This window comes from Wyeomyia smithii, chromosome 2, assembly GCF_029784165.1.
Source record: "Wyeomyia smithii strain HCP4-BCI-WySm-NY-G18 chromosome 2, ASM2978416v1, whole genome shotgun sequence".
Taxonomy (NCBI): domain Eukaryota; kingdom Metazoa; phylum Arthropoda; class Insecta; order Diptera; family Culicidae; genus Wyeomyia; species Wyeomyia smithii.
This window is the reverse complement of record NC_073695.1, coordinates 78,329,057-78,430,776: the sequence shown is the minus strand read 5'-3', so window position 1 is coordinate 78,430,776 and position 101,720 is coordinate 78,329,057. Positions and strand designations below refer to the sequence as shown.

Sequence of the window (101,720 nt, the reverse complement as noted above, 5' to 3'; positions counted from 1 at the left end):
CGTTAAAATTGGCGGTTAAGCAAAATGGTTTAAAGATTTTTCGGTTTAGTTTGTCTTCAAAGTGACAGAAGTCAGTCAGTTCAGTAGTTGGAAAGTATTAACAACACAATGGGTTTTTATAGCTTCCGAACACTTCACTTATTGACAATTTCATCACTGTTCAGAGCCACGCCATGTAACGGTATTTATTTCCAGCTTGGCATGAAACATGAGATGGTTGCTAGCAGCGGCGGTCATTGTCGGCGACGGCTTTTAATTCATTGATATGTATACACACTCAATAATTTTGTTCTTCTCTGTTCTTGTTTTGTATCAAGTTGATCGAGTAAATATAAGACCGGTAATTTGCACAGCCCAGTTCTGTTGGTTTGGTAGATATTTTGGGTTCTTCATGTCTGACCCGGCTGCTACTTATGCTGTGACGGCTGCTGAAGTTATGTCTTGTGGCGAGATAACATACTGTATATGGGTTAAAAACAAGTTTTGCGCTGCTGAAATATGGCTTCTTTTTCAATCTTCATTCCTTCTGTCAGGTAACCACCTTTGAACCATGAAAGCCTGATGACGAAGGATTGCTTTCATATTGAATATAACAACACATTTTTATCACTGTCAGCTTGGGCGAAAATTCTTCATTTTTATGAACATTGTTTGCATTTTTTTTTTTCTATTCATGTATTGGGAAACAAACAGTTATTTATTGTTAGTGTTTCCTAAAGGGGTTGTATACCTTTTTACTCGAGTAGAATTTGGAAGTTGTTGGGTTTTGTTCAAGAAATGTAAGATTTTTTTATTACGTTAAAGTAATAATTTTCTAATACAGTGCTGTTTCGATTTTATCACGGCTAAAAAACATCCTCCCGTGAATGCAACATACTTGAGGGACTTGATGAGATGGTAAAAATCAAAATTGTTTTGTTCGATTTCAACGTTATTCTATATAAAATCGCCAGATTCACCGGAAAATATATGTTGTAGTGATTAAATGTAATAAATCTACGTGCGATTTTAGACTAATCGTGAATATTTGCCTTCTAATTCGTTCAAATTTATACACTTCACAAACATGTTTAAAACACCACAATATGATAGTGACCAAAATATTCTACTCATGATTGACGACGGTTAAATTAAAAACATATATTTTGCGAAATTTTCAAATTAAGGAAAATTAAGGATAGGTGAACCGTAAAGCATGGAACCTTGCCATAGATATATATGTTTTTAATAGATTTATTTTTGCAACGTGCTTCCAGCCCAGAAAAATAGTACAGTCATACCTCGATATAAGGCAACCTCGATATAAGGCAACCTCGATATAACGTAACTATATATAACGTAACTTTTACCTCGATATAACGTAACTTTGAATATGTATTGAAATTGAAAATAAATGATACAGCAACTGTTTTCGGGGTATAAATTGCTTCAAAAAAGTGTTTGTAGTAAGTTTTAAAATTAATGAAACTTATGCGAAAATTGTCCTAAATGGGCATAAAAAAGGTTTGAAAATACTAATGGGTGATGGAAAATAGGTTTTCACGCATCCTTCAGTAACAATTCACAGTCTTGCATCAATTAGAAAAAAAAATTATTTTGCTTGTTGAAATTAAATGGGCATAAGAAAGGTTAAAAAATACTGATAGGTGATGGGAAATAAGTTTTCGCGCATCTTTGAGTCAACAGTCTTGCATCAATTAAAATTTTTTTTGCTTGTTGAAAATTGTCCTAAATGGGCATAAGAATGGTTTAAAATTACTGATAGGTAATGGGAAATAGGTTTTCACGCATCTTTGAGTAACCTGTGTATCAATTGGAAAAAAAATTTTTTTTTTGCTTCTGAGAATATTTTTAAATGGGCATAAGAAAGGTTTAAAAATACTGATAGGTGATGAAAAATGGGTTTTCGCGCGTATTTGAGCAACCATTAACATTCTTGCATAAATTAAAAAAAAGTTTTTTTTTTGCTTCGATATAACGTAACTCGATATAACGTAAGGAAAATAAAAATAAAGTTGCCTTATATCGAGATATGACTGTATTATAATTTTGAATAGTTATAACAATATTTTTATCTGCACTGTACTCGGTTAAAAAGAAATAGTTCTCACCATATTTACAACTGATTAAAACTGAACTGCAACCAACAATGACTTGTACACAAAATCTTTTGGCCAAGGTGCCATGGATAGAATGAATCATTAGAATATTTAAAGCTGTTACTAGAATTTTTCATTGCGTGCTTAGAGATATTAACGCATAAAATACTTATAACAATAATTTTAATCTAAATACTACTTCAAGTTATCATATTGATTTAAAAAATGAATGCTAGGTGATTAAAATTTATTGTTTCCCTTGCAACTTGCTTATGACTAATTTGTATCTTTTTTCTTCATTTTTTGACGTAGAACTACGTTTTACTTGAGCATACCACACAGGGATGCAAACTGAAAAACTGGGACGAAATTCGTCCCTTTTCAAATGCTTATAGGTCGGTTGGTTTTCAACTGATTTTCTTCATTCTTGCAGCAATCGATTGGAAAATTATACACCCATCTGCCCAAATGCAGAAAAATGTTGTTTGAATCTACGAACTATTGCACTATTGAAAATTGCCAAGCCTTGTTGAAATAAAAATAACGTCCTCTGATTGGTCGCTTGCTTGCTGTGTATGTATGATATGGTATCATGTGTGTATGTGTGTATGATATGGTATGAATGTGTGTATGGTATAATGATATGGTATGATGTGTGTGTGTCTATGATATGGTATGATTTGTGTGTGTGTGCTGTGTATGGCTTTTAACTCGGCACGATCTGCTCACTGCTGAATCCGGTTCACGAAATTCACAACCCTTCATTAGTAGACATTATAACTCATTACCCAAGTAAAAATATTGGTTTTATCAAAGTTTTATAGCGCTCAATACAGCCAAAAAAGCGCTATAAAACTTTGGAAAAAAACAGTTGTGTTACTAGGGTAATGAAACACTCAATGCATTTGTTAATAGTGTACGTAGTTCTACATCATTTATGCGGTCGTGTCTTGGATACAACCTCCTACTTTTTTAATGCTCTGGCTATGCACAACGAATGTGTCAAAAGGAAAACGCAACAGTTGCGTAATGAATACATTGACAGAGATCGAAATCAGCATATGTATAAGGCGACATCCATAAATTACGTGACGCAAAAAAAATCCAATTTTCGGACCCCCACCCCCCATATGTAACGAAACGTAACGTCAACGCCTACCTCCCTATAAAAATTACGTAGCGCTGTAGAAGAATTTGCCTGAAAAATGCTAGTTTTTGGAGAGTCTCCTTAGATATTTTTCGTTACGTAACGCTGATCTTACCTCCCCCCTCCCGTATGTAACAAATCATAACGCTCAAGAACACCCCCCCTCCCCCCTATGAGCGTTACGTAATTTATGGATGCCGCCTAATATACACAAAATCGTGGTGTTTCAGTAGACTTCGGTTTCGGGCGAACGATCAGTTTCGAGGCACTGAAAAACCGCTCAACAGCTCGTGCATCCCTAAAAATCTTTAGCAACCGAAACAGCCAATAACAAGCCTTGTTGTCGCAGAAGTTATTGACGCTGTTGCCAGTAAAGCGAAACCGAATGCATGTGAATAAAACAAGAGTCATAGTTAAATGCAAAATGTTTTGAACAACTCTAATGTTTTTCTTGTTAATGATTGAATGATGTTTTCAAATGACCAGATTCATGAAAGTGAATCGATCAGTCAATAATTTCTTTATTTTGTCAGTACCCAACTTATCAGCACTGGTTGTTGGTTGCACCGTTTTAACTGGTTTGTACCGGTTTTGTACTGGTTCCAAATTTAATCAGTGAATGCGCTATTTTGTTCATAAATGGTCTGGTTACGCACACTCCAACTTTTGCGTGTAGTTTTTTTAACCATTCATGCCAATTTTGGTGCCCCTGGCAAAGATCATTTTTTCAGAGACCCTAATAAGTTTTCCCGTAAGCAAACGTGAAGGCGACGAACCCGACGAGCATTTACTATGCGGCCTTTTGACGCAGGCGGATAGGGTAACTAAAGTCACAGCTCAAATCTCTTTATGTTTATGTTTGACCAACTTTTTCCGCGTTTTAGACCAGTGTGATTTTTGAAAAAAATGCAATGTTTTCATTTTATATTTTTTTGTCTGACTGTATATATTTTGAAACGCAGATCAATATCTTTTTCGTTTATATAAAGAAAATTTGAACAGGAAAAAAACATTTTTCTCGGTACAAAAAAAACAAAATGGCATATTGGAAAAGACGGAATCCGAATTACCACTAATTAATCACCGCTGGGCTTGCCCAAATACACGCAAATAAAGGGTGGAAAAGGGCAAAATATGTCCCTTTCCGTGCCCTGTACAGGATGAAACCATCAATTGTTTTTTTTTTTGACAAATTTTATATAAGAAATGCTATATTTTGGGTTGCTAGCCCAGCGTCGATTATTTACCTTACTAAACAGTCCCAAGCCGTGGTGTGGCCTTTGTCGGCGTGGAGTCTGTACCTTGTTTTCCACCTGCTCGATCCACCTTAGCCAACTGCAACTCTCCATCTCGTCCTTGATGGATTGGTTTCAAGAACCATCTCTACCGTACTGTCGTCCGAAATCCTTACGACATGCCCATCGCAACCTGCCAATCTTTGCGGTGTGGGCGATAGATGGCTCCCCAAGCAGCTCATGAAGATCGTGGTTCGCTCGCCTTTTTGACGTTCCGTTCTTCTTCTGCAGTCCACCGACGATGGTACGCAACATCTTCCACTCGAAGACCGCAAGGGCGCGTTGGTCCTCCACAAGCATAATCCATGTCTCATGTCCGTTGAGGACTACACTGCCGGTAACCGCAAGTCAGTCCCATCTGTAATTTTGTCGATTTTGAGTTAGCATCGGATTTTGGCCTATCTTTGAGCGTATTTTCAGATGTACTGATAAAAAATAGTGGTTTGTTCAACAAAAGTGGAAATCAATACCAAGTCGAATTGTCCCATTATGAAAAGTAACGTAACGTTATCTAGTAACAATTATCAATTATTGGGATTATTTTTCAGTTTGAATGGGTGATGAATTTCTATGCAGCAATTTCCTGCTAATACGAGTTCAAGTTCATTTTTTCATGGTTCGCTTCTTTGTGGATCTATCCGGAAACACTTCAGTACCGAAAAAACTTCCATCAGAATCCAGGGAATCGTTTCAAGATATCTCCATAGGTGATGCTCGAACCTCAAACGGATTTTGATTATCTTGACATTTGTTGTCGGATGAACTAACTGCAGTCCCGGCTTAAGTTTCTTGATCCGAATCTTCCCCGGATGAGCTTTCATTGGTTCCGTACATCTCGAGATTTTCCAACGCCGACATTTTTAAACTGTTCTCATGGACACACACTTCCGAACTGCGAAGGATTGACGGCTTTTCATGGCAACGAATAACAACACGCAATATAGTATCAACATGGCAATGTGACTGACTTGCGGTTACTTTTCTCTTCGGTGTAGAATGTAACGGCAAGTCAGTCACACTCAATGTTTTTATCATGAAATCAATGATTTCAGTGGTATTTACAACGTAATTCGTGCAGGATAGTATGCAAACTATATTTTAGCATGAATATTGTTAAAATAATTCATCTTAAATAAGTGATTACTGAGCGTGAATAAAATACCTTTCGAAGCTGTTTTCTAGATTTCATATTTTTACAGATGGGACTGAGTTGCGGTTACCGGCAGTACAGGTCTTATCTGCATCTTATGCGGCGGCGAATTTTACTCAATCGAGGCATCCTCTGGAGACCAAAGTATGCCAATTTCCTGCTAGTATCGTTGTCGGCAATTACCAGTGAGCCCAGGTACACGATCTTGTCGACCATCTCGATTTCCTCACCACCAACTTAAACTCGAGGTGGGAGGTTAACAATGATTTCTCGTGAACCCCTTTCTTTCATGTACTTCATCTTCGATCCATTGATGACCAGTCCAATCCGTCTGGCTTCGGCCTTTAGTCTGATGCACGTATCCGTCATCTTTACAAAGGTCAGAGTCATAATGTCGATAACGTCCGCGAAGCCAAACAGTTGGACCGACATTAGAATCTATTCCCGCTCTTCCCATACCATATTCCAGGGCAATTCTAAACAGTAGACACGAGAAACCATCATCACCTTGCCTTAAACTTCTTCGAGTTTCAAAGGGGCTCGAAAGTGCCCCAATACTCGAACTTCCACATCCCTCGATCCATCGTCGCTTTAACAAACCGCGTTAGTTTGTCCAGAAATCCGCAGTCGTGTATAATTTTCCATAGCTGGTCTCGATCGTTTGTTTCGTATTCCGATTTGAAATCGATGGAGAGATGATGTTCTGCATAACCTGCCGAACCGCGAATATCTGATACATGATGGAATTCCGCCTGGTAGTGCCCCACAAACTGCTTCGCAATTGGTGATATTCGACGACAAAGTATTTGGGAGAGTACCTTGTAGGCGACTTTCAGCACAATGATTGCCTGGAAGCTGTAGCACTCCAGCTTGTCGTCCTTTTTGTGAATGGGACACACAATACCTTCCATCCCCTCCACTCCTAAATCTTGGCAATGACCCAGTGGACGGCTCTAGCCAGTGGTTTTTCATCGTATTTCAACAGCTCGCTGGAAAGCTGGTGCATTCCAGCAGCATTATTGCTTTTTCAGCCGGCCAATCTTCTCCTCCACCTCCAGGAGATCGGGGGCTAGAATACTGTTGTCTTCTGCTCGTGCACCAAGATCAATTGCCATACCGTCCTCGCGCTCTACTGCATTGCCGTTCAGATGCTCTTAGAAGTTCCACCTTTCGATCACCTGACACTCGTCCATAAGGAGGTTGCCGTCCAAGCTCCTGCACATATCGACTTGCGACATGTAGCCTTTGCGGGATCTGTTCAGATTCTCGTAAAACTTCCGAGTGTCGTTAGCTTGGTACAGTTCTCCCGTCGCCACACGATCTCGGTCTCCATGTTGACGCTTCTTCCTTCGAAAGACTGAGTTTTGCTGTTCCGTACCCGTCGGTATCGTTCCACATTCACTCTCGTACAATTTTGCAGCATTCTCGCCCGTGCTGCGTTCTTCTCCTTGACTTACTGTTTGAATTGTCGTCGAACCAGTCATTTCTATGATGAACCTAGTAGCGCCACATCAGTGCTACTTATGGTGGATCAAATGCTCCTCCAGCCATCTTCAAGGGGACTTTTCCGTAGGTAGCGCTGCCTCTAGCTTCTGTGCGCATTACTGCGCAACCCCGCCGTACCGCAGCTGCTCAATATTTGGTCGTGGCGTCCGATTTCGACTGGCATTTTACACCGTCTAGAGTTTTGAACGCATGCATACAGCCACTAGGTAGTGGTCTGAATCTATATTCGCACTGCGGTAGGTGCAAACAATGATATCGGAGAAAAACCTGAGGTCGATTAGAACGAGGTTGGTTTGATTCTCTGTCCGTTGGTCGGGTGATCTCCAGGTGGTTTTGTGGATAAACGGTAATGTGCAAAATGCTCGCACCGATGGCCGTTATCAGATGAGACGTAACTCATCGTAGATTATCCAGTTTTTCTGGAAAGCAGAGCGATTTGCAGTTCCATGTCTCAAGTTTCCAATCGTAGTCCTTATTTCGTTGCATAAATCCATGCCAATTGTTCCGATTCGTATTATCTCTTACGTTGTTTGTAACCTATTATTTTCCGGGACCGCTTGTTGGCCCTTCTGCAACCTCGCCGGGGGCTATTGTGTCAGCTCTGGTTAGAGTCAACTCACCATTTGAAGCCGCCAGCGGCGATCAATTAGTGCAACGGCTCGGCCTGGATTGGTGTGTATGATTGAAAAAAACTACAGCTATTTATAAAACAATCACACTCGTTTTGAATATAATTTATACACTACCCGTCATAAGTTTGGAATCGCTTTACTGAGTATTGCAACACCCAGTTTGAATTTTGCAACACCCCGAAAGTTTAGCATCCCTTGATATGGGCAGATTAATGTAACTCTATCTCTTGATTCTGGAAACCTAGAGAGTTGTGGTCTTCAACAGAGTTGCTCAGGAGGTCAAGGGCTTGTGATCAGAGAAGATTATAGTTCGGAATTCAGCCACAGCGCAGCGCTAGTGTGCATGTAGTTTTGAGTGCTTTGAACGCTATTTAGCTCAATAATCCAACCCTTTAAAGAGTTGCGATTTTCAGCTAAGTTACTCAAGAGGTCAAGCGCTTGTAATTGGCGGACAGTATAGTGCGGAATTCAGCCGCAACGCAGCGCTAGTGTGCATGTAATTTTGTTAGTTTAGCTCGATAATCACATCATTCACACTGATTACACTGATGACAAAGTAAAACCAATTTGAATGTTGACAATTTGATCACCGCACACAATACGTAAGCTTGTGTGTGTTTATTGTAAAGAAATGCTTTCATTCGAGGATGTTATAATATATAGCATGCGACTGTGTTGGTATGTTGACAGTTTAATCAACAACTTACACAACTTGTTATACAGTGGGGAAAATAGACGATATCGCGACTAATTTGATTACCTCGGCTGCAAACAGTTGCAGTAGACTTGCTTCTAATCCGATATTGGAGGATTTGAACCCCACAGGGGACATTTCTTATTACTTTCCGCTGCAAGCTGAAGACCGGACACGCAACACCGTCGGTTTACATGCAAGCCGAGTGGTTCTGACTTCAGTACATGGTGCGTTCGAGAAAGCGCGTGTAAGCCCCATCCAACGAGCAAACTCCCGAAATGTATACACGAAGTCAAAAACACTCGCTCTGGTGGCTGCCGAAGTTGTCGAAGTCGTATTTCAATTAGGACACTGGATGGTTTTGATTTGTGTTGACACTGAATTGTAATAAAACTAGCCTCAATGGAATAGTTCGGAACACATATGCTGCGTTATACTGTGTTTCGACGTGCTTGACCACAACTGGTGGCACTAGCCGAAGACCGCAACTTTCTGGGTAGTAATATTCGCACGATAAGTTGAAGTTTGAATACGAAGAACCACATGTACCCCAGCAGGGGGAGGGGGGGGGAATTCAGTACTAAATTGTCTATCATGTAGAAGCCCTTAGCATCTTGAACAAGTTTGCTGAACACCGCAACTTTCTAGCGGGTCGGGAATCGTGAGATAAGTTAAGTCCAAAATATGACAAATTGTGTGCCCACTAGCGCCACATAGCGGTAAAATTTCACACTGAATTGGCCACCATACAGTAGCCTTTGACCTTCTCAACAAGTTTGCTGAAAACCGCAACTTTTTGGGTTGTCAAAAACACGAGATATCCGCCTATTCCAGGTGATGCTAAACTTTTCGGGAGGTGTTGCAATATTCAAACTGGGTGTTGCAATACTCAGTAAAGCGATTCCAAACTTATGACGGGTAGTGTATATGCAACTATTCCACAATATTTACTATTTTTTAAAATACTTTTTAACGCGTTCGTTGCGAGAAAGTAGCGACCATTATTGAATGAATATTTTATCTTAGTTTTCTAACAGTTTTTGATAAAAATGCACTTATTTTGGAGCCTCCTTAAATACTTGAAAGTTGTTTGACATTAGATATATTTTTCTTAATCAATATGATACAATATGATCATATGAATATGATCAACTCTCCGATTTACAATTGAGTCCGTGAAACATTAATTTGTATTGTGTCGTGTCAAATAAATGTTGTGTGGAAAAAAAAACACTCTGATGATAAATTACAAAAATCTAGATTTTCTGCTGTTCATCACCACTAATAGATTTTCCTAAGATTACTGCCGAAGAGCTTTTTGCATTCATAGTTTGATAGATAAATAACTGAATATATAAGTAGGTAAGACCTATTAGGATTGCCTGCTAGTAGATGAGTGCTTGAGATCATCGAACTTGAAGCGACGTTCAAAGAAAGGGAGTAAAAGTTGTGCAATAGTATGATTTTCAAATTCTAGCGTGAATAATTACAGCTGCAATAATTGCCAGTAGCCTTTCTGTCCGGTTATTTATTATCATGATAGAATTGCATTATTTATGACCAATCAGGATATCAGCTACAAGCTACCTACCCAATATAGCGTACTGTGATGCTTGCGGTGCTGCGAATTTCCCTTTGGATGTCATATCAGTAGGAAAAGTGCAGCTTGTGGAAAATGTTCACTCCCATCCTTCGGTTGAGAAATCCAACATCAACAGTCAGTCCTCTGGTTACTTTAAAGCGTTTCTACGACTCTTTTAAAAAGATTTGCAAAGAATTTTGTGAGCACACATCCCTCCATGGGCTCAAGTATGTGGTTGGTTCCGAATTTCATGGAAGTACTCAGTATCATTCTCTAGTTCGGATAGTGTGGGGAGTTATTTCAGTGCTAGGTGTTGTGATAACGCTCGCCATGATGCAACTGGCCTGGATACGATTTAAAAACACTCCAACGATCACCACAATCGAAACCACGTCGTACCCGATTTGGAACATTCCTTTTCCGGCTGTAACAATTTGCAATATAAACAAAATAGACAAAAGTCGAGTGAAAAATTTGACCGACCAGTTGTGAGTATCGAGATTTGTGCAAGTGAAAATTCTGATTGCTTATGGAATATTTTTTTTAGAATGACAAAGGGCCTCACACTTGACGAAGCTAATCAACTGCTGGTTTCCATGTCCAGTTTGGTGAACTTCGAATCATCCTTTCCGTCCGCTTTGGAGCACGAAAAGTTGCTAGGGCAGCTCGGTGAAAATCCCGCCTCCATGCTGCTGAAACTTAATCAACCGTGCGATCAACTGATCAAGTATTGCTACTGGCTAGGAGCGGAAGTTCCTTGTTCCAAATATTTTCAGGTTACGAAAACCCACGTCGGATTTTGCTGCTCTTTCAATGCCGACAAATCGATGTATGTTGGCCAGAAGGCAAACTCGCGCAATACTGGCCCGGTGAACATTAGACTTTCGGGCGCTGGGAAGCACGTGGGGCTCTCCGTAACGGTGGATATTCAACCAGGAAACTACATGGCACCGATAAAGTCATTTTACGGGGCAGAAGTTTTCGTACACAATCCTCAGGATTTTCCAGCGGATTCGGATTTCGAGGATACCTTACAACCAGGATGGGATGTAGATTTGTGTGTTACTCCCTTGCCAATTAGCAGCAGTAGTTCGCTGAGGCGAGTCCCCTTGGAACAGAGGCAGTGCTTCATGGAAAACGAGGGCAAACTACAATCGAACAGTCAGTTCAGTTTGAACCTCTGCATGTCTGAGTGTCGGTTGAGAACAATCATCAGGCTATGCAAGTGTGTTCCATTTTTTTATGCTGATTTCAGTGAGTTTTGAGAAAATAATTTTTTGGAGGTCGTTTACTAATTATAGCGGCGCTCTCATTGCACTAGATATTACCGAAGCGGAGAATGTACCACTTTGCACTCTACAAAGTGTCGACTGTTTGAGGCATTTCAGAAGTAATCAATTTCAATCCAAGACTAATCTGTCATAATTTTACGTTTTGGACAGATCCAGAATTTAAACATTTGCGATATATTAAATATTTAACACTAATTGATAAAACAGATTTCATCTAATTAATTTGAAGGTGATCGAAAGTAATAACAGTAAGTTAAGCCTAATTTCCGTGAAAGTGATCGATATATCGTAACGTTTGAACTTTGGACTGTCCGGTATTGTACAATCTGTCTTTTTTTTTAATATATTGCGTGTTTTTATAGAGTATTTTTATAGTCTTCGACCGCCACCAGGAGTTTCTGGTCAACAAGAAGCGAACATGAATCTTGGTATGGATTGTGATTGTATGCCTTCTTGTAAATTTCTGGTAAGCTTTTACGCAGAGGAAGTTTTAATTGATATGAAGCAACTAAATGCTATTTTTGTGCCTCCGCAGAATTACAACGTTCAGAGTATTGCCAGTAAACGGAAGCCGGGTTCACTCAATTCATCTTATTTGTAAGTGTTTGTTGGTTTTCTTTTGATATTAAATTATTATAAATTATTTCTTTGATATTAAAAATTCATTTGCGGAATGGTTCGATCCAAATGTATTGTACTAAATTTATTTAATTTTTTCATGGGCTGATGAAAAACTCGTATATGATGGTTTTGTAATCAATTTGATAGTTGTGTCATATACCCATGCATACTTGCAGGCGCAACATTCAAGCTTCATGCTACCAAACAGCATTTTACGAATAGCAGTTCGATTGGAAACAACACGCATTTGAGAATTAATAAAATGATGAAAATGCTTGTGGGAAATTAAGAAGATTGTTTTTTCTCTGGTGAGATTATGATTTTGCCTCGACTTTTCTAATGCAACTCTTGATAAATTATGAAACTAATTTTTGCAACATCCAAAAAGCAAATTTATCAGTCAAACTGTAACAGCAAATTAAATATAGATTAAAAATGTAAATTTTCGATATTCTCATTTTAGTTCATAGAAGATTGTAATAAATTCAGCTATTTTTTTCTTATACATATAAACTGTTTTTCATAAGTCCAGTTTTTTTTTCATGTTTTTCGCAAACATTGACAAATTGGAGTTTTATTAATTCATAATTCACAATGTTATTAAATAACATAACATTGTAAATAACATAATGTTATTAAATAACATAACATAATCGCCTGTATTTATACTCATCGATCAATATGAAAGCTGTTCGATCATTTACTTTACGCACTCTACGCTGGAATTAGCTATAGTAGGGATAAATTTTATGCAATATTGAATCACTTCTACTACAGTTTGAATTTTTCAAACATTTTACAATATCTAAATTATGTATTCGGTAGAAAATTCCTTTAAGAATTGTTCAATAGTTTAAACTACCGCAGCAGTTTAATCTACCTTATTTTCATTGTAAATGCACTAAGCATTTAAAAAAAATACATCTACATCTACCCGTTTTTCTTTATAGTGGTGGTCGCAATGTTACAAACTACGCAACTTTACATGTACACTTCAAGGACCTGTACTGCGTGAAATATCGGCGGGAAGCATTTATGACCTGGGACTCATTGTTGGCTGCTTTTGGAGGTATTCTCGGGCTCTGTATGGGAGGATCGGTACTAAGCATTGTAGAGCTGCTTTACTACTTTACTGTGAAACCATTTACCCTCTACCAGCTGGGGGTTCAAGAGAAGCAGCTAGCGGAAACAACAAAGCCACCGTTTTACAGGCGGAAACATACTGCGTGTCGCATGTTCAACCCACCACGCTATCCGATCGGATACTTCGAAAGGAAGAATGTTATCTTTCGGGAGAAAATGTACGAAAAGGTTCGAAAAAGGATCACCGCTTTCAAACAGCAACAGCAAACTCTGCAACCTGCGTTGGTAATTCCTGTATTCGAGGGGAACCGTCATCGAAATGAGCTAGGATTGGAGTTCGTATATTAATTGGTACATCGTTTAATAATCACTCACGGGGAATGCGTAGATTGGTGGCAGGTATTTATTTACACTTAAATTTCTTGTGTTAAGAGAAACCAGAGACATCACATTTGTGTAACGGTAGAATTCACAATTTGGTGGTTTATGCATTAACGATATTTTGTAATTTGCATTCATCATCCCACGCTGTGCGAGATATATAAGTGCATTAGATGAGATAGAAGCAGGTTGAACAAAAAGTTTTTCGCTCTATGACGAACCTTCATTATTGTATAGCTCCTGAAAAATCTTTGCATGTTTCTTAGAAGAATTAAACAATAAGCAGCGTTTCGAATTGATTTATGTACATCTAACTAACCTAAAATCACCTTCTCCTTAGCGATGCTAAAATTAATTCGAACAATTCCTGCCTCAAAACAAACTAACACAAACTATGAAGCGCAGCGTTCAAAATTTCGAAGCAGGAATTGCAGCGTTGTAGAGTGAATTCTGCTCGTAAAATGCTATTTCTATTTCTAATGTATATTCTAGTATAATCACTGAATGTTTCCAAATTCAGACCATTTTTTACAAATGCTTACAAAGGACATTTGAATATCTTGGACGTTTGTTATTTTACCATAGAGTTTAACAAGCAGGTAATGTTAAACATGAGTAATTATATTTGGTAGAGAAATGAAATACTGCATCTTGGAGACAAATGAATTGCCTACAATTCGATTTGTATGAGATATTATAAGAAAATTGATGATCGTCGTTAAATTAGTTGAAATACTATTATAATATTACAGTGCCAACCTGATAACGAAAGATATTGATTTGCAATCAATGTTTTTCTTTTATGTTATTAGAATGTACTTTTTTTCTTCAGTTTTAAATACCAAACTTTTCAATTTGGTTTTTCCAAATGGTTGGTATCAAAAAGCGACAGTTATTTACTTTTTCACCGGCTCAGAAATCTACTAGCACCTTTCAGTTCCTTTTTTCTAATGTTAATGTCATGGTTGTTATTCTAACTATAACATAATTCGAATGATTTACGTTGATCGATTTGAAGGTTTCTTTGTTTGCCGTGGAAAATCGATGTAAATTGGGATATGAAGCCCATATATAAAAATTTCAGATTCACGGGAATTTTCGAGAACGTACAAAATATTTGAATAATATTGCTATACAATAGCAACAATACGGTAATAGTTTTGCGTTGCTGGCCTGTGGCATATTTCAAATCGATCAACATAATGGTACGTTTTCGATTACTTCCTATACGAGTCTTATGTGCTACTGAAGTTCTTGATGCTGACGCCAACGTGGAAGCGCACCCACGTCGCTCTAATCGAGTTGAGCTTTGTGTCCCACGTAGGCATTAAAAAAAGCTTCATCCTTTTTTCGATACCTAAGCTTGGCACACGCTGCTAACAGGGAACCGGAGAGGATGCACAGCACAACGCAACATGTTGCCAACATGGCGGAGAGCACGGAAGTCTTCAAACACGTTTCAGACATATCTTGCGGTTCTAGGAGGTTGAGATTAGATTGAGTTCAGATGTAGGTAAGATTGCACCGATAATGAAGCTACTTACTAGCAGCAGTAGCAGTTTGCTCTTTCTCCTTCTGATCGTCATCTTCTTCTTGGAGAACCCGTAGCGACTGGAATAAGCTTATATTATCTGACAGCGTAGAGTTGGTTTCCTGCTGCGCCTCTCGTTTGGTGATACCTTTCAGATTTCTCCAATGACAGGGTTGGCTCTGCAAATAGATTGAAAAAGAAGGCTAATTTTAATCCTACTGAAATTTTTGATGTTGTAAACATTTACTGGACATCGCCCGTGACACATTCGAACGTCACATTCGATATAAAGAGCAGGTGAGCCTGTGAAACGGAATGTCTTCATATAGGCGTAAATCTGCGTCTCAAAAAGACTTCCATCGGTCCAGCTGCCACGAAAGCGAGATATAAGTTTGTCGTCCACGGGGCATCTGAAAGGTTTAAGTAAGGTATTGCATTTCATATTATTTAACACTCAACAGATATTTACCCATATTCATCAATCAGTTGTATTCGCTTGTTCGCTCCATTGTGGGCAAAGCAATCATTTACTACTAAATCGAAACCGTCATACTTGCTTCTCATGTAAATTATCAGGGTTAGAGGATCGCCTACCCGAACGGGGCCGGTTACTCGGGCTCCACTTGTGCCGTATCCATTTCGGATTTCCATGTAGCATTCCGGTGGGCTTAGGGTGAATACTACGGGGTTTCCGGTGGCGACTCTAGAATGAATTTAAGCATAATTTAAATACGATATTCGAAGTATGATATTTGTCGGTATTTGAAATGCAGCAAGATAAAAACAGGTGATATGAATATAGCATTTAAAAGCAACACTCACTCAACGTCAAGAAACGGAAATGTTACGGTTTTCCAAAAGTCGTACCCGTACTCGCAAGTCACCTTGAAGTGCTCGTCGAATTCTTCCTCGATGAGTGGATTGTACTGCACTGTCACGGTATTCCACATGAAATTTTTCTACAATTACACCGTTAGTTAAAATGTTGAAGTAAACGCTCATGCAGTTCGTCTTACCGTTGGATTTTTGCGGCTGTCATCGCCATTGGCGTTCTTCCCTAGCGTTCCACAGCGGTTCAGTTGAATTAAAAACTCGTAGTAATCACGTCCTGATCCGTTGATGTACATGCAATCCGGATCGTACGCGTAACCTAGCATAGATAAAAAATCGAGTAGGTTATTGAATTGAGAACTTTATTTAATAGTTCGAACGTATTAAGAGTAGAGCTGAATATAATCGTTCCTCTTAAACTTAGTTTGACTAAGATTATTGTTCCCTATGTGATCTGATCCCTGTTTCTATGTACGACCGTATCCGATTGGCGTAAGGATAAAATCGATTAAGCCGTAAAATGGTTTCCAGAATTTCGATGAAGATAAATTACAGAGCGTCTGAATGAAAATAAGAATTTTCGATAGTTTTGTACAAAACTGAATTTGAACTTCTTGATAATTTCACACGGAAAATCGATGTTCATAAACTGGCAGAACTAATCGTTAGAAGAAACGCCTAGACGTGCAAGACATCTGTACGCACCTGATGAATAGAGAAGTCCATTGAAAGAACCATTAAAACCGATGCGAATTTTCATGTAGTCATCTTGACACTCTGCTTCGATATCTACAAGACTCAATTTATTAGTATTTTTTGTAATAAAATGACTTCAATCCAACTCACGTTGCACACGGGTATTATTGAATCGATAGCGCCGATTATAATCTCGATCCCAAGGATCAGGGCGCCAAGAGGAGTCCAGATCGCTCCCGTACGCCGATGGTACCCGGGGGTGGCCAGCCTGTATTGACGTCAACGGAATGTAGCCGGCCGTATCGGAGACATAAACAACCTGCTTGGAAACAGACGCAAATTATAATTTATTTTATCACTATTAGCGGATTAGCGGAAACTATGAATATGAACTGAGCAGGTTCAAAGTTGATAGATATCACTTAACGAGTGGGTGTTAAGCGGCTACTGTGTACGAGGTACCATTTAATAGCCAATTAGTTACGTTGTTGTAGCACAAGTACCTTTGCAGCAATTATTTAACACTAACGATTAGTAATGCCGCTTGGCCGCTGCCAAGCCAAGGCGTGGATAAAAATAAATAAAAAATAAACTCACACAGGAAGGATATTGCGTCAGTGTAAACCGGGCAGTGCAACTAAATGGCTCGCTTTCGTCTGTACTTGCACAGTTCGGTGGACGCAGAAAACAAAGTAGAAATTAAGTGCTTTTCCAAGCATCGAGCCACCCAGTTGGGAGGTTATGTGCAGGCGTGAGTAGCGACCTTGAGCCAAATTGCACCTGTTTAGTGAATGTCTCATGGTAGGAGTCAGCAAGGCATATGGGCGATTAATCATTTGATGAACCATGAATGAATGATGAACCGTTTATTACCGTAAAAATTTAATCTTTACCCTTCGCCAAAAGTTATTTGCTCGATTTTCTTAGGATAGGTATAAGATAATAAATCAATGAAACCATCCTTTTAAACGGTGTCGCCTCGCTGTGTCCTCCGGCCTGTCATTTTCAGTGTTAAGGAAAGTTTGACTGCAGTAAACTTTACGCCTGACAACACAAAACAATGACATTGAAAGACATCTGAAAGCAATTAAATCATAGAGGTACACCAGCACATCACACGGCGACGGAGTGTGGAACCATCACTGGTCACTCTCAATTAGCCGGAGGAGAAGCAGGAGGTTTTCTGCACGCATGAAGGGTTCTGAAACCGAAAGTTCCAACCAACGCACTGCTGCTGCTGCTTGCTCCTAGCGTTTTTTTTTTGCTGATGAGGAGATCTCTTCGCTATACAATGTTTATTGCTTGCACGACGCATACATTGATGGCTTATCTTTCCAATCAGAATAACACCAAAACCTTCATTTGTATGCATAGAAATGCGAGGTCGTTATGGAGCTTCTGCTTGGATTATGTTTTACCAAAGCTGAAATCTTTTAAACCCTTACTATACCTCAGCTAGATTTACTTTAGAAAGAAGTTTATGTAACAAGGTGAATTCAAAGTGTGTCAAGCTTAAATTGTATGTTCAGAGCACACTGATATGTTGAAGTAACCGATTTGAACTATGTTGAAATAAAACGACTTGTTGCAATTGCAATCAACAAACCAGTCCACAGTACAAATAAATTTCTTATCGAGCGTCGTGGTAGAATGGAATTGAAATTCTGCTGGCTCGAATTTTTGAATTAGTCGTAACTTACGCTAATAGACACTACATTTCATCTGACCAATATGGTTTTATGACTTGGTGACTACGAATCTTCTGGACTTCACCTCTTGTTGTATTAATGAACTGGAATGTAAAGCATAGGTGGACATGATATATACTGATCTGGCTGCTTTCGACCTTTTAATATTCGGAAACTGTTGGACAAATCTTGCGAATGGGTGTTTCGCGACAGTTCGTAAAATGGCTATGCTTATATTTGTGCGATAAAGTTATGCGAGAAAAATTGGGATCAGATTGGTGTACCTCAAGGTGGCAAATAAACAAACTGTTGTTTATTTAATTTTTCAATGACGTTGCTGCTGCCCTTGGAGTTGACTGTAGGCCGTTTTATGCTGACGACCTTGAACTATTTTTGACGATTCGTTGCATCGAGGATTATCGACAGATATGTTAAATTCGTTCGTGCATTGGTGTAAATTAAATTGTTTGACATCAGCATTGCTAAATGCGACATAATGACTCTTCATCGCACCAAATCGCCATAATATTTAGCTACCAAATAGATGGTCAAACACTGAATAGAGTTGAACAAGTGAAAGATCTTGGTGTGACTCTCGATCCTGAACTTACTTTTTATCGTCACCACGCAATAGCTATTCCGAAAGCTACCCGTCAGCTAGGATTCATATCAAAAATCGGCCACTTTAAAGACCCGTTCTGCCTAAAATCATGTCAGATGAATTTTATACACAAATAACAACAAATAAACAAAAAAAAATAGTCCACTGTAGTTTAATAAATAAATATAATACTTTTCTAGAAAAATTTGCACGAAAATCTTAAAAACGTTACAAATAGTGATGTTACCCACTTTAAATATTCCAATAAGAGCCATTAGCCTCGGTAGAATACCGGAAAATGTCGACACACTTGTGATAGAAACCGTTCCGGACATAATCTCTCGATTACAAGGCGTTACCCAGGTTCTGGATATGAGCAATTCCCGCTGAGACCGGCCCACTATTCACATGATGGTATTGAAAACGATCAAGTTATGTTTTTTGGGAGCCCATGTTGAACAAGTAAAGTTGATCAAATTGATGGATCCCCCGTTAACTAAAAATCAAAATTTTTTTTAAATTTTTCGTTTTTCTTCAAAGCTTGGGTCACCAAATCTGATCTAACTCTTGAATTTATATGAAATAACCTAAACCAACATATCATTGGAAAGGGAAAAGATAGGGCCTAATTTTGCAAATATCAAAGTGGGCAGTCGCCATATTGGATTTAGCCGCCATATTGTTTCCTTTCAGAAAAATTGATTTTTAAATTGGTGCCCATCTACCTACATCAAATTTTATTATTCCATTCGAAAGATTTTGCTTTCTAACATAAAATATGTGAAAATTAGAGATGTATGTTGTCTAAATCAAAAATAATATTAAAATCACCAAAACATGTTCGACTCGACCGTTTGGTTTTTCGTTAAATCTTACCTCACTGAAAATGCTGTAACATGATATTCTTCATAGAATATTTCCATCATTAGAAAGAAGATTAAAAGAACTTTCTTTTGCATATATACACAGAGACATACATACTTATGTTAGTGTGTAAAGTTTTGTTGGCATATTTTATTTTATTTCTCTTCAATATTCTAATAGATATTCGGTCTTTTCATTGGGACTTAGAGAATATTCTCTTACTTCTAGGTAATATTTCCCTTGCGGTATGAAAGAATAAAGAGAGTGTGTCCCCTCGATCGTCTTGACGTGCTCCATTCTTGGTTTTAGCTGGCCTGCAGCTTGTTCAAAATTCAGATCACTCACGAACTCGAATTGCATAACATTTGACTGATATAACAGGACCCAAATAAAAAACGATTTAGCATCGGTAATTAGTTTGTCCCGAACGGGCGACAAACTGTACGTATGTGATATAGATAAATGTGTATTTGATACAGAACAGTCAATGAGTTCGATTTCGTAAAATTAACATGATTTAATAAATTAATAAAAACTGTACCTATGTGCTACACGTTCGGTTGTTCCTCTCACCTAGGGTGGTCGGTATTACAACTTTTTGAAAAACCGGTATTTCGGTATTCATAAAAATAAAACTCGTAGACTTTTAACCTACTTTTCCAACTGAGCAATTCTCAATTGATTTTTGAGCAATTCTTCACCTTTTTATTGATTTATTTCTTTTTTTTTTGTCATTGAACACCCTGCAACCAACACATCGTTTTCAAGAGAAATGATAGAGCTTTCATTTGAAGTAGAAAAAAATTGGCCGCCATCTTGGATCTCGCCGCCATCTTGAATTTCATCAGAAAAATGTATTTTTGAGCAAGTTCGCAACCACCGATTTTAAATTTGAAATCACCATTGGAAAGCTGAGAAAAAATGCTTTAAGATACATTTAAAATATTAGGTGAGCATTGAGGTTATCTTGTTATTCTGATCACTTTTCAAAGTCGAGCTTCAAACAGTTCAACGCATGACGCGCGTCCAATATCAAATCAACGCAATATACTGAGCCTGTGGTGTGCGTATGATGTGGACAGTCAGTATTCCTAGTTCACAGGTAGTAAGTGCACCCACGCACCGTAATTTTTGAATAGCCTTTAATCAATTGACTGAATTTCGTTAGGTAGCAAACGTACCCTTTTCGTCGATAAGAATTTGCTAGGGATCAAAAAAGTGATGATTCTACTCTTACTTTATTTACGCTGGCATACGCAAATCTTCTGCAGATTACTCGGGATATACTTGACTCATACTATACCTTGGTATACCATACCTAAGTTTGTTGATAGTAGTTTAATGCATGAAAACAACAGTATATACCAATAGCAAAAACAAAATCTAACATCAATTTGTTTAATTACTAAACACGCAAAAACTGTCCTTCGTACGGGAACCAAACTTTGTTCTAGCAAAAAAAGTAGACAAACTTAATCACAAATTACGTTACACTCAAGGAGGAGCGAGGGAGTGAAGAAACAAACAATGTGAATGCAGTGAAAAGTGATTTTTTGCTTTACGTAATTTGTGAACAAACCCAAAGTCACACAGGCATTGGGCCATCCACACTCCACGTGGACAACTTTGGGGAAGGGGGTCTGTGTGATGACCACGGTCCATACAAAATTTTGAGAATTTCTATGAGAAGTTGTGGGGTAAGGGAAGGTAAAAATCTGGAACATGGATGGCCCCTAATATACACTACACACATACACACACCACAGGCTCAGCATGATTTGATATTGGCCGCACGTCATCCGTTGTACTGTTTGAATGTCGATTTTGAAAAGTGACCAGAATGACAAGGTAAACTCAATGCTCACCTAATATTTTGAATGTTTCTTAAAGCATTTTTTCTCAGCTTTCCAATGGTGATGTCGATTTTAAAATCGGTGGTTGCGAACTTGCTCGAAAACACATTTTTCTGATGAAATTCAAGATGGCGGCAAGATCCAAGATGGCGACAAATTTTTTTTCTACTTAAAATGAAAGCTCTATTATTTTTCTTGAAAACGATATGTTGCAGGGGGTTCAATGACAAATTCAAGAGAAATAAATCAATAAAAAGGCCAAGAATTGCTCAAAAATCAATTTTTGTAAAACCCGTTAAACCGATTTGCGCCCGAGGGGTCCATCAATATGAACTAACCAAAGTGGTTTTCTCATTTTTTCGCTACTTTCGATCATTTAGACATAAAAATATCCTTTTTTAAAGACCGCATGTCACCAGTGGGACGGTTTTAGCGAGAATTGCTCACTACAAAATTCTTAAAATCACAGTTTGGAGTATAATGTATAATGATAATGAGTATAATGATTACCCGCGAAAAAACGCAAGTCATTCTCTCTGTACTATTTAAAAATAAAACTGTAAAATAATTCAAGGTATAGGGTGTCGAACGTTTCCGGCAGTAGTTTTCTTCGGTCGGTTTTCTTTGTTATTATATTTATTCACTTCTGTTCGAGCGTCTTGGTAGAATATTTTTACTACACTTCACACTTTTTATCCACTTTCACTATTTAATTCTATCACTTTTCACTTTTCACTTACATATACGTATTTCAACACTTACATAGTGCTTTCTAGCCGAATAATAGCCGAACATATATTTCATGAAGATCACGCTATGACTACCGACAACATCAGTCTAGTTCGATCAGTAACATCTTCTTGGAAATTAGATGTCGCAGAAAGTTTAGAAATTTTCAAACAAAATCCAGCTACCCTCCTTAACAGAGATCAGGGTAATCATTTCTCTTGGCTTTTTAAATTTCTACCGAAAACTCCCCGACAAATCACGTGTAACATGTTACAGGACAAATGACAAGTTCCATATCACATGTAGCATGTTACATGTCACATATTACATGACGGTATTACCTTGATTTATGTACATAGACAACTCTGTTCCGAAACAGAATGACCATTCTGTTTCGGACGAAATTTCAACATGGTATAAATCAGCTTTAAAGTTCGATATTTTGAAATTTTTCTAGTCTCCTAACTTCAGCTTCTTGAGTAGATGCGGTTTATGTAAAAAACTTATTTTTGAAAAAAATGGCCTTTAGGCCACTCTGTTCCGCAACGGCTCATATGTCAAAAGATTGAACTTGTGATTTGTTTATAGTCTAAAAATGCGCGACGAATCGGATGAAGTAGGCCGTGATCAAGATTGGCCAGCTGGTTCCTGCTTTGAAATCATCATATTATTTGGTGATTTTCGGTTATTTTACACTTAAAGAATTGTTTAACATACATACAGGTGTTCTATTGCAATGTGCTGAGTGCGAAAAGTGTGAAGTTCCACAAAAAAAAGTGAATTTAATTGTGAAAATTGAATATCATTGCGTTGCTTTTTAGATTCACCGAAGTGTTTATTTTTTCTTGTTTTTTTTTTTCTATCGCTGTCTTGGCGACGGTTTGAAAGTGTGGAGTGTGTGGTGTTATTGCATACAATAAGAATAGTGTTTTTCGAGCAGCTGCTCCACATAGTTTTATAGTGACTGAATGCTCATTAGGAATATATCCGTTGGCATAGTGCAAATTATATTTGGCCTGTATCTAATTAAACTTGAATTGAAAATTTGCCAATAAGATCAAAACCACGCATCGCCGTTTACAGTGTTTATGTGCTATCTCTTTTCAACGAATGAAATGTTCTATGGATTAAACGAGTGTGTGAAGGCATACATGCATGTTGCCACTGTACTGCCATTTAAAGAAAAGTCCAAAAACGATGAAAACAACTGGAAAATGAAGATATTAAAGCTAAGTATACGTTTTGTCTTGTCTGTATTGTAAAGTGATATTTTGGTGCTTGTTTCTAGTTTAACTTTTTGTGAGAAAACAAATACAGAGAGATTTTGATTTCATCATTAAAATTTAGTGCGCGGTATATTTCTCGCAGGGTTTCAGTAACAAGTTTTGTTTTTGTCCACAAAGTGTTAGTGTGGTTTGTGGAGTTTGGAGTATGTGTTTCTCCGGAATCATATGCTTTGATTTTTTTGATTGTTCTAGCTTTTGACCAGTTGTTTTACATAATATGTTATATTTATGACTAGTTCGGCACTTTGTCAACAAATTTAAAAATATATTCTGGCTAATATATATATTTGCATTTTTTAAATTGTTGAGGCTTTGGATGCATGGAACTTTGCCAATTTTCATATTTATTAGGCAACTCGTTCATCGTTAAGAGATAATCGACGTAAACGCCGAGTTCCTGCGCGTCCGTGTCGGCCGGCGGGATTAAAACGGTTGTTCGTAACGCTTCGATGTAAACGCGTATTCGCGCGTATAAAGAGGATCACCTTAGGAGGAGATATACGGTAATTTTAAGTGGTCTCGGTTTAGTCAAAGGTCCTGTATCCTCGCGTACGTTTTATTGTTCCGGTGTTACATTATCAAACTAAATAAGTTCGAATCACATTATGAATATCGTGGCGGATGTAATAAACTTGTAGGTGCGGCACTTGTTCTGAAGAACCCGACATTCGAATATAGCGCATCGTTTACCAAAACGAACCCTGCTGTATACCTTTCCCTTTCTCCAACATACCAGTGTTTTTTCGTGGAAGTGCAGAGGTGTTCTCGGCTTCCAATAAAGCGTGTATCACGTCAACATATTCCTATACAAACTCCTTCTTTGACCTGCATTCGGATGCGGCCGGCGCTGGTATTGCCTAATATAAAGATTTAGGTCACCTGTTTTTACACATTGAGGATGCATGTTGGTCCCAAACATCATCTGTTGGTTCTTTGTGTAATTACAGCTGATCTGGCAATAACGGAGTAGCAACCGCGGGCGGTCAATCATGCTCATGCTCATGCTCAAATGCGCGACGAATCGGATATTGGATTCGTTCAAACTTATAACGACAAATAGTTCAAAATGATTGGTTTTATCGGAATGAGAACATCCTCGCCTTTTGACTTCTGTGCAACATTCCGATTCTGACAATACTAATATTGGGTGGTATTCGGTCATTCAGCTGTTTTCCAGAAACAGGAAGTCGCCATCTTGGATTTTAAAATGGCATATACAGTCAATTTCTGGCTTTTCTGGCCTCTGCGGTCCAGGGTCGATTCTAGGCTTCTATGCATTATACCGATTACAGGAATTCCCATATTGGGTAGTATTTGGTCATGTTCGGTTGTTTCCCAGACACCACAAGTAGCCATCTTAGACTTCTAAATGGTATGTGAAATCAATTTCTGGCCTCTGAGTGTCATTCTGGTTCCGGAAACACCTAATTTGGGTTGTCATTTTCGGCTGTTTTCAGAAATTGGAAGTCATGTGGAGTCGATTTCTGGTCTCTGGGCATTATTATGAAAAACCCATATTAGGTGTTTTTCGACCATTATGATCTGTTTTCCAGAAACCTACAGTTTCATCTTGGATTTAAAAATGGCGTCTCGAGTCGCCCTTCCAGAGTGTAGAGGGTTCGACCATCATAGAAACATTTCTTGCTCCCAACAATATTCACACACCAAATTTGCCTGATTTCGATCAAATTTCTGCATAACTAGGGAGCTGTTATGCAGAAATTTGATTTGAATGGAAGCCTTCCCTTCCAGAATAGAGGAAGGAGAAGAAGGGTGTCGAACCACCATAAAACAATTTCTTGCTCCCCCCTTCCATTTGCCTGATTAGTTCTTGAGTTGTGCAGAAGTTTGTCTTCCACTCGTGTGGAGAGAGGGAGGGGTCTCGAAATAGTCTAATCACTCACCTTCCGCGGCATAACCCTATTGCCCCGGAGAGAAATCGGTTTTTACATCAAAAAATGACATTCAAGCTCTTATTACTCATATTACCCATATGGCATCACCCGCGGGAAATGGGTTAAAAACCTCTACATACAAATTTTCACGCAGATCAGTTCAACAGTTTTGAAGTCTATGGATCAGACAGAGCATTTTTCTATGTTTAGATTTTCCTCAATTTTGCCCAGCTTTCCGGAAAACGAGAGTTACCATCAAAATGGTTTCTGTCCTGTTTCTAAGCGTCATACCGGTACATAAATACCAATGTTGCACGTTTTATACAGCTTTCCAAAAATTGGAAGTAGTCATCTTGAATTTAAAAATGATGTTGAACACCATGCTTTGGTCTATACACATGAAGTTTGATTTCATTGAGAAAATTCCCATGATGCGCGAAAAATCTGAATAACTTTATTAATTGGGACGCCCTTCTCAGGGGAGCTTCGTAGCCGCAAAATGCGGGTTGATAAGCGGCTGGTCGTGGGTTCAAATCTCAGTAGAATCAAGCCATTTGGTTGTCAAGGAACAAGGGAAGGGGTCCACTATGGATTAATTTACCCTGAATCGGAATTTATAACTGACTTAATCTATAGTGCACCCCTTTCCTATAGTGAACCACCCGCCAGATTAACTCAATTTATGAAACTCGAGGGATTTCCAGAAAACTTTCATCGGGAAACATCTTATCCAGCAAATCTGCATCAGAATCATGACAAACATTTATAAATTTCGATTTATGTTAGGTGAAATTGAGTTAACCTGACAAGTGGTTCACTATTAGAAAGCGGTCCTCTATGGGTTGCTTCTTTCAGTGGACCACCAGGATGGAAAAGTGTTTATTTTGTTGATATAAATTGGATTTTTACAATTTTTCTTGTGATTCTGTGATGCAGATTAGCTGGGTAAGATATTTCCCGATGGAAGTTTTCTGAAAATCACTCAGTTTTCACATAAATTGAGTTAATTTCATTTATGTCTCTGGAAGAACGGTAATGGCTAGGGACACCAAAATTCACAGGAATGGTTATAATCTTTCATTTTTTTCTGGTTTGAGCTTCTGGAGTGCACTTGTGTTGACCAGTGTAATGCACGATAGCGCAGCCCATTTCAAAGTATAACTTTGAACGTGATTGTATAATCTCCTCACGAAGCAAAAATCGAGACCTAAACAGCAATAGAACTTTCGCTTTCTGTTAAACTGTGTTCACGTGTACCGTTTATCGTGGTGCCGTTGGATCAGAATGAGGTAAAAATTGACAAAACCAGCTACGCTAGACGCAGCAGTTTGAAACGCGTGTTCGCCTTTAGTAAAACACACAAAATCATCGAGCTAGAACTAAAATATGCGCCTCCGGTTGTACCTTCGCTCTCGGCTGAACGTGTGAAGAACGTGTGTATACCTACTTGCAAACCGTGTCCGTCGACTTTTAGGTATACCTTCCACACTATGACGCATCTTTTAATAACTGCTTTTCAGCTTCTAGATAAACAAAGAACTAGGGTGGTTGTTGACGCGTGTGCAATGTTTGTTTGTAGGTGGAATCTACACAGTATGCTCTGACGCAGGAAATTCCCAATCACTACCTACTAGATAAATTATCAAATGAGGGTTTTAGTCACGGCTCAGTTATATTTTGAAAAATGTTAGGGCGCACAATAAAAAAGGCGATTAGGGTAAGGTGCTGCATTTTAATCATCGATTATCAGAAGATTTCCTTCCAAGTGGATATTAACTTGCTGTCTGACCCGGCCATGTTACTTCACAAACACATGTATAATATATATATATATGTATATGTATATATGTATATAGTTCCTATATTCACACAAAAACGAGAAAATTATGGCGCGTAACATTAACTCAAGTATGCCTCTGATGGTTATTTTTTCAAACTAGAAAGGAACGGTCGTTCGTTGGTTGCACAATTTTTCTTGAAACTTGAATGCGTCGATAATAAAAGCTAAAATAGAACCAGTGGCGTAGCTAGACGGGGTGACACCCGAGGCGGAAAAATTGAGTGCCCCCCTGCTTTCCCTGGGTGTCACCCCCACCAGGTTGCATCATAATCATCTTGTTATCAAAAATTGTTGAGTCAGCACGCTCGTTTTCAATTGCACCAGATCTACCCATTTTTGAAAAATTGGTTGAAATCATACTCTCAGGAGCGAATTTATATAATTATCGATGGTTTTACCTCAACTTCCACCTAATTGATAATCCCACGGATGTCACATTTTTGAAGGTGACACGTATGAAAATTTTCCTCATGGGTGTCACCCCTAGAGGGTGAATAGAACAGAATATGATACATTACGGCAGTGGACCAAGTTTTAAACTGAAGAAAAAATTTCTGAGCTTCACCGCTAATATTCACTTATCATTACATCTTTAACAAAAATATTCTACCAATTTTTGACTGGCAATAAACGAGATTTAATAGTTTTGTTAATTGAATTTTACTAACCTTTCACTGCAAATATTTTAGACAAAAAGGTAGTCCTTTTTTTCTTGAGCCTTCCCGATAAGAACAAAATTATTACAAAACTTCTGTTTTGTTGTAAACATGATCTCGTTAGTGGTTAAAATATGTAAAATACAATATAGAACCCTCTTGAGACATTTTATACCATATTTTAATTATTATTATTATTTTTTTTTTGAAACTCAAGTTACCATATCATATCGAAATTTATCGCAGGATTCACTAAGCACACACAGCTGGAGTATTATCAAGCACATTAGTGTGTTAATTTGATATGTTTTGCCACTCGAGGGTGCACAAATCGTATCAGTGAACTTACAGCGTGCGATGGCCTAGTAACCGAAATTTTCGTGCCATAGTACAGCACACATGTGCCTACCATACTGTGGCAAATGGTTTTGATTACATCTTATGGCATTGCACCGTGAAATTGACTGTGAAAAATATGCAAATCACCTTAGTTGCAGATAATTTGATAATAGATCCATTGTGTGACAGTCAGTGGCGGAGAAGCTCTCAGTAAAAAAATTTTAAAAGAAAATTTTTAGAAAGATTTTTTTAAACATTCTGAAAAATGTTTTAAATATGTTTTTTGGACATTTTTTTCCAAGTTTTGACGTAGGACTACGTCTTTGTTTTCTATACTAGATTACACTTTGTGAAAATGAAAATGAAACTGGCAAATGTTGCGTCAGATTTCAAACGGTTATAGCAAGCGAACGACTTAATGCATCTTAGTCATTTATATGTCGGTGGAAAGATAAAATGTGTAACAATTTTTTGATATTATGTTCAACATTGTTGCTTTGCTGCTTGATGGTGGAAAAAGGTGAAAAGTTCCATGGTCAAGCTTTCCCATACATTGCCCTTGTTCTTGGCTTGCTTCCCAAGCACAGATAACAATAACATGGACGAAATAAATTCCACTGCCTACATATTTTGATTCTACAAAGTGTTTTGGTTTGTTTGTCTTTGTCTCAGCTGCGTGGCCACGCCTTAATGGTAAAAATCTACGCTGAACTCGATAAAAAGACTGCGTGTGGAAAATTCAGCTTCAGTTTAGTTTGTTCCACAATAGCGAGTGCGGTGCAGCTGTTAAGCTTTGCGACATTGAGAAACGAGAGCTGCATACGATTCAACTTCCAGGCACCGCGGAGCATGTTACCTGTATTCTGCACACGGCAGCAACAATAACCATCGTACGCTGCAGGATATTTTGCTGGCACAGTTGCTGGAGGGCACAGCGGAGAGCAAATTTTATACGCGGCCAACTAAATAATCGATGCTACCGGTGGTGGTGTGATCATCAACATTCTGTAGCTACATTTCGAGCTGAAGATTATGAAATCGGTTCTTTTCAGAACTATTAGATAATGAAGATAAGAGTTATAAGAATTTTCACAACTACTACTAGTGTGAAATGTCCATCTATTTCTAAATAATCATTTTTACAATAACGACCAGGACGCACCAAAGATAAACGGTAGTGTTACCTATGAATAGTTTGTCACAAGATATAACCCTCATTTCAAGAATTTTCACTGCTAAATTGAGTGATTTTCCGGTTTAATTGTTTGATTGTGTTCACTCGAACACCGTTATCAGTCAAATATCAGCAACGAAAATTAGTTAATCTAAGAACCAAAGTGATTTTCGCATCGGGAAAGCAAAAACTTTCTTTTGATGCTTATGAAAATCACTCAGTAGTATTGAAGATGTGTTGGTTTGTTTCTCTTTCTTTCTATAAGCTACGTGGCCACGCCTTAATGGTAAAAATCTACGCTGAACTCGATACAAAAGACTGCGTGTAGAAAATTCAGCTTCAGTTTAGTTTGTTACACATAAGCGAGAGCAGTGCAGCTGTTAAAGGTACGCGACATTGAGAAACGAGAGCTGCATACGAGTCAACTTCCAGGCACTGCGGAACTATGTTACACCTTTATTTTGCATACGGCAGCAACACTTACCATCGTTCGATGCAGGATATTTTGCTAGCACAGCTACTGGAGGGCACAGCGGAGAGCAAATTTTATGCGCGGCCAACAAAATATTCATGGTGCGATTATCAGCGTTCTGTAGCACGAATTTCTAACTGAATATTATGGAATCGGTTCTTTTCAGAACTATAGATGCTTGAAGATAAGAGTTATGAGAATTTTCGCAACTACTACTAGTGTAAAATTTTCATGTATTCATGCATCGTTAGTTTTAAAATAACGACTATCAAAAATAAACGGTAGTGTTACCTATGAACAGTTTAGCGCAGCATATAATAATATTTAGTTTGGCATATTTTATATATTTAGTCCTACGTCACCATTTCATACAACCCCTAGGGCTGTATACCTTGTAGTATTACCAGTACGGTAAAAAGGCTTAAGCTCTTATATATGTTGAGTTACATTTGTCAACTTACCGGTTCGCTGCCCTCGTGGGAAAGTGATTCGCGGGAATTATTTACGTTGTCGGTCGGTTGGCTGACGATGACACTTTTCTGTGGAAGTGAATATATTTTATATGTACATTCTAAGCATAACTGGATAGTCATATAGTAATTCACCTTTCCGGCGCTACCCCGTTTTCGTTGAACCTTCGGAACCGCCGTAGAAGAAATCGCGCCTCGGCTGGCAGTGGTTAGCGCTGCGGCAGTCGCAGCAGCCGTCAATTCATGTGTGCTGTACAAATTTTGTTGAGGATTATTGTCCAGCGTTTGGTATCCAGCCGAATTTTCTGTTGTTGCACTGGAACTTTCAGTTGCGTGAGCTAAAATAGTTGCCTGTGCGAAAAAAAATAGAATCGTTCGCTTAGGTAATGATGGCCTAAAAATGATAAGATCAAATGAGATCTTATTGTTGAATTGGTCGACCGATTTTATTAACTAATTCTTCCAATTAGGCATCTTGAAAAACAATTCAAAATTTGCAACAATGGATTGCGTGGCGTCCCGGCTAGATAACATTTAAATTTACACTCAGTTTTTGCATTTATGTGCACCCGAAGTTCGTACTAAGAAAATACAGTAACGTGGAGTTGTTCAGCACTGCACAGCCTTCGCTTCGAATAAGTGCAAAAATAAAATATATCAAAATAACTATTTTACAGTACACTGTGGGTTCAGTTCATACTTGTAACGATTAAACATAATTCAGTACCGTGATAAAATTATGTTAAATTTAAAACGTACGTCAAGAGACGGTTTCTCATCAAAATTGACCTTACAATAGTGCCAAAATGCAACACAAAGAGGTTTGACTGCCCGCCTCAGTCGCTGAACAAGTGGGTTACTACTCACGAAGCCCAAATGTTACAAATAGGGTAAGGCCGCTGCGTCGTCGTAACGCAAAAACATTAGCGGTAGACATACTGCCATTGGGGTGGGGCTGGGGGAGATACTACAGAAGCCCGTCTGCGTGGAAAATTATGACCGGCGGTCTGTGGTCATTGTGGTGGAAATTGTTGTTGTTTTCTTTCTCTGCTTCTCGATGCAGTTCGCTGTGTGCAAAACCAAATCTGAATGAAGCAGAAGGGTCTCTTTTCACCTTCTTTCTTTTGCGCTTCGCGATGTTTTAGAGGCAAACGTCATAAACATGGATTGTGTTGCGTACGGTCAGGAACGGCAAGGTGTATATGAACATCGACATGAATACCGCAAACATCTGCTAAGGCCGGGAAATGACGGTTGCATAATATTAGTAACGTGGATTTACCAATAGTTTGATGGGTTCCCGGAAAAAAAAAACAGATTTTTATGCTGTTATTCTTACTGGGCGAAAATCATGATCGGACCAATTTAGGCGATTTTAAAGGTACATGGAGTTTTAGTTACATTTTCACCATTATTATCTCTAATCATATATCAAAATACGTTCATCGGAACAATCTATTTGTCTAGTTTACAGAAACAACATGTTGCAGCAAATCCGAATTGAATTTGTTCAAATATATCGTTATTTTCTGATCATAGAATTTGTATCATGATCGGACCAAAAAATGTATCATAAGCATCAGTCATTTTATTTCTGATTTATTTAAATTCAAGTTTTTTTTAAGATAGACAATTTAATTGCCTTAAATTGTTCTTAACATTTCGAAATGGGCACTCTTAAGTATAAATGTCGAAGATAAAAAATAAAAATTAAAATGAAATAATTTATAAACGTTGCCAAAAATGTTCAATTCTTGTTGAGTAATTTATGGCTTTTATGGTAATCATATTCACGAGACAAACTTTCAATCACCATCAGTAGCAGCATTGCAGTTTTGATTGCATGCGAATGAAAGTCATGCCCGCTGCAATGATAGACGACGAGAAACTACCGGTGCTCTGCTCCACATATACTCTACGGTACTGTTGCTTTTGCCAGCATGTTTTCTGTCAAGACATCAGTTTCTCTTACGCTCTAACAGCAGGCTTAGAAATTGTTCAAGAAAAGGGGTTGTTTCAAACTTTTCGGAAAACCTTTACCTTCAAGACATCAAATTATTCTTGGTTCATAGAAGCACAGAACAGATATGCAACTTCGAACAAAGCTCTGCAGCAAATTGGTGCCCAAGCTTTCGCATTCATTTTTAGCTGTTCCATCCTACATTGATTTTACAGTGCATCGTTCGAACAGTTCGCTCCAATAGTTTGAACATGCACCAAAAAACTATTTTTTTTTTGCTTTAATAACCAGGCAAAAAGGTGATCTTGAATAGTTGAATCTATCAAAATCAAGTTCACAGGACCGACCGCACTTCACACAGGACCGCATTCAAGAGATCTTTGAAGTGGAAATTCAGTAACAATTCACAATCAACGTCAATAGAACAAATTAAACTAAAAATCTTTCAATCATTCAAACATTGTCTAACAAATTTTCTTGGATCGTACACCTCACGACTGTTGAAACTTTTTTAACCTGTTAGTTGATTTACTTGAATATTTTCGTTGGACTTGGAAACCGAATTTCTCGATCAACGACAATATTTTTTTCTCGTACCGTTTTTTTTTACCTAACATTGCTAGAAATGCATATCAGACGCGCTGTACCAGCACTGCTTACGACATTAGGTACAACTAAAAAAATAATTGTCGTTAGTCAAGATATTCAGTTTTCAACTTGGGCAACAATGAAATTCATTAAAAATATATCTACTTAAAAACCGTTGCACGTATGCGGGTGGCACTGTACGTTTATCATGAAAAGGCACCCTCGCTATACCAGCACCGGGGAGAACAAAGGATTCTCTCGACGAAAAAGCGGCGAGAGCTCATACGGTCCTTTTGTTGAATGAATGGAATATAAGCGTGATGAAATTTCGAGTGTAAAATGCATTCTCTCCACTGCTAGATAGTTAGCCTATAGGATAGAGAGAAGACGTAGAACTCACCGTTATGGTAACTGTCACACCAAAACGGCGGGTTCCCCCGCCAAAATAAGCTCTGCGATGTTATTTTGCGTGACTTTTTCAATATTATATGTTTAGGGACCCAAACACATCTCACGTAACACGAATTAAACCGTATGGCAGTAAAGCGTATATCAAACATGTTTAAATTTAATATGTGTTAGAGTCACATTCCGATTCGGAACTTGACCTTCTGTTTACTATACACAGACTTCGCAGCTAACCGTTGAGTGTACAGGACAATTGTGGGGCTAGCGCTGCGATCCTACTAACACTAACAGTCTCTCCCGAGTCAAGACTCGAACCTACGATGAATGGCTTGTTAGGCCAGCATCGTACCTCGAGAGCTGGGGTTCGAAAAACATTAACAATTCTTTTTTTTTTAAATTGTACTTGCACACAAGTTGTTACGTAAACTAGCAAGTCCCTTTTTTCATCGCAACTTGATTGCAATACTTTGTGTCAAAACTTTCGAAACTTTAAAGGCCTTCCAGCCGTTTTGGTGTGAGCTTAATGGAAGTGAGTGTCATGGCGTCTCTCTTTTCTATAGGCTTTCTACTGCTAGATGTCGATACTTAAAATAAAGAGATTCTGTCTCATTTTTGGTTCTTCAGTTGAACAGATGTGATAGAAGCAAAGATAAGTTGACCTATTGGGACGGGGAGACTCTGTTAATTTTTTTTGGATATTGATACAGAGAATATCACAGGGAATGGTTGGTGTCTATTCATGTCGTCTGTGCTAAGAATACTCGCATGTGATTAGTTCATTTTTCGCGTAAATTTGTCTTTGACACTTTTTATCGATTTTTACCGCTTTGCAATGAAAAAATAATGATTACTTGCGTATTACAAAATTGTTCAACATTTTATCTATCCACCAACATATTGGTTATTGTTATCCATCATGCGGTTACACTGTTACTATCATTTGAAATCTGACGCAACATTTGCCAGTTTCATTTCCAATTTTACAGAATGCATGCCAGTATAGAAAACAAAGACGTAGTCCCACGACAAAACTTTTTTAACAGAAACTTCTCCATAATTTGTGGTGAAATCCATCATTATATCAAACACACGTAAAGTGAAGCGGTGAAGTATAAGAAGTGAGCTGGTCCGATCATGATACTAAACAGGCCTTCACATTTCACCAATAATTGCAACTTCGAAGCAAATATTGCGCTCAAGAAGTGTTCCTCTACATCAGTGGTTCTCAACCCTTTTTTGTTCGCGTATTCCTTGGCGATATTTTCCAGATCAATCGTACCCCCTGGCTTGGAATGTTCCCGCAGATTGGGAGAGAGCAGTGGTAGATCATGTTGTAGTAGTCTAGTTTAGGTTTCAAATTAAATTATGATTTGTTTGAATGCTACAGTCATGTTTTAAGAGCAAGTTTGAACAACAAATGAAGTATTATATACAAAATGCTTTTTTCGTCATTACTGATTTTCCTTTCGCATACCCCCTGAAGGCTTTTGATTCCTTTATCGCTGCTTGAAACAAGGCATTTAAGCAATGCTCAAAAATGGATAATTTTCTACAACTTTTTGCCTTTCTCCTAGAAAGGTATAGCAATCACTTGCAAAGGGCCGAATGGCATATATCACTCGACTCAGCTCGACGAGCTGAGCATTTTCTGTATGTATGTGTGTGTATGTGCAGATTTTTATTCTCACTCACTTTTCTCAGAGATGGCTGGACCGATTTTCATGAAATTAATTGCAAATGAAAGGTCTAGTTGCCCCATAAGACCCTATTAAATTTCATTATAATCGGATTTTTAGTTTAGAGGTTATGTATCGAAATGTAAAAATCATGAAACATCATTATCTCGAAAACTACACAACCGATTTGAACAAAATTGGTTTCAAATAAACGGGCTACCTGAAAACCCTTAACTTTTGAATTTCATAAAGATTGGACATATTTTTCAAAAGTTATGAAAAGAAACGTGTTCTAAGGCTGTTCAATCTCACTCATGTTTCTCAGAGATGGCTGGACCGATCTTCATAAAATCAATGTCAAATGGAAGGTCCAGTTGCCCCATGAGACCCTATTGATTTGTTTTGTAATCGGACTGTTACTTTACCTGTTATGTTCAAAAATGTGAAATTCAGTTATGAAAAGGAACATATTCCGAAGACTACTTAAACTCGGCCATTTTTGGCTGTTTTTTCTGCCAAAAATGGCCGATTTCCGTCTAACATGAGTATCTCTGGATCTAGAATGATACACAGCAGCTGAAATCGACCACAGACTCAATTTTGGATTCTAGGTTGGCGACCTCCGGTTCTTGGGAAACAGCCGAAAATGATCGAATAACACCCAATATGGGTGTTTCTCCAACCAGAAACCAGAAGTTGCCATCCTGCAACTCATGATGGTGTCTGAGGTCAATTTTTAGCTTCTTGCAACATTCTGGCTCCGGAGATACTCATGTTGGGTGGTATTTGGTCACTTTGGGCTGTTTTTCAGAAACCGAAAGTCGTGATTTTGGACTTTAAAATTGCCTTTGAAATCAATTTCTATCATCTGGGAGTTATTCTGGTTCCGAAAACATTCATATTGCATGCTATTTGGTCATTTCCGGATGTTTGCCAGACATCGGAAGCCACCATCTTAAAATTCACGATTGTGTCTGTGATCAATTTTTAGCTTCTGTGCATCTTTCTGGTACCGCAGATACTCATATTTAATGGGAATCGTCCATTTCAGGCTGTTTTTCAGAAACTGGAAGTTGCAATCTTACAATTCAAAATGTTGTCTGAGGTCGATTTGTAGTTCCAGTGCTTCATTCCGATTTCGGAAATACCCATATTGGGTGGTATTTGGTCGTTTTCCGCTGTTTTTCCGAAACCGGAAGTTGCCATTTCGGATTACATAATGGCATTTGGAGACAATTTCTGGATTGAACGTCATACTGGTTAAAGCAACACTCGTATTGGGAGGTATTTAGTCATTTTCAGCTGTTTTTTAGAAAAAAATGTTGCCTGAGGTCGATTATGGAACAAATTTGTTACCACTAAAACATTCACCTGCCAAATATGGTTCCATTTAGTTGATTAGCTCGCGAGATGTGCAGAAATTTGTGCACCACTATGGACAGATTTGTATTTTCTTGATTGGTTATTGAGCTGTGCGAAATTTGCGTTTCATTCGTATAGGACCCCTCACTTATAGAAGAGGGAGGGGTGTCAAACCATTATGCACATATTTGTAACTTCTTAAAACATTTACCTGCCAAATTTGGTTTCATTTCGTTGGTTAACTCTCGAGATGTACAGCAATTTGTGTCAACCCCTCCCTTCCAGGAAATGGAGGGGTATTAAACCATTATGCACATATTTGTTACCTCCAAAAACATTCACATGCTAAATTTGGTTCCATTTTCTCGGTTAGTTTTCGAGATACGCAGAAATTTGTGTTTTACTTGTATGGCACCCGCCCTTCAAAAGGAAGGAGGGGTGTCAAATTATTATGGACACATTTTTAACCACTTAAAAAATTTACCTGCCAAATTTGGTTCCCTTTAGTTGATTAGTTCTCGAGATGTGCAGAAATTTGTGTTTCATTTGTAAGGAACCCCTCCCTTCCAGAAAAGGGAGGGGCGTCCAACTATTATGGACATATTTTTTACCCCTTAAAACATCCACATGCCAAAATCGGTTTCATTTGCTTGGTTTGTTCTTGAGTTGTGAAGAAATTTATGTTTCATTTGTATGGGACCCCTCCCTTCCAGAAGAGGGAGGGGTCTCAAACTATCATAGGAACCTTTATCGGCATCTAAAATCCCTACATACAAATTTTCACGTCGATCGGTTCGGTAGTTTTCAAGCCTATATGGATCAAACAGACAGGCAGGTGTTTTGTGAAATTCAAACAGAAGTATCTGTTCTCTAGGTTTTTCTCTCTCACAACTTGTTTTCAGATTGCAAAACTATGTTAGCAAACTTTAAAAATAATCAAATAAAGTTACCAAGCGAGGTACGCTAGTCCATTAGCCCCGAACCTATTTTAAGCAGTTTCCATCCGTTTTGCAGGCGTTTTTTTTTTCAGCACCCGAAGTGGCTCCTGAATAGCTGCAATATAGGTCGATTTGTTTCAAATGGTGATTTCTGTGTGATTTCTTTTTGATTTACGGTATTTCTTATATTCGTAAGACAGCAAAGTTTTCGTTTCCATCATTGAAATTGTCGATATTGATCAAAATTCAGGAGTTTAAGGCCTGTTTTCTTCGACTGATTAAAATAGACGCCGCTGCATGCAGATTCTGTAACGTTACTTCGGCCCAAAAATCTGTAAAATAAAGATTAATCTGTATATGTGGCATCCCTGCCTGGAATCGTTCATTAGTTGCTGCAAATTTGTTCTTCGACTCAACATGTTACTTTCAATATTCTTACTCGCATGCAAGTTCTCCATGAAACTCTGCCGATCGTTTCAACCCCTGATTCACCAACAGAAGAAGACTGAATCATTCTGAATCATTAGAACACAATGAAATCAGTTATTTTAAAGTTCACTTAGATGCAACAAAACTATGGGAATGTCTTTTACATGAACTGAATGAATTCCACACATACATCGCTTCTTCGATGAAGAATGTTAGAAAATATTGCGGCATTATTTTTCAGTGTCCAACGACTTAGCTCACAAGCAAGTCAATTATTTTGAAATCAAGTTAGACATGAAATCTGTTAAAAATAAAAGTTTAAATTATCTGTTTAAAAAAGCTTAGGTTTACCTAAAGCTGTCACAATCATAAGAAATTCAATTGGTGTGTGGTTAAAACTGTTTTCGATAAAGAAGAGTTGGAGCAATACAAAATGTTATCCTGAAAGTTCATGACAATTTGATGTATAGATACGAGATTATTGTGACGATGGATGAGATAAAAAAAAATATCAAAATAACACTAACAAACATAACCTCTTCTAATGAAAACAAAAAATGCAATTACGCTTGTATGCCTTCAAATTCAACATACCTAGTTTAAAAATAAATCATACCGCATAGTTGATTCGAACAATGGAAGAAAAATTACGTTCAGGTTGAAATAAAAACAACCTCGAGCAAGTATTAATCAATCATAGACGTATGTTAAACCTGCGTATGCGTCATTCTTTGAATGGCAATTCAAGATGCTCTAATTTTCATGCTCGGTTTGCACCCGCACTATACTCTATCTCATTGAACATCCGTAGGTAAGCAGCAGAATGTGATCTCGGACTGTATGCCGGCAGATATACGGACAGACCTGGCAGATAGCCGGTCTGGACTAATAACTCACCTGTGCCGCCACTATGATGAAAGCACACCACCCAACGTGACGTAACCTGAAACAATGAGAAATATTTGTTGTTATTAGATTTTTCATTCTCTGTGCTGAAGTTTCGTAGTTTTTCACCGCGAGTCGAAGGAAGTTTTTATTTCTTTTTCTTCTCTCTCTTGCCGACTTTTCTTGTTTGTCTCAGGCCTATAATGCGAACCCATTTGACATGAGGAATGACCTGCACTGCAACGGATAGCCATGCATGGATCGGCCTCAGATGGATAAGCGCACGTTGCAACAGCTTTATTTCGCACCAGACAGCCAAAAACCTCGAGCATTGGCGCTATCGTGTGGTCATTCATAGTTCAGAGCTAGTGGCCGGATATTATTCAAGATTTCAAAGTTATGGGTCTGATTTCGGTGCGCTATGGATAAGAAAATGCAAAATCTGAATCGGATGTGCATGTGGAATAATAGAGCAGTTCAACATTGCCAACTAGTGCTGATTTCATTATCCGAAAAGATTTGCTAACTTGTGATTTGCTGTACAACAAGATGTTTGTTTAGCGAAAGACGGATATAGGATTTTTGTGTAATTAGCGACAAAAAATCACTCAAAAGTTCTCAAAACGACGGTTTGATTACTAAAACTATATAGATTATTATCTTAAGTAAAACATGTGAATGAAGTTGAAATTACTGGAAAAAAATAACGTGACATGAAAAATGATCTCGTAACCTCGAGATCAATGAAACACACTTCACACCCAGTTACAATAATTAGTGCCTACAACTGCATTCCGTATTTTACGAGCGGATACGAAACGCAATCATTGCGATAATTAAAGGCAAAATTGGCTTAGCTACCGGATTGTTAGAATAATTTCAAACGATCGTAATCATTGAAAAACATCATAAACGAGCGAACCGGAACACCGATATAATAACCCAAACAGCAAACCCCGCTTCCGGTTCAGCGGTCGCGCGTGGCCAGAACGAGGACCGTAGTACGCTTGATCGAGTTGTCATCCACCAGAATGATCCTCCACGGTTCAACAGCGCAGTCGTTAGTTCATTCGCAGACGGAATCAACGTCCCAGTAATCATCGAAAGTGCCCGGTGTACCTTCCGGCTTGACGCGACCGACCGAAGCCAGTGATTTACACCTTCGCTAGCATAATTTTCTCGACCCAAGTGATCTAGTTTTTTTTGTATGGCGCGGGAGGAACTACGGTGTGCTACTTTACTTACCATGCAGTTGATCCGATTAGTTTTATGCTTGCATAAGCTGGACGCATTGCAATGGCTTTCTGTGAAGCAAAGAGTTTATTTTTTGACAATGGTGTTTCTATATAAAATTTTAAATAACATGCTGCCTCGCTATTTGTGTGATCGGATTGATAGAGGAAGTGATTTTCATAGGTACAACACTAGAAACGCGGTTGATGCTAGAACACCACATTTTTTAATCGGAAGATCACAGAACTCTCTGTTGTACAAAGGAATTAACTTTTTCAATTCGATGCCAAGACAGGTTAAACGTTCAGCAACAATGGCGGAGTTTAGGAGGCTTTGTATTTCACACATAAAGTCTGTTTTGTAGACAGATTATATAGATTTTTTTGTAAATTAATGACGAAGATTGTAAAATTTAAATATTTTTTTTTCTATTTATTGGGTACATAAGGTTATTATGTTTACTGATGATGATGGATTTTTGTTTGAATATAGTTATATAGTATTAAATAGTAGAGTTAAAAAAGAGAGTCGGCTACACATGTTTGAGCCACGCGCGCGAAGACTGACATAGACAATCTGGATATTGAATACATCAGGTTTCAATCCCTGAAATTGAAACAAAAAGCATGTCGGGTTGATAAGTTGCTTTTTGGTTTGTAATAGTATATATGCTGTTATTTTCATTTTCTACATTTATCTGTTTTTACGATTTAGTACAAAGGGTTGGGAGAAAAAACTGAAAAGGCTTGGGTTTGCCTGTGGACTGTAGAGCTCGTTATCGAGAATTATAGAAACATAGGATCTCTCTCGTAGTTCTGGATCGTTATCCAGAACCAATTCTGATTAGTTAACGCTCCTAAATGTTAGGTTCAATTCCTAACCAAGTCCAGATAATTTTCGGGTTGGAAACGTTCTGGATGAGCCTTGGATCAATGTTATTGGAAATTCGTTTTTTTTTTAATTTATTTTCAAATTATTGGTATTCTATTGAAGGGTTACTATGTCTGTATTAATAACCAGTCCGTTATTAATTTGTCAACTGGTTACATTGTATGACTCTATATAATATATTACTTAGATAAATCGACCAGCTCAAACCGATGTAGGGGTATGAGGTGGGACCATCATCATCATCATCAACAATGCGGATTAACCTTGATGCGGTTATCGATCTTAAAATCAAGAACAATCGTTACTTAACTCGTTACTACAGGCAAAAGTTGCATGATATAAATTACATTGTTATTTTGCAAAATCACCACATTTTTTGTTTACGATTATATGATGGAGATGAATTTCTAAAATGTATTGATAGAAACTAGTTATGATGTATGTTCGAAACGCACAGATCATTTATTTTGAAGAACTATGGATCTCCCAGATGGTCTCGAGGTACGATGCTTGCCTAAAAAGCCACGTTCGAGTCTTAGCTCGGGAGAGACTGTTAGTGTCAGTAGGATCGTAGCGCCAGCTCCGCAATTGTCCTGTACACTAAACAGTTGGCTGCGAAGTCTGTGTATAACAAACAGAAGGTCAAATTCCGAATCGGAACGTAGCACCAAGGCTTTGCTTTGCCCGCTATGGAACATAGACTAACAACTAAAACGTTCCAAAACATATTTTTACAACAATTCGAGGGGTACCAATGTTTAAGTTGAGTTATAGCACAGTCATTTTTAGGCGGTGAATTTACCATAGCAGTAGAACACAACAATTCCGATGCAAAATTGCTGCTTTATTTTTTGGTTCCCTGATTTCTCACTAAGTTTTCGATAAAATGAAAAAAAAGTGGTTGATAATGAAATAGGAAAATCTATATTTCAAGATGTTTGTAACCAAACTAGAACTTTTTTTGGGAATATTTTTACTCTAATTATTTCGATATTTGGAAGAATTAAAATAGAAATATTAATTCTTCGAAATATTCATTATAAAATGTTTCAATACTGTCAAAAATCGAGCAAATCTATCTATTAGTTTAACACACCACGTAAGCATAAAAAAAAACAATTTATGCATTTTTTATGCAGGGCACGTGAGTATAGATAGATTGTGCACATCTAAGCACGAAAAGATTTTTATCCCAGCTTCGAATATAGTCGTTTAACTTATTAACACTTTTTTATTTTGTTTAAAATTGATCCTACAATCGGAATCTAAATTATATGACAGTTGTCAAACCTATAATATGCTATTTAGTACAAATTTGGTTCTGTGCTGTTCGTCGCTCCCTCCATCAGTTGAATTTTTATGACCTTTTTCAGCTTTACTCAGACGCAAATATAAAATAGAATAACTGAGAAACTAATGTAAGCTAAGCTAAGCTCTGCGCGCATTACCATCTATTCGGCCCTCCACGATTTGCTTATGCTGTGCGCGTTGTTCTACTACGCTGCTCCTGGAAATGAATGACTCCGTTAGTTTCCCGAATACAGCTTGTACGGTACGATGCTACTGTTGTTAGTTCCCTCAGTGAGGTGAGGTGGTAAAATTCGAGCCTCCCACCTGGTTTCGTATCTAGAACGAATCAAAATTGTGGCTGCTTTGCTTTGCTGACACGGTGAACTGTTGAGCTAGTGCCAGGGGAGTTGTGGGCCGCATACCATTGCCGACCGTGTCGTACCGAACGTGCCCTACCAAGAAGCTTTTGCGGTGTGACGAATTATCACGGCTGTGATTTGTGTTATTATTTTTTTTCTAGTCTTGAATTATGCGATAGACACTGAATGTTTTGCAGCGGGTCAATCTTTCGCCGCGAGCACCGAGCGGTGATAGTGCGCTGATTTTGACAGTAGAGACTCTCCGGATGGATGAGCCTCCGACCAAGAAAATAACAAATTGTTGTAAAAAGTAGACTGTTTCGCGGTGGGTGGTTTTCTTCATGACTTATCATCGAGAGGGAAGGTGTAATTGTGAATAGGTACCTATATTTTTTCTAGTGACAACTAGTACAACCTGTTTTTAAATCATAATTAGATTGATGGTTTTTGTTTGGCCTGTATTCTGTTTCTATATAGGACAACCCAGTTAAGCGGTGCCTAGAAATTAGTGCTGGGACTATCCGGATATCCGGCATAGAATATCCGACAAATATTCAAAGTCCGGATCAACCGGATATCCGGATATTATTCGACAGGATATCCGGATTTTCGGATAGTCGGGTATCCGGATATACGGATTCTGTATCCGAACATAGTTTAAAGAGAATTATGTAAATAATTACTTACGAGGGGGTGGGAGATTGAGAAAAAGCTATTTCTAGAGAAACATTTAAAAAAGTCCTATCTGCTTTGATCAATTTTTTGATCGATCACTTTCATTCAATCACCACAACATATTTAACACCTTTTATGACAAGTTATTTGCACCAGTTGATGGCGGAGGGATCCCTCTAACCTTCTGAACGAAAACCACGCTTGGGAGAGTCACTAAAGTTAAGCCATTACCAAAATGAAAGGACGCACCGGAAAAACGATAAAAGCAGATAGGACCATTTGAAATGTTTATCTAGATTTGTCGTGTTATGTTTTAATTGACCTACATTTTAATTTTTAAGGACGACACGCTTGTTTTATTTTTCGAGAACGCGTTTTGTTCGGAAACATTTCGGCAGCCTACCTAATAATATATTAAAATAATTAACTGTTTTGCCTAAAATCAAAACCTGAACTCTATCTAATATACGCTTTATTTCATCAATGCTCGTTTACAGTTGTACGGAATTGTACTACCGATGAGATGTCTGCTTTTGCACCGTGAGGGCATCACAGACCAAATCTTCACTACAAAGGACGATAAATAATATTTTCTACCAAGACAGCCCAGGTAACACACGTTGTTATGGAACAGTTGAGATAACTCCTCTCATACAACCTTCAGTTATGGATTTCAATTGACATTACCTTTTCCATGACGTCTCTATTACCAGAAAAGCGCAAAAAATAAACGTTACTAGAACAAGTACTGGTACTGTATTATATAACTTCATGAAAGCAAGCCAACTTGTTAAACTGAAGATGCAAAATACATCTCGAGTACCAATACGGTAAAAATACGTTGAAAATAGATTTTTTCGAGTTGTAATTGCTAACTAATCAAAACATCGTTGACGCAAGCATAAAACAATCAATAAAGAAAAAAAAGAGTGACTATGGCGTTTCAACCATTAGATCAACCATTTGATGCTTTTAATACAAAGTTCTACGTGCGCGTTAAATTTCATGGTGAAACATTGCGTTTCACTTCTGAAAAAATCATGCGCCATTCATTGGATATGGATATGGTTCTCTATTTGTCATTCAGTGAAAAATCGGTGCAAAATGTTCGCTGATTCATTTAATTGCGTAGAGTCAATTTAGCCCACCACTGCATGGGCATAGTTCGTAAACAACTATCTGACATCTCTTTCTTACGTGTATAGAAAATCGCAATGGTTCCTTTTTTCCTGGGTAGATCTGCACTGACCCAGTGGAATAAAGAAATTTGCGCATTCGTGGGTCAAAATTCGCCATAACAAGGCGTATGCGCAAATGTGTTGCTATGACAACATTAATTCAGCGCATGCGCAAATGTGTTGTTATGCGTAGTGCAACTAGATCGATAATCGCTTTTGTCAGTGACACTTTCAAATAATTATAAATTGTTGATAAAAAGTAATGTTCAACCTTTCAAAATTAATTGTATCTGTCGCTTGAATATTCAAATTGTTTTCGCATAGTTTCAACGTTATCTAGACATGAAATATAACAAAACTATACAACGTTGTCAGATTTAAGGTAACAAAAATTGGAATGAAATTGGTTGCACTGAAAGCGTTTTGTTTATCTTTTCATGGCGCATTTTGACCGACCTCGAATAATTTTATTGAAGTCGTTTAGATAATTTCAATAACAATTTGATCAAGTAATTTCACGTTGGCTGCTCAGACCAACCATAGGAAAGGCATTTTACAGGTACGTAGTATATTTATTAGGTAGGTAAATATTAAAGTGGTGCGGCTGCCCCGGCTGGGCATTTTATATATAGTTTTTCTGATAGTGCAAACATCTGTAAGACAACTTTAAGACAAGTGCCATTTATGTCATAGTTATTGTTTCTTGAACTCATATTATTGAAAAACATCTCCGAGACCAGAAAAAAACGAGCATGTTTTTGAAGTGTGAAAAACAACTTCTCTCAAATGTAGAATTCTAAGTTGTTTTCTGTATTGTATTGATAACATCATAAACACAAGCACCGGCCGTTTATATTCATTGGTTTATAAAGTACACTTATGCTATGAAATAACATCGTGAGAACAAGAATATAACAACACAAGTTTTTAATTGCGCTTGTAGCACTCTTTTATGACTACTGTCATTGTGAATTATTTTCTAACATGTTTTGTGTGTTACTTGGGAGTGTACAACCTTGCGAGTCAGCATGGAGGTACTAAATGAGAACATTTGCAACGTAGAAATGCATTTATATAGTTTTAAATTGAGGTTCGTTGCAAACTTAAACAGAGATGTTAGCCCTGGCTGAATGACTGCCTCTAAAGTTAAAATTTCTATAAAAAGCAAAACCTTGGGGCTACACATTCCGAATCGGACATTTGCAGGGCTGACACTAACAGTCTCTCCCTAGTAGAAATTCGAACCTACGACAGCTAACTTGTTAGGCCAGCCTCGTACCTCGAGACCAGCTGGAAGGGTTCCTATAAATTACTTCAAAAAAAAAAAAATGTTGGTTCTTCACTGCACCAAAAGTTTCGCGTGAATGCGGTATTTTCTGCTATTTTCGCCAAAAGTTTTTCATGAATGCAATGCCTACTGATATTGCTAACGGGTGACTATTAAAGATTTGAAATTTATTTTCACTGCTATAAAAAAGGTGGATGAACTGATTTATTTCTTATGAATATACATTCATTATGAACAAACTAAAATATTGTACATTTGAGAAAGGTTCATTACCGGCACTATATTAATTTTCTCTTGCCAACCGGACATCGTCCAGCTGATGGGCAAGATCGTAGCCCGAAACCGGTCGACGAAAAAGGTAAATTTACTCCTTTTTATGTTTTGTAAGAATAATTAGTGTTATGTCCTGTCTCGCATCGCGGTTCATTACCGGCCTTCCGACGAAGCTCTGTCAGGATGCCGGAACAAGAGCGTTGTACGGCCTTCACGTCGATTTTTCGAGTGCATCCCTTGAATCTATCAATCAACTGTTTGCGATTCGTTGTTCTCCAGTTATTTTTGCACCAAAGGAACTCAAACCCCAAAGCAATCTTCGATGGGACGACACTGAGGTAGATTCGTTGGGTTGCGTATTTGGGGTACAAATGGAGTCGATTGGTCGTTCAGAAACGTTTGTGTTTTTTGACGCATTGATATGATATTTTTTCTGCTCAAAACATGTACTATTCATCGGTATGGTGTTTTGGAAGAAATGGAATCATGATTTTGACAAAAATGAAAAAGCGCTTTTCTGTTCACTACTCTCGCCGGTCATCCACTACCTTCCTGGATTCCCGGATTCTAGATGAGGTTTGCAGGAAATCATACACAGTCGAAGCCGGAAGATTTCCGCTTTTTAAATGGTTTACCGTTCCCTCGTCAAAATTATTGTACAGTTCATAGCGAACTGTACAATGCGCTTACGGAATACTCCTTGTTTCGACGCCATAAATACTGAAATGAAGAGGAGAGAGAGAGAGCTTTCATATACATGCTCTCATTTCTCTCTGAGCGTGTTTGTTGTGGGGTAAAAAAGCCTCTAAAAATTCCAGATTTAAGTGTGCTAAAATTTTGCGCATTTTCATTAGGACTGCTCGTGTGTTTTGATCTTTGAAACTTGTTCCACCAAATTTGATTGTACTTTGACAAACCTAAAGAAATTTTACAAATATATATCAAATTGCCCCGGGCGTTCAAGGTTTAACTGTGATATGTGCGTGAATTTCGAAAAGGTTGTATTCGAGGACACGTGAACATTATCTTATAATTTGATATCAGTATCTTCTCATGTACTTTTTATCATGAATTTTCAGGTGATAAATTTCTCCCCATCCTACGGTACGTTTGAATCACTTCTCTATGCATAACCTTCAAGTAAATAGAAAAATATAACAAAATTAGTCTATGAAACATGATTTCATTAGAACTAAAATTACCGTTCACATTGGTTCAGATATATCTAAGAAACAGATTTTCATTTGTCCATCACCCATAGAAAGAGAAAAAAACAGAAAGAAAGAGGAAAAGAAAAATGGAGAAAAAGAGACAAAAGAAAGAGAGTAATGGAGAAAGAGAGAGAGGCATAAAAATTGAGAAAGAGGCATTGCACAGTGTTTTATTTTGCTGATTTCGTGCGAAAAATTAATAGCGTCTTCAAATTTGATTTTAGTGATATACTTTATTCGGAAAAGTTTTTATGTTTTTTATTGTGCTTCTTTTAAAATGTACGATTTAGTGATCAATTCACCTAGAAGTGAAAGGGAAAATTTATTTTTTCAGGACAGTGAGATAGATAGCTAGTGTCTTCAGAAAAGTTGTGGCAAATGGTTTCACTAGCAACTTTGTCGAAGGAGTCGGATTTCTATCTCTTATGTTAAAAAAGATATAAAAAGTTTTATATGCAAAGTTCACCCAAATCATAATTTTAAATATAACTTTTTTCCTGGATTTTCTACATATTTTATACCTTATGCAAAATTATTAACCAAACAGAAATACACCTTTTTGCTGAACATTTGATCTAGCTATGGTTCAAAATAAAAAAGTTATTCAACCTTTAACGGTTTCTCAAGGGTTAGTTTAACTTCAAATTACTCAGCCGTACGCAAAAATACGCAGATAACTTTATGATTTTCTGAAAGCATGTCTGTTCTACTTCCAAAAGAATATAAAATCATTTGTCTAATAGAGTCTTTTCGATTGTTTCAATGAAAAAAATCTTTTGCATGAAAATTCTGACTTTATCAAATAACTTTTTTTTTCTAAATATAGCGTTTTACAATATTCAGCAAAAATATAAATCCAATAAAATCACGTAGGCATGGGGGGGGGGGGGTTGTTATAAAGCAACGTAATTATCTATAGAGGTGTCTGACTTTGTGACGAAATGCTACGATAAGTGAGGAAGGGAGCAAAAAACCTAATAAAGCTACGTCATGCCTGCTTCCTAACATTAAAGTCGGAAATTTTGTTCTGTAAGAAAAGTGAGGCAGTGTAACACAAAAAGCAAAGCAAAGCCTTGGTGCTACATTCCGATTCGGAATATGATCTCTGTTTATTTATACACAGACTTCGCAGCCGACTGTTTAGTGTACAGGACAATGCGGGGCTAGCGCTACGATCTTTCTGACACTAACAGTCTCTCCCGAGCCAAGACTCGAACCTACGACGACTGGCTTGTTAGGCCAGCATCGTACCTCGTGACCATCTGGGAGATCAACAGTGTAACACACGATGAGCATAAATGGAAGGTGAGGAGGAAACTTACTAACGATTGCACGGCTGCCTCTGCTTGCCCCCTTCTGGTCACAACAGTAACATGAAATGAATATGTTTTAAATATATGATGCGATTTTTTTGGTTCGATGGAAACGTCACTGTACTCATATATAGGCCGGACTAGATTATATATCATTTTAGATTCAACTTCTTATAGTAGGAAAATTTTCCCTGATGAACAACAACCTAAAAGGACCAAATATCTTTCAATATGAGAATTTGTGGAACAGTATGATACCCAGAGGCCAAAAATCAACTTCAGACGCCATTTTAAATTTGTGGATGGTAGCTTCCAGTTTCATTACCCAATGTGAGTTTTTCAGGAACCGGGATAATGCTTAGAGGCCGGAAATCAACTCCATACTTCATTTTGAAATCCGATTTTGCGACTTATGGTTTCTGGAAAACAACCTTAAATTACCAAATTCAATCCAATAAATATTCACTCTTTGGGTCCTAGAACATCGATGTTGTATTTGAAGCAGGCTTCGAAATGGTCACGGTAGAACCACTTTTCACTGCGATAATCGTCTTCTTCTTCCTCTGACGCTACCAAGGCTCACTGTCTGAATACATTCTTAAACAAACATGTCAAATGAGTATCGCCATCATGACGTTATTTTCCTCAAACGTATTTTGACATTTTTTCTAGAAATGAGAATTACGCACGTTGAGTGCGTTTATTCTGGAAATTATTTATATCATTGATCTTGTAATAATATTTCTTAACATGAATGAACGAAGTAGACAGAAATAGGCCGTAATAACATCGCTAAATGATTGACAGTGTGCATCTCTTTGATACGCGAGTGTCGTTTGACTATCCTTTTCTTTCTGTGAGCTGAGCGGCGATGGATGGTTGTTTTACATTTACGAGCGAAAGTCGACTGTGACGCACGTTAAGGAAGCGAGATCAAATGAAAATGGTGACCGTTTACAAGCCTGATTTGAAGCAATAATTGAAGTATAAAATGTGAAAGTTGACGTTATGTTTGTGCTAAAGAAATATCGAAATAAAAAAATGACCCATAATTTCAAATACTTTAATCACGAGCAATACCGGGAACGTTCAAATAATACAATGAATTTTGATCAATCAATTTCGTTTCTTTTCATAACTTTTGAACCACGTATCAAGTTGTTATGAAATTTGTTATTTATTCGTTTGAGAGACATAGTTAAGTTCAAATAAGTCGTGTAATTTTTGAGTTAGGCCGTTACAAATTTTATTTTCATTTTATGTCCCCCCCCCTTTAAAAATCTTGAATATTAGAAGGGGAAGAAAAAAAGCTCAAACTTTTTTGTTGATTTCATTGGTTTTCCGACAGCATAAATGCCTAATTTAGCAACAAACAAGTCAGGTGACAGCGAGAGTGTCGTCGAAAGGCAAGCGAAATAAATAATAATAATAATAAAGCGTTATTTTTCAACGTGTTTTTGAGTGCAAGTTACAAACGTCATAACTTGCACACAAACTTTGATCAAAGGTATTTCTTTTTTTTTTCGTCTCGGTGTTATTTATTTTTTGCCACCCCCTCTGCTAACTTTGATAACCTTAGACATAAAAAGAATTCGAAATTTGTATCAGCCTTAATAGACTTTTGTTGTTTTCAAAATTTAATACATAACGGTTGAAATAAAATTACGATTATAATAAATGAAATGGCAACCAAACCTTTCATTTGACACTAAAATTGTTGAAATTAGTCCAGCTATCTTTGGGGAAACGAATGAATTTGAAAAGTCATCGGAAAATGTTTCTTTTCACAACTTTTGAACCACAAGCTTAATTATTAATTTTTTTTTAGTTAATCCTCAACTGGCCCGTTAATTTGATACCAAAATTGTTTGAATCGGTTGTGTAGTTTCTGAGATAATGATGTTTCGTGATTTTTACATTTTGATACATAACCTCTAAACTAAAAATCCGATTACAATGAAATTTGATAGGGTCTTATGGGGCAACTAGAACTTTCATTTGCAATTAATTTCATGAAAATCGGTCCAGCCATCTCTGAGAAAAGTGAGTGAGAATAAAAATCTGCACATACACACACACATACAGAAAATGCTCAGCTCGTTGAACTGAGTCGAGTGACATATGCCATTCGGTCCTTTGGAGCACTTTTATATCTTCGGTTTTGCAAGTGATTGCTATACCTTTCTAGGAGAAAGGCAAAAAGCTAAGCCGTCTTATGCGAAATGATGTTACATTTTTGCCTTTCTCCTAAAAAGGTATAGCAATCACTGGAAAAACCAATGATATAATAGTGGTCCCAATGGCCGAATGGCATATACCACTCGACCCCTTCCGACGAACTGAGCATTTTCTGTATGTATGTATGTATGTGTGTATGTGTGTGTGTATGTGCAACTTTTTTTTCTCACTCACCTTTCTCAGAGATGGCTGGACCGATTTTCATAAAATTAATTGCAAATGAAAGGTCTAGTTGCGCCATAGGTTGCTATTGAATTTCATTGTAATCGGATTTTTAGTTTAGAGGTTATGTATCAAAATGTAAAAATCACGAAACATCAATATCTCAGAAACCATATGACCGATTTCAATAAAACTGGTTTCAAATGATCGGGCTGTCTCCAGAAGCCTTAACTTTTGAATTTCGTTATGATTGAACATATGGTTCGAAAGTTATGTAAAGAAAAGTTATCCCGAGGTTGTTTAAACTCACTCATTTTTCTCAGTGATGGCTGAACCGATTTTCACAAAATTAGTGTCAAATAAAAGGTCTAGTTGCCCCATTCTAGTTGCCCCAATTTCATTGCAATCGGATTGTAACTTTGTCCGTTGTTCATAAAAATGTGAAATCACATAATGAAAGTAAACGTATTGACTTTCTCCTAACGATCACTGGCTAATTATAAGGTAGACAAGTGATCCAAATGGCCGAATATACTACTCAACTCAGTTCGACGAATCGAGCATTTTCTGCATATATGCATGTATAGGTGTATTAGTTTGTGTGTGGGTGTGTACGTGTGTATGTGCACCTTTCTTTCGTACTCACTTTTCTCAGAGATGGTCTGACCGATTCTTTCTATCTTGGTGTCAAATGAAGGGTCTATTTGCCGCTTAGGTTGCTATTGAGTTTCATTGTAATCAAACTTTTATTTTTGGCGCTGCGTTAGAATGTAAAAAACGCTCTTATATCTCAGAAGCTATGAACATAGTTGAATTCAAAGAAATGGGCTTTCAAACCCTTAAACAATGAATTTCATAATGTTTAAACATTTGGTTTGAAAGTTATAGAAAGAAACGAATCCCGCAGACTGTTTAAAACTATAGCTACGATCAAAATATGTGGCCTCAACATCATTTAAATTTAATATTGTACTGTTTCAATGTTTGCGGCCTTGCTCGGGATTGAAGTTGAAATTAATATTTATTTCTATCATTTCACTTTTTGCCTTTCTCCTAGAAAGGTATAGCAATCACTGCAAAAACTAAAGGTATAAAAGTGCTCAAAAGGGCCGGATGTCGTATACCACTGGACTCAGTTCGACGAGCTGAGCATTTTCTGCATGTGTGTGTGTGTGTAACGCTCTCCCAATCTCACTCGATTTTCTCAGAGATGGCTGAATCGATTTCAATGAAATTAATTGCAAATGAAAGGTCTAGTTGCCCTATAAGACCCTATTGAATTTTAATGTAATCTGATTTCTGGTTTAGAGGTTATGTATCAAAATGTAGAAATCACGAAACATCAATATCTCAGAAACTACACAACCGATTTGAACAAAATTGGTTTCAAATGAACGGGCTACTTAAAAATTCTCAACTTTTGAATTTTATGAAGATTGAACATATTGTTCAGAAGTTACAGAAAGAAACGTGTTCTGGAGACTGTTTAATCTCACTCATGTTTCTCCGAGATGGCTGGACCGATTTTCATAAAATCAGTGTCATATGGAAGGTCTTGTTGCCCCATAAGACCCTAATGATTTTTTTTTGCGAACGAATTATTACTTTTCCTGTTATGATTAAAAATGTGAAATCCAGCTATGAAAAGAAACATATTCTGATGACTACTTGGGCTCACACACTTTTCCCAGATATGGTTGACCCGATTTCCACAGAATTAGTATCTAATGAAAGGTCTAGCTGCCTCATAACACCCTATTGAATTTTGCTGTAATCGGAATGTAACTTCGTCTGTAATGTATCGAAATGTTAATATCACTGAACTTCATTATCATAGAAACTACACAACAGATTTGAACAATATTAATATCGAATGAACGGGATAGTTAAGAGTTAACTGATCAATTATGATTGAACACGTGGTTTCAAAGTTTGGCTCCCCCATACGTTCCCTTTTCATTTGATTGTAATCAAACGTAAGCAACCGTTATGTTTTAATTTGTAAAACAACGAAAGTCTATTATCTCAAGTATTACACGACTTATTTGAACATAACTAGTGTCATACAAACGAGTCATCTCTCAAACTTAAAAATAACAAACTTCATAAAAGAAAAGAAATTCAAAGACTATTCAACACTATTGCTGCTTTGATCAATATATATGGCCTCAACATGATTTAAATGTGGTATCGTACTATTTGAACGTTACCGATATCGCTCGTGATTAAATTGTTCGAAATTAAGAGTCATTCCTTATATTTCGCTATTCTGAAGCACTAACATTACGTCAAATTTCATATTTTATACTTTAATTACAACATCAATATTTTAGAACCCAAAGAGTGAATATGCCTTTTTGGATTTAAGCATTCATGTAAATCTATTTTTACAAATAATAAGTTTGAATGAGAAAGGCTGAGTCTGACCGCTAGGTGAATTAATTAATGTTTTGTTTTAGGAATCTGAAATGTGATTCTTCTTCATATTCAGTCTAGATTGGCTCAAGAAACTCAACGTATGCTGTTTTTTTTTTGTTATTGTATTTACACCCATCGATACCACATTACTAGCATCAGCGACTGAATAAAGTTTTTGACGCACCAAAAAATCATGCTCGGGGGAAACTTGATTAAACCCATGTATTGATTAAATAGTTTGTGTAATTTTTTATATAAAATATTTAACTAGAACGTATGACGCACACAATTACATCATAGAGAGATAAAAAATAATTGAACTGTCAAATAATTGAGTAAATAAGACGCCCGATAAATGTGCTATGTGCAAGGTACATCTTTGCTTTATAACCAACGGAAATTGAATTAATATCATAGTTTCACATAATTTAATATTTCATTGTTTATTTGTTTGTTTGTGAACGTATGTACATTCTACGATATTGCCGCACATAATAAATTCAAAACATTCGATTCTCAAAGGCAAATTCGTCAAACGAATTTTGCAAACAGATACTCTACTAGAATTCCATGAAAACCTACTTAGAGTTACAAAAGTCGGGCACCTGTTTCCAATATTTCTGAAATGTACCAATAATTAAGTGAGTAAGTCTCAGTAGATTTCTATGTTTAGTAGTACCGTAAACGCGGCAAATATTGATTGTGTGGGTGGCATTGATAGCGTATGATTACCTGTACATACTAACCCGATACATATGTCTCGTTATTTTTCCGCTAGCTGTTTCACTAAAATTTCGAGGTTCAGGTATTACTTTTTGTATAAATCTTCGATTTCGCACTGTTAGCTCCAAAAAATAAAAAAATAACATTTTTCGTGATTTTGAACTATTTCTTAAGGTACTCATACAATCACGTAGTTTTTTAAAACTATTTTCATAGGCATTCATACAATCACATAGTTTTTTTATAACTTACCCAAAGAGCAATATCCCAATATAGTTTCTTAAACATTTGACGCATTGGTTTAAAAATTTCCATAAAGTTTCATTCATAAAATGCGAATATGTGTCTTAAATTTGCACTTCTCCAAATAATATTTTGGATCATATAGGTTGCCCCAATTTTTAAAGAGAAACATTAAAAAAAATCACCAAAATAACCGAAAACCTTCACCAACGGAGAACGTGGATAACCCACCTTGAAAAAAAACTCCAACTATTAGGAAAAAGGGGGTCTAATGAAAATCTATGCCAAAAAATTGTAGAGACTGAAGTCTAAAGGGAAAGGGGGCAGAGCTCACCCAAAATGTATCTACGTGGTTTATAGATAACTTTTTGAACAAATGTTACTTCAACACATCTCCGAATTCATAAAAATTGAAACGTTTTGTACATTTTCCTCTATTACTCCAGCATGACCAAAGTTACCTGCAAACTAAAAACTAGTTTACTTATAACGCGACATGAACAAACTTTCAGAACTGTAAACATCTTACACTCAAACCATTTAAACGAAAAAGCGTCAAACCTTTTCTATTATTTGAGTGCCTGCCTTCGCATTCATGTTCAAATCGATTATCTTTTCCGAAGCATGTTTCCCTTACTTTAAATACTGAGCTTATCAAGTAGCAAACCGCACGTATGCCGTACATCCAATCAATTAGCTAGACGACAAAGCATTTACCTCTTCATCGGCTTCATTTCGGTAGAACGGTTTATTTTTCTTCCGTCAGTTTGGCTTTTTCCCGAGTTCGTTCGGCCTCAGAAACTGTTCTGCAGCGATCTAAGAATTTCGCTATTTTCCGCTTCACAAGAAAACCAAGAGATCACTTTACAACATCCATTAATCAAACCCGCCCGTTCATCGTACCACCATTCAAGTGTACCATTTCTCCGCTCTGGAACAAATCCGTTTGTATCGAGCACCAGCTGAGGGCTTTCGTCCCAGCAGAACCACGGAGAGAGGTTCGCTTCCTCCTTCGCGCGGTTTTGGTTCTAAGTCACGTCGCACGTTTTACTTCTAAAGTCCAACCGTTGGTGCCCTCTTTTGTAATCCTCTAGTTTTTCACTCAATTAGGCTTCAGTTTTCAATATTCTGAACCGTTTATTTTTCTTTCACGCGCCTGTGCCTCTTTTAGTCGACACTTTGTTGTCGTCAGCTGGAGCACACTTTTCACTACAACGATTTTTTGTAACTCCTACGAGTGCAGATACTTATTTTCCGCTCTTCAACCTGTTGGTTTTGCTGATTGACAGTTTGCCAGTGGAACGGTTTTTATTCTCCTTTTGAAGATGAAGAACAGTTACAACAATGATTCTTTGTCACTTTGTATTACGATACATGAAGCATTCATTTGGGAAAGTTTAATATTCCAACTCTTGAATATGTTCGATCGCTTTCGCGCTGTGTAGATGGAATCGTAATTAAAGGGAAAAAAAACACACAGAACTTAATTTATTCATCACCCGTGATGTTATATTTCACCAACCCCTTGAAGTGTTCACTAAGGGCGTTATTACACAACGACCTACACCCACACCGACTGCACTACACGTTTTCGAGCATGGCATGTGGCGACTACACGTTTGACCACGGCAACAAGCGCCTCCTGTCCATCCAAGCGAAGATTTTCCAAACTCACTGCGGATACCTTAATTTAACACCCACCGATAAGTCGAGGGAAAAGCTACCTCCACACTCGGCGCCTGCTCGTCACGAACTGTCTCGAGTTGTGGCACTTCGCCGTCGAAGAAGACACCCTACTAGCGTTTGCTTAGCGCGCGCTGGTAGCAAAGTGACTAAAGTGGAAAAGATCGTTTACAAAGCGGCTGTTCGTTTGAAAATCCTCCACCGGCACACAGTGGGATCCAGTGGTTATATTGTACTTAGTTGATGGCCTGGAAAATCGGGGTTTTTCTTTAAAACTGAAAAATAAATTGAAAATGGTATGTTTTACAATTTATCAACATCCGTGTAGAAAAGAACAGGAAGCAGCTTTCGCCTCCCAAGTTGTGCACACAACACAGAACAACAAACTGATCTGCACGGTGTCTCTGGTAGAAGAAACTTATCCGAAAAAAATTAGTATCGCTCTTATACTCATTGTTCGAAAGCTCAAGGTGTCCGCTTTGATATGCTACTAAAATTGAAATGTTCTATCGGCGGGTCCAGAACATTTTTTTCAGAATTTTTTTTTGTAATTGAAAAGCTGGTGGAATGGGACTTAGGTATACTTATCAAGGGATTGAGGTGCTGGGAGCCCGATCAGATAGTGTTGAAACCTTCAAGTTTTGTTTTTTAATATAATAAAACAATGTTTGGCATAATCTTAGATTTTTTGAAAAGGGTAAAGTGGGGTAAAAAGACTCGAAAATTGTGAGTGTACAAACTGCTGAAAAGACAAAAAAGCTATAACTAATCGATTTCTCTGAAAATTGATATGGTAATTCTATCCTATAAAATATACAATGTCGGTTTTTGAAAGTTGCTGTCGAGGTTACATAATTAGATATTTACATTTTTCTTCAAAAACATGGTGATTTTTGGAGTTTATTGTCAGAACTAGTTCCTACAGTTAAACAATACGTTTTATAAATTAACTCAAGAGTTTTTATTGGACGTATTCAAAAAGTTCAACGTTTAAAAATAAATCGATTTTTTTATAACAAGGTTTGGGCCATCATTTGAACCTGTTACACAAGGAGCGCAACTCCATTTTGTACCTACATTTAAAATGCTGGCTATAGCAGGCTATAGCTCTATAACATCCCAGTCTCAAATTGGTTTAAAAAATTGACCTTCAAAAAAAATCTCGGGTTCGGGTCTGGCTCGGGTTTCACAGCTTCGGGTTCGGGTCGGGTTCGGGTTTTCCAAAAATAAAATTTTCGGGTTCGGGTTTGGTCGGAAAAAAAGTTTCGGGTCGGGATCGGGTTTCAACCGAAAAACAAAATTCGGGTACGGGTTTGAAAAAAGCCAAACTCGACCATCTCTGGTACAATGGTTCAGTAAGCATACCGAATTGCAGAAAAATCGATGCATTCTACTCAAAGTTACAGTAACATTATGACTTTAGCAGCACCTGGACATTAGAGTTCAAAATGCCATTTCACCAGGCCGGATTTAATTGGGGAGGGCAAATGTCCCGGGCCTTTCGACACCAGGGGTCCCCCTGGTTCTAGACCAGACGTGAATACAGGTTGGAGACCTTTTCACTCCACTAACACTTTTCCCAAAAAACTTATATGTACAAATTATTTCATGAATGAACAAACAAATTTAAGCTCGATTGAGGGACATCGATACAAAATGTAGTTGCGCTCCTGACACAATGGGTTTAAATAATGTTTTAAAACATGTATGAATAATGAAATTTTCTCGATCGTTACTAAAACGGCGCAGTTTTTAATAACATCAAATTAAAGCTCTTGAGTTGCTCTATAAAACGTATAGCTTAGATACAGGGTCCAGTTTTGTTGACAAGCAAAAAAGAGCTGCAATAATCACCATTTTTTGAAGAAAAATGCAAATATCCTATAATGAAACTACGACAGCAACTCTTAACAACCGGCATTTTATATTTTTTATAGGATTTTAAGAAATCAATCAAATCAATCATCAATCAAAATCAATGTATTCAAAGTCACAACATTTTATTTGTTTTCAGCTGATTTTCGACTCCGAATTTTCAAGGGTCTTTTTTACCCCTCTTAACCCTTTTCAAAAAATCTGATATTATGTAAAGCTTTGTTTCGTTATATAAATAAAATCAACCCTGAATATTTCAGTACGGTCAGAGAACCCTGATAACTTTTTGTATTTCTGAAACATATTATTTATTTCCATTTCACTAGTTTTTCAATTACAACACATTGCATGACAACATAAGATTAAATAATAATTTTCACTCGTCTCGATTTGACCTACACAATAAGTTCATAGTTACTATACCACGATTGACGAATTACTCTGGTAAAAAACTGTCATATTCAGTAATAATGAAACTTATACAGTGATATTAATCGCTGGTAAAGTTTGGTTGCACATATCAATAGTTTTGTCAATTGAAGCTGCAAAAAATGCTTCGCATCATGTGAAGAATCATAATTTTGATAACAAAAATGATTACCAAAAATTCATTTTATGTCGAATATTTTTGAAACTCTTCGAGAATAAATAAACACATATTAGCTACGTTCTTGCAAACCTGCGTCATTAGACCTTCCATTCTAGGCAGAATACCCACAATTTGGATTAAATGCTACTCAACGAATCCTGTGCAACACTTGCGCCATCTTACTAACAAACTTTCATTCAATCTTTATTCAAATCCTGGTCGTGTTTGAAGACCTTGTTTTCTCCATAACCGCCCAGAATTTGTCTATTGGCAAGGATGACGGATTTTCCTCCTTCGGCACGAAAACAACACCGTTGGCATCACAGGTTTTCAGTGGTGGGCACCATTTCGCTAATTCTCGAATCAGCGGGTGCTTTTGAAGGCGTCCACTTCCTTGTACGTTTCGTCGTCGATTACAATGCATTTCGGCTGCGCCAACCACTCGCGGTACAGTTTCCAGGGGTGGGATTGGGCCACCGTATTCTGTCTATCGGCTCGATCAGGCCTTACCCTGAAGACATGAAGTCCGGCTTGTTGAAATTTCTTCCGAAACAGAATGGCGAGCTAACGTAATTTTTCTTGCCATTTACTAGTCTGGTGTACCGAAATCATGTCCTGTTCCGAAACGATTCGAGAATTCCAGTGAAAGTTAGGTATATGAAATCAGAGTGGTCTATGTACATTAGTATGATAAAATCACTTATTTCGTAAAAAATGCTAATTTTAAGTATGCGTATGCGTTTTGACATAGGTTTTATTCAAAACATTGTAGCTCAGAAACCGTTGGTTGTATAAAAAACTGTCTGAGAAAGAGTTGTGGGTAGATATTAATGCCTCATTAAAAATATACACTGTGAAAAAAAATTTTATTGACCAAAATAAATTGAAAATAAACACTCAGTTTCAATTTAAAAAGAAATAGGTAAGTTTTGTTTTATTTTTTTTAACAAACTTGAAGTTATTACGCGACTTTTAAAAAGTAGTCCAGGATGGAGAAATGATTTTGTAAGATTGAGACGGGCTTTTAAAATCAAGAAGCTCTTAGTAGTTAACAATCTGAATGCATCGGTTTTCGAGTTATTTTCGTGGTTCTCCAACAAAAACCAAGTTTATTGAAATTTCTGATCAATATTATACAAATCATTCTTTGACATGATTGAAGGAACGGTTCTCTAAAAAAATGGTTAAATGTTTCAAATAATATATTCGTTTTGCCTTTCTCCTAGAAAGGTATAGCAATCACTTGCAAAACCGAAAGTATACAAGTGCTGCAAAGGGCCGAATGGCATATATCACTCGACTCAGCTCGACGAGCTGAGCGTTTTCTGTATGTGTATGTGTGTGTGTGTGTGTGTGTGTGTGTGTGTGTGTGTGTGTGTGTGTGTGTGTGTGTATGTGCAGATTTTTATTCTCACTATCTTTTCTCAGAGATGACTAGACCGATTTTCATGAAATTAATTGCAAATGAAAGGTCTTGTTGTCTCATAAGACCCTATCAAATTTTATTGTAATCGAATTTATAGTTTAGAGGTTATGTATCAAAATGTAAAAATCATGAACCATCAATATCTCAAAAACTACACAACCGATTTGAACGAAATTGACTTCAAATGAACGGGCTACTTGAAATACCCTTAACTTTTGAATTTTATTAAGATTGAATTTGTGGTTCAAAAGCTATGAAAAGAAACGTGTTCTGAAGACTGTTTAATCTCACTCATGTTTCTCAGAGATGGCTGAACCGATTTTCATAGAATTGGTGTCAAATGGAAGGTCTAGTTGCTCCATAAGACCCTATTGATTTGTTTTCCAATCGGACTATTACTTTGCCTGTAATGTATAAAAATGTGAAATCCAGCTATAAAAAGGAACATATTCCGAAGACTACTTGGTCTCACTCACTTTTCTCAGAGATGGCTGACCTGATTTCTCCAAAATTATTGTCAATTTATAAGTCTAGCTATCTCATAACACCCTATTGAATATTACTGTAATCGAACTGTAACTTCGTCTGTAATTTACCGCAATCTGAAAATCATGAAACTTCATTATCTCAGAAACTACACAATCGATTTGAACAATATTGATATCAGATAAGCGGGCTAGTTAAGGGTTAACTGATGAATAATAATTTATTCACTTCTGTTCGAGCGTCTTGATAGAATATTTTCACTACACTTTACACTTTTTATCCACTTTCACTATTTAATTCTATCACTTTTCACTTTTCACTTGCATATACGTATTTCAACACTTACATAGTGCCTTCGTCAGTGCTTAATAGTGAAAGTGGATAAAAAAGTGTGAAGTGTAGAGAATTATAATTGAACACATGGTTTCAAAGTTTGGCTGTCCTATACGTTTCCATTTCATTTGATTCTAATTGAACTTAAGCAACCGTTATGTATTAAATTGTCTGCCATAGGATATGATCAAAGTTAAATAGCAAATCGTTTGAAATGATTGGTTTTATCGAAATGACAACATCCTCGACTTTCGGCTTCTGTACATCGTCTTAATTCTGAAAACATTCATATTGGGTGGTATTCGGTCATTTGCAGCAGACTTTCTGGCATCAATCTGACACCGAAAATACCCATATTGGGAGGTGTTAAGTTATTTTGGTTGTTTTCCAGAAACTAAAAGTGGTCGTCTTTAAATTCAAAATGGTATCCAGGGTTAATGTTTGGTTTCTTTGCATCATCTCGATTACGGAAATATTCATATTGAGTATCATTCGGTCATTTTCGACTGTTTCCTAGAAGTTGCCATTTAGCAATTCAATGGTGCCTGAGGTCAGTTGTTAGCTCATTGCATCATTCTGGTTCCAGAGATACTCATATTGGATGGTATTTGGTTATTTTAGGCTGTTTTTCACAAACCGGAAGTCGCCATCTTGGATTTCAAAATGGTATTTAAAATAATTTCTGGCCTTTGATCGTCATTCTGGTTGAAGAATAGTAGAAGTAACAAATATGTACATAATGGTTCGAGGCTCCTCCCTCTTCTGGAAGCACATGTTCCTGGGAAACAGCCGAAAATGATCGAACAACACCCAATACCGGAAGTCGCCATCTTAGAATTCAAAATGGTATCTGTGGTCTATTTTAGCTCCTGTGTATCATTCTAGATCCGGATATGGTTATATTGGGTAGAAATCGGCCATTTTCGGCTGTTTTCCAGAAACTGGAAGTTGCCATTTCACAATCCTGAATGTTGCCTGAGGTCTATTATGGAACATATTTGTTACCTCTAAAAACATTCACTTGCCAAATTTGGTTCCCTTTACTCGGTTAGTTCTCGAGATGTGCAGAAATTTGTGTTTCATTTGTATGGCACCCCTCCCTTCCAAAAGAAGGAGGGGTGTCAAACATTATGGACATATTTTTTTTACACTAAAGAGCAAAATCATTTCAAATCGTCTGGAAATACGTGAAAATTCAATCGACCATTTTTGATTTGAATGAAACTTTGCACACGTATTTGGCTTAGCAAACAGAGCATTTTTCAGGTGGAGAAGAATTGTATGATTGGTCTAATCAAAAAAGTAATAAAAATTCATCAAAAATGTCATTTATTTGGGTATCATATGAAGAATATGAACAAGGAGTAACAGAATTGAGCAATATTTGAAAAAATCTATAATAATAATTGCCACACAAAAGTATTACTCTTTTGTTCCGATTTCAGAAAATGAAATACAAACGAAGCTGTTTTCAAAAGATGACGAATCATTTACTTATGATGTATATAAAATATAAGGTGAAACTAGTTCTGTAAAGTATCTATGTCATAAAAAAATATGTTCCTAAGATAATAAAACTCGAAAATAAATATTTGATTCTTATGTATATTTATATCACTTAGAACATTTAACTCTTTTCTTGAGAACCGTTCGCCCAATCGTTTTGTTGTCAAAGAATGAAATGTATATTTTTGATCAAGCATTCCAATGAACGTATGATTTTTGCTGGAGAACCGCGGACAAATTAAGAAAAACGTGTATTTTCCGAAATATTAATAATTTTTCGAGCTTAAATTCAAAATAACTTGAAAACCGATGCCTTTAGACTGTTTACTACCAAGAGCATTTTGATTCGAAATAAATCTCTGCATCTTTTAAAATCATCAGAATACAAATATTTTGGAAAATGTTCAAATTAGAATTTTCATAAAAAAATTAACCTATCATAAAAAAAATATTTTTCATTCCTCTATCCTGGACTTTTTTTTAAAGTTGCGTATTAACGTCTAATTTCTTTAAAAAAAAATTAAAAAAAAATTCAATTTTTTTTTCTCTAATCAAATGGTCAAAAAAATTTTTTTTTCGTACAATGCATATTTTTTATGGTGCATTTTTAATTCCCTACAACTCATTCTTAGACAGTTTTTCTATACAACCAACGGTTTCTGGACCACAATGCTTCGAATAAAACCTATGCCAAAAGACATACGCCCTTTTACAATGTAACTCATGAGTGTAAAAAATCTCTCCATCTGTGAAAAATGCTCAGTTTGCTAAGCCAAATACGTGTGCAAAGTTTCATTCAAATCAAAAATGGTCGATATTCGACCATAGGTCATTTGGCGCGATCTTGCTCTAAAAGCATTTACCTGCCAAATTTTGTTTCATTTAGTTGATTAGTTCTCGAGATGAGCAGAAATTTATGTTTCATTTGTATGGGACCCCTCCCTTCCAGAAGAGGGAGGGGTCTCAAAATATCATAGGAACCTTTATCGGCACCAAAAACCCCTACATACAAATTTTCACGTCGATCGGTTCGGTAGTTTTCGAGCCTATATGGATCAGACAGACAGACCGGATTGCATTTTTATATGTATAGATTGCATTATCAAATTTTAGAACCTAAAGAGTGAATATATATTTATTGGATTGAAGCGTTCATGTAAATCTATTTTTACAAAAAAAATATTAAATAAGAAAGGCTGGGTCTGACCGCTAGGTGGATTAATTCAGGTTTTTTATGACATGGATACTTCACAGAACTAACTTTAGCTCATATCAACATCAGTTGATACTTTATAAGTTTAGTGGTTGTCAATCAGCTTTCGTCAAGTATCAGCGAGCGAGTATCAGCGTCCTATATAGCGCTAGTTTTGTGCGAGTTTGCAAACTACGGGACCTTAGCTGGTTACGTCGTCTGTAGTGGGTCCTGTTTGCAGCTGCAACTCGTCGTTTCACTTCACGGCTCATATCGTTGTCACATGTCACAAGCGCACCAAGATAAACAAATTCATTAAACACTACAAATCGTTCCTCATCTATCTCCACCTCAGCACCAACACCACGGGAACCCGCACGCTCCCTGCCAGCAATCATGTACTTTGTTTTGCCAGAGTTTATGCTGAGCCCAAACCACGCTGCTTCCGTCTTGAAAGGCCACCTCCACGGCCCTACGGTCGATACCAATGATATCAATGTCGTCAGCAAAACCAAGGAGCATGTTAGATTTTGTTATGATCGTACGGTTTCTTTGCACGTTTGCTCTTCGTACTGCACCTTCAAGGGCGATGTTGAACAGTACGTTAGAGAGCGCATCCCCCTGCTTCAGTCCATCTAACGTTACGAACGCGACTAATGTCTCGCCAGCTATCCGCACGGATGATTTCGATACCTCCAGCGTCATACGACTCAACTTAATTAGTTTCGTCGGGAAACTGAGTTCCAGCATGAACTGCCACAGCTCGTTTCTTTTCACTGAGACATATGCCGTCCTCAAATCCACAAACAGATAGTGAGTCTACTAGTTATACTCCCGGAACTTATCGAGGATCGGTTGGTAAACGGCTGGAGACGTGTAACTTGAGACCCTAATGTGGTCATTCACCTCTGTCCAGCAACTCCTATCCCAACCTCCACGAGGTGCCGACCGGAGTACGAGTAACCTTAGCGGAAATCAGGTAACCAACTCCCGGTGAAAACTTTGGTCGTATGCTGACTGGGAAGGAGATTCGTACCCGGCTGTCCCCATGTGGGGGCGGCGTACAACAGCGTCTGACCCTGAGCCGGCGGCTGATTGAAATGCTGTATCCCTCCAGCTACACCTAAGATGGCAGCCCTATCAGTAGGATGTAGGTATCGCGACCCTGACAACGTTTACAAGAATGTAAAGTATTTTAGAGTTATTGTTCCCAACATTTTTTTTTGAATTCTCTTTTCTCGAAAACGGCACTTTATGCCATTTTTATCTTCATTTCTCGATATCTCGTGTATAGTACAGCTAAGCAAAGCAAAGAAAAGCAAAGCCTTGGTGCTACATTCCGATTCGGAACTTGACCTTCTGTTTGTTATACACAGACTTCGCAACCGACTGGTGGTGTACAGGACACCAACCGCGGGGCTAGCGCTACGGTCCTACTGACACTAATAGTCTCTCTCGAGCCGAGACTAGAACCTACGACGACTGGCTTGTTGGGCCAGTATCGTACCTCGAGACCATCTGGGAGATATAGTACAGTACAGCTACAGTTATGAATTCCGAATTTCTTAGGTACAGTGTTTATTTTCTATTGAAAAAATAAAAAACAGATCGGCGATAATCATTTTTCCGTTTTTTGTCCGCTCAAAATCTCATGGTGCAGCAGCTCGTAATCTTACGATGGTAAAGAGGGGTTTTTCTTTTCTATGCAATGCATAGAAGTAAAAGAGAATAACTTACACAAGCCAATACTCCAATTGACACCGAAGTTTATGTCGGATTATTTTTTGATCTTTAATGTTTGTCTAGTGATCGACTATGCGTTATGCACTTGACAAGGACTTATTTTACGAATACAAATTGTCGTGTAGCTCCCAATTTAAAAAGCTAACTTTTACTTTGTTGAAAGGGCCTATAATGACAAACTGCTGAAAGATTGAATTCGTACACCTTATATCACCAAAAATTAATTCTATTGTTCGATACGGTGTTTTACTACTGGTTATGCACACATTTTGTTTCTCCAGTTTCAAAGTGATGCATTCTAAATTCACATATTATCACCAAAACGAATTGTTTGCGGAACCGACATTTGTGACAGGAGAGTAAAGACTCACAAAGTAGCAATTGTCTAGAATCTTAAGATGGAGCGTACTCCCGGCGCTTCCCATAACAAATTGAAAGTAAAATTACACACCCAGCTAGAACTGATGATTTTAAACTGATAAATCACCATTCTTCTGTCGGTACCGCTAATGGAAAAATCAAGTGACAATTGCTCCGCTCATCCACTAAGCAGAGTGATGTTCAGGGTACAACACTAGACGAGATAATTGAAATAGTGGGAAGCATTTTTTCACAGTTTGGTCATGATTAACTTTCTTGCGACTGGTTACCAGTGCAAGCTTTGATCTTTTGGCGACCCTTTTTCAATTATGTCTACAAATATTGCCACCGCCGCACAGTGGGACGAAATCAAAAATAGTAGGACATAGGTGTTTGTGACGAAACGCATGGTTTTAGCGTTTCGATGTCTCCTAGAAAGTTTTTTCAGTTTTATAAGTACTTTATTTTGACGGTAAATTTTTTTGATTAAGGGGGGTGTAAACCAAAATAAAAAAATTAACTTTTTTGTTTCTCGATGAACTTGGTAACTTGCTTCTGACATATTGTAGAACTAGCTATTGCGAGCAAGTTTGTAGAGCATTGGAGAATTCTATCTCTTAAACTGACAAATTTATAAGTTGTTAAAGTGAAGCACCACTTAAAATATGTTTTTGCGTGATAACGCTCTTATCTTAGTTTTGCCATTGTTCAAGTGTTCTACAAACTTCTAACTAAGATTAATTGTCATATTTTTTTAGAAGAAAGTGTATCGTTATCTCTTAATTTGGAGGAGTTATGTCTGTTTTTGCACTTTTATGACACACTTTTCAAGAGAACATATCTCGCGGAAAGGCAGATGTTGGCAGCTACTTTCAGCTTCATTTTATTTGGATATATATTTCCTCCAATTGTGTATATATATCGTACTGGAATCGAAGGGGATTGATAGTAATTTTTCGGAAATTAAGTTGCAACTTTTTTAAATTTTGATTATTTTTTAATCAACTTTTTTTAAAAATCGGACAATCAGTGCCCGTAAATGAGTAAGCCATTGACTTTTTATGATTTAACAGGTGCTCGGAAATTTTAGCGAAGTGTTGAAATGTGTAACTTTGAAAAATTGAAGATTTTGAAAAATTTAAAAAAAATAAAATTCATTACCTTTCCATTTCGCATTAGCGAATCTGACTTAAACCAGACGTCTAATAATTCGGGTTTTTTAAAATTACACATTCCAACACTTCGCTAAAATTTCCGAGCACCTGTTATATCATGAAACGTCCATGGCTTACTCATTTACGGGCACTGGTTGTCCGATTTAAAAAAAAAGTTGATTAAAAAATAATCAAATTTAAAAAGTTGCAACTTAATTTCCGAAAAAATTACTATCAATCCCCTTCAATTCCAGTACGATATATATATATACACAATTGGAGGAAATAAGTATCCAAATAAAATGAAGCTAAAAGTAGCTGCCAACATCTGCCTTTTCGCGAGATATGTTCTCTTGAAAAGTGTGTCATAAAAGTGCAAAAACAGACATAACTCCTCTTCTAGCAAAAAAATGACAATTAATCTTAGTTAGAAGTTTGTAGAACACTTGAACAATGGCAAAACTAAGATAAGAGCGTTATCACGCAAATACATATTTCAAGGGGGTGCTTTCTTTAACACCTTATAAATTTGTCAGTTTAAGAGATAGAATTCTCCAATGCTCTACAAACTTGCTCATAATAGCTAGTTCTACAATATGTCAGAAGCAAGTTACCAAGTTCATCGAGAAATAAAAAAGTTAATTTTTTTATTTTGGTTTACACCCCGCTTGATCAAAAAAATTTACCGTCAAAATAAAGTACTCATAAAACTGAGAAACTTTCTAGGAGACATCGAAACGCTAAAACTATGCGTTTCGTCACAAACACCAATGTCCTACTATTTTTGATTTCGTCCCACTGTGCGCCGCCGGCAATGAAGTCCTATCATTTCCACAGTAATTCCATTGCAATCTCTTTTTTAGAACTTCAAACGCGATTAAAGCTTCTGATAGCAGAAAAATCCCACAGAGTTCTATCAAGAATAAATGATTCGCTCGAATTCATGCTTTATTTTGCTAGGGTAATCGGCTTTACTCATTTCACCGTTGCTAAGAGGCTTTTTCTGCCAGAGATGCAATATTTCGCAGAATTTAAACAAAACGAAGTTAAGCAAGCTGTTTTGATTTCGTTAGAAGATTTGATAGCCATCTACTCACTCATTATGACAAATTGGTTCACGCCAAAGATGTGTCTCGTGGACTACCGTTATTTTCTTGAGCTTAAATCCATGTTTCTTTTCAGTTCAGTTCGAACCAGTTTCAATGTCAACAGCGCCGAATTCGAGCACTAAATTTCGTAACTATCGGTGCCCGCCCCTGTGATGAATTGAAAATGAGTTTTCCGTGGATATAGTTTTCGATTGTTCGCCGCTGTTGGAGATCAAATCGAAGGTAAATTAATGATAAATGTTTTTTTTTTCGGCTGAAGGAGCAGCCACGGCTGGCAGACGTCCCTCTGTAATTCTCGTCCGTGTCTTTAAATTTCATTCCGTTACCTTCAGATTGCCTGCGTTTTGAAATGTCGGAGGAAAAATCGGAAAGTTAAAATTTGTCTGGTAAGGCCTGGTTTTCTGTATCAAATTTTTAAGTGGCTCTTGTATTTTTTTTAAATCACTTACATTTTTTTAAAGATTATATTTATTTTCGGTTTTCGCACATATAATGATTCGTTGTTTGGAAATAATATCTTGAAAATTTCATTTCGATCTAAATGTCATTATTATCAATGCGAGAATGTCAATTAGGTTGATTTTTTTAATATAATTGCGTCACATAGGGAGGTTTTCTTCTGCGCTCATGAAATCGCTAATAATTTGGTCGATTTTGTTCGATCGATGTATATTCAAAGATTCAGTAAACCGGATGAGCAAGATTTTTCAAATGTTCAATACAGTTCATAGATCGAAGTGTTTCGGATGTTTATTTAAAACGGAAGCAGTAGTAATTGTTGTCGAATTTCCATCAACGCCAGACTTGTCCTATTCTGTGCGACTGTAGTTTTATCTTCCGCGCGTAAAGCGGACCAATTACAGTCATCGTGTGTGAACTTGCGGTAGCGAACAGATCAGAGCACTAGTAAAGGCTAGAAATCCCAACCAGAAGAAGCTAAACGGCGAACACAAAAAAGAGACACAAATTAATTCAATCTCTCTCAGAAGGGAAGTTTAGTTTTTTAAATACAACAAACCAACCTATTAGAGTTAAGTACAGCCAGCCACATTTGCAGAGCGGCCTTGGTCATGGAGAACCAGAAATAGAAGGCGATTTGCAGAACCATAACGACGTAGGAGGCAACCTTCTTAGCATGAGGTAAATAATACTTCCATCCGGTAGGGGCGATAGCTTCTTCCGTATCATGCTGATCTAACTCGGTGCCCTCCAGCAGTCGTCGGATATACTGAACATGGGGACAGTCGCGAGCGGAACAGGAACAATTCATTTGGATATGGTGCACTTGAGATTTGGATTTAACAGGTTCGAATTTTTTATTTACAATTTTGCATTAATAACTACCGGTTGACAGCCAACTGCGGCTACTAGGATTAATCTGAGAAGTTCAAATTTTGAAAACACAACTGAGTGAGTGAGATCTTAAACGTCCAAAAATTCATGTGCTGCGCGCTGGTTCACGCATAATTTAATTCATTCGACGAGATTTAGAGATATTTAATCAACAAACGACGAACGCCTTCCATCCAGCGCTCTCGGCAAATGCGGAACTCCTCGGTGCTCATATTCCATCACCACCGCTAGTAAAATTATCGGAAATGGTTCCGTGCGTGTCTATATCCGGTATGTGAATCGTGGCATTCCCTGACGTGAGATCCGCGGAGTAAGGCCCGGAGTTTGATCCGTTGAACGTCGAGATAAATACGTTGACGAGTGTGATCAAAAACACGCCGATCACGGACAAGTCGTTGATACGATCAGCAGATTGCATCTCTCGCTTCTTTCTTATGTTAAACCTGCGCAGAAAGAAAAAACAATGCGTTGGCTCACTGTTTTGCGGTCGCCCGAGACGATTTTAAATTTAGATACAATTAATAGAGCAATTTGCAAGCGGATTATTGCACACTCTTCGTGGCCACTAATACCTGCTGTTGTAGATCAGTGCGAGGCCAACAATTAACTGCATCACTAAACTTGTGATGATTAGGGCAATACTTGTGTAGAAATACGGATGTCTCTGGCCGATGTCTATCACGTAGCGGAGTTGGTTGGTGTTTGCCGATACCAAGGCCAGATCCATCATACCCTGAGCGATTGATTTCTTCTGAACAAAGTTAGAGAGCTCCTGAAATGGATTCCGTTTATTATGCTGCAGGTTAGTTTCAATTGTATCGTATTAGCTAATCTAATTGCTACAATATTATAAAACTATTTTTAATTGAAACTTTTAAAACCAATGAAATATAAAATATCAGTCTTACCGTGTTCTGTACATCTTGCCGGTTCGGTGAATTGACAATCGGTATTGGACCTTAAAAACAGAACAGTTTATACTCAATCAGAAAGACAAAACGAAAAATTACCCGAAGCTGTTAGTATGTTATAAGAAAAACCTTTCAGGTTGAGTTTTCAATTTGACATAAAATTATAATTAAATTATTAAATTATTAAAAACAACCACAAATTTCAGGATGTTGACGTATACAAATAATTACCACAATTATCAAATACCAAACCCTGGAGTGCAGCGGTTCAAGACTATCTTAGTAATAACGTTTTAAAAAATGAACTTTTTCATCATAGTACCTGCTAAAGATGTGATCTACGCGCTTCAGTGTCTTCAGCAACGTTGCTTGTTTATAGTTTCTAAAACTTAGCTGAACATACCCAAGTAACGACGAACCCGGCGAGCAATTACTCTACGGGCTTTTGACACACTACTGTATTCACTAGGGGGCACCAGAATTCACAGGAATGGTTAAAATACTATAATCTTTCTAGGGCAACTGTTTTGAGCATTAGGGTAATCAATTGGACAAAATAAAGATCCCGTCGCTGTAGGTTACAAGTTGCAGTCATCTTGTCCTTTAATACACCCGAGCACTGCCGGTACCCGGATAACTGTCCCATAATGAAAAACAACAACAAAAAAACATGGATGGAATTGATTTTACGTTATATAACTTGAAAAAAAAAGACAAAATGGGACAAAATATGCGGGTACATTTGAAAAGTACTCGCATATTTTGTCCCATCACATATAAATTCAACCAGCAACCGGCAGCATCATTGGCAACGTAGATTGTACTAAAGAAAAACAACATTAGTCTAGTTAATTAAAAGACATACTTCTACATGTCTGAAATAATCCGATATACACTAATCTGGAGCAAAATTTTATTTTGGACCACTATGCAGTGGGACTGTAAAGCGGGTACTTTCAATATGGGACAAAAACAACTTGGTATTTTTTCCATGTTTTTCCATTCAAAAGTATTAATTATAATTTTTTTTTCCAGAAAATATGATAACAATTAAGTCGATTCCCGGTGATAACTCAAAAGTGACCAAAATCAGTATGGGACAGTTATGCGGGTACCGGCAGAGCAATGATTTTTTTTTTTTTTTCAATCAACGTTTATTTGACACGGCACAATACAAGTTAATGTTTTACGGAGCCAATTATATCTAGAATTTTACTTCATAAAGTATCTTAAAAACTAAAAACAAATTTTTTATCCTCGCTGCCGACTACGAGTTGAAATTAAATCTAAGATTAAAACTAAAATTAAACGCGTTTTAAAACTGGTGATTTGTTGTTGGGGCGTCATGATGTTTTTCAAACAGCCAAAAACAATGAGCAGCTTATTTGTTATGTTCTGCTAAACCAAGACACGAACTGGAAAATGGACTTTTTCGGGCTAGTTGCTGGTATCGTGCGGGATCTAGTTGCTGGTTCTGGATCGGGAGTCCAAACGTGTACTTGCGGTTAAGTTGGATGTAGACGGAAAGGAGTGGGGCTAGACTGGTGCATGGATGGATTTCAGGAAAATGTATATGGAGGACATGTAGGGAAGGTCAAGGCTCGCCAAGACATCACGAACAGAAACAGCCGGCTGTCTACCCTCGGCCTGCAGGGAAGCTATTAATTTAGACCTGGCGCCACGGTGTTCAGGGCAAGACCAAACCACATGCTCTATGTCGTGATAACCTTCACCACAGGCACAGATACCACCTTCCCCGAGCCCAATACGACGGAGATGCGCGTCAAATTCATAGTGATTGGACATGAGCCGAGACATCATACAAATGAAGTCTCGACCTACATCCAATCCCTTGAACCACGGGTTCGTCGATACCTTGGGGATAATGGAATGTAACCACCTTCCCAGTTCCCCCTTGGTCCAAGAATTTTGCCAACTGATGATCGTATTCTGACGTACAATTGCGAAAAATTCATTAAAGACAATTGGTCTTTCATAAATTTCACCGTTTGCTGCGCCCACCTTAGCCAAAGAGTCCGCTTTCTCATTGCCCGGTATCGAGCAGTGAGAAGGGACCCACGCTAAGGTAATCTGAAACGATTTTTCGGATAAAGCACTCAGATGTTTCCGTATTTTCCCCAGGAAATACGGAGGGTCAGAGCAATGATAAACAAGTAACAAAACGGTAATTCGAGCAAGTGTGTTTCGCCTTTGGATATACAACGCGCGTTACACTTACCGACATGTAGAATAGATAATAATGTCGAACAGTTTTGTAAGTTATTGTCCGTTTTCAAGCTGCGCGCGAAGTAGTTGCTGATAGGAAAGAGAATTTGAAATTTCTCGGTTTTGATGTCTCACCTGGTAAAGCGGGGGCTGTAGGCTTCTCTGGCTGAAAAGAATCAGAAATTTTTCGTATGTATTTATAAATAACGAACAAATCTACATTTTAGACTCCCATCAAACCGCTCAAGTCTATAAACCATAGTCATTGATACTAAAGATGTAGATTAAATTTAAACACTTAGTGGAGATTCCAATATACGACGACTGACTTGTTAGGTCTACGTCACACTACAAGCCTAATGATATATTGGATAACTGCAAACAGATAACTGCATTTTTTTGTATGAAACCTAAGTCGTCAGATTAAATTGGTTACAGAGAACAGTCATACCTGTAGAAGGTCTCAATCTGTGTAAAAAATGCGTGCAAAATTGCTAAAATTAAGTCGCAAGAACACTCGAAATGTAAGAATCGCGGTTCCCATAGTCTTATTACTATATTGCACTCATCTAACTAACATGAATATCTGTAATAATTTTTTAGATTTCTTACCGAAAAAGATAGTAACACAGTGCAACAAAAAATGACTTGTTTCTATAATTTTTTGTGTGTTTTGATGCAAAACAAAATTTCCCCGAGTTTGAGCATATTTTAACGTAAAGGGCAACAATGGCGCCATTTTGAATTTTTGAGAAATCGGAAATTTTCGATGTTTTTTTGACGCCATTTTGTTTTAAGACCAAATATCAAAATTCTAAGAGTTTGTCCACATATTAGCATCTTACCCATCTTTTAAAAAAATACTACAAGGTATACAGCCCTAGGGGTTGTATGAAATGGTGACGTAGGACTAAATATATAATATATGCTAAACTAAATATTATTATATGCTGCGCTAAACTGTTCATAGGTAACACTACCGTTTATTTTTGATAGTCGTTATTTTAAAACTAACGATGCATGAATACATGAAAATTTTACACTAGTAGTAGTTGCGAAAATTCTCTTAACTCTTATCTTCAAGCATCTATAGTTCTGAAAAGAACCGATTCCATAATATTCAGTTAGAAATTCGTGCTACAGAACGCTGATAATCGCACCATGAATATTTTTTTGGCCGCGCATAAAATTTGCTCTCCGCTGTGCCCTCCAGTAGCTGTGCTAGCAAAATATCCTGCATCGAACGATGGTAACTGTTGCTGCCGTATGCAAAATAAAGGTGTAACATAGTTCCGCAGTGCCTGGAAGTTGACTCGCATGCAGCTCTCGTTTCTCAATGTCGCGTACCTTTAACAGCTGCACTGCTCTCGCCTTTGTGTAACAAACTAAACTGAAGCTGAATTTTCTACACGCAGTCTTTTGTATCGAGTTCAGCGTAGATTTTTACCATAAAGGCGTGGCCACGTAGCTTATAGAAAGAAAGAGAAACAAACCAACACATCTTCAATACTACTGAGTGATTTTCATAAGCATCAAAAGAAAGTTTTTGCTTTCCCGATGCGAAAATCACGCTGGTTCTTAGATTAACTGATTTTCGTTGCTGATATTTGACTGATAACGGTGTTCGAGTGAACACAAACAAACAATTAAACCGGAAAATCACTTGATTTAGCAGTGAAAATTCTTGAAATGAGGGTTATATCTTGTAACAAACTATTCACAGGTAACACTACCGTTTATCTTTGGTGCGTCCTGGTCGTTATACATTTTACACTAGTAGTAGTTGTGAAAATTCTCATAACTCTTATCTTCATCATCTAATAGTTCTGAAAAGAACCGATTTCATAATCTTTAGCTCGAAATGTAGCTACAGAATGCTGATGATCACACCACCACCGGTAGCATCGATTTTTTAGTTGGCCGCGTAAAAAATTTGCTCTCCGCTGTGCCCTCCAGCAACTGTGCCAGCAAAATATCCTGCAGCGTACGATGGTTATTGTTGCTGCCGTATGCAAAATAAAGGTAACATGCTCCGCGATGCCTGGAAGTTGACTCGTATGCAGCTCTCGTTTCTCAATGTCGCAAAGCTTAACAGCTGCACCGCACTCGCTATTGTGGAACAAACTAAACTGAAGCTGAATTTTCCACACGCAGTCTTTTGCATCGAGTTCAGCGTAGATTTTACCATTAAGGCGTGGCTACGTAGCTTATAGAAAGAAAGAGAAACAAACCAATACATCTTCAATACTACTGAGTGATTTTCATAAGCATCAAAAGAAAGTTTTTGCTTTCCCGATGCGAAAATCACTCTGGTTCCTAGATTAACTAATTTTCGTTGCTGATATTTGACTGATAACGGTGTTCGAGTGAACACAAACAAACAATTAAACCGGAAAATCACTCAATTTAGCAGTGAAAATTCATGAAATGAGGGTTATGTCTTGTGATAAACTATTCATAGGCAACACTACCGTTTATCTTTGGTGCGCCCTGGTCGTTATTGTAAAAATGATTATTGAGAAATAGATGGACATTTCACACTAGGAGTAGTTGTGAAAATTCTCGTAACTCTATCTTCAAGCATTTATAGTTCTAAAAAGAACCGATTCGATAATCTTCAGCTCGAAATGTATGCTATAGAATGCTGATAATCACACCACCACCGGTAGCATCGATTATTTTGTTGGCCGCGTATACAATTTACTCTCCGCTGTGCCCTCCAGCAGCTGTGCCAGCAAAATATTCTGCAGCGTACAATGGTAACTGTTGCTGCCGTTTGCAGAATACAGGTAACATGCTCCGCGGTGCCTGGAAGTTGACTCGTATGCAGCTCTCGTTTCTCAATGTCGCAAAGCTTAACAGCTGCACCGCACTCGCTATTGTGGAACAAACTAAACTGAAGCTGAATTTTCCACACGCAGTCTTTTGTATCGAGTTCAGCGTAGATTTTTACCATTAAGGCGTGGCCACGCAGCTTAGACAAAGACAAACAAACCAAAACACTTTGTTGAGTCAAAATATGTAAGCAGTGGAATTTATTTCGTCCATGTTATTGTTATCTGTGCTTGGGAAGCAAGCCAAGAACAAGGGAAATGTATGGGAAAGCTTGACCTTGGAACTTTTCACCTTTTTCCACCATTAAGCAGTAAAGCAACAATGTTGAACATAATATCAAAAAATTGTTACACATTTTATCTATCCACCGACATATAAATGACTAAGATGCATTAAGTCGTTCGCTTGCTATAACCGTTTGAAATCTGACGCAACATTTGCCAGTTTCATTTTCATTTTCACAAAGTGTAATCTAGTATAGAAAACAAAGACGTAGTCCTACGTCAAAAAACAGATCTTGAATCGGACAAAAACTGAGCTCAAAACGGTGATTCTAAGAAACCGGTTTTGGCATGGTTTTAGTATATTTCACAATAATATCGAGTATGTATGAGCATAAATGGTTATGCGCTAATATCTAAAAGTGGTAGTCAATTTATATCTTATATCGAGTAAAAAAGTCTTAGGAATCGATTGGTTGGTGTCTGATCGACGTAAAATGTCAGCAACATATCAATTTTGCCCCAGTTCCCCTACAATACTAAAATAGGTTCTCTCGACGTTAGATTAACTTATTTGAAATCTGTTCAATGCGATACTCAAAGATACAATAACAATTTGTCTTTACATGATCTTCCCCCTTTTGCGAAGAGGGGGTTGCATTTTTGGCCAGGACCTGTCAAAACATAAAAATCTCGCTTCAGCTATGAGACAGAATCATCGCGTCTTCGATAATGTTAAATGCGACCCCCTCCCCGCAAAAAGGAGAGGATTATGTGAAGACAAATTGCACTTAAACTCTTGATATTACATTAAACATTTTTCAAATAAGTTAATTTAACGTCGAGATAAACCTTTTTAAGTATTGTAGGGAAATTGGGGCAAAATCGACATGTTGCTGACATTTTACGTCGATAAAACAAAATGGCGTCAAAAAAACATCGAAAATTTCCGATTTCTCAAAAATTCAAAATGGCGCCATTGGTGCCCCTCAAGTTGAAATATGTTCAAACTCTGGGAAATTCATTTTCACATCAAACTTCATCAAATCATGCATTGAAGCAAAAAAATTGTTGCACTGTGTAATCTTGTACGCGAGTTCATTATCAAAAGTATGTTTTAAGGTTGACAGTGTCAAGAAGATATTTTTATTTTAACAAAATTAGACTCTTACCGGTTGAGTTAGCATCCAACCAATTTTAGGTCGCTGGGCAACGTTTTCTGTTGAACCCTTGCAGCTGTCGAATTCATCATCAATTTCATCCAACTCCACCACAGAATGGTATCGTACTAGCTCTCTAGAACTGTTAGAATCCATTTCAACCGATTTACTAATCAATTCTGAACCTCCTACTCCGTTCAACAAGTTTTGACCTGCGAAGTTTCTCGCGTTAGCTTTGTATTCGCGGTTATATTCACTTAGATTCTGAAGCAATCTCTCGTTTGCTAAATCTAAAAATTCTTCTCGTGTGTATTTTTTATTTTCCATTTTCGCTGATTCGAAGGAAATCGAATACCTTATCGATTTTTCCTCCGATCACCAGGTTGTATGACGAACGAATTTTTGATTAATACTGACGAACGCTGCTTGATTTTTTAGTTACGCTAATTTTTGGTCTTTCCGTTGTGTCTGTTATCAACCTGTTAATCTCTACGTAGGTACGCTTGACCGGTTGTGCATTGATATGGGACAAGGATTGTTAACCAAAGGTAAACACAAATTCGTCACTAATCCGCTGGCAGACTGATTAGGGTTTGACGGGAGAAGCGATTGGAGGGGAAGAGGAATTTCTAATTTGTGAATCTGGTTAGCTAAAAGTCTGCGCATGTGTCATCAAGTAGCGCGAAAACGATAATGTTTAATACATCGATTTAATAATAGTACTTTATTGCATGATAATTAGCTTAAACTGGGTATTAAAATCAAGTGAAGTAAAAAAGTGCCTGGTAAATGCAATGTCCTAAGTGAAATACTTTCCGTACAATTGATGATACTGCCACAATATTTGACTGAGATTCTTACACTGTTTTGGGTGGTTCAGCAACGCCAAAAGCCGAAATAAGCACATTTACCAGCGTTATGAGAAATATTCCAATCGTCACCATGTTATTAATTCGATCTGCTTTGCAGAATTGATCCTCATTGTAAATATTACATCGACTATTCCAAATGAGCCCAATTCCGACGGCCACTTGACAGATTATGCTAGTGGAAATGGATACAAGACTGAAGTAAAAGAAGGGATGACGGGAGTACGACTCCAGCACGTATCGCAACTGGTTGGCATTAGCCGAGAGTAGTGCCAAATCCATCATTCCCTGGGCGAGATTTTTCTTCTGCTGATACACGTTTACGTCCGGAATAACCCGGGTACCGGTTGTTGTTGTGATAACCTAAAACAAATCGAATGATAAGAATATGTTTCATTAATATTATTGTTTCATTTCACCTGTCCATCGGGTCCATATCCCGGTGGAAATGGAAAGGGTTGCGGATTAATATCTCTGCGACCAGGCACCACTGCGGTTTGTCTGCCTTCACCGTCCAGTTCCAGGAAACCATCATCAATCCCCCGACTGCTGTTCGGTCCGTTTCGTCTGAAAGTGCGCCGGTCATCGTCCGGTCCATCGTCATCTATTTCGGGGCCAGCCAGTGGCGGCTGTTGTCGTGGCAAACGCCCCTCATCAAGAGGCAGCAGAGGAATCGCATCGTTCCGTGCGGAATCCGCATCACGTCGAACCCGACGGTTGGGTGATCTCTGGAAGGGCAATAAAAACGATCGATTATTATGTGGGAATTGTTGGACAACATAACAATGGCTCTACCGGAGTACGTTGGATCGTATGTGATGATAAAAGTTTTTTTTGTGTTGTTTTTTTGTAATAAAACATGTATGATCGTGGTTGGGTTGGATAGTTAGTGTTCTATAAAATCAATACACAATGTATCTTTCTCGTCAATTATATTGATTTAAAAAACATCAACTGAACTAGTCAACTGTTGCTTAGGATTATGCATTAATTTTGTGACTGCCTATTTCCATGTTGAATGACGGTTTTTTAATTTTTTTTTTAATTTGTTTCCAACTTGTAGTTACCTATTTAGATAGTGACATAAGATCATCACACTATAATAATGATTAAAGGAACACGTAAACGGGGTGTTAGGAGCAAACATACTGTTCTGTGGTTCTGGTTACGTATTCCTTTAGTTATTGTCGTTTCCAATTTAATTAAACTTTACCCCGCAATACGAAGTGATTGTTTGAAATGCTATTTTTGGTTAGAATGTATAAAGGACAACTGCGTATATAAATCTATGATTTAAACTTACAACTTTTTATTTGAGAAGCGTGTCGTGATGTTGTAAAGTTGTGTCTAACAAACCATATTAATCGAACAAGCTTTTTTCATATCAAAAGGAATTTCTCGCTTCGCAACTTTCACATAGAAAATTTTAATTCATTTTGTTTTTCTTGTAATTTCAAAAGAACTGCTCATTTCTATGCTTATAGCTAATGGTGTTACACTTACTTCTCAATAGACTTATGAAAGTGCGTCAAAACAGCAATGCGCGATCATGACCGGTCTGTTTCATTGCGTCTGTTGGCGATGACATAACAGGAAAGACAGTAGAGTCTGTAAGGTTGTTTAACCTTTTCAACAAAGTAATCTCCGATACATAAATGTATATATAAGTGTCTCCAATATGCGTAACAATTAGCACATTAGTTGTTTTGGCATGATTATCGCATAATAAAATTTCCAAACACAAGAGTAGCACCTATTTGCCTGATATGTTTTCTGATACGGCGCACTTATTTTCTTCATTTATTGAAAACGTAGGCGTAAATCCACCCACAGTAACACTTAGCAATTTGCTTTCGGTTGTATGTTTCGATATCTGATAAATGACAAGTTCTGTTTCTGAATAATGCAGTTTCAGCAATTTTTACCAGTAAAAACACAATCTTCATGCCTTCGTTCGACTTTTTTGATGTAGATTTCAAAATTTATGCTTTTGTACGCTGATTGTGGTAATCATATTTCACTTTATTTAGTGTAACATCATAAAGATATAGCCTGATGAACAAAAGTTTTCCAATACACTCGGTTCCTGACCACGTTTCTCCCATACCGCGGGCATCAAATGCTTCCCAAGTGTTGTGCCACTTGGTCTTGCTCGCTGCGTTCCTCTTCGTCGTGTACTAACCAGATTTCCAGCGAACGCCAGTTTTGCAGAGTAGTTATCCGGCATTTCTACAACAAGCGTACCCGTTCGGCTTCGACAAGATACTGGGTTCGCCAGTGAATTGATCGAACCCGTGATTCACTCATACAGCGTCCTTCTGCACGCTGCCGAAAATGTTTTTTAGCACCCGTCGTTCGAAAACTCTGAGTCCTTCTCTAGCAGTGTCCACTCCTCGTTCCCGTAGAGCACAATCAATCTTCAAAGCGCTTTGTACAGGACACACTTTGTACGAGGGCTAAGTCTGTTTGATCGCAGATGCTTGTGAAGCCCATGACAGGCACGACTTTCGTAGATAATACGCCTCCGCATCTCATGGCTGATACCATATCCATTACCAGTCAGCCGAGGTAGACAAATTCCTTGACTACCTCTACACATCCATCGGCAAAGCAGATAACTTGACTGGAATGGTTGAAAATCGTGCCCCGCTCGTCCCCTAATACCTTCTTGCGCACCTTGCAAGAAAGACCATCACTTTTCGAAGTCTCCTGCAAGATGCGAATGAGCCGGATAATCGACTCGAAATCCTTACATAGCACTGGTTTCTATCCATCGTAGTCTTAATCAGTCTGGCTTGCTTCCCAAGAAAGCGGTTCACGTGCATAGTGTTTTCCGACCAATTGTGTCATATGCAGTTCACGGCACTTTTTGAGGATCTGTCGCCATGTGAAGATCTAGTCCGTTGTTGGCCGACCTTCTACGAAACCAGTTTGATAACATTCAACGACTTCATTTACTTGTGGCAAAAGACGTTGGAAGATGACTTGGGGAAGCACTTTGTAGACGGCATTCAGGATGGTGATCGCATCATAGTTCTCACAGTCCAGTTTGTCGTCTTTTTGTAGATATGACTTATAACCCCATCCTCTCATTCCTCCGGCAGCTGTTTGGCATCCCAAATCTTAACAATCAGTCGATGCAGGATCTCTGCAAACCCATCTGAGCCTATCTTGAAAAGCTTCGTTCCGACACCATCTTTGCCGGCCGATTTGTTGTTCTTCAACCGTTTGAAGGCTTGCTTAACTTCGTCTAGACATGACAGAAAACAGCAAAACTAACTTTTTTTGGAGAAAAAGTCCCGCCAGGAAGAGGAGTAGTTCACGGAACTAGAACAGCTGAATCATTCTCATGAGACGCAAAAGTTATACCAGAAACTCACCGCATCCCGCACAGGCTTTGTGTCGCCAGCCGCAATGCACTTAGATAAGGAAGTATTCTGATGAACGATCGTGAGGTGACCGCATGCAACGAGAAGAGCGAAGTCGAAGCAGCAGAAGACGGAGTCGTGCCCCATGTTCTGACGATTAAATCGCTGTAACATTAGTACCCGCGCAGCCAATACCTTTCGACACTCATCATCGAACCACGCATTCCGTCGGTTGCACTCCGCATGCCCCAGGAGGTTCTCCGCTACGCTGTTGATGCTTCAACAGTCCTCGAGAGGATTTACAACCAACTCGCCCTCTCCCGGCAGCGATGCTTCGAGCGAATGCACATAGTTTTTAGTGTCGTCCATTTGCCTCGCACGAGATTATACCGTGGCGGGTGCCGGCACCGAGTGTTGTTCACGGCGCTACGATGCCTATAAAAAAAGTTATGTCCTTCAAACTGATTGAATTTATGACGAACGGCTCACCATTGAACTTTTCCAGCAACACTGCTGCAGTTTGCTGCTGTTGCAAATTCAACCATGTGATGAGAATTGATAGAGAAATTCAACAGTGAGCAGTTCGTCAGACATTCAATCAGTTTGGGACGAATAAATTTTTCTACAGGTATCGTAGCGCCTTTCGATCTCCAGAAGAGTTTTTTCCATGAAAATTTCCTACAAATATCATGTATCGATTTGGAATCTCTCTTACCGGTTGCTAATTCGATGTACGGTCATGAACACATTAGTAATTGAAAATTTCGAGAGGTTGGTCGACTTTCAATCCCAAACCAGATTTATGACTTTATATTTTGACTACATGGCTCAAGATATTATTCCTTCTTCATACGTTCCCTTCAATGTCGCACCTTTAGATACTTCTAACAATGCTATATTCTTCGACACCACCATGAAAGAAGACATTATTGGTATCCCGGATCAATTGCGTCCACAAGAGATCCCTAAGATTTTTTCAAATAAGTTTAAACATGTGAGTTGTGATAAAATGTTTTATACTGACGGATCTAATCTAGATGAGTCCACTGGCTTCGGTGTTTTCCACGAAAATTTTACCGCCTCCTACAAACTCGATGCTCCTGCTTCCGTGTACGTCGCAGAACTCGCTGCTATTCAGTACTCTCTTGGAGTCATCGAAACCCTGCCCATAGACAACTACTTCATCTTCACAGATAGTCTCAGTGCCATTGAGGCCCTGCGATCGATGAAGTCGGTAAAGCACTCCCCGTATTTCCTGGGGAAAATACGGCGGTTTTTTAGTGCTTTAACAGATAAAAATTATCAGGTTACCTTAGCGTGGGTACCTTATCATTGTTCCATTCCGGGCAATGAAAAGGCTGACTCTTTAGCTAAGGTGGGTGCCATTGATGGCGATATTTATGTAAGACCAATTGCTTATGATGAATTTTATAGCATTTTGCGTAAGAGAACACTCAACAGTTGGCAATCATCATGGAACTCAGATGAACTGGGACGGTGGCTACATTCCATTTTTCCTAAGGTATCGACGAAAGCATGGTTCAAGGGGTTGGATGTAGGTCGGGACTTCATTCGCGTGATGTCCAGACTTATGTCCAATCATTACACGTTAAGCAGGTATTAGACGAAGCAAACATTTGCTATTTTTGGTACGAATTTTATTTGCACAAAATAAAATCCGTACCAAAAATAGCAAATATTTGCTTCGTGTAATACCCGCTTTAAACACGCACCTCTTTTTTATAGGGCTTGTAGACAGTAATCACTGCGTTTGTGGCGATGGCTACCATGACATCGAGCATGTTGTTTGGTCGTGTGCCGCATTCTGTGATGTTAGGTCCGAGCTTATAGATTCCCTTCGGGCCCGAGGAAAACAACCGAACGTTCCCGTTAGAGACATTCTGGGGAGCGGTGATCTTCAGTACATGACACAACTGTACTGTTATTTGAAAAAGACTGACATTAAAATTTAATATTCTTTTGTCTATTTGTCATAATACCCGCATACGACACTGGAGACACGAACACGAAGAGCCTACATTTATGTTTGAAAAACAAAAAGAACACCAGTCGAAACACAAATAGATCGTACATCCTAGTTAGTTTTAGGCAAGAATTGTATCTCCCCTCCTTTCACCTTAATCCCCCACTAGCTCGTAGTCGGCCCTGAGAATTAAAAAAAGTGCCTCCCTCCTTTTCCCGCTAATCTAGAATTAATAAAAAGTGTACTTGGCTCAGTTAAACATAAAATTGTATCGTGCCGTGTCAAATAAACCATATTTAACAATAACAATCATGTATCGATATATTTAGAAGCCAACTGGACATCTCTAGAGAATAAACTTTGAAAAAGTGGATTTTCCCACATAAAATCGTATGAAAACTTTAAAAATCGGGCACAAAAATATAGTTCCACCGATCGATCTGAAAAGTTACACAGTTGTTATAGGACCCATCAGAAACACGAAAAGTGCACGGGAGCTAACATGCGTAGAATGCAACCTTATCATCTTTAATGCTTCTGAGGTGAGGGCTGTGCATGCTGAACCGGCCTTTCATCATCATCCGGCACATTCGGCGAGTGATCGGCCGCAACCGAATCCCCCACTTCTGCATTATACCCATCACGATAAAAGTAGTTGCTGCAGCTCTGGTAGCTTGTATGACTATCCCGGAACATACGTTTCATAGAATCTTTCCAATACAACTCCTGCAGCGCTACGATGTCGAACTTGCATATGTTCTGAGCTTTCAACCCGTTTTCGTCAGCATACTATCAGATTTATTATTTCATTTTCACAACTAATTATATATTTTTAAGGGGCCATCCACATACCACGTGGACAGATTTTTAACGATTTCGACTCCCCCCTCCCCTCCGTGGACAACTGCCCATATAAATTCTAAAAAAATTGTATGGACCGTGGACATTACCCAACCTTACCCAGACATTCTCCTAGAGGAGGTATAGCAATCACTTGCAAAACCGAAAGTATAAAAGTGCTCCAAAGGGCCGAATGGCATATATCACTCGACTCAGCTCGACGAGCTGAGCATTTTCTGTATGTGTGTGTATGTGCCGATTTTTATTCTCCCTCATTTTTCTCAGAGATGGCTGGACTGATTCTCATGAAATTAATTGCTAATGCAAGGTCTTGTTGTCCCATAAGACCCTATTCAATTTTATTGTAATCGGATTTATAGTTTAGAGGTTATGTATCTAAATGTAAAAATCATGAAACATCATTATCTCGCAAACTACACGACCGATTTGAACAAAATTGGTTTCAAATGAACGGGCTATCCAGAAAACCCTTAACTTTTGAATTTTATGAAGATTGAACTTGTTCAAAAGTTATGAAAAGAAACGTGTTCTGGAGACTGTTTCATCTCACTCATGTTTCTCATAGATGGCTGGACCGATTTTCATAAAATCAGTGTCAAATGGAAGGCCTAGTTGCCCCATAAAACCCTATTGATTTGTTTTGCAATCGGATTATTACTTTGCCTGTTATGTATAAAAATGTGAAATCCAGCTATGAAAAGGAACATATTCCTACTACTCCTAGACTACTTGGACTCACTCACTTTTCTCAGAGATGGCTGACCCGATTTCCACAAAATTAGTGTCAAATGAAAGGTCTAGCTGCCTCATAACACCCTATTGAATTTTACTGTAATCGAACTGTAACTTCGTCTGTATTCTGTATGTCTGTGAATTGTGAAAATCACCAATCTTCATTATCTCAGAAACTACACAACCGATTTGATCAATATTATTATCAGATGAGCGGGCTTGTTAAGGGTTAACTGATAAATTATGATTCAACACGTGGTTTCAAATTTTGGCTGCCCTATACATTCACATTCCATTTGATTATAATTGAACTTAAGCAACAGTTATGCATTAAATTGTTTATAATTTAACGAAAGTCTATTATCTCAAAGATTACATGACTTATGTGAACATAACTAGTGTCATACGAACGAATCATCTCTCAAGCTTCAAATAACAAACATCAAAACAATTTGAAAAGTGGCTCAAAAGTTATGGAAAAAAAAAGAAATTCAAAGACTATTGAAAACTATACCTGCTTTGATCGATATATGTCGCCTCAACATAATTTAAATGTGGTATCGTACTATTTGAACGTTACGAATGCATTGATCCCTTGCGATGTGTTTGAAATCTGCAAATGCACGACGAATCGGCCATAGGATATGATCAAAGTCAAATAACAAATCGATTAAAATGATTGGTTTTATCGAAATGACAACATCCTTGACTTTTGGCTTCTGTACATCGCCCCAATTCTGAATATATTCATATTGGGTGGTATTCGGTCATTTTCAGCAGATTTTCTGGCATTAATCTGACACCGGAAATACCCATATTGGGAGGTATTCAATTATTTTGGTTGTTTTCCAGAAACTAAAAGTGGTCCTCCTTAAATTCAAAATGGTGTCCAGGGTCATTGTTTGGTTTCTATGCATCTTCTCGATTACGGAAATATCCATATTGAGTATTATTCGGTCATTTTCGACTGTTTCCTAGAAGTTGGAGTTGTTAGCTCCTTGCATCATTCTGGTTCCAGAGATACTCATATTGGATAGTATTTGTTTGTTTTAGGCTGTTTTTAACAAACCGATAGTCGCCATCTTGGATTTCAAAATGGTATTTAAGATAATTTCTGGCCTCTGAGTGTCATTTTGGTTGAAGAAACACCCATATTAGGTGTTTTTCGATCATTTTCGGCTGTTTCCCAGGAACCGTAAGTCGCCAACCGAGAATCTAAAATGTGGTTTGTGGTCGATTTCAGTTGCTGTGTATCATTCTAGATCCGGAGATACTCATGTTAGACGGAAATCGGCCATTTTTGGCTTTTTCCAGAAACCAGAAGTTGCCTTCCTACAATTAATAATAGTGTCTGAGGTCAATTTTAAGTATCTTGCAACATTCTGGCTCCGGAGATACTCTTATTGGGTGGTATTTGTTCACTTTGGGCTGTTTTTCAGAAACCGAAAGTCGTCATTTTGGACTTTAAAATTGTATGTGAAATCAATTTCTGTCATCTGGGCGTAATTTTAGTTCCGAAAACATTCATATTGAATGGTATTTGGTCATTCCCGGCTGTTTGCCAGACACCGGAAGTCACCATCTTAAAATCCAAGATTGTGTCTGTGATAAATTTTTAGCTTCTGTCCATCTTTCTGGTTCCGGAGATACTCATATTCAATGGGTATCGTTCAATTCGGGCCGTTTTCCAGAAACCGGAAGTTGCCATCTTACAATCCAAAATGTTGCCTGAGGTCGATTATGGAACATACATATTTGTTACCACTAAAAACATTTAACTGCCAAATTTGGTACCATTTAGTTGATTAGTTTTCGAGATGTGCAGAAATTTGTGTTTCATTTGTATGGACATATTTGTTACCCCTTAAAACATCCACATGCCAAATTCGGTTCCATTTGCTTGGTTTGTTCTTGAGCTGTGCAGAAATTTATGTTTCATTTGTATGGGACCCCTCTCTTCCAAAAGAGGGAGGGGTCTCAAACTATCATAGGAACCTTTATCGGCATCAAAAACCCCTGCATACAATTTTTAACGTCGATCGGTTTGGTAGTTTTCGAGCCTATATGGATCAGACAGGTATATAGACAGATAGGACTGCATTTTTATATGTATAGATTACAACATCAATATTTTAGAACCGTAAACTGGGGTGACTTTGATCACTTTTTTGATTGTATCTCAATTATTTTCAGAATATACTGAAAACAATATTATTCGACATTTTTAAAATAAGTACTGGCATGCATTGAAAAAGATTCAGTCACTACTTCAAAAGTTTAGCAACATTTTTGCAGTTTTTTGATTATGCTCTAAAAATTTTACACCAATTATCATTCCGGGGTGACTTTGATCACTTCATTAATTCGATGAATTTGGAGTAACGCTTTGCTACTTTCACTAAATTAAACAGCCTAAAACGACTTAAACGAGTTCATAAATATGGAAAGCAATTTGGGGGCCATTCACATTCTACGTGAACAGTTTATGTTGGCGAATGTCCAAGATTCATACAAAATTTTTAGTATATATATGAATGATTATCCACTGAGAGGGAAGGTGGTCTAAAATCATCAAAAACCAGTCCACGTGAAATATGACTTATGCAATTGTCCAAATTTGCATGTTACTTCACGTCTTGGGTTTTTGTTAAGAAGAAATATGTAATACGCTGTGGAGATTATTGGGACTCAACATTGCCTTCGAGGAAAAACTTGCAAAAATAACGATGAAATGCATTGTTATAATATTTGTTCATCTTAAGTACTAATCTGGGAACAAAATAAAAAAACTTTACGTATTGCAACTTGTTGTTTTGAATCTGCTTGAACCGATTGTTTGTATGCAACAAAAATCGCCAAAAATACACTTTATTTTCAATTAATATTTTATAATTTAAAACACTGTTAAAATAGCAGGTAATTCATGAGTAGTGGCAGTGCAGACATATATCCACACAATCAGTGTAGATTACGACAAATCCCAAGCACTACGAGCGCTTTTTTACCACATTTTCAAAAAAGGGGTACAGTGATCAAAGTCACCCCGGTGATCAAAGTCACCCAGTTTACGGAACCTAAAGAGTGAATATGCATTCATTGGATTAAAGCATTCATGTAAATCTATTTAAACAAATAAAAGTTTGAATGAGAAAGGCTGGGTCTGACCGCTAGGTGGATTGATTTAGGTTTTTTTGACGTAGGACTACGTCCAACCGCACTATATTGAGATACATTCTACAGAAACTAAAGCCAAGGTGTAACGTTGGAATGAAAGATTTCAAACGGTAATACTGATGTAACCAAATGATGGATTTCAATAATCAATATGTCGTTGGATTGATAAAATGATGAACAATTTTGTGATTCCTCAGTTATCATTATCGTTTCATTGTTGAACAGTGAAAATTTCATAAAAGTTTCGAGGTCGAATTTTCACGAACAATGTACCAATCACATGCGAGCACGCCTGGCACAGACTTCATGAGTAGATTCCAACTGCTGTGCTGTGTACCTGCTGTGATATCCTGTAAATAATGAATGAATTCAATGTGACAATTCTTGTTGCATCCCGCAGTGGCGGTATAAAGATAAACCGAATTCATTTCATCTTGATATTAGAGTTCCCACATTTGTATTTGTATTTTTCAATTAATTTTTTTACATGGTTAAAAGAATAAAAAAAAACTAAAAAAATGTGATCAAACATAATCGCTCGTTTTCGGCACATGTGTGCCAAAATCGAACGGTGCCAAAAGTAAAACGAGCTCAAATCAAACAGAGCCTCAAAAGGATATATGAAACTATTGTAGTCCTACGTCAACTATGCGGTCGTGTCTTGGATACTACCTTCCTACTTTTTTTGAAATGAAAATCAAAAGACCTGAAAAGTTCAGGAAACGTAATAAATCTTGCAAGTATCAATTATTTATCTGCTAAACAACCAAGAACTTTTCGTGGTGACTTTATAACTGAATCAGTTGTTTTCCTTCGAAAAACGCATTTTTACAAGATAATGCTATTCTCACAGCATACATGAAACTAGCGGACAAACTGCGGTGAATGTTTACTTTCACATATTCCGACGACAAATATTTCTATCGTAATTTTTGAAGCGGACTGGACTAGTTTAATAACTATCCAACATCATCCAGTAAACGATTCGTCATTACCGAAATTCGTTATTTGTATTAGACATGTTGCCTCGGTTATTTTGTAAAGAATAAATCCGATATCCAATTGTATATTTCAAGGTCAATCCCAAGTTGGTGCTGTTGTGTCGACACCTTATAATCATTTGCCTTTGCCTGCAGCATCATTATCTGGAACCTATTTTTGGTCCACCATCGTTTGGGCACTGAATATTAAATCATCATCTTCAGTACGGTTGGTAGCTTTGGCGGTATGAGTTAGCAGTTCCTCGCGTGTAGATTTACTTTAACGCGTGCATGTGTATTTTGCGTTGGCAATGATTTTTGACTCTTGCCATTGAATCGAAACTTTCTACTGCAGATAGAGCTGCAACAGCCAAAAATTGAGGTTTACCGCGTTATGTGTGTTTACGTTTACTCTTTTGTCGATTCGATTGGGTTTGCAATAGCAACCGAGAAGGTTTGAATCTAAGTTTTGAGAAAGTTTTGCAAAGTTAACCTTCCTACCACTGAAATAGCGGATGAAAATTGAGATGCAATGATTTTCTAAGCATTTTCTCTCTGTCGGTTTACCTATTGTTTGAGAAATGTAGTTTCCACAAATCAATTTCGTCATACCTGAAATACTCGCTCTCTTCATGAGCTTCAGAAACTGCTCCAACAGCTAACTAATTCAGACTATTGTACCTAAAAACATGTCGTTTGCCCGCAATTATAGACCCATATTTTAAAAACATCGATTCTCATGCTTATTAACATACCGTGCCGAACCCGCTTACAAATAATTATTCACAGGTCGTTGCATTTTTCGGTTTCGGTTCGCAGAATTGCTCTGCCCGTTCTAAAAAATTGCATTTCGTTTCGCAGACATGTGCACCTATATCGCGGCATAACTTGTCATGACAATCGCGTGACGATTGGTTGCTTTCAGTAATGCACTAGAAGGGAAACTTACGCTGCCAGATCTGCTGCGGCTTCCTCCTCCCGTTGAATCGGGATTCAGTTGTCGACCTCTGCTGTCGGCTTTCTCCCTTGGCGGTCGACCGTCATCTTTAGGTTGGTTTATCGCATCCGGAACAATCGGAATGATTGGATCTCTCGGGGTCTCCTCAGGATTATCGATGTTAATTTCAACATGTTTGTTATCAGTATCTGTTGTAGTGGACATGTTTGACATTGATTGACTACTGTTTTATTTGTTTTCGAACGGGAAACAAGTTCTCAAGTCTCAACTCAACATTACATCACTTCAACGCGGGTTGATGACAAATTCCTCTGAACCGGTTTCTTCGTGCTTCTTCGAAGTCGGCAATTTACTAATTAATATTGAGCGACAAAACTTAATCACTTTTCAGGTCACCTCAGATGATTGTTGTATATGATGAATCTTCAATTAAACTGGGAACTCCATAATATTGCACACATCAGTAAACTGCGAATGCACGAACGCACCTAATGATCGCGAGCGTTGATCTACGCGTTGCTTCCGTTCAAAGCAATGATCAAAATACAAATAAAATCGCTGACGCTACAAACTCTCCTGTTTATTATATTCTGTGCAGATGTCTTGATTGCATGAATTACTACTACAGCATACTATAGGCGGTCGGTTTAGTGTAGGGGTGAATATAGCAGAAACCTGTTAGACTGCTTACAATGGTTCGCCGAAGTTTGGTAAAAATCTTGAATTTATGTTTCATTTTTGAATTTTTATTTCGTTTCGTTGGAGCTTTTTGGAATGATTTATCAGATTTTTCAAAAATGTAATATACTTCATAGCTTGCCTTTTAATTAGTAACAACTGATTCTGCACTTTACTAAACCATCTTCTTGAAATATTTTCAACTTTTTGTGTTCAGCTGTTGTTTTTTTTTTTTTGAATCGGCCTACAATTCATGTTTTGCTACTCTCGCAGGTTCAAATTATCAATGTTGCTTGTTTATGTGTGTATTTTGAAGCCGTATAGAAGCAACAGCACGTAATTTCCTCCACTATAGTTTTGTGTTCATTCCATGCGGGTGGTGTGGTGAACACAAATGTGGCTTTCAGTGAAAATCATCAATAAAGGAATTTAAAATTTAAATATTGTGTATTACAGTTTTGGGTTTTGTTTTTGATCTTATTGCAATGATGATTTTTTGCTGTGCGAAATATTATAAAACCGTCCAATGCAGAAAATTTAATAAACCCTTTCCGCTTCGGAAGTTATACTACTGTCATACAGCAGTTCAAATCAACTAGTCACATCCAGGTTTTCATTTTTGTTTGGGGTTTTCCGCGGTAAGCTTGGCTGCGCGTGTGTGCATGAACACCAACATGTTCATTTTCAGCGCACTATTTTTATTGTTATTGTTTTCTTACAATCAACAGTCAGTTGGTTGCTGCTGTGGAGTTAGTCGCCGAAGTATATGGTAAAGATAGCCCGTGCCATGTTGGGGAAGGCATTCATATGTTGTAAAGTCATTTTCAGGCATTCATATTTTTGTAAAGTCAATCATAAAATTTTCTTTGGGACTTACCACCATGACCGTATGCTGTAAGACCTGACTTTGTACACCTAGTGAAACATGAAAGTACCGCCGGTGGTACGACGTCGATTGATGAGTAATCGCTTCAGTTTGCATAAAGCACTACGGGGACAGGTTTTTTAGCTTTTATTTATATATAGGTTTAGGGAAATAGCTGATTCAAAGAATACCCCGCTTCTTTCTTCACTTGTTGTTACAAGTGATCAAGTACAAATTATGACGACTTTTGTCGGTTGGCTGGACTTGGTTGGTGACAGTTTTTGAAATATGCCATGAACCTATGAATAGAGTTGATCTCACAACCTATCATTTTATATTAAAAAGTAATTCACCGTCTTCAATGCAACTTTTATACCCTTCTCTGAGTCTTATTTTTCATTAATCATTATTGGAAATTAATGATTTATTCTCGCAATTTGGCGCATTAAATAGTAAATAATTTATTTCCTTTTATTTTCCATGCAAAACAAGTCGTTAGTAGTTGGTAACGTGTCCGCCAACCGCGCTTGTCTCCTCCAGGGTTCGAATCCCAACGCCGACATAGGTGTCGATGGTTGTGGGGTTGCGTGATCCATTAACAACTAGGGTTTGCAATATTCCCGGAAATCGATTTCCCGGGAAACGAGAATACAAAATCGCATTTCCCGGGAATTCCCGGAAACCGGGAACAGACAAATTTTTCAGCAAAATGAGATTTTTATTGAAGTTGATCAGTAAAAGGTAACAAAAAATTGTTTAAATTTCATTCTCAATTCGCATGAAAAACAAATGAAATACAAAACATATTCAAGTTAACATAAAAAATTCGTGATCGTTTTTTGTAGCATATTTTCGCAGAAGAGGAAAATTAAAGGGCTTCATGTCGTCAAACAATCGCTTCATCGCTTTTATTTCCTTCTGTAAAACTTTGCTCAAGTCTGCTGAATCACCACTGATGTTCGATTTCTAGAATACTTTCAAATCACCGATTACAGCTTTTGCTACACTTAATTGAAAACTGGTGTCCAATTCTTTCAGTTTGTTGAAGATAAAACTAAGTGATAGGCAGGCATTGGACGTGGAATATATTTGCTATATTCGGTACGGACTTTTTTAGCAAAATGTTTTTTACACTACAGTAAATACTTTTATCCACACAATCAGTGTAGATTACGACAAATCCCAAGCACTACGAGCGCTTTTTTACCACATTTTTGAAAAAGGGGTACAGTGATCAAAGTCACCCCGGTGATCAAAGTCACTCCAGTTTACGGAACCTAAAGAGTGAATATGCATTCATTGGATTGAAGCATTCATGTGAATCTATTTAAACAAATAAAAGTTTGAATGAGAAAGGCTGGGTCTGACCGCTAGGTGGATTGATTTAGGTTTTTTTGACGTAGGACTACGTCCAACCGCACTATATTGAGATACATTCTACAGAAACTAAAGCCAAGGTGTAACGTTGGAATGAAAGATTTCAAACGGTAATACTGATGTAACCAAATGATGGATTTCAATAATCAATATGTCGTTGGATTGATAAAATGATGAAAAATTTTGTGATTCCTCAGTTATCATTATCGTTTCATTGTTGAACAGTGAAAATTTCATAAAAGTTTCGAGGTCGAATTTTCACGAACAATATACCAATCACATGCGAGCACGCCTGGCACAGACTTCATGAGTAGATACCTACTGCTGTGCTGTGTACCTGCTGTGATATCCTGTAAATAATGAATGAATTCAATGTGACAATTCTTGTTGCATCCCGCAGTGGCGGTATAGAGATAAACCGAATTCATTTCATCTTGATATTAGAGTTCCCACATTTGTATTTGTATTTTTCAATTAATTTTTTTACATGGTTAAAAGAATAAAAAAAAACTAAAAAAATGTGATTAAACATAATCGCTCGTTTTCGGCACATGTGTGCCAAAATCGAACGGTGCCAAAAGTAAAACGAGCTCAAATCAAACAGAGCCTCAAAAGGATATATGAAACTATTGTAGTCCTACGTCAACTATGCGGTCGTGTCTTGGATACTACCTTCCTACTTTTTTTGAAACGAAAATCAAAAGACCTGAAAAGTTCAGGAAACGTAATAAATCTGGCAAGTATCAATTATTTACCTGCCAAACAACCAAGAACTTTTCGTGATGACATTATAACTGAATCAGTTGTTTTTCTTCGAAAAACGCGTTTTTACAAGATAATGCTATTCTCACAGCATACATGAAACTAGCAGACAAACTGCGGTGAATGTTTACTTTCACATATTCCGACGACAAATATTTCTATCGTAATTTTTGAAGCGGACTGGACTAGTTTAATAACTATCCAACATCATCCAGTAAACGATTCGTCATTACCGAAATTCGTTATTTGTATTAGACATGTTGCCTCGGTTATTTTGTAAAAAATAAATCCGATATCCAATTGTATATTTCAAGGTCAATCCCAAGTTGGTGCTGTTGTGTCGACACCTTATAATCATTTGCCTTTGCCTGCAGCATCATTATCTGGAACCTATTTTTGGTCCACCATCGTTTGGGCACTGAATATTAAATCATCATCTTCAGTACGGTTGGTAGCTTTGGCGGTATGAGTTAGCAGTTCCTCGCGTGTAGATTTACTTTAACGCGTGCATGTGTATTTTGCGTTGGCAATGATTTTTGACTCTTGCCATTGAATCGAAACTTTCTACTGCAGATAGAGCTGCAACAGCCAAAAATTGAGGTTTACCACGTTATGTGTGTTTACGTTTACTCTTTTGTCGATTCGATTGGGTTTGCAATAGCAACCGAGAAGGTTTGAATCTAAGTTTTGAGAAAGTTTTGCAAAGTTAACCTTCCTACCACTGAAAAAGCGGATGAAAATTGAGATGCAATGATTTTCTAAGCATTTGCTCTCTGTCGGTTTACCTATTGTTTGAGAAATGTACTTCCACAAATCAATTTCGTCATACCTGAAATACTCGCTCTCTTCATGAGCTTCAGAAACTGCTCCAACAGCTAAATAATTCAGACTATTGTACCTAAAAACATGTCGTTTGCCCGCAATTATAGACCCATATTTTAAAAACATCGATTCTCATGCTTATTAACATACCGTGCCGAACCCGCTTACAAATAATTATTCACAGGTCGTTGCATTTTTCGGTTTCGGTTCGCAGAATTGCTCTGCCCGTTCTAAAAAATTGCATTTCGTTTCGCAGACATGTGCACCTATACCGCGGCATAACTTGTCATGACAATCGCGTGACGATTGGTTGCTTTCAGTAATGCACTAGAAGGGAAACTTACGCTGCCAGATCTGCTGCGGCTTCCTCCTCCCGTTGAATCGGGATTCAGTTGTCGACCTCTGCTGTCGGCTTTCCCCCTTGGCGGTCGACCGTCATCTTTAGGTTGGTTTATCGCATCCGGAACAATCGGAATGATTGGATCTCTCGGGGTCTCCTCAGGATTATCGATGTTAATTTCAACATGTTTGTTATCAGTATCTGTTGTAGTGGACATGTTTGACATTGATTGACCACTGTTTTATTTGTTTTCGAACGGGGAACAAGTTCTCAAGTCTCAACTCAACATTACATCACTTCAACGCGGGTTGATGACAAATTCCTCTGAACCGGTTTCTTCGTGCTTCTTCGAAGTCGGCAATTTACTAATTAATATTGAGCGACAAAACTTAATCACTTTTCAGGTCACCTCAGATGATTGTTGTATATGATGAATCTTCAATTAAACTGGGAACTCCATAATATAGCACACATCAGTAAACTGCGAATGCACGAACGCACCTAATGATCGCGAGCGTTTTGATTGCATGAATTACTACTACAGCATACTATAGGCGGTCGGTTTAGTGTAGGGGTGAATATAGCAGAAACCTGTTAGACTGCTTACAATGGTTCGCCGAAGTTTGGTAAAAATCTTGAATTTATGTTTCATTTTTGAATTTTTATTTCGTTTCGTTGGAGCTTTTTGGAATGATTTATCAGATTTTTCAAAAATGTACTATACTTCATAGCTTGCCTTTTAATTAGTAACAACTGATTCTGCACTTTACTAAACCATCTTCTTGAAATATTTTCAACTTTTTGTGTTCAGCTGTTTTTTTTTTTTTTGAATCGGCCTACAATTCATGTTTTGCTACTCTCGCAGGTTCAAATTATCAATGTTGCTTGTTTATGTGTGTATTTTGAAGCCGTATAGAAGCAACAGCACGTAATTTCCTCCACTATAGTTTTGTGTTCATTCCATGCGGGTGGTGTGGTGAACACAAATGTGGCTTTCAGTGAAAATCATCAATAAAGGAATTTAAAATTTAAATATTGTGTATTACAGTTTTGGGTTTTGTTTTTGATCTTATTGCAATGATGATTTTTTGCTGTGCGAAATATCATAAAACCGTCCTATGCAGAAAATTTAATAAACCCTTTCCGCTTCGGAAGTTATACTACTGTCATACAGCAGTTCAAATCAACTAGTCACATCCAGGTTTTCACTTTTGTTTGGGGTTTTCCGCGGTAAGCTTGGCTGCGCGTGTGTGCATGAACACCAACATGTTCATTTTCAGCGCACTATTTTTATTGTTATTGTTTTCTTACAATCAACAGTCAGTTGGTTGCTGCTGTGGAGTTAGTCGCCGAAGTATATGGTAAAGATAGCCCGTGCCATGTTGGGGAAGGCATTCATATGTTGTAAAGTCATTTTCAGGCATTCATATTTTTGTAAAGTCAATCATAAAATTTTCTTTGGGACTTACCACCATGACCGTATGCTGTAAGACCTGACTTTGTACACCTAGTGAAACATGAAAGTACCGCCGGTGGTACGACGTCGATGAGTAATCGCTTCAGTTTGCATAAAGCACTACGGGGACAGGTTTTTTAGCTTTTATTTATATATAGGTTTAGGGAAATAGCTGATTCAAAGAATACCCCGCTTCTTTCTTCACTTGTTGTTACAAGTGATCAAGTACAAATTATGACGACTTTTGTCGGTTGGCTGGACTTGGTTGGTGACAGTTTTTGAAATATGACATGAACCTATGAATAGAGTTGATCTCACAACCTATCATTTTATATTAAAAAGTAATTCACCGTCTTCAATGCAACTTTTATACCCTTCTCTGAGTCTTATTTTTCATTAATCAATATTGGAAATTAATGATTTATTCTCGCAATTTGGCGCATTAAATAGTAAATAATTTATTACCTTTTATTTTCCATGCAAAACAAGTCGTTAGTAGTTGGTAACGTGTCCGCCAACCGCGCTTGTCTCCTCCAGGGTTCGAATCCCAACGCCGACATAGGTGTCGATGGTTGTGGGGTTGCGTGAACCATTTACAACTAGGGTTTGCAATATTCCCGGAAATCGATTTCCCGGGAAACGGGAATAAAAAATCGCATTTCCCGGGAATTCCCGGAAACCGGGAACAGACAAATTTTTTAGCAAAATGAGATTTTTACTGAAGTTGATCAGTAAAAGGTAACAAAAAATTGTTTAAATTTCATTCTCAATTCGCATGAAAAACAAATGAAATACAAAACATATTCAAGTTAACATAAAAAATTCGTGATCGTTTTTTGTAGCATATTTTCGCAGAAGAGGAAAATTAAAGGGCTTCATGTCGTCAAACAATCGCTTCATCGCTTTTATTTCCTTCTGTAAAACTTTGCTCAAGTCTGCTGAATCACCACTGATGTTCGATTTCTAGAATACTTTCAAATCACCGATTACAGCTTTTGCTACACTTAATTGAAAACTGGTGTCCAATTCTTTCAGTTTGTTGAAGAGAAAACTAAGTGATAGGCAGGCATTGAACGTGGAATATATTTGCTATATTCGGTACGGACTTTTTTAGCAAAATGTTTTTTACACTACAGTAAATACTTTCTGTTTACTTGAGCGGTGGCACACCTATTCGCTATTTTTTTTTTTTTCATTTAAATATATTTGCTATAGAATTGTGATTTTTTTTAAAAAAACTGCGTTTTAAATCTAGTTTTGATTGACAGAACAACATTTCAAACCATTTTGGAGTTTATATCAATATTGATTAGAACGTAAGATTTCGAGGAAGAATTTTGGTTAATTAACTACCGTGGAATGGGGTGAAATTGATCACCTGGAAATTCGTGATAAAAAATTTTAATCAAAAGATATTGCTCTTACAACTCTAAGCAATGTTAACGTGTCCTTAAACGCAACTTTTGCATGATTCACATACCTGTCAAAGTTAACTCTTGTATGCCCGGTGCAATTTTTCATATCTTCGAAAAATTCTTCTAACGCAGTCAAAACCCAAATAACAAAAAAAAAGTATTGAATTTACTTAAAGTAATCTTAATTGAGAGTTAATTACGTCAAATTTGGAGAAGTGAATAGTGATAAAAGCTCATAAAATGTAATTTGTAACAATGATCATTCATACCACTAAAAAAATACTGATGAATTCGCAGGAAACCACGAAGATTTCAATTTCAGAGCTAGTTTTTGAGCTTTTGCAACATACCGAATTGAAATCGGTCTAACGACGATCAAATAAGAGCAAAATTAGCAAAAAGCAGCACGTGAACCAAAATAAACAAATTTTAACCTGAAATATCGTTATTTTCGTTTCCAAACTAGCTGTAAATGATATTTTTCAGTACAGAAATCATCATTTATCTTTAGCATATCGAAGAAAAAGCACATTGCCAAAAGAATGTATGGATTTCAATGGTGATCAATTTCACCCCAATTTACCTCATAGTACCTTATAGAATTATCGAATTTATTTCATGAAGTAGACGATAGAAATTTCACCAATAGCCATAGAGGTTCACTGGAGCACATACCAGTACTTGTTTTAAAATTATACTATTTCGGGAAAAATGTACATGAAGCTAGTTAATTGGAAATTGTTATAAAAATTTATCAATTCACCCCGTTCCATGGTACGTTATTTCGTTATTTCGCCATTCGGTGGTTTTCTGTGACCGAGACAAACCGGAAGGAAACGATAGAATACTAAATAATCAGTTCAATACGAGTCAAAATAAGTCAGTCTTAGAGCCTTTGAAGGCTTACTAATTAACATGCGAAGATGATTTTTACGTTGAAATACTATACTGACTTTAAGTTTTATAAAATGATTTATTTCAGGTCACACCAATTTGACGTATTTAATTTTATTGCGATATTGCATAAGAAACTATAGTGAATCATACAAAATTTTTCGCGGAAATCGGGAATCCCGGGATCCCGGGAATTAATATTTTTGTTCCCGGAATCCGGGAATCCCGGGAAAAGCTTTTTCCCGGGAAATCGTTCCCGGGATTGCAAACCCTACTCACAACCAACCCAACTGGTGTAGATTTTATCCTAACCGACACCGGGAGGCTGCAAAAACGAGCGAATATGTTTATTCATATTTTTTAGTTTACTTGTTTTAATTTAGACTCAACATTCTCCAACAGAAAGGTATTTTGATTCTCAGTACTAATAACCGTACTATGTCTCTAATTACTCGAGTGTTTATATCAAGTATCTAGGTCGTCATATGCCACATGCTGACTTGTCCCCGTTGAGTTCCGGATACTCCCAAATTATTGAGCTTAAATTAATCTAGTGACACCTCTAACGACTTGAAACTAAAACTAATTCATTGGTGCCCATATCTACTGATACGGTCGTCATAGGCCACCTAAAAAATAAAAAGAAAAAGTCATGAAAAGAGAACCGTTCATTTTTTGGCATGGTTCGATTTTGACAACATAAAAATTTTTGGCGTGTTGCCAAAATCGAACGGGGTCTGTACTTTGATTATTTATTTGCAACACTCTAATTCAGAAGAAAAAAATCTCTTTAACATTGATGAATACCTATGGAAGCGATAGGTTCGAGTTTCTGCTCAGTAACAGTCTCTCGTTAGTGTCAGTAGGATCGTAGTGCTAGCTCCTCAGTTGTCCTGTACATCTAACAGTTGGCTACTAAGTTTGTGTATAATAAACAGAAGGTCGAGTTCCGAATCGGAATGTAGTACAAAGGTTTTGCTCTTTTATGCATCATCCGTATTACGATAATACCCAAATTGGGTAGTATTTGACCATTTCAGGGTGTTTACCAGAAACCGATAATTTTCATTTTGGATTTAAAAATGGCGTCTAGTGTTGTTCTCCTGTCTTTGGACATCATTTCAAATCTAGAAATACCCCTTTTGAGTGGTTTGGTCGTGGTATCATTCTGATTTCGAAAATTATCCGTATTGGGTGGTATTTGGCAATTTTTGGATGTTTTCCGAAAAACGGAAGTCGCCTTCTTGTGTTTCAAAATGGCATTTTAAATTCTGATCTCTGGGCATCAATTCGATTTCAGAAATTCCCATATGGAGTGGCATTCGAGCATTTTATGCTGAACCGGATGTCCCCCTCTTGGAATTCAAATTGATGTCGCGAATCATTTTGCGACCTGTGGATATCATCCCGGCTTCAAAAATTCGTTTAGCTCTGATTGGTTGAATTCTGCCTTCAAGGTTCTACATTTTGCGCACATCATAATTTTACCCATTTTGATGGACGCGTAATAAATTATCCAATCAATTACTGAAAGAACTGACTCAGTTTTAAGCATTTGAAATATCTTACAATATTACTCTATAGGAGAAAAAAAAACATTTGAAAATCGACGATTTTCTTGAAGCTCTCGATGTTTAGATTTTCATTTTGCCTCTCTCAGAATGTTGAATGTTGTATATATTGCGCAAAACTTATCTTTCAAATGGTTCAACTTTATTATAATATACTGTACATTAGGCTGTCCCAAAAAAAATCGATGTTGAAAAAGTCAAGGTGCTCAGCCCTAAATTGAATTGCCCAAACGTGATTTATGAAAAAATGTCTTTTTCAAGCTACAAAACCACTCTTCTGCACTTTTTTCAAATCTGTTCGATTCCTAATTTTTTCCAAATATTTTTTTATTTTTGCAGGGTTGTTTTTAAATATTTTGCATGGTTTGGTTCAGCATCGCATTCAATTATTTGACTCGTAGAGCCCATTGAACATCACAAAAAAGTGAATTTTTCTCATAATTTTTAGATAAAACCCTTGAAAACACATTTAAAAAATTTTTTTGATCAAGAACTGAAATTTTTACTGCGAAGCGGGATTCAGGACGAAAATTTACATGAAAAAAGATTCTTGATATCTTATCGGGGGGCTGAGATATTGGCGTTTTTACATGTGATGGAAAATTATGCATTTTGTCAAAAATGCCACTAAAGCTCAATATCTTCATTGCGGAGTATTTTATTCCGCCGTTTGTGCGTATAATTTCCTAAATAGTGATTCAAATGTTAATTAAAGCCATAAGATATGTTCGGTGAAGTTTCAGGATATTCAACAATGCATCTTTTAATGTAGAAAGATAGGTGATCAATCCACCTATGAGTGAAATAAAAAATTTACATTTTATTCAGAATGAGATAGACGCAAGGTGTCTTCGACAAAGTTTTAGGTTCTCTTCAAACAAGAAACTTTACCAAAGACACCATGTTTCTATCTCTTACATATTACGAGCAACACTGGGTTTTCTAATAGAAAGCAGAGTCTATGTTTATAATAAGAGTCCCGCAAAGATGAAACCAAAGGAACCAAATCAGTGTCAAACGAGGGTACCAATCGAGCAATGTAAATAAACAAGGTGATAATGTTAGGAGTGGATGAAAAGTGTTGTAATTGAGCGTAATAAAGAATATGTGTTTTCCCGAAGTTTTACTTACAAATTTAAATCCAACATTAAACCTGTACACTGGTTCACTTAAATTTACCAAAACATCTCCAGTGTAATCTTTCAAAACTGTGTACCTTGTGAAGAATTTCAAAAAATTATATTTGCTTATGCATGGTGAAAAACAGAACTGTATAGTTCTTGGCAACAAACGGCACAAAAACTGTGTTGCCGAAACGATAGATTTTCTCTTCGCGCGACTCTATATACACATAGACTCTGATAGAAAGCACTAAAAATCACAATTTTAGTTTTAACTTTTTTCGCAGATTTTTCCGAATTATCGGCCATAAAAAAATGCATTTGTTTTCTGAAGATTATTATTTTTTATCTCCCAAAATAAAACAGTTATTTAACATATTTTTTAAAATGCATAGTTTTCTATCACATATAAAAATGCCAATATCTCAGCCCCCCGATAAGATATCAAGTATCTTTTGTCATGTAAATTTTCGTCGTAAATTCCGCTTTGAATTAAAAATTCCAGTTTTTGATCAATTTTTTTTTTTATTTGTGTTTTGAAGGGTTTTATCTAAAAATCATTAAAAAAATTTTTTTTTGTGATATTCAATGGGCTCTGAGAGTCAAAAAACTGAATGCACTACTGAACTTAACCATGCAAAATATTCAAAAATAACCCCACAAAAATAAAAAAAATATATGGAAAAATTTAGGAATCGAACATAATTGAAAAAAAGTGCACAACAGTGAGTTTGTAGCTGAAAAAACCATTTTTTCATAAATCACGTTTGGGCAACCTGAAAACGATTTTTGAGAAAGTCGAAATGTTGTACAAAAATGCTATAAATAACATTATCTTTCAATTCAGGGCGGAGCACCTTGACTTTTTCAACATCGATTTTTTTTGGGACACCCTGCTGTACATACTTTCCTTTAAATTTTCAGATATTATTTCAGGCTTCTAAACTACCATTAGATTAGATTAGGTTAGCTTTAGAGAACAAAGACTGTTCCGAAAATTATGAACAAACTAACGATTAACCGTTATTCCAAACAACGTGCAGTATTAAACCGAACTTCGACTGCGTCCTGCTGTTCACATTCAAATGAAACAGATTGTGTCACATTTTGTAAAACTTTTCGCGGAAGTTTAAAAATTCGTGGCCTGTTTTCCGACCAAAGAATACGGATTGTACGCTAATGG

General features: G+C 37.5%; 5 protein-coding genes across 6 annotated transcripts; 1 reads left to right on the top strand and 4 right to left on the bottom strand.

The window, feature by feature from the left end:
- Window positions 1-10,218: 10,218 nt before the first annotated feature.
- Window positions 10,219-13,763, top strand: LOC129721702 (sodium channel protein Nach-like). The gene is made up of 6 exons (XM_055674588.1): window positions 10,219-10,593; window positions 10,653-11,359; window positions 11,427-11,495; window positions 11,760-11,863; window positions 11,933-11,994; window positions 12,969-13,763. Exons 1-6 carry the CDS (start codon window positions 10,436-10,438, stop codon window positions 13,447-13,449), a joined length of 1,581 nt encoding a protein of 526 aa, XP_055530563.1. The 5' UTR covers window positions 10,219-10,435; the 3' UTR covers window positions 13,450-13,763.
- On the bottom strand, window positions 13,446-55,913 carry LOC129721701 (uncharacterized). Of its 2 annotated transcripts, none has more exons than XM_055674586.1 (12): window positions 54,866-55,913; window positions 38,666-38,711; window positions 30,543-30,758; window positions 30,399-30,476; window positions 16,691-16,862; window positions 16,550-16,633; window positions 16,030-16,163; window positions 15,836-15,972; window positions 15,483-15,716; window positions 15,261-15,423; window positions 15,027-15,192; window positions 13,446-14,960 (listed from the first exon to the last, which is right to left on the bottom strand). In XM_055674586.1, the coding sequence occupies exons 1-12, from the start codon at window positions 54,880-54,882 to the stop codon at window positions 14,776-14,778; spliced, it is 1,632 nt and encodes a 543-aa protein (XP_055530561.1). In that variant the 5' UTR covers window positions 54,883-55,913; the 3' UTR covers window positions 13,446-14,775. The 2 variants fall into 2 exon arrangements, with proteins under 2 accessions (XP_055530561.1, XP_055530562.1); XM_055674587.1 differs by having other exon boundaries at window positions 16,691-16,859; window positions 54,866-55,912.
- A 12,343-nt stretch (window positions 55,914-68,256) lies between these two features.
- On the bottom strand, window positions 68,257-68,953 carry LOC129725276 (uncharacterized). The gene is made up of 2 exons (XM_055680876.1): window positions 68,627-68,953; window positions 68,257-68,540 (listed from the first exon to the last, which is right to left on the bottom strand). Exons 1-2 carry the CDS (start codon window positions 68,872-68,874, stop codon window positions 68,468-68,470), a joined length of 321 nt encoding a protein of 106 aa, XP_055536851.1. The 5' UTR covers window positions 68,875-68,953; the 3' UTR covers window positions 68,257-68,467.
- Window positions 68,954-69,165: 212 nt separating this feature from the next.
- Window positions 69,166-76,637, bottom strand: LOC129719704 (uncharacterized). The gene is made up of 5 exons (XM_055671099.1): window positions 76,323-76,637; window positions 72,230-72,260; window positions 69,866-69,915; window positions 69,530-69,729; window positions 69,166-69,400 (listed from the first exon to the last, which is right to left on the bottom strand). Exons 1-5 carry the CDS (start codon window positions 76,635-76,637, stop codon window positions 69,166-69,168), a joined length of 831 nt encoding a protein of 276 aa, XP_055527074.1.
- Window positions 76,638-77,006: 369 nt separating this feature from the next.
- Window positions 77,007-89,991, bottom strand: LOC129724909 (ninjurin-A-like). The gene is made up of 3 exons (XM_055680188.1): window positions 89,228-89,991; window positions 77,599-77,907; window positions 77,007-77,542 (listed from the first exon to the last, which is right to left on the bottom strand). Exons 1-3 carry the CDS (start codon window positions 89,447-89,449, stop codon window positions 77,168-77,170), a joined length of 906 nt encoding a protein of 301 aa, XP_055536163.1. The 5' UTR covers window positions 89,450-89,991; the 3' UTR covers window positions 77,007-77,167.
- Between the last annotated feature and the right edge of the window lie 11,729 nt (window positions 89,992-101,720).

Coding starts and splice junctions, on each gene's coding strand:
- LOC129725276 (XM_055680876.1), bottom strand. CDS start 68,874: ATGAATTGTTCCTGTTCCGCTCGCGACTGTCCCCATGTTCAGTATATC. Junction 68,541..68,626: donor GCTGTACTTAACTCTAATAG/GTTGGTTTGTTG, acceptor TTCGCCGTTTAG/CTTCTTCTGGTTGGGATTTC.
- LOC129719704 (XM_055671099.1), bottom strand. CDS start 76,637: ATGGAAAATAAAAAATACACACGAGAAGAATTTTTAGATTTAGCAAAC. Junction 69,916..72,229: donor TACAGCCCCCGCTTTACCAG/GTGAGACATCAA, acceptor TCTGTTTTTAAG/GTCCAATACCGATTGTCAAT. Junction 69,730..69,865: donor GGCAAGATGTACAGAACACG/GTAAGACTGATA, acceptor AATCCATTTCAG/GAGCTCTCTAACTTTGTTCA.
- LOC129721701 (XM_055674586.1), bottom strand. Junction 15,424..15,482: donor CAACTGATTGATGAATATGG/GTAAATATCTGT, acceptor TAAACCTTTCAG/ATGCCCCGTGGACGACAAAC. Junction 14,961..15,026: donor GCAAACTGCTACTGCTGCTA/GTAAGTAGCTTC, acceptor TCAACCTCCTAG/AACCGCAAGATATGTCTGAA.
- LOC129724909 (XM_055680188.1), bottom strand. CDS start 89,449: ATGTCAAACATGTCCACTACAACAGATACTGATAACAAACATGTTGAA. Junction 77,908..89,227: donor GCCGCAGCAGATCTGGCAGC/GTAAGTTTCCCT, acceptor TTGCCCTTCCAG/AGATCACCCAACCGTCGGGT. Junction 77,543..77,598: donor GATATGGACCCGATGGACAG/GTGAAATGAAAC, acceptor GATTTGTTTTAG/GTTATCACAACAACAACCGG.
- LOC129721702 (XM_055674588.1), top strand. CDS start 10,436: ATGATGCAACTGGCCTGGATACGATTTAAAAACACTCCAACGATCACC. Junction 10,594..10,652: donor AAAAATTTGACCGACCAGTT/GTGAGTATCGAG, acceptor TATTTTTTTTAG/AATGACAAAGGGCCTCACAC. Junction 11,995..12,968: donor TCACTCAATTCATCTTATTT/GTAAGTGTTTGT, acceptor TTTTCTTTATAG/TGGTGGTCGCAATGTTACAA.